The 144,179-nt window shown below is 42.9% G+C and overlaps 1 protein-coding gene across 1 annotated transcript; it reads right to left on the bottom strand.

The window, feature by feature from the left end:
• Window positions 1-58,581: 58,581 nt before the first annotated feature.
• Window positions 58,582-131,058, bottom strand: LOC140732688 (adhesion G protein-coupled receptor F5-like). Its single transcript, XM_073055372.1, has 6 exons — window positions 130,978-131,058; window positions 92,139-93,515; window positions 87,105-87,146; window positions 86,961-87,017; window positions 79,159-79,262; window positions 58,582-58,693 (listed from the first exon to the last, which is right to left on the bottom strand). The coding sequence occupies exons 1-6, from the start codon at window positions 131,056-131,058 to the stop codon at window positions 58,582-58,584; spliced, it is 1,773 nt and encodes a 590-aa protein (XP_072911473.1).
• Window positions 131,059-144,179: the final 13,121 nt, after the last annotated feature.

Genomic DNA, 144,179 nt, shown 5'->3' with positions numbered 1-144,179 from the left:
ATGATCTTGTTGAATGGCGGAGCAGGCTTGAGGGGCCAATTGGCCTACTCCTGCTCCTATCTCTTATGTTATGTTGATAGAGGTGTACAAAATTATGAGGGTATAGGTGGGTAAATACAAGTAGGCTTTTGCACGGAGTCTATGTTGAACTACAAACAGAGGTCGTGAGTTAAGGGCAAAAGGTGAAAAGTTCAAGAGGAACATGAGGGGAAACTTCTTTATTCAGAGGGTCACGAGAGTGTGGAATGAGCTGCTAGCACAACTGGTGTACACTACCTCGATGTCAACATTTAAGCGAAGTTTGGATAGGTATATGGATAGTAGGGGCATGGAGGTTTATGGTCCCGGTGCAGGACAAAGAGTGTAGGCAGGTTGAATGGTTTCAGTATGGACCAGCAAAGGGCCTGTTTCTTAGCTGTAGTTTTCTATGACTCTTTGAAAGGTACAGCTTAATCAAAGGTGAGTTGATGGCACTTAGCAGCAACTTCTTCAAGCTCATCTGCAGAAACAGTTTAATTTCTACCTTTAATGTCTTTCTTTTTCCTTTTCAAGGTGGATGAGGTTCTGTCAGAGACCCTGACCTAGATTTACACTCAGTCTTTAGTTTGGTACTTTGCCACGGTGAGACCTACGACCAGCCACTTTTCGATATCTCAAGGATGCAACCAATCATGGCCCTATGGATGATTTGACTCTATGCCGGTACCACTGAAGCGCCATGGGTGAAAACAGAACATCGGTGAAAGCGGATCAGTTGTCAATGGCTCTGTACTCAGCGAATCATTCTCACTCTCTCCCCCGTCCTCTCGCTCTCTCCCCTCTCCCCCTCTCTATCCCTCTCTCTCCCTGACTCTCTCTCTCTCCCCTCTCCCCCTCTCTATCCCTCTCTCTCCCTGACTCTCTCTCTCTCTTCCTCCCTAACTCTCTCTCTCTCTCTCTCTCTCTCTCTCTCTCTCTCTCTCTCTCTCTCTCTCTCTCTCTCTCTCTCTCTCTCTCTCTCCCCCCTCCTCTCTCTCTCTCTCTCTCTCTCTCTATCTATCTATCTATCTATCTATCTCTATCTGTATCTCTATCTCTATCTCTCTTATATTGGCGGGGGAGAGTTTTTACTGATTCTCAAGTCGGACAACTCAGTACAAAAAAGACACAGCAGACTTTAGCATCACAAATCAGCAAATTATTTTGTTTATATCTCCCTCACTGTGAAAGGGTGACACCTCTCTCTCCCTTTATGTCAAATTGTCGGGGTGAATGATTAGTTTTTGTTGTACAGCAGATCAGGGTCTCTATTGGGGGCTTTGCTATTGTTTGCTTGGTGGGTGGAGGGTGCTGATGCTTTTTTTGGTTGAAGTAAGTGCTTTGCTGCTTCTTGTGCTTGTGGGGGGGGGGGAGAGTGGGGAGCTTTGGGATTCAAATGTTTTACTGTCTCTCATTCTTTGGGGCACTATTCTGTTTTGTGGATGTCCACAAAGAGCAAGAATTTCAGGTTGTATATTGTATACATTACTCTGATAATAAATGGAACTATTGAATTGAACTTTTGAACTATTGATTTGTGAAGGACCAACAATTATAACTTTTGAGAAGGAGGCAAGGAAGGTTGATGGTATACGTGTAGGTCTTAGGCCAAGTAACAATGAAGGAATGGTGATATACAATATTTCCAAATCAAGATGATGAGTGACTTGAGGAACCATCCAAGTATTAGTGGTCCCATCCTCTTGTTGCTCTTATGCTCAGTGGTAGACGTCACAGATTTGGGAGTTCTTGTCAGAGTAGCTAAGCAGTACAGTATGTCTTGTAGATGACTTGCACTTGTAGTCACAGTATTTAGTAACTGGTCCTATTTAGGATCAATCCTTCTATTGCAAATATGTATATCATACTGTAAGTAGAGAAAGCGTACCTGTACACAATATTTAATGTCCATACAGAACCAGGGCTCCGTATGGTTAAAGCAAGGTATCTCTAACACTCAAATCATTTTGTAATAGAGGCACAAAGACAACAGAGAGTGTCCAGATACAGTTTCAGAAATTTCATTTGAATCAGTTACTTAAATATTTTGGGTATAGACAAATGCTTCTTTAGAAGTATATATTAAGAAGGATTATCATTTGCTTTCTTTACCTGCACCTTAACTTTCAATAAATCATGTACAAAGTCACCCAGGGCTTTCTGAACAGCATTGTCTTTCAACTTCTCAGAATTTAAAAAAACACTCAGATCTTCCTGTTTTTACCCAAGTTCAAAGTAAATTTATTATCAAAGTACATATATGTCACCACATACAAGCCTGAGATTCATTTTCTTGCAGGCATGCACAGTAAATTCAAGAAACGCAAAGGCCACACCTATAAGGATAAGCAAACAATCTGTGGAAATAACAAAAAAGAAAAATACAAACAAAATAATTTAAAAAACAGGTGATAAATATCAACAACATGAGATGAAGAGTCCTTGAAAATGAGTCCATAGGTTATGGGAACAGTTCAGTGATGGAATGAGTGAAGTTGAGTGAAGTTATACGCTCGGCTCAAGAGGTTGATTGCTGAGGGGTAATAACTATCCATGAATCTGGGGGTCTCGCTCCTGAGATTCCTGTACCTTCTTCCTGATGGAGGCAGCGAATAAAGAGCATGGACTGAATGTGGGGGTCCTTGATGATGCTGCTGTCCTACGACAGAACTCCATGTTGATGTGCTCAATACTGGGGAGGGGTTTACTCATGATGGACTTGGCCCTATCCACTACATTTTGTAAGATTTTCCATTCAAGGGCATCTGTGTTTCCAGATGAAGCCATGATGCAACTAATCAATGCACACTCTACCACACATCTATAACAGTTTGTCACAGTTTTAGATGTCATGGCAAATCTTTGCAAACTCTTAAGGAAGTCGAGGTGCTGCTGTGCTTTCTTCGTAAATGGCACTCACATGCTGGGACCAGTCAGATCCTTTCAAATGATAACACAGAGGAATTGAAAGTTGTTAATCATCTCCACCTCTGATCCCCCAGCTCATGGACATCTGGTTTCCTTCTCCTGAAGTCAATAATCATTTGCTTGGTCTTGCTGACATTGAGCGAGAGGTTGTTGTGGCAGCACTCGGCCAGATTTTCAATCTGCCTCTTATGTAGTCACAATGTGTGCTAGCAATATTGGAACCCAAGTGCAGGGGACAGACAGACTCTGGTGTAGAGACCACGATGAGTGTTTAGTCATAATAATTCCAAAAGGACATCTGTGACTCAGCTGAGCAAGACCATGAGAAGTAATATTCTCGTAACTTGGACCCTGTGATTAGTGCTAATTAGACGTCCGTTTAAATAATAAAAGTAACACGGAAACCCTGAGCCTTAACAAGCTTAAACAGAAGGCAAACACAAAGTACACTGCAGATGCTGTGGACAAATCAAGACGTTCAAAAAAGCTGGATGAACTCAGCAGGTCACTCAACTCAGCTGCTCTTTTGTACGTCTTAAACAGAAGGCACCAGAAGATCTCATTACAAAGAGTGAGTCACCGAAGAAAAGCACAAGGAAGTCTTAAACGATTAATGACTGTCGTTAAATAACTATGAACCAATTCAGACACTCTAAAAACCTCAGAGCCCAATGATATCCAATGACCTGCACAGGCCCAAAGAACTCATTACAAAAATGCTGCTTCATCACCACCTTTGAAATAGTCAATGACAGTGATGGTGTCAGCAAATTTAACTGTGGCATTGAAGCTATGCTTAGCCTCACAGTTATAACTACAAAACAAGTAGAGCAGGGGGCTAAGCACACAGACCTGTGGTGCACCTGTGCTGATGGAGATTGTGGAAGAGACATTGTTGCCAATCCTGACTGACTGGAGTCTGCAGGTGAAGAAATCCAAGATCCAACTGCACAAGAAGGTATTGAGGCAAAGACCTTGAAGCTTGTTGAACAGTTTTGAGCGGATGATAGTATTGAATGTTGAACTATAGTTGATAAACACACCCTGATGTATGCATCTTTACTGTTCAGATGTTCTAGGTTTGAGAGAAGAGCCAATGAAATGGCATCTGTTGTGGACATTTTGAGTGGATGAACTACAATTTTCCACACTATATTACATCTTTCTTGTCCTCGCCAATTCAATTTACTATTGATAATCACAAAACCTCTGCATTTTCCTCGCAATTAATACTGCCAGTTGTTTAGTATCTTTTGCGAACTTGGATACATTGTATTTGATTCCCTCATGAAAAGCTGGATTCCAACATAGAGGCCTTACTAGTCACAACCAAGCTGGAAAATTATTACAATTCTCAGTTCTCATGGGAGCAAGCAAAGAAAGAACGGGAGAGAACTTTTTAAAAACAATATGAAGTCCAGTCATTTTAATTACAGTTCACATCAATTTCGTAACTTCACCTGACAGCATCGAGGAGAGCAACCATTTTGAACACAGCAGCATTCCGAGAAGAGTGACTGTTCAAACACAGCAGAGTGATCTTCCACGGACAGCAACCACTCGGCCACTTCGCTTGGATGTTTCAATCTTCCCTAGTGCCTTAATCAGTGGCAAATTGAGCCAATCCTGACCCCAACCCCCCATCTCTGAGATTCCCGAGGCAGCTCATGCTTGCATTCCCTTCCTGGAAAATTTTCCTGGAAACAGCAAAACACTATATCCTTTTCCCCTCCTGAAATTTTTCCTGAGACAATGCAGCACTATATCACTCAATCAAACTCCAAACTGTAAGTCACAGCCTCCAACAATTTCAGAAACATATTCAAAGGTTCAAAGGCTCATTTAATGTCACAGAAATGTATACAATACACATCCTGAAATGCTTTTTCTTTGCAACCATCTACGGAAACAGAGGATTGCCAGAAGAATGAATGACAGTTAAATGTTAGAACCTCAAAATCCTTGCCAGCTCCCTCCTCCCATGCATAAGCGGCAGTGAGCAATAAACCCCCTCCCCCCAGCGGCAAAAATAAAGCACACCCACTACCAGCACTCAAGCATGAGCAAAGCAATATCAAAGACACAGACTTGCAGTTACCCCAAAGACTATATTTTTCACCCGATAATTCATGTTCTCTCTCTCCTGATAAGGGAGAAGGAGGTGACTCCATTCTATTTTCCAACGAGCAGGAGAGATAACAAACAACTCGCTGGATTATGATGTTAAAAGTCCGTTACATAGCTTTTTCCGAGCTCTGTGTCTGGAGATCACAAGGATCCCGGGTCCCCGGGCACAAAGTAGATGTTCCAACTCTCCTGACGGCACACAGATGTGCCGACACTGACCCTTGATTTGCACGTCTCCAGTTACTCGAGATCCTAGGCTTCTGAATCCGTGCCAAAATCTTAGGCCGAGACTTTGGCGTGCCGAATAGCGGCCAAATGTGAAACCCCGAGAGCGGGTCCCATTCCCGCAAAGAACCACAGTCAGTGTGTAACTCTTAGTCAGGGTCTTCAAAAGAACCCTGAAATGGAAAAATAGAGATATTAAAGATGGAAATAGGAGTGTTCTTGAAGATGCAAGCAAAGGAGTCGCCATTGGGCGCCATAACTACTTAACTTATTAGAATAAGTAGAAGATATAGAAAAGCTGAAATAATCAGTTCCATAGACTATTTGGAAGATGTTGTCTGAGGAATTGTTGCTCAGTGGCACCATTTTGACTCAATGGTTCAGTGTGTTGGATCTAAGAAGGGGGTATTATCAAATACCAATGAGTAAATCTGATAAAGAAAAGACAGCACTTATATATCCTCATGGATTTTTTTTCGGCTTGGAAAGATGCCACAAGGTATATCCAGAGCACCAGTTACCTTCCAATGTGTTATGAAGCAGACCGTAGGGGACATGAACCTGCTTAAAATATTGGTGTCCTCGGAAGATCTCATAGTGTTTGGGTCAGCACTACAGGAGCATGAGAGAAAACTACTGAAGGTGTTAGACAACCAAAAAGATGAATGTTTAAAACTGTCACTGGACAATGCCAGTTATGTAAAACATCAGTCAACTAAGTAGAACACATGGTCCCTCAGAATGGAGTGGCTTCAGACCTTTTTTAAGATTGAGGCAGTAACCACATGGCCAAGACCCAGAACTGTGAGTGTTCTGTGCTCATTCATTGCCTTCTGTAGTCACTACTGGAGATTTGTGAAGAACTACTCCAGAGTAAGTTACCCTTTAAATCAACTCCTGCGTGTTTTTCTCCCCTAAGTGAAGAAATGGAAAAAGCCAAAGGGAGAAGGCAAGGCTTATCTTTTCCACGTTGGAGCCTCTCAGGGAAAGATAGAATGCAAAATGTGAAAAAGCATTTCAGATGCTTAAAAAGTTACTAATTAAAGCACCTGTGCTTGTCTTTGCAAACCCCCAGTTGCACACAGATACTAGCCATCAAGGGTTTGACGGCTTTTTATATCAAGAGCAAGATGAAGGCCTGACACCTATTGCTTTCATTAGCTGGAGTTTGTCACCATCTGAGCGAAATTACCCTGCTCTCAAATTGGAGTTTCTGGCATTGAAATGGACAGTGTTAGACAAATTTACTGACTACCTATATGATGCCAAGTTTGGGGTAAGAACCGACAACAACCCACTAGCTTATATTTTGACTTCAGCAAAATTGGATGCTGCAGGTCATCATTGGCTGATGGTATTGTCTGCCAATGATTTCAGCCTTAAATATAGGCCAAGAAATCAGAACATTAATGTGGACGTGTTGGCATGTTTCCTGCCTTGAGCCTTGCTGAGTTGCCAATAGCCCAGCAAGGCAGGTGAAAATTGTATTGGTGAAATTTGGTAAGCTGCTTTCAAGTGAGATATTTCAAAGACAAAACATCCTAATATACCCTTATTAATGAGAGAATGGGAAAAACTGGAGCTCCGAAATAAAGTTGTTTACAGGGTTACTTCTCCTCCAAACAGAACTCAGCATTCTCAATTGATTTTTCCTGAGAAGTACAGAAAGATTGTACTGAGGACACTTCATGATGCCTCAGGTCATTTGGGATATCATTGGTCAAAGTTAATTTCTGTTGGCCATGAATGCAGCCTGAAGCTGTAGATTACTGTATCTCATGCATTTGATGTATTCAGAGAAAGACACGACCTAATAGAGTTGCACTCTGTCTCACATGCAAAGTGCTGGATCTAGTGTGTATGGATTTTCTTTTCACACAGCCGATTCAAGTAACACTACAAAAGTCTTGGTCATCACTGATCACTACACCAGATACACTCAGGCATCCATAGTTGCAAATGTGTGGTGGGAGAAATACTCTATTCATTACGGCCTCCCAAGAAGGATGCACAGTGATCAGGGAAGGGATTTTGAGAGCCATCTCATACATGAGTTACTGAGCATGCTCAGAGTCGAGAAGTCAAGCACCATGCAATATCATTCTCAAGGCATTCCTCAGTCTGAGAGATACAACAGGACATTGCTAGACATGCTAGGAACTCTTGATACCAAGAAAAATAGCAAGTGGAGTCAACATTTGGACATTTGGTACATTGTTATAACTACTCAACATACTATTTACATACTATTTAATGACAAAAACATCTCCACAATCCTCATCAGCACAGGAGCACCACAGGGATGTGTGCTTAGCCATCTGTTCTACTCACTTTACACCTATGACTGTGTGGCTAAGTACAGCTCCAACACCAGATACAAATTTGTTGATGACACTACTGTTGTGGGCTCTATCAAAGGTGGTGACAAATCAGCATACAGGAGGGAGATAGAAAATTTGGCTGAGTGGTGTAATAGCAACAATCTCTCACTCAACGTCAGTGGGACCAAGATTATCGTCTATAGGAGAGGGAAACTAGAGGTCCATGAGCCAGCACTCATTAGAGAAACCAAGGTGGAGAGGGGCAACAACTTTAAATTTCTGGGTGTCACTATCTCAGAGGACTTATCCTGAACCCATAACATACTTGCAAAGAAAGCATGACAGCACCTCTACTTCCTTAGGAGTCTGTGGAAATTCAGCATGACATCAAAACCTTGACAAACTTCTATAGTTGTGTAGTGGAAAATGTGCTGACTCTCTGCATTATGGCCTGGTATCAGAATATCAATGCCCTTTGAATGGGTAATCCTACAAAAGGTAGTGGTTCAGCCCAGTGCATCACGGCTCAAATCCTCCCTTAATCCATTGAGCGCTTCTGCCACAGAAAAGCAGCATTCATCATCAAAGATCCTCACCACCTAGGTCATGCTCTTTTCTCCTGCTGCCATCCTGCAGGAGGTTCAAGTGCCTCAGGACTCCACCATCAGGTTTAAGAACAGTTACTACCCCTCAACTATCAGGCTCTTGAACAAAAGGAGATAACTGCACTCATTCTATTTATGGTGTTCCCTCAAAAGATGGTCTCACTTTAAGGACTCTATCTTGTTATTTCATGTTCTCATTATTTAATGCTAATTATTTATATTTGCATTTGCACAGTTTGTTGTTCATTGATCCTGTTTACAGTTACCATTCTATGTATTTGCTAAGTATGCCCGCAAGAAAAAGAAAATTATCTCAGGGTGGTATGTGGTGATTTGTATGCACTCTGATAATAAATTTGGCTTTGACTTTGAATTTAATGTTCGGGCGCGAAGCGAGATTACCTGTGAATCTTTGTTTTGGAATCTCTAGTAAGAACTTGCCACAGAAAATTTACCTCGGGTATGTGTTCGATATGAAGAAAGAACTGTAAAAGCTTATAAATTAGCAGCCGTTTCAACTGGAAAATAAATCCAAGAAAATACGAAAAGATACGATCGGAAGATTACATTTCCTCCAAGCGAAGCGAGCGCATACTCGGACGGCTTCGAGGCGGGTTGTGAGACGATGCTCGGCGCCATTAATCGCCGATTAAAGCGTCCAGGAAGATTGAGACATCGAGGTGAATGCGGAAGGCGAGCCGAACATCGTCTCGAAGTTTAAAAAGATTAAAAATTTTAATATTTTGATAGTATCTCTTGTTTTCATTTTCTGGCTGAAACAGCTGCTAATTCATAAGCGGAACTGATGAAGAGATGTCAGAACCTTTCACTAGTATACTGGACAATCAGAAGCAATATTAGATAGTGGAGGGGGGAACTGGACTGCTATATAATTGAAGATGAAGCCGAGTCTAGTCAGAGGACGGGAGAAACTGAGCTGCAGGATGAGACATCTCAAGGTAAACATGAAAAATTCCGAGAAAATAGTAAAACTGATGAATATTGACTGAGAATCAACTACCAAAGGCAGATGAAACTGAAGCAGAGTTAAGATCTCAGAAAGTCAGGAAACCAGATACATCTGGAAATCAGTGTGCTGTGCCAATCGCTATGTTGAGATATATTACAGCCGTTTACAAATAAATCCGAGGTCCAGTAATCGCTTAATTCATTTAGATGCCGTAAGCCATATGCCCGGATACTGTCAGAACCTAACTGTTCTTGTTACTGAGTAGGTGTTGTGTTATTAATAATGAGTTTGATAAGTTCCAAAGGTTTGCAAAGTTTTGAGGAAATGCCAATTGTAGTCGAGAAAGATTGTGATATGCTGGTTTAAGACCATGCTTTATTATATTAATACAGTCACGCTGTTGGGTATTTTATTTAATGCAGATTTTTTTTTCAATATGCAGTAAGTGTTCCTTTAATTACTTTGGACAAACGGGGGTTTCATTCTTTTTGCTGTTTGTGGTGAACTACATATACCTGTCTGGACACGCCCCCCTGCTGACTGCTCCTGTGGCTCCTCCCACAGACCCCCTGCTGACTGCTCCTGTGGCTCCTCCCACAGACCCCCTGCTGACTGCTCCTGTGGCTCCTCCCACAGACCCCTGCTGACTGCTCCTGTGGCTCCTCCCACAGACCCCCTGCTGACTGCTCCTGTGGCTCCTCCCACAGACCCCTGCTGACTGCTCCTGTGGCTCCTCCCACAGACCCCTGCTGACTGCTCCTGTGGCTCCTCCCACAGACCCCTGCTGACTGCTCCTGTGGCTCCTCCCACAGACCCTGCTGACTGCTCCTGTGGCCCCTCCCACAGACCCCCTGCTGACTGCTCCTGTGGCTCCTCCCACAGACCCCTGCTGACTGCTCCTGTGGCTCCTCCCACAGACCCCTGCTGACTGCTCCTGTGGCTCCTCCCACAGACCCCTGCTGACTGCTCCTGTGGCTCCTCCCACTGACCCCTGCTGACTGCTCCTGTGGCTCCTCCCACAGACCCCTGCTGACTGCTCCTGTGGCTCCTCCCACAGACCCCTGCTGACTGCTCCTGTGGCTCCTCCCACTGACCCCTGCTGACTGCTCCTGTGGCTCCTCCCACAGACCCCTGCTGACTGCTCCTGTGGCTCCTCCCACAGACCCCTGCTGACTGCTCCTGTGGCTCCTCCCACAGACCCCCTGCTGACTGCTCCTGTGGCTCCTCCCACAGACCCCTGCTGACTGCTCCTGTGGCTCCTCCCACAGACCCCTGCTGACTGCTCCTGTGGCTCCTCCCACAGACCCCTGCTGACTGCTCCTGTGGCTCCTCCCACAGACCCCTGCTGACTGCTCCTGTGGCTCCTCCCACAGACCCTGCTGACTGCTCCTGTGGCTCCTCCCACTGACCCCTGCTGACTGCTCCTGTGGCTCCTCCCACAGACCCCTGCTGACTGCTCCTGTGACTCCTCCCACAGACCCCCTGCTGACTGCTCCTGTGGCTCCTCCCACAGACCCCTGCTGACTGCTCCTGTGGCTCCTCCCACAGACCCCTGCTGACTGCTCCTGTGGCTCCTCCCACTGACCCCCGCTGACTGCTCCTGTGGCTCCTCCCACAGACCCCTGCTGACTGCTCCTGTGGCTCCTCCCACAGACCCTGCTGACTGCTCCTGTGGCTCCTCCCACTGACCCCCGCTGACTCCTCCTGTGGCTCCTCCCACAGACCCCTGCTGACTGCTCCTGTGGCTCCTCCCACTGACCCCTGTCTAGACTGCTCCTGTGGCTCCTCCCACTGACCCCCGCTGACTCCTCCTGTGGCTCCTCCCACTGACCCCTGCTGACTGCTCCTGTGGCTCCTCCCACTGACCCCTGCTGACAGCTCCTGTGGCTCCTCCCACAGACCCCCTGCTGACTGCTCCTGTGGCTCCTCCCACAGACCCCTGCTGACTGCTCCTGTGGCTCCTCCCACAGACCCCCGCTGACTCCTCCCACAGACCCCTGCTGACTGCTCCTGTGGCTCCTCCCACAGACCCCTGCTGACTGCTCCTGTGGCTCCTCCCACAGACCCCCCGCTGACTGCTCCTGTGGCTCCTCCCACAGACCCCCTGCTGACTGCTCCTGTGGCTCCTCCCACAGACCCCCGCTGACTGCTCCTGTGGCTCCTCCCACTGACCCCTGCTGACTGCTCCTGTGGCTCCTCCCACAGACCCTGCTGACTGCTCCTGTGGCTCCTCCCACAGACCCCTGCTGACTGCTCCTGTGGCTCCTCCCACAGACCCCCACTGACTGCTCCTGTGGCTCCTCCCACAGACCCCTGCTGACTGCTCCTGTGGCTCCTCCCACAGACCCCCTGCTGACTGCTCCTGTGGCTCCTCCCACAGACCCTGCTGACTGCTCCTGTGGCTCCTCCCACAGACCCCCTGCTGACTGCTCCTGTGGCTCCTCCCACAGACCCCCTGCTGACTGCTCCTGTGGCTCCTCCCACAGACCCCTGCTGACTGCTCCTGTGGCTCCTCCCACAGACCCCCTGCTGACTGCTCCTGTGGCTCCTCCCACAGACCCCTGTATAAAGGTGATGGAGGTCTGAGCCCGGCCTCTCAGTCTCCAGGATGTAGTATGGTGGTCAACTACTGCTTGTTCTTTCTTCCAGTCAATAAAAGCCGATATCTCGACTTCACGTCGCAGAGAGTTATTGATGGTGCATCAATTTTATTGACTGGAAGTTTTAAAACATGGAAAGCGTTTTACATCCGGAAAGATTGGATTTGGACCCCCAAGCCCCTGGAGCAGCTCTTGCCTTTGAACTCTGGCTTGCATGCTTCCAATCATACTTGGAGGAGGTTAGTGCAACTGACCCCGCTGTTAGGCACAGAATTCTCCTCTCGAGGGTCACCCCGAAAGTTTACTCACTTATCAGAGGCCTGCCGACCTATGAAGGGGCACTGGACGCCCTCAAAAGACAGTACCTGCGGCTGGTGAACACTGTCTATGCAAGACATCACTTAGCTATGCGATGACAGCAGCCTGCAGAGTCAACTGCCCAGTTTCTCCGAGCCCTACAGACACTCGTGCGGACTTGTGACTGCAAAACACTCACGGCAGAACAGCATGCAGAGCTGCTAGTACGAGACGCCTTTGTTACAGGAATTAGGTCAGTGTATGTGCGCCAGCGGCTGCTGGAAAATGCCGATCTTACCTTACGCTCGGCGATCGAGACGGCCGACACGCTGGAGGCTGCTCTGCACAACGCTGACGCTGTCCAGCCGCGCGATCCCCTGCCGGTTCCGTGGACAGCTCAGACCCTGCCGCCACCGGTTCCCACGAGCAAATTCGTCAACACCGCTGCCAGTCGTGATTCCACGAACTCCCCAAACCCGACCACAGCTGCTGCCAGTCGCAAGTCCGCGCAGTGTTACTTCTGCGGACTCGAGAAACACCCCCAAAAACGCTGCCCGGCCCGAGAAGCTACCTGTTCCAGCTGCGGGAAGAAGGGCCATTTCGCCAAGGTCTGTAAGTCTGAACCACGAGCGGGGTCGGGCAGCGCTGCGTGTAAGGCATGGGGGCCGCCATCTTGCCTGCCCGCTGCGTGTGAGGCACGGGGGCTGCCATCTTTGTCGGCGCCAACATGCCCCGCCCCCGACCCGCCGGTGCTTACCGGGCACCAAGACGGCGGTTCAACTCTGGCCTCCGTGACCCTCGACCAAAGTGCCCCACACCAGCTTGCAAGGTCAATGATGGACATCCTGGTGGAGGGGCACAGGACTAGCTGCCTGTTTGACACGGGCAGCACTGAGAGTTTTATTTACCCGGACACAGTGCAATGCTGCGGACTCATGACACGGCCGGTAAGCCAGAGGGTCACCTTGGCTTCTGGGTCGCATTCCACAGACATCTGGGTGGGTTGTGTAGCGACATTGGTGGTACAGGGCACAGAATATCGGAACTTTGCGCTACTGGTCATGCCTCAACTGCGCGCGCCTGTGCTATTGGGGCTGGACTTCCAGAGCTACCTCGAAAGTGTGACTATGACATATGACGGGCCCCTCCCACCACTCACTGTCAGGAATCCTCAGTTTTGTGGGACCTCGCCATATACCCCGCTACTGACCACACACACACACCAAACCACACATCCCACCCAGCACCATGCCGACAGCTGCGCCACTGACACCACTTGCAGCCTCTCCACCCTCAAGATCCCTCCCCCACCGCTGTTCACCAACCTGATCCCCGACTGTAAACCTGTGGCAACTAGAAGCAGGAGGTACAGCGCAGGGGACAGGGCCTTCATTCAGTCAGAGGTGCAGCGGCTGCTCAGGGAGGGGATCATTGAGTCAAGCACAAGCCCTTGGAGGGCCCAGGTGGTTGTTGTTTGGACCGGGCAGAAAAATAGGATGGTTGTGGACTATAGTCAGACCATCAATAGGTTCACGCAGCTTGACGCGTACCCCCTACCCTGCATCGCGGATATGGTCAACCAGATAGCTCAGTACAAGGTGTACTCGACAATAGATCTGAAATCCGCTTATCATCAGCTCCCCATCTGCCCAGAGGACCGCCCCTACACCGCCTTCGAGGCGGGCGGCAGGCTCTATCACTTCCTGCGCGTCCCATTTGGTGTCACAAATGGTGTCTTGGTCTTGCAGAGGGAAATGGACCGGATGGTGGACCAGTGCCAACTGAAGGCCACATTTCCCTATCTGGATAACATCACCATCTGTGGTCACGACTGACCGGATCACAACGCCAACCTCCAACGATTTTTCCAAGTGGCCAAAGCCCTGAACCTTACTTATAATAGGGACAAGTGTGTGTTCGGAACCACCCGACTCGCTATCCTTGGGTATGTCGTGGAAAACAGGGTCATTGGCCCTGATCCCGACCGTATGCGCCCCCTGTTAGAACTCCCTCTTCCCACCACTCTCAAAGCCCTCAGACAGTGCCTGGGCTTCTTTTCCTATTACGCCCAATGGGTCCCCCATTACGCAGACAAGGCCCGCCCCCTGGTCAAGTCTACCACTTTTCCCCTCTCTGCTGAGGCCTGCGCGGCCTTCAGCTGTATTAAAGGGGACATTGCCAAAGCAACGATGCATGCGGTGGACGAGACCATTCCCTTCCAAGTAGAGAGTGACACCTCTGACTTCGTGCTGGCTGCTACCCTCAATCAGGCAGGCAGGCCAGTAACATTCTTTTCTCATACCCTTCAAGGCTCTGAAATTCGGCACTCCGCGGTGGAGAAAGAAGCCCAGGCCATAGTGGAAGCTATTAGGCACTGGAGGCACTATCTCGCCGGCAAAAGGTTCACCTTGCTGACCGACCAGCGCTCAGTTGTGTTCATGTTCAGCAACCAACAGCGGGGCAAAATCAAAAATGATAAAATTTTGCAGTGGAGAATAGAACTGTCCACCTACAACTATGATATCCTGTACCGGCCTGGAAGGCTCAATGAGCCCCCTGATGCACTATCCCGGGGAGCGTGTGCCAGCGCACAGCTCGACCAGCTATACGCCCTCCATGCACATCTTTGCCATCCGGGATTCACCCGATTTTACCATTTCGTGAAAGCCCGGAATCTGCCGTACTCCCTTGAGGACATCAGGACGATGACCAGGGACTGCCAAGTCTGCGCTGAGTGCAAACCGCACTTCTACCGTCCTGAAAAGGCGCAACTTATCAAGGCCACCCGCCCCTTTGAGCAACTGAGTGTTGACTTTAAGGGCCCCCTTCCCTCCACCGATTGCAATGTCTACTTTCTCAATATTATCAACGAGTACTCGCGGTTCCCCTTTGCCATCCCCTGTCCCGACACCACTACCACGTCCGTCATAAAAGCCCTGCGCCAGCTCTTCACTCTGTTCGGATATCCCTGCTATATCCACAGTGATAGAGGGTCCTCCTTTATGAGTGTTGAGCTGCGCCAGTACCTGCTGGGTAGGGGCATTGCTACTAGTCGGACCACGAGTTATAATCCCCGGGGAAATGGACAGGTGGAGAGGGAGAATGCCACAGTGTGGAAGGCCACACTTTTAGCCCTTAAGTCAAAAGGGTTGCCGGTCTCTCGAAGGCAGGAGGTCCTCCCTGAGACACTCCACTCTATCCGCTCCCTGTTATGCACGTCCACCAATGCCACCCCTCACGAGCGCCTATTCTCTTTTCCCAGGAAGTCTGTCACTGGGACCACCCTACCGGCTTGGCTGACGTTCCCAGGGCCAGTGCTGCTCCGGAAACATGCGAGGAGCAATAAATACTCCCTGCTGGTTGAGAGGGTTCACCTACTACATGCAAACCCCCAGTATGGCTACGTGGTCTTACCTGATGGGCGGGAGGACACGGTCTCTGTCCGCGACCTGGCGCCCGCAGGAGCAGCAGACCACTACCCTGAACACTCCGTGGTAACTATGAACCCTGTACCCGAGGTGACACCGCGCACACCGAGACCTACACAGACTCCTCACGACACTCCTATACCGGGCGTCTCGTACGCGCATATACCAGGCGCCTCGCACACGCATGAGGGATCACTGACGCCTAGTGGGCTGACACCTCCAGTTAGGCCGGAACCAGCACAACCACCGTCTCCGGTGCAATCACCACCGGCACCTGTGCAATCACAGCCGGTGCTACGTAGATCGCAGCGACAGATTCGACCACCTGATAGACTTAACCTGTAAATATACTTGTAAGAAACTTCGCCCCATGGGGACTCTCTTTTAAAACAAAGGGGGGTGAATGTGGTGAACTACATATACCTGTCTGGACACACCCCCTGCTGACTGCTCCTGTGGCTCCTCCCACAGACCCCGGTATAAAGGCGATTGAGGCCTGAGCCCATCCTCATTCTCCAGGATGTAGTATGGTGGTCAACTACTTCTTGTTCTTTCTTCCAGTCAATAAAAGCTGATATCTTGACTTCATGTCTCAGAGAGAGTTATTGATGGTGCATCACTGTTTAAAATAAAAATTCAGTTAGGCTTGGGAACGTTCTGGAGAGGGCGCGAGAAAGGGCGGGGCAGCCATTTTCTACAGGTCGTGAAGACGTTTGGTGGAAGACGGAGAATGGAAATGGACAACAAAATGCAGCCGGAAAACAAGGTGAAATGCTCTCAGAAGCCTCCTGGAAGAACAGATACTGATGAGAGAAAATACTAATGTAGGCTATGGTTTCACGGAGAATGTGCAGATAATTTTCAGTTAGCTAATGCACATTGGAGAAAGTTGACGGCTTTTTCCTTGGACGTTGCGTGGATATTCATGTTTTGCTTGGGCTGGTTCTTCAGTGCAGAACCACTTCAGGACCGTGAGTAAACGAAGTGAAGCAAAGTGAAGATTATGCAACCATGAGCTCCAACCATTAAGTGTATGCAATGGACAGATACACTGTACTTATGATGGGCCCTTTATTTTGTTTGTCATAGTTCAAAATATTTTGTCAGTATAATTTTAATCTTAAGTTTACACTGGTGTGAGCTAAATTATTGCTTCTTCACGAATGGTGAATTTTCATAAGTCTGTTAGTATTCATACAAGTGATAAGTCTTATTTCCCATTAAAGGAACATGCAGACTTTTCTGTTTTGTGTTTACCCATATCATATCTACCCCAGACCTGATTATTTACTGGAAATGATCCTTTCATCGTTATTCGCCATGCATTGTGGAATTGTGTTATGACTTCCAGTAAGATATCGACATGTTCAGACACAGCGGAATCTCAGAGGCCGACCTAAGGTGTTTTATTTTCTCCAAGAACCTCGGGTACTGCAAGTCTGAGCTGCTCATTGGCGGAGGTGCTGGAATGGGTGCAGACCGTGTTGTTGCCTGCTACAGAAAGGCATCGAAGGCATCAGGGCTGGTGCGCGAAGGTGAGGTGCAGTGTAACTGTTGGTGATGGTCTTCGACGTTACTCTTGCGATCGCAAGACCCTGTTGGACATTAAGGAATGACAGATACCACAGGCCAGCTTCTCTTGTTTGGTGGTGTGACAGACGACCAGGGAGCAGCGTGGCTTTGGTTGTAGCGAGAACTAGATGTTAAGCTGCGGGCTTGTCAGCTGCTGCAGTCCAGGAAAGGAGGCTCCAGAGACGGTGTAGCACATATCCACGCTTGGATGGGGGCGGCCCTCTCCCATTGGTACTGCCCTGGACTGCCCCATCGGTGGAATATATATATATTCCTTGGTGAGTATTTTGTTGGCAGTCTCAGTGCTAATACTGTAGCTAAATGATAATGCAAGTAGCTTTTCTATTTCTTTTGCAAACTTTCCTTGTACTGTGATGTGGCTTGCCTGGCAGATTTGAGCATTTTCCTGGAAGTCTCAACTTCTAGTAGTAAACATAAAGTACACTGCAGATGCTATGGTCAAAGCAACACGCACAACACGCTGGAGGAGGTTGGGCAGCATTCCTGGAAACGAGCAGTCAATGTTTCCACGGATGCTGCCCAACATCTAGCAGGCTCTGTCAATGAGTTTGTTAATTTTGCAAGACATCACATTCACAAGATTCACAATTATATATTATGGAGTTATTTTTATTCTATTACAACTTTAAGCAAGTCTACAGGGAATTTGGCCTCATCACATAGGGCATCAATAGAGTAGCTCCTTAGCATTTAACCAGCTAGCTTAACTAACATTAGCTATGCTAATGAATGAATGACACCGGTTAAACTCACCTCAACATGTCTTTTACAGGCATTTGACCCACCACGGGCAATAGAGAAGTCACTGTTGCAAATAGTGCAGCAAGCAACACTGTCATTATTTTTGACCCCTATTAGGCAGGGTACTCTGTAGTGTAGTCTGGGGCGAAGTATGTTTTATATTTTTTTGTAACACTCTGCCATGGTGCTGCAGGACACTAAACTAAACTGATGGACAATGAAAGAGAGAGGTCGACTGTAAAGCCCACCCACAGAGAAAACTGATAGGTCTACTTAGCACAATGAGAGACCAATCAGGATGCTCCCCCTCCCCCTCCCCTCCCCCTCTCCCCCCCCCCCTCTGATTTCCACGATACTTAATATAATTTGTGTGGGCCTCGGGGAGCCTGTATCAATATGTGGGAGACTCCGGAACTTCCGGGAGAGGTGGAATATCTGGGGGTGTTACTGAGTACTGACCATGTAGGGTGCCCAAACTTTTCCTTTGGGCCCTTTTCCTTTTTTGTTATTTTGAAACTGTAAAAGATGGAAATAAAAAAGTAATCTTGCTTAAAATATTAAAGAAATGTGTCATCTTTATGCCCTTTGGAAATCAGGTCATCTTTTACTCACTTAGCAACTCACTGCAACAGAAATTTTGACCAGGGGTGTCCAAACTTTTGCAATCCACTGTACCCCAGGTAACTACAATAAGTGAGGAAAGAGACTGAGGGTTAATAATGATCTTTGCATCCTTGCTGGTGACAGGAGCAATACTAGAGGAATGAAAGATGACAAATGTTGTTCAATTTTTCAAGAAAGGAAATAGGAATAATCGTGTGTAAACTAATGAAGAGTATTCTGACAGACAGGAAAACAAGGTGCAAAGCATAATCTTATAGGGGATAGTCAGCATGGCTTTGTGAGGGGCAGGTCATGCCTCATGAGCCTGATTTTCAGTTTTTTGAGGAGGTGAAAAAACAAATTTGTGAGGGTAGAGTGGTGGTATGGTGTATATGGATTTTAGCAAGCTGTTTGACATGGTTCCCTATATAGTCTCATTCAGAAAGTCACAAGATATGGGATCCATGGGAACTCGACTACGTGGATTTAGAAATGGCTTGCCCAAAAAAGGCAGAGGGTGTTCATACATAGAGAATATTCTGCCTGGTTGTCGGTGACTGTCGAATTCCACGATAATCTGTACTGGGATCTCTTTGTGATGTTTATAACTGGCTTGGAAGAGGAGATAGAAGGGTTGGTTTGTTAAGGCATTTTCTAGAGTTAGGGTACGTAGCAAATATTAACTTCAGCAACCAACCTTCAGTTCTGAATATGGATTTTAGATTGAATTTAAAATGAAGGCCCAACCAGTAAATAGCATGAATAGGACTCAGCTGACAACACTGTAGTAAATTGCAGACTACTTTCTCACTAAAGAAATTCCTTCTCATCTCCATTCTCAAAGGATGCCTCTCTATTCTGAAGTTGTGCCCGCTGGTCCTAGACAACCCCATCACAGGGACCATCCTCTCCACATGCACTCTATCAAGGCCTTTCACCATTCCATAGGTTTCAATTAGGTCACCTCCATTCTTCTGAATTCTATTGAATACAGTCCCAGAGCCATCAAAAGCTCTGCATGTGACTAGCTGTTCAATCCTGAAATCCAGTGTCAGCACATCCTTCCTAAGGGGCCCAAAAACCACTCACAATACTCCAGCAACATTCAAATTCAAAATTCAAATTAAAATTTAACTATCATTAAACCATACATGAATATAACCAAACAAAACAGCGATCCCCTGGGGTCAAGATGCAAAAAATACACAGCACTTTCAAAACAGTGAGCAAAAAAATAGTCACTCAAAAAAAAATTAAAGTAAATATAGTCCAAGTCCCTGAGTGATATGTCCCACAAGTTGATGGTATGGTTCCCGGCAGTGTGCAGTTGCGTGCAATCCACCTCATAAGGTGCCCGGACATAATGGTTAATTTTTGCTCGCTGGTACTCCACCAGGCTGCACTTCAATCATGCACATCCTTTCCATACCCATTGTCAGCTGCCATGCCAGCATAGTCAACCGTAATGTATATGGCCTCACTGGCTGGCCGTGAGAGGCAATCAGACACTGCGTTATTTTTCCCCTTGACATATTGTGCATCATTTGTGATCTCTGATGTCGGTCAGGTTGCTGCTATGCAGACCAAGCGTCTGATATTTTGACCACTGTGTCCATGAGGGGTTTGTGATCAACAAACGCTGTGAAATATCGACAAAAATGTCGAAGAAAACTAAAAGGGAAGATTGCTAGATAGAGACTGAGGAGTTTATGGTCAAACATGTTGTACTTCCTTTCGGGGGAACAGAGCTGCCAGCTGAAGAAGGCAAGCAGCTGCCACACACCTCTGATCAATTGTTCACACATAGCACCCATAGCATAGTCTGAAGTGTCTGTAGTAATGTGCCTTGGGAGCGGATGCACCAGTAGGGTTGTGTTGGAATGAGCTTGTTTGCTATCATTAAGTCCAAACATCAAGTCATATTTACTGATCAGTCAAGCATGTGATTAGGGGTATTGTGCACTATACTGGGAAAGCATATATATTCAATAGCTCACTGAATGAAGCAGTGATAGAAATTCACCATGCCTAAAATCTCTTGTAGTTTTTTGGTAGTGCAGGATGGTGGGAAATCCATAATAGTGGCTACTTCTGAAGGGAGGAGTTTCGCACCTTCTGTGGAGATACGATGGCCGACAAAATCAATGATTCACAACCCAAACTGGCATTTGGCAGGGTTAGTAATCAACCTGTGTTAGCATAAGTGCTCGAAAAGTGTGCGGAGATGAGATACGTGTTTGGAAATGAGATATGGATGCACTGGTGCCAAGTATGTCAACGAAGAAAACAAAAAGAAAATCTTAAAAGTCTTTTAAGTCAGAGTCCATCAGCCATTAGGAAGTCAGTGCTGTTTTTCAGCCCAAGCAGCATGTAAAAAGAGCAATTGGGGTTATCACAGCCAAATGAGATTGACTTTCCAGCTAAATGTGCCAAAATGTCCTGGAAGAGTGGAACTGGATAACTATCGGGGGTGGAACCCTCATTAAGGAATCAGTAGCTGCCTGTCACCATGGTTCGGATATGGCCCAAGTACAGAATGAGAGACAGTGAAGCAGGTAGATAGTTCACAGACTTCAATATAAACAGTGGTAAGGGAAAATAAAACTAGGCCAAACAGGGCCGTTAACTAAAACTCTCAAAGAAAATGAAGCCTACACTGCAACTGAAAAGAACATATAAACAATAAACGAATACCTCTAGTCTTCAGAGCCAGTTGATTTGAAAATCCAGTTTCTCAGGGAAGGCCGAATACAAAACAGCAGCAAAGCATTGCTACGCTCTGTCCCAAGTCTCGACAAGCACTATGACAACAAGAATGGAGTTAAATACTATCACGATTAGATAATAATTACCTGATGTGCGAATTCAGAAGCGCAATTGCCGTATCTACTGTGCTGCTAAATCCGTGGTTGTGACAGGGCCCCCCTCTCTAGGTGCAGCCCCTGAGGCGCCACAGACCTGTGTCTGCTGGGAGTTCCAGATCAGTGACTTGTCCAAGATGTCCTTTGCTGGGATCCACGTATGTTCTTCTGGGCCATACCCTTCCCAGTCCACAATGTACTGGACCTTACCACGTACCCAGCAAGATGCCAGGAGGTGTCAGTATAGACAAGGGAACTATCTACCAGGTGGGGAGGAGGAGGAGGGGGAGGTGGGGTGACTGGAGCCAAGGGAGAGGTAGTAACCGGCTTGAGCTGAGAAACATGGAATACTGGGTGGATCTTCAGTGATGCTGGCAGACACAATCTATAGGACACCTTGTTGACAGCTTTTTCCACTACAAAAGTTCCCACAGAGGCAGTGCCAATTTCTGGTTCTCGACTTTCAGTAGAAGATCCCTTGATGCCAACCAGACCTCCTGTCCTGGCTTGAATGGCTTTACCTGTGGACGAAGTCGATCAGCTTGCCGGGAATGCTGTTTCTGGGTGCGCAGCAGAGAAGCCCTGGCTCGTCTCCAGGTCCGCTTGTAACGCTGGATCAGCTGTTCAGCAGCAGGAACTAAGACATCGATCTCCTGGTCAGGGAAGAGCAGGAGCTGGAATCCCTTCTGGCATTCAAAGGGAGACGTAATGATGGAGGATGGCTGGAGGTTATTGTGGGTGATCTCGGCCCAAACCAGTTGGGAGCTTCAGGATGTGGGGTTGGAAGAGTCAAGACAGCACAGGGTTGTCTCCAACTCCTGGTTCACTCTCTCAGTCTGGCCATTAGATTGGGGGTGGAAGCCAGATGAGCGGCTGGCTGTGGCTCCTACAAGACAGCAGAAAGCCTTCCAAAAGTGGGAAGTGAACTGTGGTCCACGATCAGACACTTATGTCTTGAGGAAAGCCATGGAGCCTGAACACATGTTGAACCATGAGTGTGGCAGTCTCACGAGTCGATGGGAGCTTGGGGAGGGCAATGAAGTGGGCAGCCTTGGAAAATCGATCCACAATGACTAAAATGGTGGTGTTTCCATTTGTCGAGAGCAGACCAGTGATGAAATCTACTGAGAGGTGGGACCAGGGCTGGTGGGGTGCAGGCGGTGGACATAACAGACCCGCAGACAACAAGGCATGATGTCTTGTTCGAGCGCAGGTGGGACAGGCAGATACAAAGTCGTGGACATCCTGGGACATAGATGGCCACCAAAATTGTCTCTTTATAAACTCCTGAGTCCGTTGAATCCTTGGATGTCCAACCAGACAGGAGGAGTGACCCCATTCCAACACTTTGGAACGCACCACAGCAGAGACAAAGAGCCGGTTGGGAGGTCTCCCACCCGGGCCTGGATCTGATTGTTGGGTGGCCCTCACCTCTGCCTCTATTCCCCAGGTCACTGGAGCAGCGATACATGAGCGAAGAAGAATGGGCTGCGGATCAGCATTGTCCTCAGATCTGTCGAACTGCTGGGAGAGAACGTCAGCCTTTGTATTCTTGCTGCCGGGACGATAAGTGAGAATGAAATTGTAATGTGTGAAGAAGAGAGCCCACCGGGCTTGACGAGAGTTGAGACTCTTAGCATCCTGAACATAGGAGAGGTTCTTGTGATCTGTCCAGACCAAGAATGGATGTTCTGCCCCCTCCAACCAGTGTCGCCATTCCTCCAGGGTCTCCTTGACAGCCAGAAGCTCCCGGTTCCCAATGTCATAATTCCTCTCGGCCGGAGTCAAGTGATGGGAAAGAAAGGCACAAGGGTGCAGTGGGCGATCCGCAGACGAGCGCTGAGAGAGGACATCTCCAACGCCGACATCAGATGCATCCACCTCGATAATGAATGGCTGAGACGGGTCTGGGTGTTGCAGCAGCAGGGCGGTGGTGAAACGTCGCTTTAGCTCAGAAAATGCTTGGTCAGCATCGTCCGTCCAGTGAAATCCTGCCGAGGTCTTCTTGGTGAGTGCATTAATTGGAGCCGAAATTCCGGATAAAGCGGCAATAAAAGTTTGCAAGCCCTATGAAGCACCATACCTGTTTGACTGTAGATGGTTTGGGTTACTCTGAAAACTGCCTGAACTTTAGTAGGGTCCATTTGAACACTGGATGGAGTAAGTATATAGCCCAAAAACAACACCTGGTCTTTATGGAAATCACATTTTTCAGGCTTGGCATGCAGGTTATTTTCGAGAAAGTGTCTGAGTATTCTCCGGACATGTTGAATGTGCTCCTGATGAGCATGGGAATAGGTAAGGATGTCATCTAAATACACAAACACAAACTGGTTCAAAGTTACCCTTAGCATATCGTTAACCAGGGCCTGGAATACAGTGGGGCCATTGGCCAGACCAAAAGGCATCACCGGGTATTCATAGTGGTCATTAGAGGTGCTGAAAGCCATTTTCCACTCATCCCCTTCCCGTATGGGAATCAGATTGTAAGTATTGCGCAGATCAATTTTGGAAAATATTGTTGCTCCCTGGAGATGTTCAAATGCAGACACTAGCAAGGGAAGAGGGTAGTGGTTCTTCACAGTGATGTTATTCAGGGGTCGATAATCGATGCAGGGATGGAGTTTGCCATCTTTCTTGCTCTCAAAAAAGAAACCTGCTCCTGCCAGTGAGGTTGATGGATGGATACACCCCATGCTCAATGCCTCCTTAATGTATTCCTCCATGGCCACCGTTTCAGGACGAGGGAGGGGAAAGAGCCGGCCCCGGGGAGGACTAGTGCCGGGTGGAAGGTCTACAGCACAGTCGTATAGCTGGTGTGGGGGCAGTGTGGTGGCCTTTCTTTTACTGAAATCATCAACGAGATCGGCATATTCAGCTGGAATCCCAGACAGGTCCGCATCCTTAGCTGAAACCGGAGGGGATTCAGGGGATGGAGCTTGAGCTGGACCCAGAAAGGTAGACAAGCATGCCGGTCCCCACTTTTGGAGTACCATCAGAGACCACTCGATCCGTGTGTTATGTTGGGATAACCAGGGGATACCAAGTACCAGTAGCAGTTCAGGTGAATTAACCAGACAGAAAGGAATTTCTTCGTGATGGTTGCCATCGAGCACCCGTTGGAGGGGTTGGGAGGAAAGGTGGATCGGGCCGGTTCCCAGAGGTCGATTGTCCTGCTCCTTGACATTGATCTTTTCTCTAAATTCCTGAGTTGGAACTCCCCATCTCTGAGTGAGAAAGATGTCCATAAGATTCCTGGTTGCTCCGGAGTTAATGAAGGCCTGAAGTTCGTGGTTCTGAGACCTCCACGACAAGGAAGCAGCGAGCATTACACAATTAGGGGAAGCTGACTGAAGAGAACCGACCCATCAGGGTTCCCCTCCCTGCTTTCGGATATTTTCTTTTACTGGACACTTGGAACATGCCGCCCAGAAGCATCCCGGATTGCTGCTCTAGAGGCAGGAACCTGTTCTCTGGCACTGCTCTCGTTCCTCCCACTTGCACAGGCTCCTCCAAGAGCTGGGTGCTGGATGGTGAGGGAGGGGGAGAGGGCGAGGAAAGACCGTGATCTGGCAGCGTGTACGATGTTTGAAACATTCTTTCCCTGCGCCACTCAATTACCCAGTCATCAACTCGAAGAGCCAGATTAATTAGGTCATCCAGACTGTCCTGCTCGTTCCGGACAGCGATCTCATGCCAGACCCCTGCATTCAGTCCACGCTGGAGGGCAGTGATGAACGATCTCTTATTTCATCCCATCTCTACTGCAAGGGTACAGAACTTGACTGCAGAGGCTCTCACTGTTCCTCTGCCTTGGCGCAGGTCCAAGAGTTGGTGGGCAGCCTCCTGACTCCGTACTGGAAGATCAAAAACCCTCCTTAACTCCACCATGAAATGTCGGAATAACTGGGCTGCTTGGGTATCCTTGCTCCCATAAAATGTTGAACAGGCTGAGTGGAGGTCTGTCAAGAAGATTGACCATGTACGCCAATTTTCACACATCATCAAAATGACCAGGCTGAGCTTGGAATGTCAGCTCGCATTGAGTAATAAAATTCCTGAAACCATTGGGATCACCAGAATACCTGCCTGTTGGAGGAATACTCAGTTCCTGAACGGTCGTGGGAGTCGGCTCTGGTCCAAGCGCGGGAATGGGAGCATTAGTAGCAGTGATTATTGGGACAGCAGAAAGGGAGGACATGCGAGATACAGGGAGTGGGACTGAGGCGTCCTGAAGCTGCTGAATTGAGTTGACGAGAACGTTAATGGCTGTCAGCTGATGCTGGCTGTTCACAGTTAGTTTGTGAACTGCGGCCGTGAGTGTGGAAATCGCAGACACCTGAGTCCGATTGTCTGTGGTGAGCTGTTGAACAGCTGCAGCTAGGGATGATACCTGTTCCTCCAAGTGAGACTGGGTTTGTCGGCACGAGGTTATCTGCCTCACTGCCTCTGTAACTTCACTGAGAACAGATTCCGTTGCCTGTAGCTTATCTCTGACCGGACCAATGGATCTCACGGCCAAGGTCAACTGCTTTCTTTCTGCTGGGTCCATCTTTCTGTGGTCGAGACTTGCTGTCACCACAGTTTAGATTTGGCCCAAGTGCAGAGTGAGAGACACTGAAGCAGGTCAATAGTTCGCAGACTGTAATACAAACACTGTTAAGGGAAAATAAAACTAGGCTAAACAGGGCCGTTAACTAAAACTCTCAAAGGAAACAAAGCCTACACTGTGACTGAAAAGAACATATAAACATTAAACGAATACCACTAGTCTTCAGAGCCAGTTGATTTGAAAATCCAGTATCTCCCAGGAGAGACAGCTTGTGGTCCATTGTTGAAGCCAGGCAAGGACAGCAACTGTTTGGTGTGCTCAGACTCTGATAGTCCAGAAGTTTGTAGAAGGTGAGGTTTCAGTGATTGGTATTTATCATGTTTGGGCTGGTGTTCTTGTAGAATTTTTTACTTTATTCATTTACAGTATGTAGGCATCGCCAGCTAAGCCAGCATTTATTGCCCAACCCTAGTTGCCCTTGAGAAGGTGGGGATGAGCTGCCTTCTTGAACCACTGCAGTTCCTGAGGTGCAGGTATATCCACTGTGCTGTTAGGGAGGGAATTCCATGATTTTGACCCAGCGACAATGAAGGAATGGTGATATGTTTCCAAGTCAGGATGTTGAGTGACTTGGAGGGGGATTTGCAAGTGGTGGTGTTCCCAGGTATCTGCTGTCCACATCCTTCTAGATGATGGTAGTCGTGGGGTCTGGAAGGTGCTGCTTTAGGAATTTTGATGTGTTGTTGCAGTGCATCTTGTAGATAGTACACAAGGGGTACCTGTCAAGTGGGCTGCCTTGTACTGGATGATGTCAGGCTCCTGAGTGTTGATGGAGCTGCTGTCATCCGGGTGAGTGGTGAGTATTCCATTACACTCCTGACCTGAGCCTTGTAGATGGTGGACAGGCTCTGGGGAGTCAGGAGGTGAGTTACACACTGCAGGATTCCTAGCCTTTGACCTGCTCTGGTAGTCACAGTGTTTATATGGCTAGACCAGTTCAGTTTCCTGCCAATAGAAACCCCCAAGTTGTTGTTAGGGTATTCACTGATGGTGATGCCACTGAATGTCAAGGTACAATGATTAGAGCCTCTCTTGTTGGAGATGGTCATTGCTTAGCACTTGCGTGGCTCAAATGTTACTTGCCACATGTCAGCCCAGGACTGGATATTGTCCAGGTCCTGCTGCATTTGGGTTTGAACTGCTTCACTATCTAAGCAGTCTGATCTGATGCAGAATATTGTGCCGTCATCTGTGAGCATCCCCACTTCTGACCTTATGACAGAAGGAAGGTCATTGATGAAGCAGCTGAAAATGGTTGGCTGGAGAACACTTCACTGAGGATCTCTTGGACTGATGTCCTGAGGATGAGATGATTGACCTCCAACCACCACAACCATCTTCCTTTGTGTCAGGTATGATTCCAACTAGCAGAAATTTATCCTCCTAATTCCCATTGACTCCATTTTAGCTGGGGCACCTTGATGCCATACTCGGTCAAATGCTGTCTTGATGTCGAGGGCTATCACTCTCACCTTGGCCTTGACAGAACCGAAACTGGGCATCCATAAGCAGGTTATTGCTGAGTAGGAGCTGCATGATAGCACTATTGATGACCCCTTCCATTACTTTGCTGATGATTTAATCTAAATAAAACAAATAATTCTGTTCCAGGAGTAGCATTCATGGCATACAGTATCTGCTGATAAGAAATTAGTCTAAGTGAAAGTGTAAAAATACTGCCTTTGGTGTCTTATTTTTCTCATGACTTGACATGATCTCTGACAATTAATTCAAGCAGGTGATTTGGAATGGTTACTTTTAACTTTGATGGACGATTTTGACTCCTGCACCATCTTTAGCCACACCTTCCCATTCAGCTTTATCTCAGTTTCTACAGGAAAGATATAAACAAGGTTGAAAGAGGGCATAGAAAATTTACCAGGATGTTGCTGGGTCTAAAGCACCTGAGTTACAAGGAAAGATTGGTCAGGTTAGGAGTGTGTTCCTTTAGAACATCGAAGATTGAGGGGAGATATGATGGAGGTATACAAAATTCTGTTAAGTATAGATAGGATAAACGCAAGCAGGCTTTTTCATCTGAGATTGGGTGGGATTACAACCAGAGGTCATGGGTTAAGGATGAAAGGTGAAAAGTTTAAGGGGAACATGAGGGGAAACTTCTTCACTGAGAGAGTTGTGAGAATGTGGAATGAGCTGCCAGCACAAGTGGTGTATGCGAGCTGGATTTCAACATTTAGGAGAATAGGTACATGGATGGTAGTGATATGGGGGGGCAATGGTCCAGGAGCAGGTCAATAGAAGTAGGCAGTTGAAATGACTTTGGCATGGACCAGATGGGCTGAAGGGCCTGTTTCTGTGCTGTACTTCTCTATGGCTCTATTATTGCAAGTTTATAGATTACTTTGTTCAACACCAGATTGAAGTTGATACTCTTATATTCTTTAATCTGAAATGAGTGGATGATCCTGTGGGGGAAGATTGGATAATCTAGACTTGTTGGCTGAAATTTAGCATGAATGGACTTGGTTGAAACTCAAACTCTTGAGGTTGGATCCTGTTACTTTTAGGATCCAAATGTTCTTTGGAAGTTAAGGATGAGGCGTAAAACTTGTTGCTTAGGATTGTTTTATTCAGTGTTACAAGAACAAAGAAGACACAAAGAGAAATGTGGCAAGAGATGAAGAAGAGGAGCGGGGAAAGAGCAGAGGAATGGAGCCTAAGGAAATGAGAAGAACAATGGTGGTCTGGTCATCTTATACCAGACCGCTGATTCCAATAAAATTCCAACAGATAACAGTTAACAAATTGAATTTGCACGCTGACATAGTTATAAAGTTTCTGAAAATAACAGTAAATTGTGGAAAAAAAACAGTAATTCAGTGAGGTTAAGTTTCCAGGTGACATTCACCCACTTGCTTGAAACTTAGCTGAATAAATGATGCCGATCTGTTGAGCAGTGGAATTATTTGATCTCTCAAACAATTGTGCATGTAGGAAAGACAAAAGCAGCATTAATTCTATTTTGAATAAGAGTTTAAAGTAACATTGCGCAGCTGATTTTCTTGAGACATAACTTTATTTTGTTACTAGACAACCGGGTAACCCATTGGGGCACCCTTTGAGAGAAAGGTAGTGCAGCCTGATGTGATGTGCTTTGAAAATTAAAGAAGAAAAACTCAGTTTATTAAAGAAGAAAGACACATAGCAAGATAAATATAGCTCATCTGCTTCTTTTCTTTGCCACAGAACTAATAAGAATGTTTTAAAAAGCTTTTTAATAATCTTTTCTTTAGAAGATAATGACCATTTACTTACCCAAATATAACCACCAAGACTTTTTCTGTATATTTTTAAAAGTATTTTTCAGTAATTTACACCATAATTAAAATATTCCTATAATTAAAAATTAATAATTTATATTGTCTGTAGAATGCTTTCCATAATAATCCTTTGTATTAGTATGTATTAAAATACATATAGTTTTCATCATTAAATATACTGAGTAACTTCTTTGAAGCATAATTATAATATGCTGTTTGACAGTGGAGTACAGAAACTGTTATGTACTATCAGCATACTGCTGTGTCTTCATTTCTGAGCCCTGTTCCCCCCCCCCCCCAGATAAATGGGAAAGATTGCTTGGAAGTGTTCTTAAAATAGTGGCATTTTCCACCCAATGTATAGTCAATATTTTTGCCTTCACCAGCACTGCTAATCCCCAACCTCCAAACCCCAACCTGAGATATACTTTTGGCAATATGGTTATTTCTATATCTCAGCTTTGGCCACACTCAGCTGCCATATTTCTAATGTGACGGTATGTCAGAAGTATTAAATTAGCTGTGAAGCAATTGAGAATGTTAAAAAATGCTACATAAGAGTAATTTGTTGTTCCTTTATATAGTATTAGTTATATATAATATATTTTGCCTTGCTCTTTCTCTGTCGAGGTATTGTCATCGAAAGCGACCATTGTCACCTTCAGCAACTCTTGCAATAAATACTCTTTTCTGCATATTCTCGAGTTGATCTTTCCTTTTCTCCTCTGTCTCTTCCTTTCTTTTGCTTCTCTGCCTGTTTTTGTCATTCTGGAGACGTGCAGCCCTTTGTTCTTTCTCTCTGATCCTGGGGTCACACGGCCCTGGCCGATCCGATTCTTGTTCTCTCCTTCTACTGTGCCTATTGGTGTCATTTTGGAGACGTGCATGCCTCTCCTCCTCTGTCTCTTCTTCTCTCATCTTTTTTGTCCTAACTCTTTGATCCTGGAGTAGTGTGGCCCTGGCCTCATCCGATTCTTGTTCTCTCCCCCTCCTTGCTGCTTCCCAAGGACGCTTGGTATCATCTCTTGACCATAATGTCTCCCTTCTCTTTCCACACGCCATAATTAGGCTGTCCATGTTTTTTTACCCTAATGCTTAATGGAAGATACGAAGCAGCAACGCCAAAGCCTCAAGGATGCTGATTTTTCTTGATGATGTGGTTGGCGCTCTCCTGAATGGATGTGATAGCCCTGCCCATTTGCTGCAGTTGGTGTTGCTGCTGTGAGCATCGTGAGGTGCTGCTGAGGCTGGCCATGTGCATGCCCCATGGTGTCACGTCGCGGTTTCCATTAAAGCTGGAATCGGCTCAGGTTGTGGAAAGCAGGGCCTGTTGATTGACGAGTGAGCAATTTTATGCGAATATATAACCCTGAACTTGGCATGCGTTCTGTAAGTTAGCGCATTTTAAATTGACTTATTCAAAAAGGTGCCACTGTAATGCACCGTTTGGGCTACTTGGAGGCCACAAACAGACAAACAGAGCATGAGAGTTTTAGTAGTATGTAGATTCAACACAGTTGTAATAAACGTATTCTGTTGTCACTCTGCACAGAAGCCACTTAAGATGATTTGCAATGAGCAACCAGTAGTAATTATTGAACTTTATGACAGTTAAGAGGTATTTAATATGTTACACTTCCAAAGTACTTCAAATGTACCATTACAGAAGAGGTTGAGTGGCTGAAATGCAACTTGGCCTGATATCATTTGGAGCCCTGCTAAATATTTTCTGTTGAAATTCTTATTGCCTCCTCCCTCACTCTTCTCTTCTCCCCCTGATTTGATTATGCAAAGTAATTCAAAATAATTCAAGGGCTATCCAGCCTACTCCAGGAAAATGAAATCCATTAAGTATGGTGGAGAAATGTTATATAAAATTTATTGAGATTTCCAAGAGCCTCTTGTATCTACTATAAAAACCGTTAATCCTTGAGCAGAACTGATTTTAAATTTAGTTTGCAGGGTTAGAAGTTCCCAGAGTCTAAGGGTATAATAGTACCTGGAGCCAGGACTATTAATTTAGAGTTACAGGTTTGAATGGTGGGAAATCTAAATCCATCTATTAATTCCAACACCAAAGTGCAAGTTTCCCTCCTTTGGTTGCAGGTCTGACTTTCAAATAGAGACAATATTTTCACAACAATGGTCTTGTCTCGCTGACTTGGCTCCAGTCAATACAGGATCATACCTAAGTGTCATGGTTGTTGGTAAAATAAGTCTTGTCCCTTAAACAAGGAGGTGCAAAAAGTGTTTGACGTTTTGATTTTACTTCAGCTTTCTACAGAACATGATACTTCTGTATGTGTAACCCAATTTTAAAATGATTGTGGGCTGTCATTTACAAGGTTGTTTTCATAGAATGATTTAATTTCCCTTTGTAAAATCAGTTCAAATTTCAAAGTAAATTTATTATCAAAGTGTATATATACATACACACACACACACACACACACACACACACACACACACACACACACACACACACACACACACACACACACACACACACACACACACACACACACGTCACCATATACAACCCTTTTTCTTATGGACATACTTAATAAATATAATAACCATGGTAGAATCAATGAAAGACAGCACCAACGGGCAGAAAACTAACTGCAAATACAAAAAGAAGGAAAAATAATAATATTAATAAATAAATAAGCAATAAATATTGAGAACATGAGATGAAGAGTCCTTGAAAGTGAGTCCATAGGTTGTGGGACCAGCTCAGTGATGGGACAAGTGAAGATGAGTGAAGTTATTCTGCTAGTTCAAGAGCCTGATGGTTGAGGGGTTTAACTGTTCCTGAACCTGGTGATGTGAGTCTTAAGGCTCCTGTATTAATAACATTGCACTTATGTTTATTACTTTTTTTAAAAAGCAATGGGAACCAGATTAGCAGTTTCCAATGGGTATTTTTGGTATTTATTGGCCTTTCTATAATGGCCTTTGATTCATCACTGTATTTTCTACCTAGTCTGAAGCAGTCATTCAGGATAGAGAATAACACAGTTCTGATTGGAAGATCCCTTGAATCTCTGGGATCCTTTGTATGAAATTGGCATATTCAAGATGGGAGAAGAGATTAGGATATAAATATTAGTGTGTTTTAGAACATAGAAATCTACAACACATTATAGGCACTTCAACCCACAATATTGTGCCGACCTTGTAACCTATGCTAGAAACTGCCTAGAATTTCCCTAGCGCATAGCCCTCTATTTTTCTAAGCTCCATGTAACTATCTACGAGGCTCTTAAAAGACCCTGTTGTATCTGCTTCCATTGCCGCTGCCAGCATGGCACTCCAAGCTCCACCACTCTTTGTGTGAAAAGCATACCTCTGACATCCCCTCAGTACCTATTTCCAAGCACCTCAAAACAATGCCCCCTCATGTTAGCCATTTCAGCCCTGGGAAAAAGCCTCAGGCTATCCAATTGATCACTGCCCCTCATCATCTTATGCACTTCTATCAGGTCACCTCATCCTTCATCACTCCTAGGAGGAAAAAGCCAAGTTCACTTAACCTATTCTCATAAGGTATGCCCTCCAATCCAGGCAACATCCTAGTAAATTTCCTCTGCCCTCTCTCTATAGTATCCATATCCTTCCTACAATGAGGTGACCAGAAATGAACACAGTACTCCAAGTGGGGTCTGACCAAGGTCTTGTATAGCTATAACATTACCTCATGGCTCCTGAACTCAAACCCACAGTTGATGAATGCCAACACACTATACGCCTTCTTAACAACACTGTCAACCTGCACAGCAGCTTTGAGTGCCCTATGGACACAGACCCTAAGATCTCTCAGATCCTCCACACTGCCAAGAGTTTTAAATGTGCTCCAGCTTCCTGTAAGTGATTTCCAAACAGCAATGTTTATCTTAATCTTTATAATTACAACAGTAATGGTTATTTATTTGTTGCAAAGTGTAGTAGAGCTGTATTAGAAATAAATGTGTCACTAATTCTGGTGCAATTCATTGTATGTTGAAAATAGGCCTTATTAACTGCGGGCAAAATATATTAGTCAGTAGTCAGTTTATAAGCTGAAGCTTCACACTTTTGTTATTGATTTAAATATTTTAAAAAAGCTTGTAATTTTTTTGTTTATCAGGAGAAAACACTGAACAGCATCTCCAGTCCTTTTCCTATTTAACATTGTTTGGTCTAATTGGTCTGTTTTCAAATATGATCATTTGGAATTCTAATGAAAGGTTTTATCATCTACAGTGTCTTTCATGCACTAAATAAATGGTCCCTTTTTTTTGTTTTGAAAAAAAATGCATTCAGTAAAATGCATCCTTCTTCTGACATAAAGATGTATTTGCACCAAGGGTGGTGCAGAAGGAATTTATTAGGGTACTGTTGGGGAAATTTCAGTATTGAAGAGACGTGGTTTGTATTCTGTGGAACAGAGGAGACTTGGGAGTGGAACTGATAGAGCTAGACAAGATTACATTTGAAATTTTATAAAATATATATTCAGGGTAAATTGTAGGACACTTTCTCCCATAGATTCTCTAATTCCATAGGGAAGAGATCTGAGGAAGATTTTTTTTCAGCCAAAGGGTGGTTGGAATCTGGAACACAATATCTAAATTGAAGGCTTATGAATCTAGATAAGGATTTGCATAACTTTAGCTTTGAAGGCTATGATCAAGTGCTGGTAAATAGGCTTGGTATAGTTGGTTTCTTGACTGGCAGGTAGAATAAATGACTAATTTTTTTATATATCAGATGTTATTAAAGAATTATGGCTCTCTGAGGGATTGCTGTTTGTTTCAGTTTACCCCTGATTTTTTCAAATTGAATTGTCCCTATCATGAAAATATCTATAGACCCACCCCAAATGTTCTCATTCTAGAAATCAAATGGTTAACTAATTACTCAATGAAAGCTGATCTCTGGTTTCTGGAGTGTGCCACTCCCTAAGAGAGTGAAAAACACTGATTTAAGGTTTTAATTGTTTTCACAAATAGATTCAGTTGTTCTCTGAATTGCTTTTAGACCAGAGGCTGCCAACATTTTTATGCCATAGACCCTTGCCATCCATATTTGGGGAAATGGGTGTTGTATCATCTGGGTATCTGACAGTTTATTGTCAAACTGAGGGACATTCTCAAGCAATCAACCTAATTTTTGAATTTTTGAGCTTTAGTAGACAATGTCTTTTAAAACTAGTTTCCTGTTTGGAAACACAAATCTCAGTTTCCTATTGAATACTGTGACATTTAAGTGAAAGGATGATATGCAAATGTGTGCTTTTTAAAAATGAATTTAAATTGTTATATTTGAGCCATGAATGAAAGGAATGAGAATTGGAAGTTGTCTCTGTATAGGTATAGCTCTGTGTCGATCTTGCTTTTAAATCGAAGCAAGAGGCGAAGAGGGAAGAAATAAAGGCATCTCGGAGAGAAGCCTTTTTTTAACTGATCGGGGAAAAGAGGCTAGACTGTGCAGCCACGTGACATAGTGTGCCATGGTTTACAGAAACGACCACCATATACAGCGGCCATCATTGGAGTGGACTGAGTGAGAGTGGGACGGCTTTGGCTCAATCAGGCTTTGGCGAGAACAGGCAGAGGCAAGGTTTGAACTGGGCACGACTGCACACACGCGTGAAAGTCGGCCTCTGAGATCAGTGGGACAATTTAAAAAGCGAGTAGAGGCTGAGGACTAGCTTCACTCCAAGTGAGATAAGGCCAGGTAAGCTCCTTTAATTCATCTAATTAGCTTAGGAGCAGGTAATGAAGGCAGCAGTTAGGGCAGTTGAGTGCTCCGGTTGCAGCTTGTGGGAAGTCAGGGCGAGCACAGCTGTCCCTGATGACTACACCTGTAAAAGGTGCATCCAGCTGCAGCTCCTGACAAACTGTGTTCGGGAACTGCAGCTGGAGCTGGATGAACTTTGGATCATTCAGGAGGCAGAGGCAGAAATAGACAGGAGTTTCAGGGAGATAGTCAACCCTAAGGGTCAGAGGACAGGTAGCTGGGTGACTGTCAGGAGAGGGAAGGGGAATAGACAGAATGAGCAGAGTACCCCTGTGGCCGTTCCCACCAATAATAAGTATACCGTTTTGGATACTGTTGATGGGGACGACCTACCTGGGACAAGTTGCAGTGGTTGCATCTCTGGCATCGAGACTGGACCCTCAGCTCAGAAGGGAAGGAGGGAAAAGAGAAGAGCAGTAGTGATAGGGGATTCGATAGTTAGGGGAACAGATAGGAGGTTCTGTGGAAGAGATCGAGAATCCCGGATGGTCTGTTGCCTCCCTGGTGCCAGGGTCCGCGATATCTCGGATCGAGTTCCCAGTATTGTCAAGAGGGAGGGTGAGCAGCCCGATGTCGTGGTCCATGTAGGGACCAATGACGTGGGTAGGAAGAGTGAGGAGGTCCTGAAAGGTGAGTTTAGGGAGTTAGGCACCAAGTTAAAGGACAGGACCTCTAGGATAGCAATCTCAGGATTGCTACCAGTGCCACATGCAGGTGGGTTTAGAAATAGTAAGTTAGTGCAGATCAACATGTGGCTGAAGACATGGTGCAGGAGGGAGGGCTTCAGATTTATAGATAATTGGGCAGTTTTCCAGGGAAGGTGGGACCTGTTCCAGCGGGACAGTTTACATCTGAGCTGGAGGGGGACAAATATTCTTGCAGGTAGGTTTGCTAGAGAAGCTCCAGTGGATTTAAACTAGATATTGGGGGAGGGGAGAGGAACCAGAGTGTAGGAACAGATGTATGGGAGAAGAAGAAAAGGAAGATAGTAAAGTTGCACCATTAGAGATAAACAGAGAGGAAGAGGTGGAGAATTTCTTAAATGCATTTATTTTAATGCTAGGAGCATTGTAAGAAAGGTGGATGAACTTAGAGCAGGGATTGATACCTGAAAATATGATGTTGTAGCTATTAGTGACACATGGTTGCAGGAGGGGTGTGATTGGCAACTAAATATTCCTGGATTTCATTGCTTCAGGTGTGATAGAATCGGAGAGACAAGAGGGGGAGGTGTTGCACTGCTTGTCAGAGAAAATACTACGGTGGTGCTTTGGCAGGATAGATTAGAGGGCTCATCTAGGGAAACTATTTGGGTAGAGTTGAGGAATGGGAAAGGTGTAGTAACACTTATAGGGGTGTATTATAGACCACTTAATGGGGAGCGAGAACTGGAGGAGCAAATTTGTAAGGAGATAGCAGACATTTGTAGTAAGCACAGGGTTGTGATTGTGGGATATTTTAATTTTCCACACATAGACTGGGAAGCCCACACTGTAAAAAGGCTGGATGGTTTGGAGTTTGTAAATTGTGTGCAGGATAGTTTTTTGCAACAATACATAGAGGTACCAACTAGAAAAGGGGAAGTGTTGGATCTCCTGTTAGGGAATGAAATAGGTCAGGTGACAGAGGTGTGTTTTGGTGAGCACTTTGGGTCCAGTGATCACAATGCCATTAGTTTCAATACAATTATGAAGAAGGGTAGGACTGGACCCAGGGTTGAAATTTTGATTGGAGAAAGGCTAACTTTGAAGAGATGCGAAAGGGTTTAGAAGGAGTGGATTGGGACAATTTGTTTTATGGGAAGGATGTAAAAGAGAAATGGAGGTCATTTAAAGGTGAAATTTTGAGGGTACAGAATCTTTATGTTCCTGTTAGGTTGAAAAGAAAGGTTAAGGGTTTGAGAGAGCCATGGTTTGCAAAGGATATTGGAAACTTGGTTCAGAAAAAGAGAGATCTACAATAAATATAGGCAGCATGGAGTAAATGAGGTGCTCCAGTATAAAGAATGTGAAAAGAATCTTAAGAAAGAAATTAGAAAAGGTAAAAGAAGATATGAGGTAGATTTGGCAAGTAAGGTGAAAATAAATGATACAAAGATTGGAGGTGTAGTGGACAGTGAGGAAGGTTTTCAAAGCTTGCAGAGGGATTTGGACCAGTTGGAGGAATGGGCAGAAAAATGGTAGATGGAATTTAATGCGGACAAGTGTGAGGTATTGCACTTCGGAAGGTCAAACCAAGGTAGAACATACAAGGTAAATGGTAGGACACTGAGGAGTGCAGTAGAACAGAGGGATCTGGGAGTACATATACATAATTCCCTAAAAGTGGCATCACAAGTAGATAGGGTTGTAAAGAGAGCTTTTGGTACACTGGCCTTTATAAATCAAAGTATTGAGTATAAGAGTTGGAATGTAATGGTGAGGTTGTATAAGATATTGGTGAGACCAAATTTGGAGTATTGTGTGCAGTTTTGGTCACCTAATAACAGAAAGGATATTAATAGGGTTGAAAGACTGCAGAGAAGGTTTACAAGGATGTTGCCGGGACTTGAGAATCTGAGTTACAGAGAAAGGTTGAATAGGTTTGGACTTTATTCCCTGGAGCATAGAAGAATGTGGGTGATTTGATAGAGGTGTATAAATTATGATGGGTATAGATAGAGTGAATGCAAGCAGGCTTTTTCCACTGAGGCCAGGGAGAAAAAAAAGAGGTCATGGGTTAAGGGTGAAGGGGGAAAACTTTAAAGGGAACACTAGGGGGGCTTCTTCACACAGAGAGTGGTGGGAGTGTGGAACGAGCTGCCAGATGAAGTGGTGAATGCGGGCTCTCTTTTGATATTTAATAAAAACTTGGACAGGTATATGGATGAGAGGGGTTTGGAGGGATATGGCCCAGATGCAGGTCAGTGGAACTAGGCAGAAAAATGGTTCGGCACAGCCAAGAAGGGCCAAAAGGCCTGTTTCTGTGCTGTAATTTTCTATGGTTCTATGGTAAATGCAAAGGGTTTCTACAGTTATATTAATAGCAAAGGGTTAGTGAGGGATAAAATTGGTCCCCTAGAGAATCAGAGTGGGCAGCTATGTGTGGAGCCAAGAGAGGTGGGGGAGATTTTGAACAATTTCTTTTCTTTGGTATTCACTAAGAAGAAGGATATTGAATTGTGTAAGGTAAAGGAAACAAGTAGGGAAGTTATGGAAACTATGACAATTAAAGAGGAAGAAGTGCTGGCGATTTTATGGAATATAAAAGTGGATAAATCTCCAGATCCTGACAGGATATTCCCTAGGACCTTGAGGGAAGTTAGTGTAGAAATAGCAGGGGCTCTGACAGAAATATTTCAAATGTCATTAAAAACGGGAATGGTACCGGAGGATTGGCATATTGATTATGTTGTTCCATTGTTTAAAAAGGGTTCTAAGAGTAAACCTAGCATTTATAGGCCTGTAAGTTTGACGTCAGTGGTGGGTATATTAATGGAAAGTATTCTTAGAGATGGTATATATAATTACCTGGATAGACAGGGTCTGGTTAGGAACAGTCAACATGGACTTGTGTGTGGAAGGTCATGTTTGACAAATCTTATTGAATTTTTGAAGAGGTTACTAGGAAAGCTGACGAGGGTAAAGCAGTGGATGTTGTCTATATGGACTTCAGTAAGGCCTTTGACAAGGTTCCGCATGGAAGGTTAGTTAGGAAGGTTCAATCTTTAGGTGTTAGTATTGAAGCAATAAAATGGATTCAACAGTGGCTGGATGGGAGATGCCAGAGAGCATTCGTGGATAACTGTTTGTCAGGTTGGAGGCCGGTGACTAGTGGTGTGCCTCAGGGATCTGTACTGGGTCCAATGTTGTTTGTCATATACATTAATGATCCGGATGATGGGGTGGTAAATTGGATTAGTAAGTATGCAGGTGATACTAAGATAGGTGGCGTTGTGAATAATGAAGCAGGTTTTCAAAGCTTGCAGAGAGATTTAGGCTAGTTAGAAGAATGGGCTGAAAGATGGCAGATGGAGTTCAATGCTGATAAGAGTGAGGTGCCACATTTTGGTAGGAATAATCAAAATAGGACATACATGGTAAATGGTAGGGCATTGAAGAATGCAGTAGAACTGAGTGATCTAGGAATATTGGTGCATAGTTCCCTGAAGGTGGAATCTCATGTGGATGGGGTGGTGAAGAAAGCTTTTGGTATGCTGGCCTTTATAAATCAGAGCATTGAGTATCGGAGTCGGGATGTAATGTTAAAATTGTACAAGGCATTGGTGAGGCCAAATTTGGAGTATTGTGTACAGTTCTGGTCACTGAATTATAGGAAAGATGTCAACAAAATAGAGAGAGTACAGAGGAGATTTACTAGAATGTTACCTGGGTTTCAGCACCTAAGTTACAGAGAAAGGTTGAACAAGTTAGGTCTTTATTCTTTGGAGTGTAGAAGGTTGAGGGAGGTCTTGATAGAGGGATTTAAAATTATGAGGGGGTAGATAGTGTTGATGTTGATAGGCTTTTTCCACTGAGCGTAGGGGAGATTCAAAGAAGAGGACATGAGTTGAGAGTTAGGGGGCAAAAGTTTAGGGGTAAAACGAGGGGGAATTTCTTTACTCAGAGAGTGGTAGCTGTGTGGAATGAGCTTCCAATAGAAGTGATAGAGGCAGGTTTGATATTGTCATTTAAAGTAAAATTGGATAGGTATATGGACAGGAAAGGAATGAAGGGGTTATGGGCTGAGTGCAAGTGGGTGGGACTAGGTGAGAGTAAACATTCAGCACAGACTAGAAGAGCCGAGATGGCCTGTTTCCGTGCTGTCATCGGTATATTATTATATGGTAATATAATTTAAATTGTTATAACTGGTTCACTACCAGTGTATGAATTGTAAAATACACACAATTGCCAATACAGATTTTTATCATTGTATTTTAATATTCTGAAGTAGCTTATTGTTATAAATTTGCAAGTCAAAACTTCAACGTTACATTTGTCACAATCAGTGATGTTGAGGTTTTGTAGAATATCTGAAAGTCATTATGGTTGTATTACTCCAGCAATAGAATAAAGCAACGTTTCCATCTCTTGGTATTGTCAACTGCTTTTGGTCCTGTGATTGAAGGCAGGTTTTCTACTGGTTCATGAGGAGGTTGGAGATGTACCTCTACATTCCAGAACAGAATTGGCAGAACATAGTGTCATGTCATAAAGAGAAGGAAATCCCTTCAAAATACAAGTTTTGAAAAGCAAGTTTTAAAAAATTTAATTGCTTTTCTGAACTTGCAGCTTCTGTCTGTGGAGCAGTTGTTCAGCATATTGTGTAGCTACTAAGAATGTGCAGTACTTATTATCTGTACATTTGTGGTCTACATCTGATCAGCTGTTCTTGTTTTGACCAATTTAATTCAGTAAACAATTTTGTTATTGTCTTCTCCCCAACTGGATGTTGAGAAGCTTGTTTTGACACCCAGCTGTAAAAATGGTCTGACTCCAAATCCAGCTGTTCCCAACACAACTGTTGAACCATCTCCAGCTGATAAGAGAAAAGTCATTTTTGTTGATGAATCAGAACCTCTTCTTTGCTGTGACTCAACTTCAAGTGCTTCATCTTCAGTTCTTAGTAGAACTGGTTTCTTCATTGCCAATGGTAAATGATAAATTTCATTTTTAATAGTTTTAAAATTTTTTAGTTATTTGAGTTGTGTGTTTCACATTTTGCTTTTAAGATATTGTAATTTCTTAAAAACGAGGAATGGCGCACTTACATTTTTTTACTTCTACCCCTTAGTAGTACTGTCAAAGAACAATGCAGTACAGAAAAAAGGACCTTCAGCCCATCTATAAAATGCTGAACTATTATTCTGCCAAGTCCTATTGACCAGCACGAGGACCATAGCCTTCCATACCTCTCTCAATTCTGCACCTATCCAAATTTCTCTTAAATGTTGAAATAGAACCTACATTCACCACTTCTGCTTGCTCTCCACACTCTCACCACCCTCACAGTGAAGATGTTCCCTCCATGTGTTGCCTTTAAACATTGCACTTTTCACATTTAACCCATGACCTCTATCTAGTTCTAGTCTTGCCCAATCTCAGTGGAAAAAAGCCTGCTTGCATTTACCCTATCTATACTGCTTGACCTATGCTCTACGGAATAAAATCATTTTGTATTGTAATCTTGTCTTCAAGTATCACTTGAAATACTAATTTGTTTTTTTTATTGAATTCCCAGTTCAAGTTGCATAATAATTACAGATTCCTTAAAAATAAACTGTCACCAACATTCAAAGTAGATTTTTTTAATCATATATAACAACTCAACTCTTCTCAGGCTTCCAGCTGGGTACATGTATTGATTATAACCAACGTTTTGATGACAGACTCTACCATCTTCAACTCAGCATGTCTAGTCCACCACCATCGTCCATCCATCCTGATTGGCTAGTCTTCATCCAGTTGGGTTTCCACTGTCCCACCTTGTTTACAATTGAATTCCAATTCTTACTTGGAGCGAGACCTTTGTCTTTGTTAAAATTCTTTTCCTCTAGATTTATTCCAATGTCTTCCTTCACCAGCCAGTAGATTTTTGCTGTTGAAGTCAATCCTATGGCCATTGTGAATACGATGTTCTGCTGCTGCCAGTTTTCTCCAAGTAACCCACACAAATACACCTCCTGTGCTCCTTGATGCGGGTTTCCGCCATGCGTCGCATCTGGCCAATACAATGCATATCTGTTACCATATACAAACCTGAGATTCATTTTCTTGTGGGATTACTGTACTTAATAAATCCAATAACTTGTATTGCATCAATGAAAGACTGCATCATTAAGGTGGACAGCCAATATGCAAAAGACAAACTTGTACAAATGCAAGAAGAAAGAAATAATAATAATAAATAAGTGATAAATATCAAGGGCATGAAATGACATCTGTAATATCTATCCCATTTCTCCATTTTCTTCCAACATTTACCTAACTTTTCAAAATTACAGAATTATAAGAACACTTCTGCTGCAGTTTGGTATACAGTATTTGTGGGGATACGCACTGAGTCTGGCTAGGTATGAAGGTGACTACTTTGTACCTCTGTGCTTTGGGAATTTGTGATGATTTTGTTTTTGAGCAGCACAACTTATGTGTCGGGTAGTCTAATTGGTGGAAATATACAGCATTCACAACCACCGACAATGGGTTGGGTTTCACTTTAAGAGGCTGGACTGATGTGATAGGGTAATTATATAAATGACCTTCACCCCACTTTATGATGAGTTTTTGGGGATATTCAAGAAATAAGTTGCTACGTAAAAACAAGTATAATGTTTAGTGTGTTATTTATTTAATTGGGTTCTGTTTATCTAGTTTTAGGACTTACACGAAGACCTGATCACATTTTAGGTTATATTTAATCAGAAATAGAGAAAATTCTACAGGGTTCATCAACTTTGTAGCACCACTGTAAGGACACCCTTAGCTGCAAAACAGAAGATGCTGGGAATGTGTTTTTACCATGTTCGCTTCGGATATGTCGACGCCTTACAGCTTCGACAGTGCCAGCACATCGAGACATTAGAGATCTATGAACACCATGGGTTCCAGTGGCCATGGTCGACTACTGTTCATTATGGACACCCTCGCAGAGCGATGTCTCTTGTGTGACACGGGTGCTGCCTCTTGTGGGGCATGGGTGCTTGAGTGATTGTGCTGCCAGCATCGCCTGTTGATGTGAAGGCAAAAAGCAACAAAATATTGCAGGAGGTTGCCAACGGCAGCAAGATTCTGACCTATGGGACACAACAGGTGACGCTGTACTTCAGTGGGTGACATTACACATGGGACTTCACCCCGGCAAAAGTGGCCCTGTGCAGATTTCCTGTATGTCTATGGACTATGAGTTGATCTTAAGAACAGCCGGCTTTGGGTCATTACCCTTCTCCCCCAGAAAGTTCCACACAACTCTGTCAATCACATGCACCACCGCATGTGAATTTACTCAACTGCTGGATGAATTCCCAAACCTCAGCAAGCCCGCATTCTCCACTAAAGTCAGAAAACGTGGGGTCAAGCACCAGATTTCTACAACTGGCCTACCAGTCTGGACACAGAAAAGCTGGCAACCATGAAGGCTGAGTTTGCCAACATGGAAAGATTTTGCATTGCAGGCTGCTTGAATAGCCCCTGGGTTTTGCCTCTCCATATGATCCCTAAGTCTGATAGTGATTGCCATTCATGTGGCCATTACTGACCCCTTAACGAGGCAGCTACCCCTGATTATTACTTGGTCCCATGCGTCCTGGACTTTTCGGCACGTTAAACCCGTAAGTTAATTTTTTCCAAAGTCAGTCTAGTTTGGAGCTACCATCAGGTGTCTGTGTGCTCAGAGGACATTCCTAATATGGCTATGATAACCCCTCTTTGAATTTCTGTGCAGGTATTCCATGGCTGATGGACTTTTATTTTAGATTTTCCTTTTGTTTACCTGGATGACCTACTTATCACCAGTGCATCCAAGTCTGCACACTTTTTGAAAGCTTTTTAAGCATGGTAAATTTCTATCACCACTTCATTCCGTGAGCTGCTGAACATACAGTATGCGTTCCCATTAGAGTGCGCTTAAAGGCAGTATGTACCTCTAATCATGTGTTTGACTGGTCAACAGACATGACCAGAGCATTTGATGATACCAAGCAAGTTGCTTCCAATATGACCCTACTGGCGCACCCACTCTCCAGTGCACCTGTAGCCATTACTACTGATGCCTCAGACTATGCTGTGGGTGATGTGCGCGAACATTTGATTGGAAGCATGTGGCAACCACTCATCATCTTCAGCTGCAGCTCCATCCCTCCCCCCGAAAGGAAGTACTGCGCGTTTGACCATGAGCTTCTCAGTCTCTGGCTATCTGCCATTTTTGTTTTCTTCTTGAGGGTCACCACTTCACAGCATTCATTGACCACAAACCCCTCATGTATGTGATGGCCAAAATATCAAACCCTTGGCAGCAAGACCACCTGACCTACATATCAGAGTTCACAACCAATGTGCAACATATCAAAGGGAAAATTAATGCTGTGGCTGATTGCTTGTCATGGCCAGCCACTGAGGCCATATGCATAGGGGTTAATTATGCCAGCAATGCAGTCAGCCAAGCTACTGACCCAGAGGTCCAGGCTTACCGAACAGCAGTCACAGGGTTGTGGTTGGCTGACATTAAGTTCAAGGAAGCTGGGGTTTCTCTCGTGTAATGTACCAACTGGTCGACCTTGTCCAATCATACCCAGAAACTGGAGGAAGGCTGTTTTTAACTCCATACATGGCCTCTCACATCCGAGCTGAAAGGCCTCACAGAAACTGTTTGCACTAAAGTTTGTGTGGCATGGCCTTGGGTGACAGGGGTACATCCTGTGTGGAGTGCCAGCGGGCAAAAATCATGTCCTGGCACATTACCATGGTGGAGATAACCACCAGGTGGCCAGAGGTCATCCCTCTGGCATTGATGATGCTGCTGACATGGATCGGGTACTCATCAGCACCTAGGTTGTTCGGTTTGGCACCCTACCTGCTGTTTCCTCTGACCATGGTCCCTGCTTCATACCAGATCTCTGGGCTGTAATGGCTGTGAACCTCAGCGTTAGGCTATGTTACACTACAGTGTATCACCCACAGTTCAATGTCATATGAGCTGTTTCACGGCTCCTCAAAAGCTGTCCTGAGAATTTCCCTGACGGAGGAGCAATGTTCCCTATAATTTGTAATGACCAGGGTGTGCAAAAAGCTTGTGCTGTGCAATTTTTTTTGCCAAGTGAAAACATGTGCACTGAATAATTTCTTTGTTAAAACCACTATAAATAAGCTAGTTCTAAAACCTGCAGACAAGCTATTGTAAACTCCAAGTTGTTAACACCGTCTGCATCAGAAACTGGTGAAGGAAATGTGATTGTGTATGATCATGAAATATAATTAACATGTCAATAAGTTAGAGGGTGACAACCTTTTTTTTGCAGTTTAAGTTCCTTTGTGCACGCAGTTCAGCAATCAACACCATAGTTCCATCCAGGCTCGACAAGAAGCTCAGGGGGGACTGTGCCTGTCTGTGAATAGAGTAGCAGCTGTTTTTGTGCTGCTCCCAGTTTTGTTCCTTTCCCCCTAGTTTAAACTTCGAATTTAAAATTTTTATTTGCTGATTCTTGAAGGGGAACAACATGTCTTTGAGGAGTGGGAAGAACTTGTCTGAACCTAGTGGTGAAGGCAATGGGAAAGGAAAGATCTGATGAAATGCCACCATGGGCTGAAGATATGGCTTGGGCACTGAATTCAATTAAAGATCAGAATGATTCAATTAAAGACCAACTGGAAAAGAATAAAAATGAAATAATGTCATTTCTGAGAAAACCTAAAGACCTGTAAACTCAAACACGAGGAAATCTGCAGATGCTGGAAGTTCAAACAACAACACACACAAAATGCTGGTGGAACACAGCAGGCCAGGCAGCATCTATAAGGAGAAGCACTGTCGATGTTTCAGGCTGAGACCCTTTGTCAGGACTAACTGAAAGGAAAGATAGTAAGAGATTTGAAAGTAGGAGGGGGAGGGGGAAATACGAGATGATAGGAGAAGACCGGAGGGGGTGGGATGAAGCTAAGAGCTGGAAAGGTGATTGGCGAAAGTGATACAGAGCTGGAGAGGGGAAAGGATCATGGGACGGGAGGCCTCAGGAGAAAGAAAGGAGTGGGGGGGGGGGGGAGTACCAGAGGGAGATGGAGATCAGGCAAACAACTAAATATGTCAGGGATGGGGTAAGAAGGGTAAGAGGTGCATTAACGGAAGTTAGAGAAGTCAATGTTCATGCCATCAGGTTGGAGGCTACCTAGCCGGTATATAAGGTGTTGTTACTCCAACCTGAGTTTGGATTCATTTTGACAGTAGAGGAGGCCATGGATAGACATATCAGAATGGGAATGGGACATGGAATTAAAATGTGTGGCCACTGGGAGTCTGCATCGGGTCTCACCAATATATAAAAAGCCACACCAGGAGCACTGGATGCAGTATACCACACCAGCTGCCTCACAGGTGAAGTGTCGCCTCACCTGGAAGGACTGTCTAGGGCCCTGAATGGTGGTGAGGGAGCTGTAAACTCAAGTTATTACACACAAAGAGGAATTGAAGATAACTAAGCAAAAATTGCTTGAAACTACAACTCGTTTGGAAAGGTATCAAAATAAGATTATAGACCAGGAAACTAGGTCTCGCTGAAGGAATATATGAATTGTTGAGCTGCAAGAAGGAGCCAAAAATGGAAATTTAACTGCTTAATTTGGTAAGCTTTTTCATACCTTATTTCCTACTATGTTATCACTGCTGCCTACTATAGAAAGAGCACACAGAACTTTTACTTCGAGATCTCAGGATCCAAATAAACCAATGTCTGTTGTGGTTTGTTTTCATCACTTTAAAATTAAAGATCAAATAATGCGACAGGCAAGAAAACAGAGAGTTTTTAGATTTGAGGAATCTGAGCTCCGTTTTTATGAAAATTTGCTCTGGTAATGAAACAGGCATATGATAAGAAACTGTTTCCTTCCTTGCATTACCCAACAAGAATTGAAGTTTTTCCTCCTAATTCTCCTCTTTGTACGTATTTTGATCCTAAAGTTGCACTGGCGCTCGTTCAAACTATACCTGCTGCAAATGCCAAATGAACTGTCTGGAAGTTATCTGCATGTTAGCATTTCGGAAAGAAGATTTATGAAGGTTAGATAGATAGATAGATACTTTATTCATCCCCATGGGGAAATTCAACTTTTTTCCAATGTCCCATACACTTGTTGTAGCAAAACTAATTACATACAATACTTAACTCAGTAAAAAAAAATATGATATGCATCTAAATCACCATCTCAAAAAGCATTAATAATAGCTTTAAAAAGTTCTTAAGTCCTGGCGGTAGAATTGTAAAGCCTAATGGCATTGGGGAGTATTGACCTCTTCATCCTGTCTGAGGAGCATTGCATCGATAGTAACCTGTCGCTGAAACTGCTTCTCTGTCTCTGGATGGTGCTATGTAGAGGATGTTCAGAGTTATCCATAATTGACCGTAGCCTACTCAGCGCCCTTCGCTCAGCTACCGATGTTAAACTCTCCAGTACTTTGCCCACGACAGAGCCCGCCTTCCTTACCAGCTTATTAAGACGTGAGGCGTCCCTCTTCTTAATGCTTCCTCCCCAACACGCCACCACAAAGAAGAGGGCGCTCTCCACAACACATTTCACTGAGAGGCTATTAAAAGAAGATAAGGGGACTTGTTCATTATTGCATATCATTGGGTTTTTTTGGAAAGAAGATTTATGGTTCAAGTATGACTGCTTAAATGGTTATTTGGACATTCAACTGAGAAAAGTAAGATAAAGGAACTTGTTCCTTTAATCTAATATCTGGTTTGTTTTTTTTTGTTTCTTTCTTAATTAATTGATTGGTAGTTTTTCCTACTAATAGGGCTATTTTTATATATTCTTAGGGGAGGGTTAAATTACTTATATAATATTACTAATTGGTTTTTTTGAAAATTTAGTTGGGTTAAACATGCTATTAACTTTTTTTTTGCTTTTTTGCTCTTTTTTTGAAAAACTGATCTGTTATTACATGCTATGCTTAGCTTTTTTTAGGTAATATATTTTAGATCTTAATTGCTGTTTTAAAAATTTCTTTTCAATATATTAGTATGTTTTTTAATATAATAGTATATTATAGCATAACCGAATTTAAAGCTTTTTCTAGGGATTTAAGGTTAAATTTAAGATGGCGCTGGTTTTTCGTTTTAAGAGATAACATTTTTTTGGTTCTCTCTTTGTTTAAAAAAGATTAAATATAAACATGGGATAGTTTGTAGATGCTGGAATGTAAACACTTTCCTTTGTTATTCCTCTTACAAAGTCAGTGGGTCTCGATTTTTTTAACTAGGGAGAGGGATAGAGAATCTTTTTAAACTTTTTTTTGTACAGACAGAGCAGTCCTTGGCTTCATTGGCTCCATGTCTGCTTCCTTTCGGGCTGTGGGGAATGGGGTGGGGTTAGAGCTAGGGGGTTTTTCCCATTGGGTGGTTCCAGAGCATGTGTGTTATCTATGTAGTTGTATTCTTCATCGCCGCCATATGTGATCATCCCGTATTGATATGTGCTCTGCGCATGTGTAAAGTAGAATAAAATTATAGTATGGTATTTAAACGTATTAATGTAATAAGTTGGAATGTACGTAATTGGAATCATCCTATCAAAGGAAAAAAGACTTTTAAAATCATTAACCGATTCCAACCTGATATAATTTTTGCCCAAGCGACACATATCAGGAAGGGAGATCAAAATAGATTTTTTGGATGGTGGAAGGGTTTGCAATTTCTTTCCACTTCTCAGAATAAAACTCAGGGAGTGTCTATCTTTATTAAATCCAATATTTCATTTACTCAAGTGGATATTAAGTCAGCTTTTAATGGTAGATTTTTAATTGTTAAAGGAGTTATCTGTAACAGAAAAGTTGTTTTGGTCAATTTGTACGGTCCTAACTTAGATGATCCTTCTTTTTTAAAAAACGTATTTGCTTTGCTGCCTGACTTAAATGAATATATGTTGATAATTGGTGGGGATTTTAACTGTTGTTTAAATCCTTTGATTGACAAGAGCTCAACCAGTCAGCGACTTCCAAATCATTCTGCGTCACTCATTAACTCCTTTTTGATCGATTTTGGATTGATTGAACTATGGAGATATTTTCACCCTGATGACAGAGAATATTTTTTTTTCACATGTTTATAAAAAATATTGGAGAATCGATTATATTATAGATGACCCTCGCTTCTTGTCTAGTATTAAGAATTGTGAGTATGACGCTATTGCTGTATCTGATCATGCGCCTCTGAGTTTGTCTTTCGAATTCAATGATGTCATTCTTGCCCACCCCCCATTGCACCTGTCTCAAACCTTATTGCAGAACTCTGACTTTGTCAGCTTCATTGAAACCTGGATAAAAGATTTTTTTCTTTTCAATGATATGGGGGTATGTCTAAATTAATCATATGGGATACATCTAAAGCATTTTTACGAAGTCAGATCATTTCTTATCCAGTGAAGCTTAAAAAACAGACTAAAGTAGAATTAAATAAGATTTCAAAACAAATTAAAGACTTAGATAATATTGATGCGATCTCCCCTAATATTGATTTATTCAAACAAAGAGTGGAACTCCAATCACAATATAATTTATTATTAACTCATCCTATTGAAGGTTACTTGCTTAAGCTAAAGTGTCAATTTTATATGTTTGGAGATAAAAATAACAAACTACTTGCATCTCAATTAAAAATGGCCAGAGCCAAAAGGCAAATTTTGAAAATCTGTAAGAAAGATAGTACCCTGGCTTGGGAATATGAAGAAATTAATGCGATTTTTCAAGTTTTTGATACTGAATTTCATAAATCTCAATTTCCAGTAGATTCTTTTAAAATGAATGTTTTTTTTATGAAAGATTGCTTTTCCTCAAATTTCTTTTGAGGATCAAAAAACTCTTGATGCCCAAATTACTGAAGTCGAAATTCATAAAGCTATTTTTTCAATGCATTCTGGTAAGGCCCCTGGACCTGATGGCTACCCTGTAGAATTTTACAAAAAATTTGGAAAATTGCTCTCTCCCTATATGTTGAAAATGTTTAAGGATTCTTTTGTGAAAGGTGATTTACCCTCTACCTTTTATGAGGCTTCTATTTCTTTAATTCTTAAAAAGGATAAAGATCCTCATGATTGTGCCTCATATAGACCTATTTCATTATTGAATGTCGAGCTAAGTTTCTGTCAAAGATAATGGCCAATTGGTTGGAAAATATTTGGGTAAAATGTTTTTTAAAGATCAAACAGGCTTTATAAAGGGTTGTCATTCCTTTTCAAATGTTCAGAGATTATTTAACATTATATACTCATCTTCTTTTAAAACTCCACAATGTGTCGTCTCTTTGGATGCTGAAAAAGCGTTCGATCGAGTTGAATGGAAATATTTATTTAATGTTTTGGAGAAACATGACACATGACTCCAGGGTTGAACACCAAATGGTTTTTTATCTCACTTTTCTTTGCTTTAGTAGAGTTTTTTCCTCTTTTTTTTGTCACCAAAATTTTTGAATCTTTAAAACAATGTTTTTTTTCCCCTTGAGACATTGTAAGTGTTACCTACTTTGATGTACTCTTATTATTTTTGGATGGTAATAATAAAAAGATTTGAAAAGAAAAGAAGCTCAGAGACCTCTGCCTTGACCCTGCTTTGTTCAGCTGGACCCTGGACTATCTGTCAGATCGCCAGCAGGTTGTAAGAGTGGGCTCCCTTAACTCCAACCTCTGACACTCAAGACAGGAGCCCCTCAAGGCTGCATACTGAGTCCCTTCTCTACTCCCTGTATACCCATGACTGTATTGACACCCACAGCTCCAATCTGCTAATTAAATTTGCTGATGACACTGCATTGATTGGCCTTATCTCAAACAATAACGAGATAGCCTATATGGAAGAAGCCTATATGGACTCTGACACAATGGTGTCAAGAAAACAACCTCTTCCTCAATGAAGCAAAAACAAAGGAGCTGATTGTGGATTACAGGAGGAATGGAGATGGGCTAACGCGTATTGAAATCAATGGATCTGGGGTTGAGAGGGTAAACAGCTTCAAATTCCTCGGCATCTACATCACCGAGGACCTCATGCGGTCAATACACACTAGCTGTGTGGTGAAAAAGGCACAATAGCACCTCTTTTACCTCAGGCGGTTGAGGAAGTTTGGTATGAGCCCCCGGATCCTAAGAACTTTCTACAGGGGTGCAATTGAGAGCATCCTGACTGGCTGCATCACTGCCTGGTATGGGAACTGTACCTCCCTTAATCGCGGGACTCTGCAGAGAGTGGTGTGGACAGCCCAATGCATCGGTAGTTGTGAACTTCCCATGATTCAGGACATTTACAAGGGCAGGTGTGTGAAATGAGCCCATAGGATCATTGGGGACCCAAGCCATCCCAACCACAATCTATTCCAGCTGCTACCATCTGGCAAGCGATACCGTTGGTAAAGCCAGGACCAACAGGCTCCAGGACAGCTTCTTTCTCCAGGCCATTAGACTGATGAACTCACACTGACCTGAGTGTACTCTATATTACATTGACTGTTCTATTTATTATAAATTACTATGATTGTACATTTCACATTTAGATGGAGACATAGCATAAAGATTTTTACTCCTCATGTATGTGAATGCTCTGCCTCAGAAGGCAGTGGAGGCCAATTCTCTGAATAGTTTCAAGAAAGAATTAGATAGAGCTCTTAAAGATAGTAGAGTCAAAGGATATTAGGTGAAGGCAGGAACAAGGTACTGATTGTGGATGATCAGCCATGATCACAGTGAATGGTGGTTCTGGTTCAAAGGGCCGAATGGCCTACTTCTGCACCTATTGTCTATTGTTGTCTATTTTGTGAAGGATGTAAGAAATAAAACCAACTCAATTCAATACAATTGAGATGAGTGATGGCATGATTCTCTCCTGTGGGTACTGCTGGGACTCAGAACAGCTGCAATAGAGGACCTGAACCCTCCTCAATAAATTCAGTTCCTTTCCACCTATTTCTACCTCCCATCATGCCATATTGTTCTCTTGGGTCCCTGTTGACCTACATTCTGCCTCATTTGTTTTTGCCCACCATGTCACACACCAACCTTCCTTATGCCCCTTCACATTGGCCTGTTTCACATTTTGCAATAGAGAGAAAAGACTTTTTTCATAGATAAGAGGGGTCAATCTGAATGTGTTTTGGTAGATCACCTTAAACCAGCCTACCAAGGTTTGGAGCATTCTGCTACCATGACCCTGCCATCACAACATTACCTTGAGTGTGTCAACAAACCTCTGGACGGGCCGGAGGCACCTGCTGTTTCTTCCCATAGGACCTGAGCTGGACAGGCTCATGATACCAATTTCAGTGAATTCTGGGGGGGTGGGGGGGAGCATGCCTGTGTATGATGTAATTGTTGAAAGTGAACATAATTCACAACCACCAATATTGAGTTGAGGTTCACTTTAAGAGGTTGGTCTGATGTGATGACATAAAGGACTTTTACCATGCTTTGTTATCAGTATTCTGGAGTTCAATAAATGAGAATGAGTTGTTAAGGCTTATTTTAAACATAAAACATCTCATGCCATTTTATTTGCGAAAACCTACCAGAAGTGCAAAGTTCATGTTAAATTTGTTCTCAAAATACCTATGTCACTATATACGACCCTGAGATTTATTTTCATGCAGGCATAATCAGTAAAACCAATAAACGTAATAGAGTCAATGCAAGACCACACCGAACAGGACAAACAACCAGTGTGCAAAAGACAACAAACTACATAGACAAGTTATGCCCTGGTTTAGATTTTACTGCTAATGCTAGGTATTTCATTTAATGGTTTTCTGTAGAAGCAGTGTGTTCTGCTGGTAGTGTTAAAGATAAGGGATTGTGATGTTTAGATTATGAATGTTGGGTTGGCCAATCAGAATAGTGGAGTCGAGTGAAGGTTCTAGAGAAAACTGGGCAGAGAGGTTTTGTGATGGACACTGGGGTGGGTCAAAGTCTTTTTGTTTGGTGGGAGATGGAGTGAGAAGATGAAAAGAACCGGCTGTAGGATTCGATCCAACTGGAATGCATGATTCGATGGTTTCTAAGATGGGAAGTTTGACCGGTGATCATTGAATAGTACTTGGTGCTGTGAGGAAAAGGACATATCCTGCTTTTGGAAGATCTGAGCTCCAACGTGCACATTTGACTTTTTAAATTAGAATGGGCTCTTTTATTTTTTCCTTTTTTTCTCTCTTCTTTAATAACTATTTGATTAAGTTGACATTCATAAATACACCTTCCTTATAATTGTATGCAGTGTATGATCTGTTGTTTGTTGCCGATGGGTAATTGCCAGTAATTACCACAGTATTTGCTCAGATCGGGGAGCGGGTATTCGAAACACCCCAACTTTCCGGTTTGATGGGACCCTAGTCATAATGACTCTAGATGTATGGAATTTGAGAAAGGTGGTTTTCTCACCACTGAGTCCAGTGGCTTGTCAGCGAGAGGTTAACCAGCCATGTTTCTAGAGAGGCCCGGTAAAACGTGGTTTCATTGTCCAGGATCTGATTCACTAACACTCTGTATTTGCTGTAAAAGTTGATTAAGTGCTTTGTGTGTCTAAACTAGTGTCTGGAAAATGATTAAGATACTTGATTATGGATGCCGCAGAGATTAAGTTTTGGTGAGATTCAAAGAGATTACCCACAACAAATGCTTATGTTCTGAGTGGGGTGGATTTCCGCAGCCCAGCCTAATAGTTGATTAACTTTTTAAGTACCGTTGAAGTATCAAGGAAATTACCCTCGTTGAATGGTGTTTTGATCAATTGGCTGATAAAGATGTTATGTTAGTCCAAGGAGAGTGTAGCTGAGGGTGAGGAATTTGATGACAAGTTTCTTGCAGCTGAGGGCAGAGACTTGTTAGAAGTTGCTATCATTTCTGAGGAATGAGGGAAAGGAGCTGTCTGATGTGAAAGTTCTAATGGGTTCCTCAGAGGGTGGTTGAAAACTCCAAGTTGGTTTTGGCAATTCCTTCTCTGGTAGATAAATGCCAAAGTGCACTGGTGGAGAGCCAAAGTTCTCGTAGACTGAGAATGCTCTCGGGAGCGAAGCTCACCCACAAGGCGGAGGAGGAATATGAGACTTTGGCGGAGCAGACATCTCAGTTGCTCGATGAGTGGCAGTGCTCAGATAATATGAAAATACAGCAACTGGTAGCGAGTTTAAAAGGACCCTCTGCTGCATTGGTGGGTTCCTTAAAGGCAGAGAACCCATTTGCCACTTCTGCGGGCAACATGCAAGCATTAGAAAGAGGTATTGGCATGATGGGCACCCCAGCGGAGCTTATGATGAGGTTCAGGTTCATGTACCAGGTGTTACATACCCAGAGATTGAACATGGGACAATGGGATGATGTAATGGTCTTGTGAGTGGGATGATGTAATTGTCTCTTGACCATGGGGTAATGTTATGTCTTGTGATGGCATGTTCCAAATGGTACAGGTAGTCCCCGGGTTACATATGAGTTCCGTTCCTGAGTCCGTCTTTAAGTTGGATTTGTACGTAAGTCGGAACAAGTACATCCGGTATTATTTAGCGTCAGTCAAACGTTTGTCTTAGTATGTAGTATATATTTTACCTTTCTATGCTTATAAAACACAAACATATGTATTCCAATAATTAAACCACGCATTGCTTAGTAATAATTGTAGCTTTCATCGGGGCAGGGCGTTTCACATGCTTTATTGTTCTCACTTTATCCGTTATCCTTTAAAACTGTTCCGATCGTTGACCGACTGTAGCCTAACGCTTTTCCAATGACCGATGGTGTTTCAGCTCTTTCCAAACGCTTTATTATTTCCACTTTATTTTCAATCACGATCGCTTCCCATCAATGGAACAGAAACATGGCGGGCGGCGGGTCCTGAGCTCCGCTGGCTCCTGAGGTCCGCTGGGTCCTAAGGACCACTGCACTGAGACAGGCTAAATGGGACAAGTGAGTGCTGTGCTGGGTTTGGGTATTTGATCCTCCAAAATATTCCGCGTGGGAATTTAAACTGGAGGTGGCAGTGTGTGTTTTTTTTTACGAGGTTGAGTTGCGAGCTCGACATCAACCCGGCATGGATGGTACGGGAGTCACTGGATCAACATCAACCCGGCACGGGGGCAGGCTGTCACTGGATCGAACCTCCGTTCTCGAACCCGGCGCAGATCTCACTGCGCCACCAGCTGACCGGAATGGGGGCGGGGTCAGGGTGAATCTTACTAAGAAAAATTTAAGCCAAATACAAAGTTAAACACTCAACACAGTGTCAACAGCAACGATTTAAAATGGTGGACGGCGTTGCAATCCAAATTAAAATGGCAGACGGCGTCGCGATCTGACTTAAAATGGCGGATGGCATTCTCATTCCTCGGTTTGTAAGTACGAGCTGTCTATAAGTCGGATGTTCATAACTCGGGGACTACCCGTATAAAAAAAAGCCCATCATGGTGCGGGACAGTTATATTTTTATTCCGCTGTGTAGAGTTTGCTACCAGGTGGTTAGAGTTGCTGCCAGTATTTGATTACGCAGTTTTACTGTCGAGAGAGAGAAGGAGTGAAGACATCAACAATGTGACAGAAACAAAAGGATTTGGGTGAAGTTAATGACATATGGTTCATCTTCGCGATAACTGACACTTTGGATTCATTCTTGAATAGTGGCACGCACGTTTGAATTAACCCCTGAAAGGTTGGGAGGTTTGTGCGATGATCCCTCCATCGAAAGGTCAGTTATTTTAAGAAGCTTTAAGAAGCATGATTGCCTCAGAGAAGGTATTTCCCGTCTGTACTCTGCATCGGCAGATACCTCACTTCTTCAAAGAAATCACTTAAATGCTCATTTCAGGGAGTCTACCTCTCTTCTCGCTTACATCATAAATCACTTGGACTTTTGAATTGATCACTTTAAGACTGTCTTCGAATTTACCACTTTAAGAACTGTTCCTAAGTTCAGCGGTTTGTTAAATTGCCATATAGCAGTTAACTTCCAGTTAAGTTTGTTTACTTTTCCAAGTAATGAGTAGAGGTTAATAAATATTGTTGTTTGTTTATAAACCCTGACTCATTTAAGATTCATTTTTGCTGCATTAGTAACACAGGAGAAAGGAGAGAAACTTATTGGCTACATTAAAAGCCGGTGGTTACTTAGAATCTGTTGTTACAGACCACAAACCAAGCCAGAAACCTTGGTGTTGTGATGGACTCCAACGTCGATTTTAACTGCCACATTAAGACAATTATGAAGTCTGCCTACTACCATGTTAAAAATCTAGTGAAAGTTAACGGGCATGATTTAGAAAAACTCATCCATGCATTTGTAGGCTTGACTACTGTAATGGTGTTTTCAGAGGTCTCTGTAAAAAATCCCTCAGACAGCTGCAGCTTGTTCAGAAAGTCCTCACTATGACCAAGAAAGTAGAACACATCACTCCATTTCTCAGAACACTGCACTGCATTCCTGTCCATCAGAGGATTGACTTTAAAATAATTTTATATATCTCTGATTTCTTGTTTCATCCTAAACCTTCCTGAGCTCTCAAGCTGTATGGGCGGGTCTGTTTACTGTCCCCAGGATCAAAACTAAACATGGTGAAACAGCTTTTAGTTACTATGCTCCAGATATCTGGAAAAACCTTCCAGAGGATCTGGTCTGCCCCAGCTCTTTTAAATCGAGGCTTGAAACGTTTCACTGTAGCTTTTAATTAGAATCTCCTGCACTGCAACTTTTATTCCTTTTTTAATGTTTTGATCTTTTCTATATTTTGTGAGATTTTATTCTTCCTTATATTGTCTGAAATTTGATGTTTAACTTTTATATCTTGCTCTATGTAAAGCACTTTGAACTACCTTGTGCTTGAATAGTGCTATACAAATAAAATTGCCTTGCCTTACATTTTTTGGCTAGAGAGACAGCTGCTTTGCTTGTGCCATAAGGGAGCCATTCCACTGGCTGATATAAATCAATTAAGGATGGACCAAGAGGCAAAGGATGCAGTCACATGACTTGATTGCTTTAAGCTTCCAAATGTCTCACAGGACACGTCTCCCTCCCTCGTTTGTTGAGCTGATCAGAGAAGCAAGAGAGGAGGAAAATGAGATGGAGGAGTGGAAGACACAGTCCTTGGTCGTAGCCTTTGTTGCTGAAGTGACTCTTGATGCTACACAAGTGGGGATTTTGCAGGATTTTGTGAAAGATTTCAGAGCTGAGGTATCTCAGTTGATATCGGCTTATGCTGCCACCAAGCCTGACAAGGTCAATAGAGAGCCAGACTGACTGGTGGGACGTACTAAGCAGAGGGCTGCTACTGAGTAGGGTCCCTTGACCAGGGAAGCAACTGATATTTTCTGTCCCAACTGCGTTGAGGATGGACATTTCAATCGAGAGTTTGAAGGACAGGAAAACCTTCAGAAAGTGAACCAACAGTTAATTAAACAGAAGAGGAAGTCAGGAACTTCAGAGAGACCCAGTAAGGGAATGGCCTGGTGTTTTGGGGAGGGGGGGGGGGAGTGGAAGCACATTCCAATCAATATATCAAGTAACACAACAAAGTGTGAAGGCTATTCCTGAAGGCTAGTGGGTCCAAGCTCCAAGGTATCTATACAGATTGATGGTATTTATGCTAGAGCCGTACTTGACACAGGTTCTCAGGGTACTCTGCTGTACAGATCCTACTACAACTGGTATTTGACACATTTACCATTGACACCACTCAATACACTGAGCCTTGGGGCCTTAGTACTGATGACTACGCATATGATAGTTACTTGTCATTGAAGCTGGAGTTTTTGGATGCAGATGTTGAGGCCCTTGATACGTTAGTGTTGGTCTGTCCAGATCTGGTTGAGAAGGGTGAAGCTTCCATTCTAGTGGGAACAAATACTCTGACTGTGAGAAAGCTAGTGGGAGCCTGTAAAGAGACAATTGGAGAGAGTTTTCTGAAAACGTTGTCCATTCACACAGTGTTCAGAGCTGTTTTGAGAAAGTGCAAGCCCATACTAGGCCGAATGATGAGCAGAAACAAGGAAGTGTGTGGTACACCCAGTCCAAGCCCATCGTGTTACAGCCTGGAGAAGTAGCTAGAGTGAAGGGAAACCCCAAATTTCCCAGAATGCCTGATGCTGAGGCCTTCCAGTCAGATGCTCCAGAAGACCACAAAGAGGAGTCATGCTTACCTGCTGGGGTATTGGTGAGGCCTGAACTGCAGAAACTATTGGCTGTACATTTAAACAAGATGACAGTGATTGTCAAGAACACCTCAGGGAGAAAGGTCACACTCAGGCAGGGGATGCCAATGGCACATCTTTTCCCAGAGATTGTAATGTCTAGTTGTCCTGTGAGAAAACCAGGAGAGAGACAATCTTCTGGATCAGGAAAGTGGACAGCCAAGTCATTCAACTTCAGTGACTTCCCACACTTGAAGAGTCGGAGAAGGAGACTGACGGAGAAGATGTTCAAGTTTGAAGATGTCTGTTCTACAGACTAATTTGATGTGGGAGGTTCTAAGAGTACTCCCCACACCATCCGAGTGACAGAGGACACCCCTTTCAGGGAAGGGTCTCGATGATTAGTACCAGCAAAATGATGTTTGGCAGCATCTGCGAAAACTGAAGGAAATTGGGATTATCACTGAGTCACGAAGTCCCTGTGAATCACCAATAGTGGTGGTGAGGAAGAAAAGTAAGAAGTATGAATGTGTGTTGAGTATCGGACACTGCACTGACATACAGTCCCTCACCAGTTTACTGTTCCATGGATGGAGGATGCACTGACCTGCATGAGTGGAGTGAAATAGTTCAGTGTGCTGGATGTAAGGGGTGGGCATTGTCAAATACCCATGAGTGAAGCTGACAAGGAGAAGACAACATTCATATGTCCACTTGGATTCTTTCAGTTTGAGAGAATGCCCCAGGGCATATCAGGAGCACCGGCTACTTTCCAATGTGTCATGGAGAAGACTGTTGGGAACATGAACTTGCTTGAGGTACTGGTGTACTTCGATGATCTCTTCCAGGGTGTTCGGGTCCACCCTGGAAGAGCACAGGAAGAGGTTCCTGTAGGTGTTAGACTGTTTGAAAGCTGAAGAGTTAAAACTACCATCAGACAAGTACCAGTTCTGCAAGACATCTTTTAACTACATCAGGCACATAGTTGCACAGGATGGAGAAGCTATGGATCTGTTCAAGATAGAGGTGGTGACCACATGGCTAAGATCCAAGAATGTGAGTGCTCTAAGCTTGTTCCTTGAATTCTGTGGGTACTACTGAAGATTCGTGAAGGGCTACTCCAAAGTAAGGCACCCTTTGAATCAGCTTCTGTGGAATTACCTTCTGTTGGGGAAGAAAGGGAGGTGGAGGAAAGGAGAAGACGGTAATGTTTATCTTTGTCCTTCAGAGACTTTTGGAGCAAGATGGGATGCAAAATGTGAAGAGGCCTTCTGGTTGCTCAAGGAGCTACTGATTAAAGCACTTGTGTTGGGCTTTGCAAACTCCCAATTGTCATATATACTGCATACAGATGCCATCCAAGACGGTTTAGGAGGCATTCTGTATGAGGATCAGAGCACAGCTGGTGTCTGTCACCTTCTGAATGAACTACCCCATGCACAAATTGGAATTTCTGGCATTGAAGTGGTCTGTGGATGTTAAGTGACGATCTATATGGTACCAAGTTCGAGGTGAGGACTGACAACAATCCATTCTCGATGAAATTGGATGGCACAGGCCATTGTTGGTTAGTGGCATTGTCTGTGTATGATTTCAGCCTGAAATACTGGCTGGGAAGCTGGAAAATTGATGTAGATGCATTGTCCAGATGTTTACATGAAGGGCTGGAAATGGACAGAGTATGAAGAACATTCCTGCCTTTGGAATTAAAGCAATGTGCCAATTTTCTGCCATGGGGATATAGAGCTGTGGATTATTTGGGAGCTTCTGGTTGTGCCATTCCACAAGCTTACTGCAACTTGACCGCACCGAATACCGAAACCTTTAGTCTTGGGGAAGTGGCGGCAGCCTTTTGGTTAGCTGTTGTAGATTGGGTATAGCCCAAGTTGAAAAGGCAAAACATCCTACTATTCCATATTGCTAGACATGTTAGGATCCCTAGAAATCAGCAAGAAGACCAAATAGAGTCAACATATTGGACATTTGTTCCACTGCTACATCTGTACACAGAATGAAGCTACTGGATACTCGCCATATTATTTTATGTTTGGGCATGAAGTGAGCTTGCCTATAGATGTGTTTTGGGACTGGTGGTGAACACTTACCTCAGAAGACCTACAGTATCTCAAGTATGTGTCTGACATGGAGAAGGAACTGCAAAAGGCTTATCAATTAGCAGAGGTCTCTGCTACTAAGCAGAATCAAGGAGACAAGAGGAGATATTATCAAAAGATTAGCTTCTCCCAAGTGATGCTTGGAGACAGAGTTTTAATAAGGAATTTGAGGCTAGCAGGGAAGCACAAGTTGGCTGACTGCTGGGTGACTATCCCTTACATTGTCAGCTGCCAAATATGCCAGTTTTCTGGGTGGAATCAGAAGACGGGAATGGGTATTTGACATATCATGGGGAAGCTAGACTGAAGAAATTGTGCTATTTCTGGGCCCTGCACATTATTTCCATTCACTACAGAAGTTCACTGTTTGCTGGTACAATTCCAATACTCTAGTCACACAGTGACACAATTTCTGTGAATTACAGTATGTCATTCAATGGAGTAAAGTTCAACATCTGCCTTTTTGAATGGTCACTGCAACATTCTACCCTCATTTTACACCCCTCTGTCTCTCTGCACTTGTTCCCATCCCCCTGCCACATTAGGAGGATTTAAACTAATTTGGCAAGGGGATGGGAACAAGTGCAGAGAGACAGAGGGGTGTAAAATGAGAGTAGAAGCAAAAAGTAGTAAGGTGCAAAGTAAAAGTGGCAGGCAGGCAAATCCAGGGCAAAAATCAAAAAGGGCCGCTTTTCAACATAATTGTATAAGGGCTAAGAGTGTTGTAAAAACAAGCCTGAAGGCTTTGTGTGTCAGTGCAAGGAGCATTCGTAACAAGGTGGATGAGTTGAATGTGCAGATAGTTATTAATGAATATGATATAGTTGGGATCACAGAGACATGGCTCCAGGGTGACCAAGGATGGGAGCTCAACATCCAGGGATATTCAATATTCAGGAGGGATAGACAGGAAAGAAAAGGAGGTGGGGTAGCATTGCTGGTTAGAGAGGAGATTAACGCAATAGAAAGGAAGGACATTAGCCTGGAGGATGTGGAATCGATATGGGTAGAGCTGCATAACACTAAGGGGCAGAAAACGCTGGTGGGAGTTGTGTACAGGCCACCTAACAGTAGTAGTGAGGTTGGGGATGGCATTAAACAGGAAATTAGAGATGTGTGCAATAAAGGAACAGCAGTTATAATGGGTGACTTCAATCTACATATAGATTGGGTCAACCAAATTGGTAAGGGTGCTAAGGAAGAGGATTTCTTGGAATGTATACGGGATGGTTTTCTGAACCAACATATCAAGGAACCAACTAGAGAGCAGGCCATTCTAGACTGGGTATTGAGCAATGAGGAAGGGTTAGTTAGCAATCTCGTTGTGCGAGGCCCCTTGGGTAAGAGTGACCATAATATAGTGGAATTCTTCATTAAGATGGAGAGTGACATAGTTAATTCAGAAACAAAGGTTCTGAACTTAAAGAAGGGTAACTTTGAAGGTATGAGACGTGAATTAGCTAAGATAGACTGGCAAATGATACTTAAAGGGTTGACGGTGGATATGCAATGGCAAGCATTTAAAGATTGCATGGATGAACTACAACAATTGTTCATCCCAGTTTGGCAAAAGAATAAACCAGCTAAGGTAGTGCACCCATGGCTGACAAGGGAAATTAGGGATAGTATCAAGTCCAAAGAAGAAACATACAAATTAGCCAGAAAAAGCGGCACACCTGAGGACTGGGAGAAATTCAGAGTCCAGCAGAGGAGGACAAAGGGCTTAATTAGGAAAAGGAAAAAAGTTTATGAGAGAAAGCTGGCAGGGAACGTAAAAACTGACTGTAAAAGCTTTTATAGATATGTGAAAAGAAAAAGATTGGTTAAGACAAATGTAGGTCCCTTATAGTCAGAAACAGGTGAATTGATCATGGGGAACAAGGACATGGCAGACCAATTGAATAACTGCTTTGGTTCTGTCTTCACTAAGGAGGACATAAATAATCTTCTGGAAATAGTAAGGGACCAAGGGTCTAGTGAGATGGAGGAACTGAGGGAAATACATGTTAGTAGGGAAGTGGTGTTAGGTAAATTGAAGGGATTAAAGACAGATAAATCCCCAGGGCCAGATGGTCTGCATCCCAGAGTGCTTAAGGAAGTAGCCCAAGAAATAGTGGGTGCATTAATGATAATTTTTCAAAACTCTTTAGATTCTGGATTAGTTCCTGAGGATTGGAGGGTGGCTAATGTAACCCTACTTTTTAAAAAAGGTGGGAGAGAGAAACCAGGGAATTATAGACCGGTTAGCCTGACATTGGTGGTGGGGAAAATGCTAGAGTCAGTTATCACAGATGTGATAACAGCACTTTTGGAAAGTGGTGAAATCATCGGACAAAGTCAGCATGGATTTGTGAAAGGAAAATCATGTCTGACGAATCTTATAGAATTTTTTGAGGATGTAACTAGTAGAGTGGATGGGGAGAACCAGTGGATGTGGTATATTTAGATTTTCAAAAGGCTTTTGACAAGGTCCCACACAGGAGATTAGTGTGCAAACTTAAAGCACACAGTATTGGGGTATGGTATTGATGTGGATAGAGAATTGGTTGGCAGATGGGAAGCAAAGAGTGGGAATAAACGGGACGTTTTCAGAATGGCAGGCAGTGACTAGTGGGGTACCGCAAGGCTCAGTGCTGGGACCCCAGTTGTTTACAATATATATTAATGATTTAGATGAGGGAATTAAATGCAGCATCTCCAAATTTGTGGATGACACGAAGCTGGGCGGCAGTGCTAGCTGTGAGGAGGATGCTAAGAGGATGCAGGGTGACTTGGATAGGTTAAGTGAGTGGGCAAATTCATGGCAGATGCAATTTAATGTGGATAAATGTGAGGTTATCCACTTTGGTGACAAGAACAGGAAAACAGATTATTATCTGAATGGTGGCCGATTAGGAAAAGGGGAGATGCAACGAGACCTGGGTGTCATTGTACACCAGTCATTGAAAGTGGGCATGCGGGTACAGCAGGGAGTGACAAAGGTGAATGGTATGTTGGCATTCATAGCACGAGGATTTGAGTACAGGAGCAGGGAGGTTCTACTGCAGTTGTACAAGGCCTTGGTGAGACCACACCAGGAGTACTGTGTGCAGTTTTGATCCCCTAATCTGAGGAAAGACATTCTTGCCATAGAGGGAGTACAAAGAAGGTTCACCAGATTGATTCCTGGGATGGCAGGACTTTCATATGAAGGAAGACTGGATCAACTAGGCTTATACTCACTGGAATTTGGAAGATTGAGGAGGATATTATTGAAACGTATAAAATTCTAAGGGGATTGGACAAGCTAGATGCAGGAAGATTGTTCTCGATATTGGAGAAGTCCAGAACGAGGGGTCACAGTTTAAGGATAAAGGGGAAGCCTTTTAGGATGAGGAAAAACTTCTTCACACAGAGAGTGGTGAATCTGTGGAATTCTCTGCCACAGGAAACAGTTGAGGCCAGTTCATTGGCTATATTTAAGAGGAAGTTAGATATGGCCCTTGTGGCTAAAGGGATCGGGGGTATGGAGAGAAAGCAGGTACAGGGTTCTGAGTTGGATGATCAGCCATGATCATACTGAATGGCGGTGCAGGCTCGAAGGGCTGGATGGCCTACTCCTGCATCTATTTTCTATGTTTATATTCCTCTAGCCCACAGTCCAAGTGCAATATTACTGCCCCATTTTATGTGACTTTTGGCAAAGTCAGGTTTTGCCTGAGTTATGACGGCATCATAACTTTCCCCTTTATTGATCTCAGCTCTTGAAGTTGGACTTGAACAATAGATGATTGACTGTGGTAATTAATTCATAACGATAAAGAAATGCAGACAGTATATTCATTTATACCAGCATCAAGCAATCAACAGCAGCCAATGTGTCTGTTTTGTGGAACAGTTTTTTCAAATGAGGCATTAAAGCCATCCAGGCTCCTTGAACATTGGAAGAGAATACACCCTGATAAAGCAAACAAGAACTTGGCTTATTTTCATTCATTTTGTGAAAATTTTCAGAAATGGAAATCACTTCAAAATATGTTTGTCAATACTTCACAACAAAATGGTAATGCTTTGTGTGTTCATTGCTAAATTTGGAAAGCTCCATACAATTGGAGAACTGATTCTGTCAGCAGTAATGCCGTTTCTGATGACAGTTTTGCATAAGTCACCAAACCAAATAATTAAAGTGATTTTGTTCAAAGATGAATAGATGAAATATTTGGGAATGTGGAAAACTCATTGTGCAACACATGTAGGCTAACAGTATTTGCTCTGCATTTGGATGAGTCAACTTTGCCAAGCAAAGAATCTTTGCTTCTTGGTTATGTTTGCTTCATAAGAGATGAAAGCCTAGTTCAAGAGTTGTTATTTGCAAGGGGTCTAGAGAGATATATAAAGGAGGAGTCAATATTTTAAGTCGTTGAGCAAATTTTCAAAGAGAACTGATGTGTATTTAATATTTCAGTAATATTTGAGTTGTATTGTAAATGTATTGTTTGGTTAAATTTTCATTGTTTACATTATGCACTATGGGTTATCTGTAAAACTATTAAATGGCATATGTCATTTTGCCGCCACATCACATACATTATTTGCTTAAAGTAAAAACAAAAATAAACGGACTGCATTGCATGGGGATGAGAAAAAAATAAAAAGTCAAGTTACAGTTTCAATAAGAGCACTGATCTGCATGCTGTTGATGAAAAATCTGATAATGATGAGAGTGACACAGGACTGGGTACCTTGAGATTTATAATGTGAAAACTAACAATAGACAAGTATTATGGCTTACACCAAAAGTCAACGTCAAATTAATTAAAATGGAATTGGACACTGGCTTGGCTATTTCAGTCATTCCACGAAATGAAGTTGAATAGCATTTCAAAGAAACTAAACTGAAGTCTGCAGATATCCCAACTAAATATTTATACCACAGAAAAGATAACTCCTGTGGGAATGACATTTCCAACAGTGAAATATAACAACTGACAACCACATTGAGCTTGTATTGGTAAAAACAGGAGAGCCAGCATTGTGGGGGTGTAAGTGGCTGAGAGTCATCCACCATTTACATGGCACATCCCCTGTAATAGAGCCAACTGAAAACAAATTAAGAAAGGTACTGAGTGATGACACAACTGTCTCCATGAGGTTCAAAAAATCATATCAATACTTTTGGTTGCAGAAAGAAATCTCTGTACGCCATCCTACACTGTGGAAAAGAAGTCAAGATCTTCTTTATTGCCTTTCCAGCTTAATAATTAGTGGAGCGTGGTTTCAGTGTAGTCATCCAACTTCTTTCAAAGTAAGGAAACAGACTGAAAATTACTGAACGGGGAATCTGAGACTGCTTCTAAGTGACATTCTGATATTGAGAAGCTGATATCACTGCACCAAGCCCATCCATCTTACTGAAAGGTGAAAAAGCAATTAAGTAGGAAATATTTGGACTACTAATCTACGTTCTAAAATTGTTGTTGAAGATTGTTTTCACTGTAATTAAGTAAAGAAATAATTTCATTTGTAGCTTTAAATAGATTGGAATAATTTTTGCAATTATTTGCCATTGCTTTAAATTTGCAGTTCCTATTTTCTTCCACTGTGCATCATAAATCAAAATTCTTTATAGTTTTTTATGTAATGGCTGGAAGTGGAGAGGGGGCACAGAGGATATGGTCTGGGAGCCAAGGGGGCAGTAACCAAAAATTGTTTGGTTTAAATTTACCTTAGAGTTGGAAAAATATGAGCACAAGATTGTTGGCTGAAGGTCCTGTATTATACTATACTTTTCTATGTTAGATGTTGTAATTAGGAATGAGCAATAAATAATGGCCTTATCAGTGATGCCCACATCCTAAAAAAATGAATAAGCAAAAAATCATTATTATTTTTACTTCTTTATAAGAAGCAAGAACATGAATTACACTTTAGTAGAGCAAACTGATCAACCTTAAGCCTTATGACTTCTATTGCCTGCCTTAACTTATGGTTATAATTAATTTGCTGTGCATTGAAATTCTATATTATTGTGTCTAGCTTTCATAACTGTAACAACTAAACAGATTGGAAAGCAGATTTGATTATTGTAAATAATCAATTCAATTTATGATTGTATTGAAGAACCACATATTACACTTTAATTTATACAACATCTTATCAAAATACTTCACATTATTAGTTACTTTTACGTTGAGTACCTGTTGTTTTGCTGGCACATAGAACAAAGTTTAATATTTGGAATGGTTATGATTGACAGACCCTATAGTCAAGGAAGTGTGTTAGAAGTCCAACGTACTTATGGAATACAGTGCATTATTGGTTCTAGTTAATCATTGCTATAAATATCTTACAAGAAACACTGTTACAAATATTCATCATTAAAGAGTATTGAATTTATTTCTCTTTATAGCAATGGAAAGAAAAGAATTGACAGAAGAAAAAGGTCCAGTACTAATCATATAAATATTCAACAAATTTTCATTTATGTCATTCTGCATAAAAGTAAAGTGATGGAAATTATCCAAGACATAACCACGATTACCAATGGGCATGGAGAAGTTGTGATGTTTTAAGTATTTTCTACTAATGTACAATGTTCAACCATCCTCAATGCTGTCTTACTCCTCCATAAATCAGATTTTTCAAGCTCAATTAAATAGACTGGAAAGCAGATTTCAACTTTGACAGGTTTTTAGGGTCAATTCTTGTTCAGGTTCTTCATAGTGAGGTCCAGAATTAGTCCAGAATGCACAGATTTTGGCAGTTTCAGCGACAGGTTACTATCGATGCAATGCTCCTCAGTCAGGATGAAGAGGTCAATACTCCCCAATGCCATTAGGCTTTACAATTCAACCGCCAGGACTTAAGAATTTTTAAAAGCTATTATTAATGCTTTTTGAGATAGTGATTTAGATGCATATCATATTTTTTACTGAGTTAAGTATTGTATGTAATTAGTTTTGCTACAACAAGTGTATGGGACATTGGAAAAAAATGTTGAATTTCCCCATGGGGATGAATAAAGTATCTATCTATCTATCAATCTGGTGCATACACCACAGCATGGATTGTTGTCAGATTTATTTTACTTTATTGTCACCAAACAGTTGATACTAGAGCATACAATCATCACAGCGATATTTGATTCTGTGCTTCGTGCTTCCTGGAGTACAAATCGAAGTAAATATAATAAAAATTTAAATTATAAATCATAATTAGAAAATAGAAAAGGGAAAGTAAGGTAGTGCAAGTCAGGTCTGGATATTTGGAAGGTACATCCCGGATCTGGGTCAGGATCTGTTCAGCAGTCTTATCACAGTTGGAAAGAAGCTGTTCCCAAATCTGGCTGTATGAATCTTCAAGCTCCTGAACCTTCTCCCGGAGGGAAAGGGACAAAAAGTGTGTTGGCTGCGTGGGTTGTGTCCTTGATTATGCTGGCAGCACTGCTCAGACAGCGTGCGGTGTAAAGTGAGTCCAAGGATGGAAGATTGCTTTGTGTGATGTGCTGGGTTATGTTCACGATCTTCTGCAGCTTCTTTCGGTCTTGGACAGGACAACTTCCATACCAGGTTGTGATGCACCCTAGAAGAATGCTTTCTACGGTGCACTTATAAAAATTAGTTAGGGCTTTAGGGGACAGGCCAAATTTCTTCAGCTTTCTCAGGAAGTAAAGGTGCTGCTGGGCCTTCTTGGCAGTGGACTCTGCTTGGTTAGACCAAGTCAGGTCATTTGTGATATTCACCCCGAGGAACTTAAAGCTTTAGACCTGTTCCACCTGCGCACCACCGATGTAGATGGGGTTGTGCGGTCGGCTACTCCTTCTGAAGTCAACAACCAATTCCTTCGTCTTGCTGACATTGAGGGATAGGTTATTGTCTTCGCACCATGCCACCAGGTTCTTAATTTCCTCTCTGTACTCTGACTCATCATTACCCAAGATACGACCTACAATTGTGGTGTCATCAGCAAACTTATACATTGAGTTCGATGGAAACTTGGCTACACAATCATGGGTGTACAGTGAGTACAGCAGGGGGCTGAGTACACAGCCTTGTGGGGCACCGGTGCTCAGAGTGATTGTAGAGGAGAGCTTGTCCCCTATCTTTACAGCCTGGGTCCTGTCTGTGAGGAAGTTGAAGATCCAGCTGCAGATCTGAGTGCTAAGACCCAGGTTCCAAAGCTTAGGAATCAGTTTATTTGGAATGATGGTATTAAAAGCAGAGCTGTAGTCAGTGAAAAGGAGCCTTACATATGCGTCTTTATTCTCCAGGTGTTCTAAGGAGGAATGTAGTACCAGAGAGATGGCATCTGCCATTGACCTGTTGCTCCGGTAGGCGAATTGCAAATGACCGGTAGGCTATGGTTGATTTGTGCCATGACCAATCGCTCGAAGCACTTCATAGCAATTGAGGTCAGAGCCACAGATTTGAAACACACTTAATGTTGTCTCATTAAATAACAATTATTGTATGAGGAATTACACAGGTCAAGTTTCCACAGCAGTTTAGCAAATTTACTCAGTGTGTGGCCAAGCTATTAGTGAGACTTGGCTGCTAATATTACTCTAAAGTGTGTTTTTTAAAAGCAGATTAAAAATCTAAGGCATTTGTTTCATGAAAGCAAATATTTAGTCAATGGCCTGCATTGAATTTACTGCTCTCAACGTGGACAACTTTGATCACTAAACTGGTTCCCTTGTTAGAGTGGAATAATTCAGCCAAAGCTCTACTTTTGGTAACAAGGGTTTGGGTTGGGAGTTCGAAGAGTGATAGAGTGATAGAATTATCCAGCACAGAATCAGACCCTTTGGCCGAGCTTGACCATCGAATACCCAATGACACTTAGCCCATTTACAGTAGTCGGTCTGTGGCCTTCTAAGTCTTAGCAAGTCAAGTATGATTCTAGATACTTCTTAAATGTTGTAAGAGTCTCTGTCTCTCATCAGTTCTAATGCTGATAACCTGAAATGTATTTCTTTCCTGTTATCTATTAAATCTTTGTATCAAGATACAATATTTACAGAACTAACTTACATTCTTACTGCCTGTTATGCTGCTGGCACTTAGGGCAGCAATGACGGTCCTCCATCTCTGTCTTTAGACACTCAGATGTGGAAGGATTCTTCATTGCTGTTTCCATAACAATTTTGTTTTACTAGTCAGCAGCTGTTAGCCCTGAGCTGAACCCTGAACTTGGAGGACTGATGAACCACTCTTAGTCTGGCCTCTACCCTTTGACCTGTTTGGCATCGGTGATCCAACCAGGAGCCAAAGCATATATCACTAATTCCAGCCAACGAAGCTCTCTGAATCATTGAGGCATGCAAGCCTTTAAACGACAACAAGGTTGTGGTCCTCTTGGAGGTTACAGAAATAAGTAAACACTATATTAAGAACAAATATAAATCTGTGTATAGTACAGTAGAATGAATCATGAGCATTGACTCTGTACTGACTGTCAATATGTTTATTACATTCACTTTACATTGATTTTATTTATAGACAGCCTATCACTTACTTAACAAGTTACATCAGATCTATTACAATTGTTTTCTGTATTCACAAGTACCATGAAGTAGAATAGTAAGGCATGAAGAGGAACAGAGTACATTGACAGGTGTCCGCTACAATGACTTTTTACAAAAGTTTTCTCCATTCATAACTCTGTTGTTTAACAGGTCCCCTAACGTGAAAAATTATTTTAAACAAACGTATGTTTCAATACTTAAGATATTATTAAAGGGAATTTGAAGTATGAAAGCAACAACATGCTTCCATCTGCCACAAAAATGCTTTTCACAGGAGTATTTTGAACCTTGTTAATTATCTCTAACAGTTTAAAATTCAAACATAGAATAACGTTGTGCAGATCTTGATGCCAATTTGTACTAAATGTCCTCCTCCTGTACCTACTTCATATTCCTACATTCCGTTCATATTCATTTCATTTTTAAAATCTTTTTTATTGTTAAATAATCTTCTACAGCTATAAAATGATACAAAACTTCAACAAGTTGATATATATACAATTAATAAAGTTGAAGAAAAAAAATTATCAGAAAAGGATAATATATGATAATGAAAAAAATTTATATAAAGAAAAGGAAAAAAAGAGAACCCCAACTTACTAAAAAATGGAAACCCCACTAACTACAAGAGAAAGAAAAAGAAAAAAGAAAAAAAAAACATTACGAATCAACTCCCGGAGCAACACGACTTACCATCATCTATATACATTAAAAAAATCTGAATCATTAACCGCCAATTCATGTTTATATAAAATAAAATTGGAAGGAAACCATATAAGTGCATCATATTCATGCATCTATTTAACTCCAGCAAACTGCTGGCTTCCACTACTACTCTAGTAACCAATTCTATGCATAAAAAAACTTGCCTTTCATGTCAACTTTAAATTCACCTCCCCCCCCCCACAAACATCTAACCTTAAAATTATATCCTCTGGTGTTTGGCATTTCTACACTACTTCTGACTATCTACCCTATCTGTATCTACTTCTATCAGATCTCCCCTCAGTACTCAGAATATTTAAACAATCATATTATTAAATTTATATTAATCAGCTATTAATAAAATTTAATTTTATTTCTTCTGTGGCTTCAGTTATCAGAATTCAATGGGCTAACACAGTCATACCATAATTATTAATTCATCATCTTCCATTATTGCAGTTCATCCATACCAAATATCTAAGCTCTACTTTTGGATGGCTTATCGGAACAGAGTCAATGGGCTGAATTACTGATCCTGCTCCTATATCTTATAGTCTTCAGCAGGTGAATGAGATTGTTCAGAAAATTTAAATTAATAAATAATTGTATGGCAGTAGAGTGCAAGATAAAAGCAGAATTGAAATCTATTCATACATACATGACCACTAATTTGGATCGATAATTACCTATTACTAGCACCCACAACTGATCAAGCTGCGAATAAGACATAGGACCATCTGACATAGGAGCAGTATTGGGCCATTTGGCCTGTCGAGTCTGCTCTGCCATTTAGTCTTGCCGGGTTTATTTTCCCACTTAACTCCATTGCCCTTCTTCTTCCTGTAACCTGTGATGCTCTTACTAATCAAGAACCTATCAACATTTGCTGTAAATGTACCCAATCATTTGCCCTCCACAGCCATTTGTAACAATGAATTCCACAGATTCATCGCTGTCCGGATAAAGAAATTTCTCCTTATCTTTGATTCCCAGAATGTTCTCCTTCATATCATGCACTGAAACAAAAGCACTAAACTAAAATTTATCTGGGAATTTTTCCAAAGGGAAAGAAAAATGCATCTTGAAATGTCATGTAATAGAAAGACTCAACAGAATACAACTCAATGTTATTGTTGCACTACCCATTACTTCAAACAGCATTTAAGAGCATAAGACATGGGAGCAGAATTAGGCCATTCAGCCTATCCAGTCTTCTCTGCCATTCTATCATGGTTGATTTATTATCCCCCTCAACCCCATTCTCCTGCCTTCTCCCCATAACCTTTGATGCCGGTTTAAATATACACAGTGGCTTGGCCTTCAGCGCCATCTGTGGCAATGAATTTCACAGATTCACCACCCTCTGACTACAGGAATTCTTCCTCATCTCTGTTCTAATGTGACATCCTTGTATTCTGAGGCTGTGCCCTCTGGTCCGAAAATCCCCCACGAAAGGAAACATTCTCTCCATATCCACTCTATCTAGATCTATCAATATTCAATAATATGAGCAATATTCTATAATTTCAAATTAACAGCCAGGAAGTTATGAAATTCATAATGAATGAGCATCCTGCTCCCTCTCAACAGTGAGTGATCTGCCACTCAATTGAATCTTGCTGTGGAACAAACACACAGATTTGTAGAAGGTACCACAGTGCGAGACATGTGGAAGCCCAGAAACAGGAGAGCACAGTGAGCAGTAATGATGTAGAACAAACAGAACAAGGCAACAATTGCACTGTGGTAGGAGTAATTCGTACTATAACCTATCATACTATTGCATTTGTTAGTTAGAGGGCACTTGAAATGTTTTGATTCCATCTAATCAGTTGATTTAATGAATTATTTTCTCGATATGACATATGCTAAGCCAACAGAAATACTCTAGAGAAGGCTGTGTGGTTTATTTACCCTCCTTTCAGAACCATTGCTTTGCTCCTGGCTTCACAAGAAGCATTAAATTGTGTGTATGAATCGAAAAAATAGTGAAGTGAGAGGAATCATCATAGCGGCCATTGTCGGAGTGGCATAGTGGGTCGGCATAGTGAGGCAGAGTGGGTCGGCTTTGGTGAGAACAGGCAGAGACAAGGTTTGAATGGGGCACAACTGTGCAAGCGCGTGAAAGTCGGACCGTGAGGCAGCGGGAGAATTTAAATAGCTGAGTACGAGCTTCATTCCAGGTGTGGTAAGGCCGGGTAAACTCCTTTAATTAGTCTAATTAGATTAGGAGTAGATAATGGAGGCAGCAGTTAGGGCAGTTGAGTGCTCCGTTTGCAGTATGTGGGAAGTCAGGGCGAGCACAGCTGTCCCTGATGACCACACCTGTAAAAGGTGCATCCAGCTGCAGCTCCTGACAAACCGTGTTAGGGAACTGGAGCTGGATGAACTTCAGATCATTCAGGAGGCAGAGGAAGAAATAGACAGGAGTTTCAGGGAGATAGTCACCCCTAGGAGTCGGGAGACAGGTAGTTGGGTGACTGTCAGGAGAGGGAAGGGGAATAGACAGAATGAGCAGAGCACCCCTGTGGCTGTTCCCACCAATAATAAGTATACCATTTTGGATACTGTTGGTAGGGACGACCTACCAGGGACAAGTTGCAGTAGTTGCGTCTCTGGCACCAAGACTGGACCCTCAGCTTAGAAGGGAAGGAAGGAAAAGAGGAGAGCAGTAGTGATAGGGGATTCGATAGTTAGGGGGACAGGTAGGAGGTTCTGGGGAAGAGATTGAGAATCCCAGATGGTCTGTTGCCTCCCTGGTGCCAGGGTCCACGATATCTTGGATCGAGTTCTTAGTATTCTCAAGAGGGAGGGTGAGCAGCTGGATGTCGTGGTCCATGTAGGGACCAATAACATGGGTAGGAAGAGTGAGGAGGTCCTGAAAGGTGAGTTTAGGGAGCTAGGTGCCAAGTTAAAGGACAGGACATCCAGGATAACAATCTCAGGATTGCTACTACTGCCACATGCAGGTGGGTTTAGAAATAGTAAGATAGTGCAGATCAACACATGGCTGAAGACATGGTGCAGGATGGAGGGCTTCAGATGTATAGATAATTGTACAGTTTTCCAGGGAAGGTGGGACCTGTTCTGGTGGGACAGTTTACATCTGAGCTGGAGGGGGACAAATATTCTTGCAGGTAGGTTTGCTAGAGAGGCTCCAGTGGATTTAAACTAGATACAAGGGGGGAGGGGAACCAAAGCGTAGGAACAGGTGTATGGGAGAAGGAAGAAAAAGAAGACAGTAAAGTTCTTTGTACTATTAGAGATAAAAAGAGAGGAGGAGGTGGAGATTTTCTTAAATGCATTTATTTTAATGCTAGGAGCATTGTAAGAAAGGTGGATGAGCTTAGAGCATGGATTGATACCTGGAAATATGATGTTGTAGCTATTATTGAAACATGGTTGCAGGAGGGGTATGATTGGCAACTAAATACTCCTGGATTTCATTGCTTCAGGTGTGATAGAATCAGAGGGACAAGAGGGGGAGGTGTTGCGTTGCTTGTCAGAGAAAATATTACAGCGGTGCTTTGGCAGGATAGATTAGAGGGCTCATCTAGGGAAACTATTTGGGTGGAATTGAGGAATGGGAAAGGTGTAGTAACACTTATAGGGGTGTATTATAGACCACCTAATGGGGAGCGAGAATTGGAGGAGCAAATTTGCAAGGAGAAAGCAGATATTTGTAGTAAGCACAGGGTTGTGATTGTGGGAGATTTTAATTTTCCACACATAGACTGGGAAGCCCATACTGTAAAAGGGATGGATGGTTTGGAGTTTGTAAAATGTGTGCAGGATAGTTTTTTGCAGCAATACATAGAGGAACCAACTAGAGAAGGGGCAGTGTTGGATCTTCTCTTAGGGAATGAATTAGGTCAGGTGACGGAGGTATGTGTTGGGAAGCACTTTGGGTCCAGTGATCACAATGCCATTAGTTTCAATATAATTATGGAGAAGGATAGGAATGGACCCAGGGTTGAGATTTTTGATTGGAGAAAGGCTAACTTTGAGGCGATGCGAAAGGATTTAGAAGGAGTGGATTGGGACAATTTGTTTTATGGGAAGGATGTTACAGAGAAATGGAGGTCATTTCAAGGTGAAATTTTGAGGGTACAGAATCTTTATGTTCCTAATAGGTTGAAAGGAAAGGTTAAAAGTTTGAGAGAGCCATGGTTTTCAAGGGATATTGGAAACTTGGTTCGGAAAAAGAGAGAGATTAGAAAAAAGAAATTAGAAAAGCTAAAAGAAGATACGAGGTTGCTTTGGCAAGTAAAGTGAAAATAAATCCAAAGGGTTTCTACAGTTATATCAATAGCAAAAGGATAGTGAGGGATAAAGTTGGTCCCTTAGAGAATCAGAGTGGACAGCTATGTGTGGAGCCGAAAGAGATGGGGGAGATTTTGAACAATTTCTTTTCTTCAGTATTCACTAAGGAGAAGGATATTGAATTGTGTAAGGTAAGGGAAACAAGTAGGGAAGTTATGGAAACTATGACGATTAAAGAGGAGGAAGCACTGGCGCTTTTAAGGAATAAAAAGGTGGATAAATCTCCTGGTCCTGACAGGATATTCTCTAGGACCTTGAGGGAGGTTAGTGTAGAAATAGCAGGGGCTCTGACAGAAATATTTCAAATTTCATTAGAAACGGGGATAGTGCTAGAGGATTGGCATTATTGAATTTTTTGAAGAAGTTACGAGGAAAGTTGATGAGGGTAAAGCAGTGGATGTTGTCTAAATGGACTTCAGTAAGGCCTTTGACAAGATTCCGCACGGAAGGTTAGTTAGGAAGGTTGAATCGTTAGGTATAAATATTGAAGTAGTAAAATGGATTCAACAGTGGCTGGATGGGAGATGCCACAGAGTAGTGGTGGATAACTGTTTGTCAGGTTGGAGGCCGGTGACTAGTGGTGTGCCTCAGGGATCTGTACTGGGTCCAATGTTGTTTGTCATATACATTAATGATCTGGATGAAGGGGTGGTAAATTGGATTAGTAAGTATACAGATGATACTAAGGTAGGTGGTGTTGTGGATAATGAAGTAGGTTTTCAAAGCTTGCAGAGATATTTAGGCCAGTTAGAAGAGTGGGCTGAGCGATGGCAGGTGGAGTTTAATGCTGATTAGTGTGAGGTGCTACATTTTGGTAGGAATAATCCAAATAGGATATACATGGTAAATGGTAGGGCATTGAAGAATGCAGTAGAACAGAGTGCTCTAGGAATAATGGTGCATAGTTCCCTGAAGGTGGAATCTCATGTGGATCGGGTGGTGAAGAAAGTTTTTGGTCTGCTGGCCTTTATAAATCAGAGCATTGAGTATCGGAGTTGGGATGTAATGTTAAAATTGTACAAGGCATTTGTGAGGCCAAATTTGGAGTATTGTGTACAGTTCTGGTCACTGAATTATAGGAAAGATGTCAACAAAATAGAGAGAGTACAGAGGAGATTTACTAGAATGTTACCTGGGTTTCAGCACCTAAGTTACAGAGAAAGGTTGAACAAGTTAGGTCTTTATTCCTTGGAGTATAGAAGGTTGAGGGGGATCTTGATAGAGGCATTTAAAATTATGAGGGGGTAGATAGTGCTTTTTCCACTGAGAGTAGGGGAGATTCAAACAAGAGGACTTGAGTTGAGATGGGGCAAAAGTTGAAGGGTAACATGAGGGGGAATTTTTTTTACTCAGAGAGTGGTAGCTGTGTGGAACGAGCTTCCAGTAGAAGTGGTAGAGGCAGGTTCGGTATTGTCATTTAAAGTAAAATTGGATAGGTATATGGTCAGGAAAGAAATGGAGGGTTATGGGCTGAGTGCGGGTCAGTGGGATTAGGTGAGAGTAAGCATTCGGCATGGACTAGAAGGGCCGAGATGGCCTGTTGCCGTGCTGTAATTGTTATATGGTTATATGGTTGATACGCAGCTGACTTATATTGATGTATTTTAATGGTAATGTTGATAGGATTTGGGAAGTAATCAATCCTGTTTGAAAAAACATGGAAAAGACCCTTTAATTTTTTACTCTAAACCCAGACAAACCAAATAGAATCATATTACTGAGGATGAATGGATGTGTGAACTTGGTCGGTAAGTGACAACAGGCAACTCAATCACGCCAAAGCCTGCTCCTGTCATTACGCAGCTTCCAAACAAGTATATGTTACAGCAGGGTTCAGGGAACAGCAATCAAAAGTTGATACTATGGCAAATTTATATCCCCTTTCCTACCCATATTTTTATTTCATTGCCCTCGCCCATGGAATACTATTATCTTCTGTCACCCAAATGATATCTTCATGCTGATCTGTGGTGTATTCAATAAGAAGGTTAGTAAAGGAAGGTAACGATGTCCAATGGGCCTGAGAAATGTTTCTGGAAAGTTCTATGCACTTCCAATGAGAAACAAAGCAAATTATAGAGGCTCAGAGTAATCCTATGCTTTTGGAAAACTACAAAACCCAAGAAGCCATGGGATATTCAGCAGATCCATTATCGGAGATAAAGAATATACCTGAGATTGCACTGGCTGTTGGGGAGAGGTAGGAGGAGTGACCTGTAATCAGACAAAATAAGCTGAACACAAATATAGCTATCTAAAATGAAAAAAATAAACAAAAGAAACTCTGCAGATGCTTGAAATTCAAGCAGAAGTTCTAAAGAACAGTCATGGCCTGAAATATCAACTGTTTCTTTCATTTCCATGGATGTTGCCTAACCTGCTGAGTTCCTCCAGCATGTTGTGTGTTTTATCTAAAATGAAATCTGAATATTGTCTACATGACTAAATTACCCAGTTTGAAAAATCTATGTGAGTGAATTATTTAATTAATGGAAAAATGTTATGCCAATCTATATAATACAATAGTTAATTGTTTTTAATATCCACAATGTTCTTATTCTTCATTGATATTAATTATTGCCCTAGAATACAAAGAAAAAATTGCTAATCCTTTGGAATAATGCATATTAATTACATACCAAATATTCCCTACAGTTTTGAAATTTCTGTTATAAATGATCATTTCTTCTTAATTCACTGCTGAAATAGATTTGTTGAGGTGGTAATCAACTTTCCTCTGCATCTGAATAGTCAGTTCTATCTTCTGAGCTTCAGCAGTTAATTCAGAGTAGAATAGCCCAGGAGTTTGTCCTTGCTATATGAAAGTAAACAACCTGAAATATTGGGCTTCTCTGAAAGAGCAAGAGGAAATTATATGGTTAAAGTTAAGCAGTAATGCCATATTAATGCACATCTTTTTACTGGTTCATCTGCTGTTTTACTTCAGTACTGAACGAGACATCAGTTTTAACAACAGATTGTACTTCCAGTGCAATTTCTCTGCCAATGAAACACTGTGATTAGAACCTGATGAGCTACGATGGGAGAAAAGCGAGGTAAGATGAGCAAAGTTATGATCATATGAGGAATTTTCAAAAGGATGAGAGACAGAAATGCAGAGGGATTGGTAGACAGTGCTCAGAGTGTGAAACTGTGATACCCAAACGTTATCATCTAATGGGTTGAGTGAGGAGGAAGAGCAGAGAACACAGACTATAACGTAATTCTGGAGGTCGTCTCAAACACCGGAAGAATAAGGCAGTATGGGCAGAATTTTAAAATTTTATTCACTTAGGGTGTTTACCTCCCTGTAGCTCCTATCTATCACCTCCTCACTTTCTCATGAGAGCTGATGGTCATCCAGCTGCAGATGCATGTACTTAACACTATCTCTAAGGCTCAGTGCAGTTCATGCAGATACAGCTATCTGGGAAATTGGAGGCTTCCCACAGTTGCCACATCTCAAACAAAGAACATACCACTACTTCTGAACCCATTCTCAGTGCACTAGCTATGTGTTAACAGAAATAAACTTACTAGAAACTTACTCATTTACTTACTTAGAACCTCCACCTATGCTTGCCCAAGTCTGCACTCATCCAAACTTATTGAACCAATCCCAAACCACTCTGACACTGACCCTGTGGAGCCAAAGATTGACCACTTGAATACTGACCAACTCTCACAATAGTCTAACTGCTTGCACCTTCCTTCTTTCACTATGCTCACTGATTGCAACCGGCCAAAGTATACTCTCCTTACTGGATATAAAGAGTGCTTGACCTGGCTCACAATAAATACCATCCAAAATAGGTTAAACAATCCAATCAATAAGAAGGCTCTTTAGGAAAGGCAACTCACTTTGCTTTATCTACTTAGTCCACATCCTGTAAAGAAACACTTAAGGGAAAAAAGATGGAAAGGGAGAAAGTTGCTTGCTGCTGTATACCACAGGCAGGGTAGAAGCTACAATGAGTTTTAGTCTAAGTTGGGTGATTGGCAAGAGAGGATTCATCAGGCTTAGAAACAGGCAGTAGTGGGAGAGAGGCAAGAGTGGAGATAGCGAATATTACTGAGGGGGTGAACATGCAATTTTACTGGCAGACAGGGATTGTGCTATAGCAGAGGTTGGACAAACTTGGGTTGTTTTGTCTGGAGTGGTGGAAGCTGAGGGGAGATCGGATGGAGGTTTATAAGATTAGTGAAGCATGAATAACGTAGGCAGACAGTATCTTTTTTCCAAGAGTTGAAATGCCTCATACCAGAGAACATGATTTAAAGTGTTTTGGGGGGTGTAATTTTAAAGGAGACAAACAAAGAACCAGATTTTTTACTCACGGAGTGGTGGGTGACTGGTTGGTGCTGCCTGGGGTGGTGGTAGAGGCAGATATATTAGGGACGTTTAAGAGACGTTTGGATGGGCACAAGAATGTGAGGAAAATGGAGGGATATGGTCATTGTGTCGGCGTAAGGGAATAGTTTGCTTGGCTGTTTGATTATTAATTTTTTGGCACAATATTCTGTGCCAAAAGGCCTGTCCCTGTGATATACTGTTTGTTCTGTGCTATGCTCAATCAGGTTCATGGAGCCAATTTAATCAAATAATTAAAATACTACAAGCTACTAATTTGCTCATTGCTAAATGATAGCTACTTCTAAGAAAGTAAAGTTACAGTAATTACTTCAGACCAGCTGTGCTCAGTTTTATGTTGCACTTACTTCTACTCCGAGAAAGTGCAATTTCATGGTTCGAGGTAAATCCTCCTGTGGAAGCAGTCTGTGCAGTCTGAAAAAGTAAAGGGATGGTGTCAATGCATGAAGCAACAGCTTCCTTCCAATTCCTCCTTCATCCATTTCTCAGTTCAGAATGTCTCTTAACACTTATCTCAGTGCAATTCTGTCACCGGGGCTCATACACCAACTTGGCTCGTTAGCTAACTCTGCGAACAGCCATATTACTCAGCGGTGAGAAGGCCACATTTCCGAAGCAATAAACATATAGGGTCAGTCTGATATGGGGTTGTGTTGGCACGTGGCCTAGTGGATAAGGCATCGGACTAGTTACCTGAAGGTCACTGGTTTGAGCCTCAGCCTGAGGCAGCGTGTTTGTGTCCTTGAGCAAGGCACTTAACAACACATTGCTCTGCGACGACACCAGTTCCAGGCTGCTTGGGTCCTAGTGCCCTTCCTCTGGACAATGTCGGTGGCATGGAGAGGGGAAGGCTTGCAGCTTGGGCAACTGCTGGTCTCCCACACAACCCTGAAAACCATGGTCTCACGAGACTAACGGATGCCTATATATATATGATATGGGGTTCAACCAAACAGGAACGTCGTGCTGTTCCAATTAAAGAAATGTCAATTTGAGCAAATGCTTTATAAATACTGCCCATGCACAGTTATCGGTAACCCAGAAAAGACAGATCGTACACAAGCATAAAATTTTTAAGAACATATATTACCAATTTTCTACTTTATCAAACAGCTTACAGAGAAAGAAAAAAAGATAAAAGGGCCCACTACAGTTAAACCAGTCTAAATGTGCTCATAATCATTAGCAACACAAATAAAATGCTGAAGAAGCTCAGCAGGCCAGACAGCGTCCATGGAAACGAGTGAACAGTCAACATTACTGGCAGAGACCCTTTATCAGGACTCATTCCTGTATTAGCTGGGTGTAGCACTCTACTCACAGCGCGACAGCTCATCAGCAACTGCAAGCAGAGTTTCCCTTCTTGGAATCATCCACCTATGAAGCACTTCTTGCAATCAGGTCCCCCCCTCGGATGGGATCCTACCGGCATCTCCCCTGGTGCTCTTCTCTCTGCACCTCCCACCAAAAAGCTGTCCTTCAGAAAACTCTTCCCCCATACCCCAGCTCTCCAGAATCTTCTCACACATCCAGCAATCCTGATTGGCTAACACAACATTCCTAAGTTGGACAACATGGCTCCTTGTCTTTAGATGAAGCAGAAACATTCTTTCTAGCAGGATACACTGCTTCAACAGAAAACTGCTAAAATAAAATATCTCAGAGCATAGCAGTAGAAACCTTAACCAGGGACTTACATCAGCAATTATGAGAATGCAATTGAGAACTACATAAAACTTTCCTACTCGAAATGATGTTCCCACTTGGAGGCATTGAACTATGAGCATCACAGTATTTAGCACAATGCTTTACAGTACTGGGAACCTGTGCTGTGTTCAATTCTCACTGCTGTCTGTAAAGTGTTTGTACGTTCTCCCCTTGACCATATGGGTTTCCTCTCACAGTCCAAAGACATACCAGTTGGTAGGTTAGCTGGTCATTGTAAATTGTCCCATGATTAGGCTCATACTAAATTGGGGATTGCTGGGAAGCATGGCTCAAAGGGCTGGAAGGGGCTACTCTCCACCGTATCTGAAATAAATAAATAACTGTATAAACCATATCTCAGATATCACACTGTTCCAAAGAAGAACTATTGAAGTTTACCACAATGACTATTTGCCTCCAGCCCCCTGGAGTTTGAGTGTGGTAAAGGTTGAGGCATGGAGGAAGTCTGGTGGGGGGAAAGAGTACAGGGAATAACATCCTTTTGGGCTATGAAATCTCCTCTAACTTTTCTGGACTAAACCCAGTTCTTTCTTTACTTGTATTCAGGATGAAATCAAATAAGAAAATATGTGCTACTTCTGAAGCAAGTATAACTTGCTATAAATAAGTTGACTGCACACAGTTACAACAAGAATTCCTCATCTGGTGCTCACCACACCTCTGGCACATCTTGCAATAAAGGGCAAAAACCAACAACTATGGTAATTGGAACCTAACAATATCTCCATGTTTCTATGGAATTAGACCATAAAACCATTAATACATAGAAGCAGAATTCAGCCATTTGGTCCATCGAGTCTGCTCCACCATTCCACAAAGGCCATATTATAATACCTCTCAATCTCATTCTCCTGCCTTCTCCATGTAACCTTTGACACCCTGACCAATCAAGAACCTATCAAACTCTTCTTTAAATACATCCAATGATTTGATCTCCACAGCCATCTGTGGCAATGAATTCTACAGATTCACCATCATCTAGCTAAAGAAGTTCCTCCTCATCTCTGATCGAGCTCCCTCTGTACTCATGCTGTGGTCCTAGGCTCACCCACTATTGAAAAATCCTCTCCACATTCATTCTATCTTCATCTTTCAATATTCCATAGGTTTCAGTGAGATCCCCCCCCCCCCCATTCTTCTAAACTCCAGTGAGTACATGTCCAAAGCCATCAAACACCCCTCATATGACAAGCCTTTCATACCCGGAATCATTCTCGTGAACCTCCACTAGACCAACATATCTGTTCTTAGATATAGAGGCCCAAAGCTGCTCACAATACTTCAAGTGTATTTTGACCAATGCCTTAAAAAGCCTCAGCATTACATCCTTGCTTTCAGGAAAGGAAAAGAAAATACTGCATTTACTACCTTTCCCACTGATTCAATCTGCAAGTTAACCTTCAGTCTGTCTTACACAAGGACTCCCAAGTCAGTCCCTTTGCACTTATGCTTTTTGAATTTTCTGCCCGTTTAGAAAATAGTCTACACCCTTATTCCTTCTAACAAAGTGCATGACCATACACTTCTCTACAGTATATTCCATCTGCCATTTCTTTGCCCATTCTCCTAATTGTTCTAAGTCTTTCTTGGTACTTTCTCAACATTGTCTGTCCCTCCATCTGTCTTTTTATCTGCCATATACTTAGCCACAAAATCATCAATTCCATCATCTAATTCATGGAAATATAACTTGAAAAGAAGCAGTCCCAACACCAACCCCTGTAGAACACCACTAGTTACTGGCAGCCAACTAAAAGAGGCCCCCTTTAATCCCACTGTTTGCCACCTTCCAATCAGCCAGTGCTTTATCCATGCTTTTTTTTCTTGCAAAACCGTAGACTCTTGTTACACAGCCTCATGTGTGACACCTTGTCAATAGACTTTTTGAGAATCCAAGTAAACAACATCTGCTGACTGTCCTTTGTATAGCTGCCTGTTACTTCCTCAAAGAGTTCCAATATTTCAGGCAAGATTTTCCCTTAAGTAAACTATGCTGACTTCAGCCTATTTCATCACTTGTCTGCATGTACCCTGAAACCTTGTCATTAATAATTGCCTCCAACATCCATCTCTTTCATAATTTTATATGTTTCTATAAGATCGCCTCTCATCCTTCTGAATTCCAGTGAGTACAGTCCCAAGCAACTCAATCTCTCCTCATAGTTTAACCCTCTCATCTCTGGAATCAACTTGGTGAACCTCCTCTGCACTACCTCCAAAGCCAGAATATCCTTTCTCGTCAGGAGATGAGAACTGCATAGAGTACTCCAGATGTGGCCTCATCAGTAGCCTATACAGTTGCAGCACAACCTCCCTGCTCTTAAATTCAATCCCTCCAGCAATGAAGGCCAACATTCCATTTGCTTTCTTGATAGCTTGCTGCACCTGCAAACCAACCTTTCACAATTCATGAACAAGCACACCCAAGGCCTTCTGCACAGCAGCATGCTGCAGTGTTTTACCATTTAAATAATAATCTGATCATCCATTTTTCATTCTGAAGTGGATGACCATGCATTTACCAACATTGTACTCCATTTGCCACATCTTGCCCGCTCGCTTGACTTATTTATATCCCTCTGCAGACTCACAGTATCCCCTGCACAATTTGCTTTTCCACTCAATTTAGTGTCATCAGCGAACTTGGTCTCTTTTTCCAGATCGTTAATGTATACCGTGAACAGTCGTGGGCCTTTCCAAGTGCGTAACTATTTCTTCCTTAATAATAACTTCAAGCATCTTCTCAACAACAGATGTTAAACTAATTGGCCTATAGTTACCTGGTTTTGCCTACATTCTTTTTTGAACAGTAGCGTGATATTCGCCGTCTTCCAATCCATTGAGACCTGCCCAGAGTCCGGAGAATTTTGACAAATTATCCTCAACTATAACCTCTGCAATTTCTTTCAGTACTCTGAGGTGCATTCCATCAGGACCAGAGGACTTGTCTATCTTTAGGCCCACAAGTTTGCTCAGCACTACCTACCTCCATAACTCTGGGGTGTGATCCATCTAGTCCCACCGTCCAGTGGCATATGTACCTTCAGGTCTTACAGCTACACAAGCACCTTCTCCTTAGCAATCACACTCTCTTCTCCCTCCTGACACTCAGGAATTTCTGGCATACTGCTCATGTCTTCCACAGTGAAGACCAATGCTTGATACTTATTTTCACCTGCTACTTCTTTGGCTCCAATTACTACCTCCCCAGTGTCATTTTCCAGTGGGCTGATCTCCACACTCTCTTTTACTTTCTAAATATCTGAATTGTTTAAAACCAGCACAATAAAAAGAAATGATCTTCAAGACTAAATACATATCATGGATATGTGAACCTAAACACCAATTAATTTTACATAATTTTTTTTGGTGGTTGTAATGACTGCTTGTCCAGTGACCTATTTCATTCCATCTTCATATTGTTATATATGCACTGAAAAGCCCATGTTGATTCCACCTTTTCCTCACAATTTCTCCACAACTCAGATGAAGAATCCGAATCAGAATCGGGTTTAATATCACCGTCATATGTCGTGAAATTTGCTAACTTAACAGCAGCAGTAAAAAGCAATACATTATAAATATAGTAATTAATAAATAAATTACAGTAAGTATATCTATATTTATTAAATAGTTAAATAAAGAATAGCAGTGCAAAAATAGAAATATTAGTTTAATGTCCATGTAGGAATCAAATGGCAGAGGGGAAGAAGCTGTTCCTGAATTGCCTTCAGATTTTTGTACGTCCTTCCTGACGGTAACAATAGAAGGAATACTGTGGGTGATGGGGGTCCTTAATAATGGACACGGACTTTCTTAAGCACTGCTCCTTGAAGATGTCCTGGATACTATGGAGGCTAGTACCCATAATGGAGCTGACTAGTTTTACGACTTTCTGTAGCTTCTTTTGATCCTGTGCAGCAGTAACCAACCACCCGCCCCCCCCCCCATACCAGACAGTGATGCAGCATATTAGAATGCGCTCCATGGTACATCTGTAGAAGCTTTTGAGTGTTTTAGGCGAAAAACCAAAATCTCCTTAAATTCCTGATGAAATATAGTCTTTGCCTTGCCTTCTTTATAGCTGCATCAATATGTTGGAACCAGTTTAGATCCTCAGAGATCTTGACACACTGGAACTTGAAATTGCTCCACTTCTGATTCCTCTATGATCTTTGTGTTCCCTCATCAAGTCAAGTAAAGTCAAGTCACTTTTATTGTCATTTCGACCATAACTGCTGGTACAGTACATAGTAAAAATGAGACAACACTTTTCAGGACCATGGTGTTACATGACACAGTACAAGAACTACACTGAAATACGTAAAATACAACACAGAGAAAAAGAAAAAAAAACACAACTACACTAGACTACAGACCTACCCAGCACTGCATAAAGAGCACAAAACAGTGCAGGCATTACAATAAATAATAAACAGGACAATACGGCAAGGTGTCAGGCCCAGCACAACCATCTCTTTTGTTTTGTTCACATTCAGAGACAGGTTGTTGGCTCTGCACCAGTCCGTTAGCCGCTGCACCTCCTCTCTGTAAGCTGACGCGTCGTTCTTGCTGATGAGACCCACCACGGTCTTGTCAATGGCGAACTTGATGATGTGGTTCGAGCTGTGCGTTGCAGCACAGTCGTGGGTCAGCAGAGTGAACAGCAGTGGACTGAGCACACAGCCCTGGGGGGCCCCATTGCTCAGTGTGATGGTGTTGGAGATGCTGCTCTCGATCCGGACTGACTGAGGTCTCCCAGTCAGGAAGTCTAGGATCCAGTTGCAGAGGGAGGTGTTCAGGCCCAGTAGGCTCAGCTTTCCAATCAGTTTCTGAGGGATGATTGTGTTGAATGCTGAACTGAAGTCTATGAACAGCATCCGAATGTATGTGTCTTTTTGTCCAGGTGGGTTAGGGCCAGGTGGAGAGTGATGGCAATGGCGTTATCTGTTGAGCAGTTGGGACGGTACGCAAACTGCAGGGTCTTGATATACCTCATGACGAGCCTCTCAAAACACTTCATGATGATGGATGTTTCTTACTCTTTCTTAGGGTTTCTTCTGGTAAGGTACACATGGAGCAGCCTCTTGGGGGCCAACCAAAGCAGATCTTTTCTTTGTTAAAAGTGTTTTAATACATATTAAGGCTATTCTTGACTGCAATCACTCCGTGTACAGCGGATCTACCACATCAGTGAGCTGCTCATTTTTCGGAATAGCCAGCTGACGGTTCAGAGAAGGCAAGTTGGGTCATCGGATCAGGGAGACGAATCGGGCTGTTGAACCAACTGAGTTGCGTCAGGCCGTCGTGTCAAGGGAGTCAAGTCAACCTTTGAGCTGAGGAAGTTCAGTCGGGATGTTGGGCTGCAAGAGGAGCCGGACTTTGTTCAGAAAGCTGACCTGGGTGCAGACAATGCTGCTGCCTACTACTTCAAGGCACCAGAGTTGACGTTTTCAAATTGGCATGAGTGGCATCTAGTGAAACCATGAGTGACTATCTGTTTATTTCTTTTGCGATTGAAAGAACTTGTTGGACATTGATTGCCACAGGCATGTTTCCCATGTTTGGTGGTCAGACAGGCAGCGAGGCAGTATGTCGCCTTGGTTGTAGAGAGGACTAGGGTCAGTCTACGAGCTTGCTTTGTAGCGGCCTTGGTTGGGGGTGTTCTCTCCAGTCAGTGCTGCCCTCCAGTGTTGGATTGGTTGAATTACAGGCTGTACTGTGGGGAACCATCAATTTGCTTAACTTGTCACTCATTGACTTGGACAAAGAATGTGTTTTCTTATGTGACTTTGTACTTTTTTCCTTTTCTCGTGTTTTGAATGCATGTGTCTGTTTCTTCACCTTAGCACAGAGCAACGCTGTCTCATTCGGCTGTATCCATGTATGGTTTGAATGACAATTAAACTTGACATGATTTTATTTTGATTTTTGAGAAGTGTGCACATGAACTGAAATTGGACCATTCAGGGAATACTTTGTCACACATCGTTAACATGCTCAGTGATTGTTGATGGTGAAGGTGGAGCTGGTGTGGTGGGTGGGTAACCCTTCCTCCATAACTCTCTACCTTAGACACACTTATCATCTTGTCCAATTCTTTCATCCTTTTCTATCTTCATCACTCAGACTCCTGACACTGTCCTTTTCTCTTGCTATCTACATTCTCATTTGCACAGAAAGTTTGTGCTGCCAGAGCCCTGTCCCGAGGAACATCAGGTGTCTTGATGTCTCTAATTCTCCAGTTTCCATGAGAAACCAATGCCAAGCTCATCTTTCTGACCTTACAATTACTCACTTTTCTCCCAATTCCTAAACATATTGTAAAAAGTTCATTTCTTTTTCAGAATCTGCTCTGTTTGTGTGCTATTTTAACTCCCTTACCTTTGATCGTGAAGAAAATCTGGTCAATGAGAAATTCTTCAATAGAGCCTCTTGCACCTGTTTTAGCAAAAGAATAAAACATTTTTTAGGTTCGCTGCAAAACGAATTTCAGGAAAACTGGTGAAAATAACAGGTGAAGCTCACCTTTATATCCATGCATGTTCCAAAAACCAAAATAAAGAAACCCTAGAAATGAAAAATAAATTTCAGAAGTTAACAAATGGATCCTTAAAACCTTTCAAACATTTTGTAACATTCCATTCTAGGTTCGGTGGTCCAGCTCAGAACTATCAACCCTGACTGGTCAAAAAACAAGTTACAGAAACAGCAATGAAGAATGCTATTATATAGACAGAGATTGAGGACCTTCATGGCTGCCCAAAAAGTCAATGGTATAACAGGCAGTAGGTAAGTAAGAAAGTACTGCTCTTTCACTGTCATTATGATACCTTATTTTCTACATTCTTATTTCTTTCCTTTGTACTCCCTCAATGTATTGTGTACGGAATGATCCACATCGATGGTGAGCAGACAAGACTTTTTACTGTATCTCAGGACATGTGACAATAATTAACCAATTACCAATATAAACAACAAGATTTCCATCCCAGAGGATAGAAGTGAATTAGTAAAACATTTTTTTACCATAACCCAAGCAGAGCGGCCAGTGATTGAGTGGGTCAGTGAAGGAGTGGAGCTTTGAGGCTTTGGCAAGAAGAGGCAGAGGACGAGCTTGCTCCCAGTGAGGTAAAGCCAGGTAAGTTTCTTTAATTAATTTAATTAACTTAGGAGTTGGTAATGGAGGCAGTAGATAGGGCAGTCCAGTGTTCCAATTGTAGGATGTGGGAAGTCAGGGACAGCACAATTGTCTCTGATGACTACACCTGCAAAAGGTGCATCCAGCTGCAGCTCCTATCAAACTGAGTTAGGGAACTGGAGCTGGATGAACTTTGGATCATTCAGGAGGCAGAGGCAGTAACAGATCGGAGTTTCAGGGAGACAGTCACCCCTAAAAGTCAGGAGACAGGAAACTAGGTGACTGTAAAGAGAGGGAAGGGGAATAGACAGAAAGAGCAGAGCACCCCTGTGTCCATTCCATTAACAATAAGTATACTGTTTTGGATACTGTTGGTGGGGACGACCTACCGGGGACAAGTTGTAGTGGTCGTGTCTCTGGCACTGAGACTGGACCCTCAGCTCAGAAAGGAAGGAGGGAAAAGAGGAGAGCAGTAGTGATGGGGATTCGATAGTTAGGAGGACAGATAAGAGGTTCTGTGAGAGAGATCGAGAATCCCGGATGGTCTGTTGCCTCCCTGGTGCCAGGCTCTGCGATATCTCGGATCAAGTTCCCAGTATTCTCAAGAGGGAGGGTGAGAAGACAGATGTCGTGGTCCACTTGGGGACCAATGACATAGATAGGAGTAAGGATGAGGTCCTGAAGAAGGAATATAGGGAGTTAAGGAAGAAGTTAAAAAGCAGGATCACAAAGGTGGTAATCTCGGGATTGCTGCTTGTGCCACGAGACAGAGAGGGTAGGAACAGGAAGTTATGGCAGATGAATGCGTGGCTGAAGAGTTGGTGCAGGGGGCAGGGGTTCAAATTTCTGGATCATTGGGATCTCTTCTGGGGAAAGTCTGACTTGTAGAAAAAGAACGGGCTGTACCTGAACTGGAAAAGGACCAATATCCTGGTGGGCAGGTTTGCTAGAGCTGTTGGGGAGGGTTTAAAATAGTTTGGCAGGGGAGTGGGAATCAGAATGTGAGTGCAGAGATTAGGGTAGAAGGACAAAGGCATGATGCCATGTGTTCTGAGTTGGTGAGGAAGGACAGGCAGGGAACAAAACATAAATGTAGCCAGTCAGAGGGGTTGAAATGTGTCTATTTCAACACTAGGAGTATTAGGAATAAAGGGGATGAACTTAGACCATGGATCAGTACGTGGAACTACGATGTTGTGGCCGTTACTGAAACTTGGCTGGAGGAAGGGCAGGATTGGCTGATGTAGGTACCAGGGTTAAGGTGTTTTGAAAGGAATAGGATGGGAGGTAGAAAAGTGGGTGGGGGGGGTAGTAGCATTACTGGTCAGGGATAGTATCACGGCTATAGAAAGGGAGGACGCTGCAGAGGGAATATCCACTGAGTTGGTGTGAGTGGAAGTCAGAAATAGGAAGGGATCAATCACTGTGCTGGGAGTAGTCTATAGGCCCCCAAATAGCCCTCAGGACACCAAGGAGCAGATAAGCAGGCAGATTTTAGAATGGTGCAGGAAATACAGGGTTGTAGTTATGGGTGATTTCAACTTCCCTCATATTGACTGCCATCTCCTGACTGCAAAGGGGATAGATGGGGCTGAATTTGTCAGGTGTGTTCAAGAAGGATTCCTTACACAGTATGTGGACCAGCCGACCAGAGGAGAGGCCATATTTGATCCAGTTCTGGGTAATGAACCTGGTCAGGTGGCAGACCTCTTGGTGGGGGAACATTTTGGTGAGAGTGACCACAACTCCCTTAGCTTCAGCATAGCTATGGAAAAGGATAAAAACAGAAAAAATGGGGAAGTGCTTAACTGGGGAAGGGCTAACTATGAAGGGATGAGGCAGGAACTAGCGAGAGTAAATTGGAAACAGATGTTCAAGGGTGAAAGCACAGAAATAATGTGGATGAAGTTTAGGGACTACTTGTGCTGGATTCAAAATAGGTTTGTCCCACTATGACAAGGAAAAGATAGTAGGAAAAGAGAATCATGGCTGCCGAAACACATGAGGCAACTTGTCAAGAGGAAGAAGGAAGCATATGTAGATATAAGAAGCAGGAAGCAGGAGGGGCTCCTGAGAAATTTAGGGTAGCCAGGAAGGAGCTTAAGGAAGGAGTTAGGAGAGCTCGAAAGGGGCATGAGAAGGCCTTGGCATGTAGGATTTTGGAGAACCCCAAGGCATTCTATGTGTATGTGAAGAACAGAAGGATGACAAGAATGAAGGTGGGGGCGCTAAAGGATAAAGAAGGCAATATGTGGAGGAGGAGGTTGGGGAGGTCAGTATTCACAAGTGAAAAGGACCTTGATTGGAAATGACAGAAGAGATCGCTGGAGCGGTAGCTATGATCTTTGAATCCTCTTTCGCCAAAGAGGAATCCTCTTTGAATTTTCTTTGGGGGGTGCCGGAGGATTGGAGAATGGCAAATGTAGTTCCCTTGTTTAAAAAAGATAATAGGGAGAATCCTGGGAACTATAGACCGGTGAGTCTTACATCGGTGGTCTGCCAACTATTGGAAAGGATTCTTAAGGATAGGATCTACGAGCATTTGGAGAAGTACAGTCTACTCAAGGATAGTCAACATGGCTTTGTGAAGGGAAGGTCGTGCCTCACGAGCCTAATTGAGTTTTTTGAAGAACTAACAAAAGAAATTGATGAGGGTAGGGTGGTAGATGTGGTCTACATGGATTTTAGCAAGGCATTTGAGAAGGTTCCCCATGAGAGACTCATCCAGAAAGTCATGAGGCACGGGTCAGTGGAACCTTGGCTGTTCGGATTAAAAAATTTGGCTTATGGGAAGAAAGCAGAGAGTAGTAGTGGAAGGAAAGTATTCTGCCTTGAGGTCGGTGACTAGTGGAGTGCTGCAAGGATCTGTCCTGGGACCTCTGCTCTTTGTGATTTTTATAAATGACCCAGATGAAGAGGCGGAGGGATAGATGAGTAAGTTTGCAAATGACACGGAGATTGGAGAACTTGTGGATGGAGCTGTAAGTTGTTGAAGGCTACAAGAGGATATAGACAGGATGCAGAGTTGGGCAGAGAAATGGCAGATGGAGTTCAATCCAGATAAGTGTAAGGGATGCATTTTGGAAGGACAAACCAGAAGGCTGAGTATAGGGTTAATGGTTGGTTACTTAAGAGTGTGGATGAACAGAGGGACCTTGGGGTTCAAATCCATACATCTCTCAAAGTCGCTGCACAGGTTGATAGGGTAGTTAAGAAGGCCTATGGGATGCTAGGCTTCATTAATAGGGGGATTGAGTTAAGAGTGGAGAGGTCATGTTGCACTCTACAAATCCCTGGGGAGACCACACTCAGAGTATTGTGTTCAGTTTTGGTCACCTCATTATAGGAAGGATGTGGAAGCTATGGAGAGGGTGTAAAGGAGATTTACCAGGATGTTGCCTGAATTGGAAAACAAGTCTTATGACGCAAGGTTAGCAGAGCTGTGACTTTTCTCTTTGGAGTGTAGAAGGATGAGAGGGGACTTGATGGAAGTCTACAAGATTATGAGAGGCATGGATAGCCAATACCTGTTTCCCAGGGCATGAATAGCAAACACCAGAGGGTATATGTACAAAGTTAAGGGAGGGAAGTTTAGGGGAGACAGCAGGGGGTTGTGGGTGCCTGGAATGACTTGCCATGGATGGTGGTGGAGGCTAAAGCATTAGAGGTATTTAAGAGCCTCTTGGACAGGCACATGGATGAAAGAAAGTAGAAGGTTATGGGGTAATGTGGGTTTAGTACTTTTTTAAGCAATATATGGGTCGGCACAACATCGAGGGCTGAAGGGCCTGTACTGTGCTGTTGTATTCTGGTGTTCTAGTGTTCATGGTACTAGCTTATTCCTCAGATTCACTATTAACTTACTGAATTTAAATTTTCCTGCTGCCAGTTTTGGATTGAGAGTTGTGTCATTTATTTAACCCTGAAGTGCTTCAGAGATTTGATTAAATATTATCTATGGTTCTTTGTCTTCACTACAATTGTGGTTATCCTTTAAAAGTATGGCAGTGCTCCCCATGATGCATGTTGGGATGTGCTGGCAGTGTTGAAATTGCAATTCAGAGAAGCGCCCCATGGAGTAGTGACACGGAAATCAAGAAAACTGCAGATGCTGGAAATCTGAAATAAAAAACAAAGTGCTGCAAGCACTCAGATCAAGCAACTTCAGTGATATTCTATTTCACTGTCATGGTGAATGGGCTCTCAAAAAACAAAATTTTCCATGATCCCTACTCTGCAGGACTCATCCATGTGTTGGACTTTAGTTACTGTCACATAGAAAATGTTGTGCAGACTTTAATCAAATCATCTATTGAACTAGAAGATATTTAGAAGATTTTGATTGCTTTACATAAAATCTAGTACATAATTATAACTATGCCATTATACAACAAAGGTCATAATTCTTTTTTAATACATACCTGAAAAACATTGAGAATTGTAAATATGCATTGGAAAGCAATATGGGGGTTCTGTTGAAAGGTTGGTATTCCAAATGCCCACGTGAGTCCAAGGATTGGGGTTAGCACTGCAATACTCCTCACAATTGGTTTTATTGTATCCTTCTTCTTATGGCCCTCGGGCCTGTCTCCAATTGTTGGTCGTAGGAGCTTGAATATGACCACAACTAGAACAATAAAGTTGCTTGCGACGATAGATAAAGCCGGTATAATGAAAGCAAGTATTGGGTATTTTTCCCTCCAACTGAGCCAACAGGCATCTTTTCTTATGTAACTGTCCTGTGGATAGGTAACTCCGATTGTAATGGCTGAAATTATTATTGGACACAGATAGCCGATGCCAAATGAGATTCCCATCAAAACAGATTTGCTGATATTGTGGAGTAAGAAAACCAGGTGGTAGACAAGTAGAAGGCCAAGGGTGAACATCCAAAAGAATAAGGCGAGGTAGAAAACATGAATGAAAAAGGTTGCAGCCACACAAGCTCCTGAACCTTCTTTTACAGAGTCTGCCACGATAAACCATACATCTGCTATCAGCAAGTTGATAGCAATGTTCAGAATTGCCACGTGGCGAATATGTGATGCTTTACTCTTGGTCACGTGCCTCCATACCACTGCTTCTATAATGATGGTTATTATTAAGCTTGCTAGAGAAACGGCAACTCCAATTCGGGTTATAAAATTCAAAATACTGTTCTCCTCTGTCTTAGGGGACATTAAAATGCAAAAGGATGTTAAATGCTCACAATTACAAATGACGTTTTCTTCATCAAGATCCGGCGTACAGCCATCATTATTCCATGTACCATTAAGAGTAAAATCCCAAAATGCACATTGGGCAGAGTTAAAATCAAGTGTAGAGTTTCTTGCTGAGAAGTTCATCTTAGTTTTAATTGGTTTCTTATCACTTAATGTTATTGTCACAATGAGACTATTAATTGAGAAATTTCCTTTGAAGTTTGCATTGCTAGGTAAAATATCAATCAATGATGGATATGCAATTGTGACAACTACATTGTTTACCAACTTTTCAAGTTCATCAGTGGGAATGAATATATTAGTAGATAAATTGGTGTAGCCTTCAGTGCCAAAATTATCAAAGGTTACTTTCATGGGTCTTTTTGTTTCACGGCTGTCAATTTTAGTAGCTCTGAGCTGTAGATTCTCCTTTTTAATATCTAAAGTGTGATTCATCAGGTTGAGACGACTACTAAATGTCTCCACTGACAGTAATAATTTAGAACTGATATTTGTTTTAGCTGTTAGGCTGGAGAGAATCCTCCAGGCTTCTATTGATTCATGAGAAATCACGGTGTTTACAGTTTGCAAGAAATTCTGAAAAAAAAAGGAATACTTTATTAATCAATCAAATGTAATTCTCAGCAACTCACATACTTTTGAAATAGAAATGGACAAAGATAAAGACTTGAACATACAAAACATTCAGGAAATGACTGAAGCAAGTTGACTCGAAAGCCCCCCAGCACCCCTCCTCCCCAAAGCCACAAAATATCTTCAGAGATACTGAATCAGAGAAGCCAGGGCTAGTAAAGTCAAAACAAAAAGTTTGAAAAAAATTTCCCCCACCTCCTTGGATAATTATAAACATGAGTACAGGGGATGGGATGTTACACTGAAGTTGTACAAGACATTGGTGAGGCCTAATCTGGATTATTGAATGCAGGTTTTACTCACCTGCCTACAGTAAAGATGTAAATAAGGTTGAAAGAGTACAGAGAAAATTTACAAGAGGTTGCTCAGTCTGGAGGAACTGAGTTGTAAGGAAAGATTGAATAGATTAGGACTTTATTCCTTGGAATGTAGAAGATTAAGAGGAGATTTGATAGAACTATACAAAATTATGAGGGGTATAGATAGGGTAAATGAAAGCAGGCTTCAACCAGTTAAAGGGATAAAAGCTATGCAATGTATCCCAAAAATCTATTCAAAACTTGTAATCCTTAACAAGCACTTAGTGGTTCTATAAACATCATTCAATATCCTGCTTATTCTGCTAATATGTCTCTAGATTAGTCACAGCACTAATGTGACCTGTGCACATAATTAATCTAATTTGAAATCTAATTCTCTGCTGGGACCATCAAGATGTACTGTTTTTAAGCAAAAATACCATTTAACCTATTCTCCCATCACAAGGATCACTTCAAGTGTAGACATTTTGAAATTGTTAACAAACCTACTCACTGTGATGATAAACTACTTTCAAGGCCATTCACAAACACAAATGTAACTGTAGTGTCTGACACCAGTGCTAAAGGAACAGAGCTGGTAGTTCATACCGCGTTGATTATTGAACAAAGAACTGGATCTAATTCTTAATCCAAGGCATCAAATTCCCACTGTTGTAAGATAGCCACTGCAGGCAGCACCCCATTACTGAAGGAAACAACTGCATCATTGGAATGATTGGTCTTGCAGAATTGATTGAGAAGCTCAAGGCAGGAAGCCATTTGCAAACAGCCTGTTTCCACCATCTTCAAAGCTTCAACAAGGGTCAAATATTCAAAGGTTCATTTATTATCCAAGTATGTATGCAGTATACAACTCTGAGATTCTTCTTTTCCGGATTATCACAAAACAAAAAAAAACAAGGAAGTCAGTTCAAAGAGAAACACCCTCCCCAAAAAAGAATGGCAAAAACACATATCCCATTTGCATAAGGGTGTATGAATGTATCAACAGGAAATGGCCATTCGGTTTCTCAAATTTGCCCTGCCATTCAATATGAAAAAGGCCTCATCTCCTTTCCTATGCCAGTTCCCAGGGCTTTCTGTTCCCTGATTCTTCCATCTTAAATTCCCACAGAGTCTCCACAACACTCTGGGATAGAGAATTCCAGAGATTCATCACACTGGAATATTTCAACAAACAACTGTCATCACTGAAATGTGTGAAATGCTGAATAAGGATCATTAACCACACTCAGCTTCACAAAGCTCAGGGTCATGTGGATTCCCAACCTCCACACCGTGGGATCTTTCCAAATACCTCCTCTAAATCTCTGCTTTGTCTTGCAATCTGCTGCTCATGACTGCATCAGGCACTGTGCTTGTACAGAGATGATTTCACCCACTTAATCTCAGTGAAGAGTAGGTGGGACCTTGTGCAGTAAGATACAGAACAACAAACACAATATGCTAGAAAAAGTCAGCAAGTCAGGCAACATCTATAGAAGGGAATAAATAGTCAACGGTTCCATCCTGATGAAGGGTCTCAGTCCGAAACACCGACTGTCTATTCCCCTCCATAGTCAACCTGACTTGCTGAGTTCCTCTGTTATTCTGCATGTGTTGATCAAGATTTCCAGCATCTGTGGAATCACCTGTGCAGTGAGATATTGTAGGTTTCTTGCAAGTTTAGTAGGAGCTACGGGGATCTGGTACAGAAAGGAGATGAAGCCTGCATAGATCACTGAATACACACATGTCCCTATCAGGGCATAAAAATCTCAATCATTTACTCACTTACAAAGCTTTCCACTTCCAAATGTGCAGGTGGTTGTGTATTATTGTCTCATTCGGAATCAGAATCAGGTTTATTATCACCAGCATGTGTCATGAAATTTGTTAGCTTACCAGCAGCAGTTCAATGCAGTACATCATATAGAAGAAGAAAAGTAATAATCATAAATAAATAAATTACACTATATGTGTTGTAAATAGATTAAAAATTGTGCAAAGACAGAAATAATATATGTTAAAAATTGAGATAATGTTCACGGGATCAGTATCCATTTAGGAATTAGATGGCAGCGGGGAAGAAGCTGTTCCTGAATCGCTGAGTGTGTGCCTTCAGATTTCTGTACCTCCTACCTGATGGTAACAGTGAGAAAAGGGCATGCCCTGGGTGCTGGAGGTCCTAATAATAATGGACGCTGCCTTTCTGAGACACTGCTTCTTGAAGATGTCCTGGGTACTTTGTAGGCTAGTACCCAAGATAGAGCTGACTAAATTTACAACCCTCTGCAGCTTCTTTTGGTCCTGTGCAGTAGCCCCTACCCCCACACCATACCAGACAGTGATGCAGCATGTCAGAATGCTCTCCACAATACATCCACAGAAGTTTTTGAGTGTATTTGTTGACACACCAAATCTCTTCAAAATGCTAATGAAGTATAGGCACTCTCTTGCCTTCTGTATAGCTGCATCGATACGTTTGGACCAGATGGAGCAAAGGTGGCATACAGTGAAACTGTGAGCAACTGTCTTGGTCATTACTTTTGCGATCGCAGGACCCTGTTAGACAACGATTGCCGCAGGCCTGCTTCCCATGATTGGTGAAGAAATAGACAGTGAGGCAGCAGTGTCACCTGAGTTGTAGTGAGGACTCGGCCACTAGTTGCCGGCTTATGTTGTAGCATGGTGTCCGGGCTCGGTTGGGGGTGGCCTCTCTCGTCAGTGCTGTCCTCAAGTGTTGTATTGGAGGAATTACCAGCTGGACTGCTGGGAACCATCAGTTTGCAGGGCTTGTTGCTCAGAGTCTTGGACTAAAAATGTGTTTTCTATGCTCTTTTTTCTTTCTCGATATTTTGAATGGTCGTGTATGTCTTTTCCACCTTGGCCCCAAAGGAATGCTGTCTCATTTCGCTGTATCCATGTATGGTTTGAATGACAATTAAACATGACGTGATTTGAAGAGCCATGAGGTAATGTTGCAGCTCTGTAAAATCCTGGTTAGATCACACAAGAAGTATTGCATTCAGTTCTGGTCACCTCTTTACAGAAAAGATGTGGAAGCTTTACAGAGCGTGGAGAGGAGATTTACCAGGATGCTACCTGGATTGGAGAGCATGTCATATGAAGGTACTGTAGGTTGAGTGAACGTGATCTTTATTCTTTGTAGAGAAGGAGGATGTGAGGTGAATACAATGATGAAAGGCATTGATAGAGTGGACAACCGGGGACATTTTCCCAGGGTGGATACAGGGGGACATAACTTTAAGATGTTTGGAGGAAAGCATAGGAGGAATGTCATAGTTAAGTTTTTCACACAGAGTGCATGGCACAGAGAGGAGCAGGAGGATATGCAGGACTACAGGAGAGATTTTCCAGAAGAACACCAGTAATAAAGAGTGCATTGACAAGAAACATCTTATCAAAGGAGAATACATAATCATAGTCCACAAAACCACACACTGTCTCTAACACCTGCAATGTTCATCAATTATTATTCCAAGTGAGCCCTGATGACATGTCCCTCATACCATCATTTGCAGGACTACCTGCAACAATCAGAACATAGTAATGAAAGAATCTCTGATCCCATTGAAGTCTGTCAATATAACTGAACAGCTCACCCTGACATTTTTTGAGGATGTGAGTGGGGATTGACACAATGGAGGAAACAGCTATGTATCAACACCAGGTTCTTCATGTGGTGTCTTTGGTTGAGCTCTGGGCTCACTCTACACAGGAGCTCCCTCTTTATATCTATCTAACTAATGAGAAAGTCCAGATCTTGTTCAGTAAATCTACAGGTTGCCTGTCTCATTGCTGAAGCCTCTATTTCCTCCAAGGTCAGTGAAGTTGTGTTGCCTCTTTATGTGGCATTAAATGCTGATACCCTCTGTGACTACTGTAGGGAATGGGGTGAACTACTAGGAAATACACTTGACCTTATATATGCATGATATTTGGCTGTAAAATACCATAGATCATTTCAAACACAGCTTTCTTCCATTTCACAATGATTTGTAGGTGATCCCAAGGGCTTCAGGGCTTAATATTGTGCTGCCCCTTTAATGTGCCAGGGAAAGGTGGTCTATTTTCTGGGCTGCACATCAAAGGTGCCCTAAACTAGATTAATACAAGCCCAAACTCAGATCCTCACATCAAATGGACTCTGAGTTGAGCAGGATCACTGAGGTGAAAGATCAATTTCATCACGCATTACCCTGAGTTACTGGTGAGGGTGGAGTATGATTCCACAAACTGCTTACATACTGTTCACCTTGCTGAACCACTTTAATGGTAAAAGACACATTGCAGAAAATGCCCCGGACTTTTCCTGCTAGATGCTTGTTCTTACCTCCAAATCTGTTTCATTGCAAGTATTGTTTACTTCTGAAAATGCCTTCAGGATGGTTACGACAGCTTCTACATTTCCAGGTTTGGTGATGTTTTGCTCTTGTGAGGCCATAGATAATTGATGAAGAAGACTGGAAAAATTCTTTGTCATTTCAACAGAAGATTTTGTCACCTGCAAAATGAAAGTAGAAATGCTTATAAGGACATCTACTTACAATGAGAGCACATCCCAATTAGCAGAATCCCTGTGAATATTCAATCCGAGTAACTGGTCCAAGAGCTTCTGAGCACAAACTCCGGACACCCAAAATATACTCCTTTGGTTACAGTGCTGAGGGATGACTATTTGAGTTTATAACTGGTCACGGTGTAATCTCTTTATTATTGTAATCATCTCTTCAAACCTTTCCAAAGGCAAGCGATTAATAGCACAACAACTTTAAACCAGCTCTCAGATGTGTTAAAATACTGCAAAGAGTTTGGTTAAATCCTTACATTGTATCACATTGGGAATCCCACCACACAAGTCAAGCACTTTTCTCTCTGCTGCCATCAGGAAGATCATGCAAGAGCCTCAGAACTCACTCACACCACCAGGTTCAGGAATAGTTATTACCCCTAAACCATCAGGCTCTTGAACCAGAGGGGATAACTTCATTGAGCTTCTCTTGCCCCATCACTAAACTGTTCCCACAACGTATGGACCCACTTTCAAGGATACTTCCATTCACGTTCTCAATATTTGTTGCTTATTTATTATTATTATTGGAGTATTTTTATTTTTACTCAGCTCAACTGGTAAAACCTGAGGTATAGGCATAGCCAAGCACATTCATTTCTCAGTTGCTTTTATCATAGTCATTGCAATTTCAGGTGTTTGCATTTCTTCATTTGTATGAGTGCACTCCTTTTCCACCCTGATCTCACTTTCTTCATCATTGGGTGTCACCCTGTTTGACTAGATATTAGACCAAAAGTTCATTATCTCTGTGTTTATTGGTAATTATGTGCTATGGTTGGTGACATTTTCGCACCTCAGATTTAGTTTCAATGTCCTGTAAAATCCCTTTTCATTGTTTCTAAACTGATCATTCTGCTTTCTTCAACTGGCACATTTCATGTATCTATTTATCTTGCTTTGTACACACCAAGCATTTGTTTTAGCATATCTCTAAATTCTACAATGCTTTTGTTAAGTTGATCATATCTTGTATGGACCTTTTATTTCTTTAGTATGTCCTTTGCTGTTCTCTTAACTTTCTTGCTCATGTTATCCATTTTATATTCCATTAGTTGGGCTATTTCTGCTCTGAAGACTTCAATTTTGTTTCTTAATCTTTTCTCCCATTTTGGTGCTTCTATTAATGAGTGCCTCTACTTTGAAGTCATTATACTACACTGCTGTTAATGTTGCACAGTATATTATTATGTGTAGTTCTTCAAATGTTTCAACTTTTCCTAAATATTGTGGTATTATACTATTGTTGAGATGTTTGCAAATATTTTTTTTGCAAATTTTGATGTTATAGTTTGTTTTGAAATGTAAGGTCTTTTTGTTGGGTCAATGCCCGTATATTCTGTTAGTGTGGTGTTAAATATTAGGATAATTTTGTCTGTAAGCTCAGCATTCTGTGGAGGTTCAACATCTATGTTTGTTGTTGCTGCTATCATCAAGTTGTGGAGCAGTTAAAGTAATTGTATTTTATCAGTGCTTCAGTGGGTTGCATCTCCATTATTTTCTTGCATAGCATTGGTGTGGTATTTTGTTGGTTTCTTTCTAGCTCTTTCTAGCTAATAGTAATAATTATTGTTATTATTATTATTATTATTTCTTCTTTCTTTTTGTATTTGCACAGTTTGTTGTCTTTTGCACACCGGCAGTGCACCCAGCTGGTGCAATTTTTCATTGATTCTGTTATGGTTATTGGATTTATTGAGTATGTCCACAAGAAAATGATTCTCAGTGTTCAATATGATAGCATGTATTGATTTTGATTAAAAAAATTACCTTGAACTTTGGTTAAACCTTATATTTGAGTACATTATTTGCAGTACCTACCTTAAGAAGATAACTAACTGCAGGTATTAGACAGAAATCATGTTCATCATCATATTTCCCATTCTTTCCACATCTTCTTTTCCTGACACCTTCTGTTCCCTGACAGGGGATTTCCGCAGTGGAATTAAATTTTGTTGTTCCAAATTCGCTGTCGGTGCAGGGAATTTCATCTTCTGTTGAAGGAAATATTATATAGTTTTCCAAAAGGTAAACAGTCTAGTTTCCCCAAGCTTATGTCATGCTCCATGAGTGTATTTGATAAGTTCTGGCTTGGCAGAGAGGGCTTTGACAGAGTTGACCTAGTCTTGCTCCTATTTCTTTTACTTTATTATTCACCTGCCCAGTACTTTCCGCATTGGCTTGTTTGTGTTAAACTAGAATTGATGCTCCACAGACGACAATGCCAGGGGCTAACACCGCAGCCTTATGCCACTCGGACATGAAACTAAAATCCTCTTTAATCTTACAGACAGGTACTTGGAGGAATATTTGTACTAAGTTGTCTGCTTTAGCTCATGCTGGCAGAAGTTTCTATCAGCCGGTGTGGCAAAGGACAGATACCTGCACTGGACATTCCACCAACAGAGATCCCTAGCGGGCAATTGGGCCTGACAGAATATGTTCAGAAATGGTGCAAATTCCTTCAAAGCAAGGAAACACAAGCAGCCAGACATATGTTGTTCACTAGATCGTTCAGATATCAAAGAGAAATGCAGGTAGAGCTATTATGACAAAGAAGATTATTTTCATGCAAGATCTGTTTAGAATGACCCAAACTGACCCATTCCCCAATCTATGTTTTCGCATTTACTCATTAATCAACTCTGTTTCATTGCCACCAACTGTGTGAAAATATTTTCTCTGCAGAGCACTCGTATATTTCTTCCCTGAAGCCCAGAATCTATGGCCCCTAGTTGCTGTCGGAACAACTTTTCTTTAACCTCCTTATTCAAACCTGCCATAATATTGTATACTTCAAACTAAATCTCCCCTCAGCCTTCTTTAATCCAAGGAAAAATGACCAGCCTCTCCAATCTGATCCATGTTTGATCATAAGAATTAGCCCACCTGATCCCTCCTCCATCCACTATTCATCCATACTCCACATTTAGTAAGATAATGGCTGATCTGATTACATCCTCAACTCTGCTATGCTAAGTTATCCAGTTATCACCAAAGCATCACTGATCTGTGGCTGAAAGAAGGCCACAGTTGGGAGCTTAACATCAAAGGATATACTTTTATCGAAAGGACAGTTAGAAAGGCATAGGCGGTGGTGTGGCTCTGTTGGCAGGAATGGAATTATGTATATCTTTAGAAGGAGGTGATATAGGGTCAGAAAATGTGGAATCTTTGTGGGTGGAATTAAGAAACTGCAAAGGTTAAAGAAAAGCATTATGGGAATCATATATAGGCTTCCAAATAGTAGCCGAGATGTAGAGCTGAGATTGGAAAGGAAGCAGGAAAAGGCATGTGATAAGGTTATTGACACAATTGTAATGGGGGACTTGTAATGGAGAAAATGTAATGACTACCAAGATGGCACCGCGTACAGTGGCTATGTTGTGAGTTCCATTCCAAATCTACAGTATACGACTAATTTCTATGATTTTCTCAGCATTTTCTGTTTGTAACTGATAGTCACATCAAATATGATAGACTGACCCTTCTGAACATCGGAAAAGCGGCATTTACTCATTATGTGCTGCCTTTCCTACACTGGGATCCCCTGCTTGAGTGATCCATGGAAGATTCATCTCTTACACCGCCACTACCTCAGAAGAAGTGCCAGAGAAGAGAGAGAAGGGCCGGCATCCTGGTGAGGCTGAGACGGCATGCGAATCGACCGCCACTCCCTCGTATACTCCTGGCTAATGTTCAGTCCCAGGATGACAAGCTTTGTGAACTGAGAGCTAGAATCCCTATCAGCGGGAAGCAAAGGAATGTAACATTTTGTGCTTTGTGGAGACCTGGCTGGCAGAGGAGATACTGGACCACGTTATCAAACCCTCTGGGTTCTCCCTGTTCTGGGCAGACAGGTTGAAAACCCTTACTGGGAAGAATAAAGGAGGGAAATGCCTCATGGTTAACAATGCTTGGTGTGACCCCCAGAATGTGTGTGCACTCAAATCCTTTTGTTCCCCGGACCTGGAATCCCTGGTGTTGCTGTGCAGACCTTACTGGCTGCCTAGGGAGTTCACAGCTGTCATCATCACAGCGGTGTACATTCCGCCACAGGCTGATACTGACCTCGCTCTCAAGGAACTGTACAAGACCATCAACATGCTGGAGAATGCACACCCAGAGGCTGCCTTCATCATCGCCGGTGACTTTAATCGAGCATCAATGCTCAGTTCAATGTCGCTAACTCAAAGCTTCCAAGGAAAGCCACCACTACAACCTGCAACCTGGTCATCTCCAACGCTGAGGTACGCAGATGTTTCCAATGAGTGGACAGTCGCAAGGCTGCGGGACCAGACGGCAACCCAGAGCGAGTGCTTAGGATGTGTGCAGCACAACTGGCAGATGTGATTACAGACATTTTTAATCTCTCCCTCTCCCAGTGTAGAATGCCTTCCTGCTTCAAATTATCCACCATTGTCTCTGTACCAAAAAAGACCAAGGTAACATGCCTGAACGACTGGTGTCCTGTCGCAGTCACCTCAATAATAAGCAAATGCTTTGAGAGGCTGGTCAAGGACTACATCTGCAGCTTGCTACCACCCAAACAGGACCCCCTACAAATCGCCTAACGACACAACCAATTGACAGATGACACAATAGCCACTGCTCTACATACATCTGGAGAAGAAGGATGCTTATGTGAGAATGCTGTTCCTGGACTACAGTTTAGCATTGAACACCACAGTTCCATCTAGGCTTGACAAGAAGCTCAAGTACCTTGGTCTTGACCCTGGTTTGTTCATCTGGATCCTAGACTTCCTGTCAGATCGCCAGCAGGTTGTAAGAGTGGGCTCCCTCACCTCCAACCCTCTGCTCTCAAGACAGGAGGCCCTCAGGCCCATGACTGTATCGCCACCCACAGCTCTAATCTGCTAATTAAATTTGCCGATGATACTACATTGATTGGCCTTATCTTAAACAATAATGAGGTGGCCTACAGGGAAAAAAATCATCTCTCTGACACAGTGGTGTCAAGAAAACAACTCTCCCTCAATGTCGCAAAAACAAAGGAGCTGGTTGTGGATTACAGGAGGAATGGAGATGGGCTAACCCCTATTGACATCAATGGATCTGGGGTTGAGAGGGTAAACAGCTTCAAGTTCCTCGGCATCCACATCACCGAGGACCTCACATGGTCTGTACACACCAGCTGTGTGGTGAAAAAGGCACAACAGCGCCTCCTTTACCTCAGACGGTTGAGGAAGTTTGGTATGGGCCCCCAAATCCTAAGAACTTTCTATGGGGGCACAATTGAGAGCATCCTGTCTAGCTGCATTACTGCCTGGTATGGGAACTGTACTTCCCTCAATCGCAGGACTCTGCAGAGAGTGGTGCGGACAACCCAGCACATCTATAGTTATGAACTTCCCATGATTCAGGACAATTATGAGGACAGGAGTGTAAAAATGGCCTGTAGGATCATTGGGGACCCAAACCATCCCAATCATAGAAACACAGAAAATAGGTGCAGGAGTAGGCCATTCGGCCCTTCGAACCTGTACCGCCATTCAGTATGATCATGGCTGATCGTCCAACTCAAAACCCTGTACCTGCTTTCTCTCCATACCCCCGATCACTTTGGCCACAAGGGCCATATCTAACTTCCTCTTAAATATAGCCAATGAACCGGCCTCAACTGTTTCCTGTGGCAGAGAATTCCACAGATACACCACTCTCTGTGTGAAGAAGTTTCTCCTCATCTCAGTTCTAAAAGGCTTCCCCTTTATCCTTAAACTGTGACCCCTAGTTCTGGACTTCCCCAACATCGGAAACAATCTTTCTGCATCTAGCCTTATCTAAGCTCCATGTACCCATCTAAAAGTCTCTTAAAAGAGCCTATTGTATCTGCCTCTACTACCATTGCCAGCAGTGCATTCCATGCACCCACCACTCTCTGTGTGAAAAACTTACCTCTGACATCCCCCTTGCACCTACTTCCAAGCACCTTAAAACTATGCCCCCTCATGTTAGCCATTTCAGCCCTGGGACAAAGCCTCTGGCTATCCACACGATTAATGCCTCTCATAATCTTATACACCTCTATCGGGACACCTGTCATCCTCCATCACATCAAGGAGAAAAGGCCAAGTTCACTCAACCTATTTTTATAAGGCATGCTGTCCAATCCAGGCAACATCCTTGTAAATTTCCTCTGCACTCTCTCTATAGTATCAGCATCTTTCCTGTAGTGAGGTGACCAGAACTGAACGCACAACTCCAAGTGGAGTCTGACCAAGGCCTTATATAACTAACATTACCTCACGGCTCTTGAACTCAATCCCACGGTTGACAAAGGTCAACACACCATACACCTTCTTAACAACACTGTCAACCTCACATCAGCTTTGAGTCTCCTATGGTCTCGGACACCAAGATCTCTCTGACCTTCCACACTGCCAAGACTCTTACCATTAATCAGAGCATCAGAAATCTCCTCCGTCGCTTCCCACAGTAGCCTGGGGTATATCTCATCCGCACCCAGTGACTTATCTAACTGACTGCTTTTCAAAAGCTTCAGCACATCCTCTTTCTTAATGTCTATATGCTCAAGTGTGTCAATCCATTGAAAGTCATCCCACAATCGCCAAAGTCCTTCATTAAGTACCTCCACTACCTTCTCTGACTCCATGCACATGTTTCCACTATTGCACCTGATTGATCATATTCTCACACGGTTCATCCTTTTGCTCTTCACATACTTGTGAATGCCTTCAGGTTTTCTTTAATCCTGCTCACCAAGGCCATCTCATGGCCCCTTCTAGCTCTCCTAATTTCATTCTTAAGCTCCTTCCTAACAACCATGTAATTTTCTTGAGCTCTGACAGTTTTTTGAACCTTTTCTAAGATTTTCTTTTCTTCTTAACTAGATTTTATACATCCTTTGTAAACCATGGCTCTTTTACCCTACCATCCTTTCCCTGCCTCAATGGAACACACCTATGCAAATGCCATGCAAATACTCCCTGAACATTTGCCACATTTCTGTTGTGCATTCTCCTGAGAATATCTGTTCCCAATTTATGCTCCCAAGTTCCTGCCTGATAGCTTCATATTTCCCCTTACTCCAGTTAAGCACTTTCCTAACTTGTCTGTCCCAATACTATGGTAAAGGAGATAGAATTGTGATCACTATCTCCAAAATGCTCTTCCACTGAGAGACCTGACACCTGACCAGGTTCATTTCCCAATACCAGATCAAGTACAGCCTCTCCCCTAGTTGGCTTATCTACAGATTGTGTCATATTCTACTTATTATTATTATTATTATTATTATTATTATTATTATTATTATTATTATTATTATTATTATTATTATTATTATCTACAGATTCCTGAATACACCTAACAAACTCCACCCCATCTGAACCCCTTGATCTAAGGAGTTGCCAGTCAATATTAGGAAAATTAAAATCATCCATCACAACAACCCTATTATTATTGCACCATTCCAGAATCTGCCTTCCTATCTGCTCCTCGATGTCTCTGTTACTATTGGGAGGGGGGGTATCTATAAAACACACCCAGTAGAGTTATTGCCCCCTTCCTGTTGCTGACTTCCACCCACATTGATTCAGGAGGCAATCCCTCTATAACTTCCTCCTATGCTTCAGCTGTGATACTATTCCTGATTAGATAGATAGATAGATAGATAGATACTTTATTCATCCCCATGGGGAAATTCAACTTTTTTCCAATGTCCCATACACTTGTTGTAGCAAAACTAATTACATACAATACTTAACTCAGTAAAAAAAAATATGATATACATCTAAATCACTATCTCAAAAAGCATTAATAATAGCTTTTAAAAAGTTCTTAAGTCCTGGCGGTAGAATTGTAAAGCCTAATGGCATTGGGGAGTATTGACCTCTTCATCCTGTCTGAGGAGCATTGCATCAATAGTAACCTGTCGCTGAAACTGCTTCTCTGTCTCTGGATGGTGCTATGTAGAGGATGTTCAGAGTTATCCATAATTGACCGTAGCCTACTCAGCGCCCTTCGCTCAGCTACCGATGTTAAACTCTCCAGTACTTTGCCCACGACAGAGCCCGCCTTCCTTACCAGCTTATTAAGACGTGAGGCGTCCCTCTTCTTAATGCTTCCTCCCCAACACGCCACCACAAAGAAGAGGGCGCTCTCCACAACTGACCTATAGAACATCTTCAGCATCTCACTACAGACATTGAATGACGCCAACCTTCTTAGGAAGTACAGTCGACTCTGTGCCTTCCTGCACAAGGCATCTGTGTTGGCAGTCCAGTCTAGCTTCTCGTCTAACTGTACTCCCAGATACTTGTAGGTCTTAACCTGCTCCACACATTCTCCATTAATGATCACTGGCTCCATATGAGGCCTAGATCTCCTAAAGTCCACCACCATCTCCTTGGTCTTGGTGATATTGAGACGCAGGTAGATTGAGTTGCACCATATCACAAAGTCCTGTATCAGTTTCCTATACTCCTCCTCCTGTCCATTCCTGACACACCCCACTATGGCCGTGTCATCAGCGAACTTCTGCACATGGCAGGACTCCGAGTTATATTGGAAGTCTGATGTGTACAGGGTGAACAGGACCGGAGAGAGTACGGTTCCCTGCGGCGCCCCTGTGCTGCTGACCACCGTGTCAGACCTACAGTCTCCCAACCACACATACTGAGGTCTATCTGTCAAGTAGTCCACTATCCAATCCACCATGTGAGAGTCTACTCCCATCTCCGTTAGTTTGTGCCTTAAGATCTTGGACTGGATGGTGTTAAAGGCACTAGAGAAGTCAAGGAATGTAATCCTCACTGCACAACTGACCCCCTCTAGGTGAGAGAGTGATTTGTGCAGCAAATACGTGATTAGCAATGCCCCACCTTGTTTGCCTACCTCCCTGTCTGTTTTGAAACATCTGAAGCCCGGCACACTCAGCAGCTATTCCTGCCCCTGAGATATCCGAGTCTGACCGGGTGCATGACATCCTGGTACGAGAGGGAAAGCAACCAGAAGTTGTGATACATGTTGGGACCAATGACATAGGCGGAAAGAGGGATGAGGTCCTGAAGTGTGAGTTTCGGGAACTAGGAGAAGGCTGAAGAACAGGACCTCAAGGGTGGCGTTCTCAGGATTGCTGCCAGTACTACGTGATAGTGATGGTAAGAATTGGAGGAGATGGCAGTTGAATGCGTGGCTGAGGAGTTGGTGCAGGGGGCAGGGTTTTAGATTTTTGGACCATTGGGATCTCTTCTGGGGAAGGTGGGACCTGTACAGATTGGATGGGTTCCACCTGAACTCGAGGGGGAGCAATATCCTTGCTGGTAGGTTTGCTAGCATGGTTCAGGAGGGTTTAAACTAATTTGCAAGGGGGATGGGACCCGGAGCGATAGAGCAGTGAAAGAAGTGCATGGAGTAAAGCCAAATCTAACATATAGAGAGGCTTTGAGGAAAGAGAAGCAGAATAAAGGTAGTAAGGTAGAAGGGCTAAAGTGTGTGTGTACTTCAATGCAAGAAGCATCAGGAACAAAGGTGATGAACTGAGAGCTTGGATACATAAATGGAATTATGATGTAGTGGTCATTATGGAAACTTGGCTGGCACCACGGCAGGAATGGATTCTCAATATTCCTGGATTTCAGTGCTTTGAAAGGGATGGGGGGGGGGGGGTAAAAAGGGAAGGAGGGTGGCATTACTGGTCAGGGATACTATTACAGCTGCAGAAAGGATGGGTAATGTAGCAGGATCCTCTTTTGAGTCAGTATGGGTGGAAGTCAGGAACAGGAAGGGAGCAGTTACTCTACTGGGGGTATTCTATAGGCTCCCTGGCAGCAGCAGAGATACCGAGGAGCAGATTGGGAGACAGATTTTGGAAAGGTGCAAAAATAACAGGGTTGTTATCATGGATGACTTTAACTTCCCTAATATTGATTGGCACTTGATTAGTTCCAAGGGTTTAGATGGGGCAGAGTTTGTTAAGCGTGTCCAGGATGGATTCCTGTCACAGTATGTTGACAGGTCGACTAGGGGGAATGCCATACTAGATCTAGTATTAGGTAACAAACTGGGTCAGGTCACAGATCTGTCAGAGGGTGAACATCTGGGGGATAGTGATCACCACTCCCGGACCTTTAGCATTATCTTGGAAAAGGATAGAATCAGAGAGGACAGAAATTTTTTTAATTGAGGAAGGGCGGATTGTCGAAGATTGCAGAGAGACATTGATAGGATGCAGAAGTGGGCTGAGAAGTGGCAGATGGAGTACAACCCGGAGAAGTGTGAGATGGTACACTTTGGAAGGACAAACTCCAAGGCAGAGTACAAAGTAAATGGCAGGATACTTGGTAGTGTGGAGAAGCAGAGGGATCTGGGGGTACATGTTCACAGATCCCTGAAAGTTGCCTCACAGGTAGATAGGGTAGTTAAGAAAGCTTATGGGGTGTTAGCTTTCATAAGTCGAGGGATAGAGTTTAAGAGACGCGATGTAATGATGCAGCTCTGTAAAACTCTAGTTAAGCCACACTTGGAGTACTGTGTCCAGTTCTGGTTGCCTCACTATAGGAAGGATGTGGAAGCATTGGAAAGGGTACAGAGGAGATTTACCAGGATGCTGCCTGGTTTAGAGAGTATGGATTATGATCAGAGATTAAGGGAGCTAGGGCTTTACTCTTTGGAGAGAAGGAGGATGAGAGGAGATGTGATAGAGGTGTACAAGATATTAAGAGGAATAGACAGAGTGGACAGCTAGCTCTCTTCCCCAGGGCACCACTGCTCAGTACAAGAGGACATGGTTTTAAGGTAAGGGGAGGGAAGTTCAAGGGGGATATTAGAGGAAGGTTTTTCAGTCAGAGAGTGGTTGGTGTGTGGAATGCACTGCCTGAGTCAGTGGTGGAGGCAGATACACTAGTAAAGTTTAAGAGACTACTGGACAGGTATATGGAGGAATTTAAGGTGGGGGGTTATTTGGGAGGCAGGGTTTGAGGGTCGGCACAACATTGTGGGCCGAAGGGCCTGTAATGTGCTGTACTATTCTATGGTCTATGTAATGGCCACAACATCATAGTTCCACATATTGATCCACACTCTGTTCATCTGCCTTGTTTATAATATTCCTTGCATTAAAATAGACCTCAATCTATCTGCTGAGTGCATCTTTGCTCTATCATTTGCCTATCCCTCCTCATAAACTCCCTACAAGATACCTCTTCTTGTGCACCAACCACCCCAACCTCTGCTCTTCACTTTGGTTCCCACCCCCTGCATATGTAGTTTAAGATAAGATAAAATAGGATAAGATAAGGTAAGATAAAACTTTATGTGTCCCAAAGGAAATTATTATTGCAAGGTTGCTCAGTTAGAAATATATACTTTAAAATACAAAATGTAAACATTAAGGTATGAAAAAATGCAAAGTACAGATGTGCAACGAAACCCGATACACTTAAGGAGGAGGAGTTGCAAAATATTACAGCCGCCGGGAGAAAGGATCTCCTGTGGCGATCAGTGGTGCACCTCAGTGGAATCAGTCTGTTACTAAAGCTGCTGCTGTGTTTGTCCATCATGTCATGGAGGAGTGAGAGGTATAGTCTATAATGCTCCGTAGCTTCTGCAGCATCCTCCTTTCAGACACAACCACCAGAGAATCTAGTTCCACCCCCAGAACAGAACCAGCCTTCCTGATGAAATTATCAAATCTTCTTGGTACCAGCTGCTCTCACCCTGCTGCAGATTACAGCATGGAATAGAATGCTGGCCACCACTGCATAGCACTGCAGATGTTGAATGACTGGAGCCTCCTCAGGAAGCCTATCGGGTCTGTCACTTCTTGTACAGAGTCCCTGAATTTTTAGTCCAGTCCAGTTTATTGTCCAGGTGAGTTCCCAGGTATTTGTAGTCCCAGATGACTTCCACATCCGTGCCCTTGATGGAGATTGGAATGCAGGGTGTTTTCACCTTCCTGAAGTCCACCATCAAATCCTTTGTCTTAGTGATAGAATACTGAACATAGACTTCTACAGCACATTACAGGCACTGCAGCGTAAAATGTTGTGCCGGCCATGTAACCTACTCTAGAAACTGCCTGGAATTTCCCTACTGCATAGACTTGTATTTTTCTAAGCTCCATGTACCTATCTAAGAGTCTCTTTAAAAACCCTATTTTATCCACCTCTACCACTATTGTTGACAGTGCACTCCATGCACCCACCACTCTCTGTGTGAAGATGTTGAGCTGCAGGTGATTCAGCCCACACCACTCAACAATGTTGTCCACCATTCTAGCCAGAGTTGGAATAGCAGGATAGCTCGAATGAATATGTGACTTGAGCGGTGGTGCAGGAGGGAGGCTTTCAGATTCGTGGGGCATTAGAACCGCTTCTGGGGGAGATGGGACCAGTACCATCCGGACGATCTACATCTGGGCAGAGCTGGGATCAATGTCCCAGGGAGATTGTTTGCTAGTGCTGTTGGGGAGGTTTTAAACTAATATGGCAGGGGGATGGGAACCCACACAGAAAAGAAGTGGGAAGTGATGCAGAAACCAAAGCTAGAGTTAATGAAGAAAAAAGTAAGAGTAGAGTGCATAAAAGTAAAAATTGAAAATCCCATAGGTCACTAGATTCTAAAAGGACAATGAGTATAAGGGCACTTTATCTAAATGCCCGTAGTATTAGAAACAAGGTTAGTGAACTTGTGGCACAGATCAGTACCAAGGCATATGATTTAGTGGCCATTACAGAAACCTGGTTGCAAGGTGGAGATGACTGGGAATTAAATATCCAAGGGTATCAGGCAAGATAGGCAAGAAGGCAGAGGAGGGGGGATGGCGCTCTTATTAAGGATGAGATCAGGGCAATTGTGAAAGATGATTTAAGATCTACAGAGGAGAATGTTCAGTCCATCTGGGTAGAGATTAAGAATAGTAGAGGGAAAAAAATCACTGGTGGCAGTTGTCCATAGACCACCTAATAAAAATATTGCAGTGGCAGAGGCAATTAACCAAGAAATAACTGAGGCTTGTAAGAACGGAACAACAGTTATCATGGGGGATTTTAACTTCCACATAGATTGGGTGAATCATGTTGAAGTCTTGAAGAGGACTTAATAGAATGTATCTGTGATAGCTTTCTTGAGCAGCATGTTAGTGAACCTACAAGAGAAAATGCTATCTTAGATCTAGCCCTGTGCAATGAGACAGGTAAGATTAACAATCTTGTAGTCAGGGATTCTGTTGGAAAGAGTGATCATAGTATGATTGAATTTCACATAGAGATGGAGGATGAAATAGATCTAAAACTAGTGTATTATGCTTGAACAAGGGAGACGACAACAGGATGATGGAGGAGTTGGCTAATGTGGATTGGGAGCACAGGTTATTTGGTAGGATAGTTGAGGAAAAGTGGAATAGAACCATAGAACATTACAGCACAGGAACAGGCCTTCTGGCCCTTCTTGGATGTGCCAAACCATTTTTCTGCCTAGTCCCACTGACCTGCATCTGGACCATATCCCTCTATACACCTCTCATCCATGTACCTGTCCAAGTTTTTCTTAAATATTAAAAGTGAGCCGCATTTACCACTTCATCTGGCAGTTTATTTCACACTCCCACCACTCTCTGTGTGAAGAAACACCCCCCCCCCCATGTTCCCTTTAAACTTTTCCCACTTCACCCTAAACCCATGTCCTCTGGTTTTTTTCTCCCCTAACCTCAGTGGAAAAAGCCTGCTTGCATTCAGTCTATCTATACCCATCATAATTTTATATACCTCTATCAAATCTCCCCTCATTCTCCTACGCTCCAGGGAATAAAATCCTAACCTATTCAACCTTTCTCTGTAACTCAGTTTCTCAAGTCCCGGCAACATCCTCGTAAACCTTCTCTGCACTCTTTCAACCTTATTAATATCCTTCCTGTAATTCGGTGACCAAAACTGCACACAATACTCCAAATTCGGTCTCACCAATGCCTTATACAACCGCACCATAACATTCCAGTCAAAAGTAAGGACAGTAAGTGAGGGGAGAGCCAGCCTTGGATAACTAAGGAAATAAAATATAGTATCAAATTAACAACTCATGTGGACAAAGTCGCAAAGAGTAGTGGGAGACTGGAAGATTGGGAAAACTTTAAAAAGCAACAAAGAACAACTAAACAAGAAATAAGGAAAGGGAAGATAGAGTATTAAAATAAATTAGCACAAAATATAAAAACAGATAGCAAAAGTTTTTATAAATATATACAGTGGAAGAGGGTGGCTAAAGTCAACGTAGGTCCTTTGGAAGACGAAAAGGGGAAATTCATATTGGGTGATAAAGAAATGGCTGAGGCATTGAAACGACTATTTTATGTCGGTCTTCATGGTGGAGGACACGTCTAATATGCCAAAGAATGATGTTATGGATGAAATGGAGGGTGAGGACCTCAATAAAATCACTGTCACTAAAGAGATGGTGATGAGCAAACTAGAGGGCCAGAAGGTAGATAAGTCCCCTGGTCCTGATGCGATGCATCCCAGCATGCTGAGGGAATTGACAGAGGTTGTAGTAGACGTGTTAGTAATCATTTATCAAAACTCTCTAGACTCTGGGCAGGTCCTGGCGGATTGGAAGACAGCAAATGTCACGCCACTTTTTTAAAAAGGATGTAGGCAGAAGATGGTCAACTATAGGCCAGTTAGCTTAACATCTGTAGTCGGGAAAATGCTTGAAGCTGTCATTAAGGAAGAAATAGCGAAACATTTAGAAAGGAGTGGTTCCATTAGACAGACACAACATGGATTCAGAAAGGACAGGTCCTGTTTGACAAACTTACTGGAGTTCTTTGAGGACATAATGAGTGCAATGGGTAGAGGAGAACAGGTGGATGTTGTATACTTGGAAATCCAGAAGGTGTTTGATAAGATGCTGCACAAGAGACTTTTAAATAAGATATGAATGCATGGGGTCAGAGGAAGTGTATTCACATGGATAGTGCATTGGGTAACCAATAGAAGGCAGAGAGTTGGTATAAATGGGTGTTTCTCCAGTTGGCAGTCAATGGTGAGTGGGGTGCTGCAGTGGTCGGTGATGGGTCCGCAAATGTTTACCATTTACATTGATGATTTGGAAGAGGGAACTGAGTGCAGTGTAGCAAAATTTGCTGATGGCACTAAACTGAGTGGAAAAGCAAATTGTACAGAGGATGTGGAGAGTCTGCAGAGGGATATAGATAGGTTAAGTGAGTGGGCCAAGGTCTGGCAGATGGAATACCACTTTGGTAAATGCGAGATCATCCACTTTGGAAGGAATAATAGAAAAGCAGATTATTATTTAAATGGTGAAAGATTGCAGCATGCTGTTGTGCAGAGGGACTTGGGAGTGCACGTGCATGAATTGCAAAAAGTTGGCTTGCAGGTACAACAGGTTATTAAGAAGGCAAATGGAATGTTGGCCTTTATTGCTAGAGGGATTGAATTCAAGAGCAGGGAGGTCATGCTGCAACTGTACAGGGTACTGGTGAGGCCGCACCTGGAGTTCTGTGTGCAGTTCTGGTCTCCATACTTGAGGAAGGATATACTGGCTTTGGAGGCAGTACAGAAGAGGTTCACCAAGTTGATTGCAGAGGTGAAGGGGTTAACCTATGAGGGGAGATTGAGTCGCCTGGGACTATACTCTCTGGAATTCAGAAGAATGAGAGGGGATCTTATTGAAACATACAAAACTTTGAAAGGAGTAGATAAGATAGAAGTAGGAAAGTTGTTTCCATTGGTAGGAGAGACTAGAACTAGGGGACATTGCCTCAAGAAGATTTAGGACGGAAAGGAGAAGAAACTGTTTTTCCCAGGGAGTGATGAATCTGTGGAATTCTCTGCCCAGGGAAGCAGTTGAGGCTTCTTCACTAAATATATTTAAGATACAGATACAGTATATGGATTTTTACATAGTCGGGGAATTAAGGGGAAAATGCAGGTTGATGGAGCTGAGCTTACGGACAGAACAGCCGTGATCTTATTGAATGGCGGGGCAGGCTCGATGGGCTGGATGGCCTACTCCTGCTTCTATTTCTTATGTTCTTCTGTATTCAACCCTGCAATCAGTTGATACAGGCCACAACTGCCGAATCATCCAAAAACTTCTGCAGGTGGCAAGACTCTGAGTTGTATCTGAAGCCCGAGGTGTAGATGGTGAACAGGAGGGGAACAGGACATACAGCACCATAACAGGCTCTTCTAGAACACCGAGCCAGTGCTGCCCACTACACCTATGTGACCAGTTAACCCACTAAACTGTATGTCCTTGGAATGTGGGGAAAACCGGAGCACATAGAGGAAACCCACACAATCAAAGAGAAAACAGACAGACTCTTCAGAACAGCAGCGGGAATTGAACCGGGGTTGCAAGCACTGTAATGCCTTACACTAACCACTATGCTAAGTTGCATCAAACATACATAAACTGAAAGCTTTGACTGGTTAGGAATATTCTCTTCTTCACGCTAAAGTTTATCTTTTCCAACAGTTCATGCATCCAGAGTTCCAAGTGTGTAGTGCAAAAAATTGCATTTAACTATATGTTTTGATGTAGATGTGATAAATCAATAAATCAGATCAGAATCTCTACATATGTTCAATTTTGAAAAGTGTATGTTTCTAATTATGGATGCTCAGACATGCACCATTCTAGTAAATCAGTAAACATACCGACAATGAAATAGCGAATGAACTGATTAAGTATTTTGCATCAGTCTTCATTGTGGAAGACACCAGCAGTATAGTGGAAGTTCCAGGTGTCAGGGGTCATAAAGGGTGTGAATTCTGAATGAGGTGGCTGAAGAGATCGTGGAGGCATTAGTAATGATCTTTCAAGACTCACGAGATTCAGGAATGATTCCGGAAGCCTTGAAAATTGCAAATGTCACTCAACTCAATGGGAGAGAAGCAGAAGAAAGGAAACTATAAGCCAGTTAATCTGTTCTCAGTGGTTGGGAAGATGTTGGAGTCAATTATTACGGATGAGGTCTCAGGGTACTTGGAAGCACATAATAAAAGAGGCCATAGTCAGCATGGTTTCCTCAAGGGAAAAGCTTGCCTGACAAATCTGTTAGAATTCTTTGAAGAAGTAACAAGCAGGACAGACAAAGAAGAAACAACTGACATTATGTATTTGGATTTTCAGAAGGCCATTGACAAGGTGCCACACATGAGCTGATTAACAAACTGAGCCCATTGTATTACAGGAAAGATTGGAGCATGAATAAAGCAGTGGCTAATTGACAGGAGGCAAAGAGTGGAAATAAAGGGAGCCTTTTCTGACTGGCACCCAGTAATTAGTGGTGTTCCATAGGGGTCTGTATTGGGACCAATTCTTTTTACATTATATATCAATGATTTGAATGATGGAATTGATGGCTTTGTTGCAAAATTTGCAGATGATATGAAGATAGGTGGAGGGGCAGGTGTTTTTGAGGAAGTAGAGAGGCTACAGAAGGACTTAACTTTCTATTAATTTTTGCTCTATTATATCCCCTTTCATTGGCTTTTATGTTGGTTTTGACTTCTTTTGTTAGCCACGGTTGTGTCTTCTTCCTTTAGAAATTCCAGCTATTGCTGCTCTGCTATCATTCCTGTCAGCCAATTCTGGCCATCTCTTCTCTTATGCCTCTATAATTCCCTTTACTTCATTGTAATACTGATACATCTGACTTTAGTTTCTGCTTCTCAGATTTCAGGGTGAATTCCATCATATTATGATCACTTGCCCTGAAGTGTTCTTTTACATAAGCTCTCTAATCAATTCTGGTTCATTGCACAACACCCAGACAAACTATTTGATCCCGCAATGGGCTCAACCATGAGCTAATCTAAAGAGCCATCTCATAGGCAATTTAGAAATTCTCCCTCCTGGAATCCAGCACCAACCTGATTTTTCCAATCTACCTACATATTGAAGTCCCCCATGACAATTGTAACATTGCCCCTTTGGGGCATGCATTATCTATCTCCTGTTGTAATTTTTAGGTCACTTCCTCACTACTGTTTGGTGGGGGGGGGGGGGGTGTCTGTGTACATCTCCCAACAGGGTCTTCAGGGTCTTTTTGCCCTTGCAATACCTTAACTCTATCCACTATGTCATCCAATCCTGTGTCATCTATTTCTAAAGTTTGATTTAATTTTTTACCAACGGAGCAATTCCACCCCCTCTGCCTTCAGGCCTGTCCTTTTGATACAAGTTGTATACTTGGACATTAATCTCCCAGCTATAATCTTCATTCAGCCACGATTCAGTGATGCCCACAACATCATACCTGCCAGTTTGCAACTGTGCTGCAAGTTCTTCTGCCTTATTCCGTGTACTGTGCTCATTGAAATATACCATCAATCCTGTATTCACCCTTTTCGATTTTGTTTGCCTTTTACATTACAATTCATCCTGTTGACTGAAATTTTGCCCTATCAACATTGCCTCTGTTTGTAAACAGCTACCTCATATTCAGCACTATTATCTGCCTTTCCTACAATACTTCTTGCATTGAAATACAGACAGCTCAGGAAATTAGTCACACCATGCTGAACCTTTTGATTCCTAACTTTATCTGAGGTCTTAACCAATATCTACCTCCTTAACCTCTCCACTAACTGTTCTGGCACTCAGGTTCCCATGCCCCCACAACTCCAGGTTACACCCCACCATGCAGCATTAACAAACCTAACCACAAGGATATTAGTTGCTCTCCAGAGCAGGTGCAAGCTATCTCTTCTGCACAGGTCCCACCTTCCCTGGAAGAGAGCCACTGAAAGGCCTAGACAGAGTAGATGTGCAAAGCATGTTTCCCATGGTCTAGGACAACAGGCCACAGCCTCAGGATAGAGAGGACCCCTTTCAGAACAGAGATGCGAAGAAATTTCTTTAGCCAAAAGGTGGTGAATTTGTGCAATTTGTTGCCACAGGCAGCTGTGGAGGCCAGGTCATTAGGTGTATTTAAGGCAGAGGTTGATAGGTTCTTGATTGGACATGGCATCAAAAGTTATGGGGAGAAGCCTGAGAACTGGGGTTGAGGAGGAGATAGAAAAAAAGGATCAGACATGATTGAATGGCGGAGCAGACTCGATGGGCTAAGTGGCCTCATTCTGTTCCTATGTCTTATGGTCTTATTAAAATGTGTAATCATCCTAGTTCTGGCCTCACTAGCATGTGGCATGGGTAGTAATCCTGAGAGCACAACCCTGGAAATCCTGCCCTTTAACTTAACATCTAACTCCCTGAACTCCCTATGCAGAACCTCATCACTCATCCTGCCCATGTCATTGGTACATACATAGACCATGCCTTCTGGCTGTTCACCCTCCCAATTAAGAATGCTGAGGACTCAATCTGAGCTATTCCGTGCCCTAGCACCTGGGAGGCAATATACCATCCAGGAATCTTGTTCTCACTCACAGAACCTCCTTTCTGTTCCCCGATGTAATGAATCCCCTATCACTACAGTATGCCTCTTCTCCCCTCTTTCCCTCAGAGTCACAGAGGCAGACTCAGTGCCAGAGACCCAGCCTCTGTGACTTTCCTCTGCTATGAATTCCCCCCACTCCCAGCAGGATTCAAAGTGATATATCTGTTGTTGAGGAGGATTGCCGCAGGGGCACTGTGCACTAGATTCTTACCACCTTTCCCTTTCCTCACTGTCAACCATTTTCCTGTCTCCTGCAACTTGGGTGCAGCTACCTCTCTATATTTCCAAGCTATCACCCCCTCAGCCTTCTGAATGACCCAGAGTTCATCCAGTTCCAGCTTCAACTCCTTAGCGCGAATTGTTAGAAGCCGCAGCTAGATGCTCTTCTCGCAGTTGTAGTTGTCAGGGACACTGGAGGTCTCCCTGCCTTCACACATTCTGCAAGAGGAGCATTCAACTGTCCTGTCTGGCATCTCTACTCTCCTAGCTGAGCAGATATATAAAAAAGAAAAAAACTTAAGCTCAAGCTTTTCTTTCCTTTTTTTTCTTTACTGAAGCCTCTCTTTGTTGAAGCGTTGAAGAGCTAAAGCCTCACGGTCACCACTCTGACTCTGTCCACTCAGATGACTGACACAGTGACAATAGCCTCTGCGCTACCCCTGCCTTCCTGCACAATGCAGATTAATGGTTTGCTTTTAAATTCAAATGAAAATTCTCTGCACCAGTTTCCTTGTATACTCTCAACTTTATTTTTGGAAGTTAACAGGTGTAAGAGGAACTCGCATGTCTGCATCATTTCTGAGTCAGGTGTGTCAAATTTGTTTTTTGATATTTTCTAGGATAGAATACCATAAAACCATAAGACAAAGAACAGAATTAGGCCATTTGGCCTATTAAGTCTGCTCTGCCATTTGATCATGGTTGATCCATTTCCTTCTCAACCCCATTCTCCTGCCTTCCTCCATAAACATTCACACCCTGACTTATCAAGAATCTATCAACCTCCGCCTTAAATACACCCAATGCTCTGGCCTCCACAGCTGCCAATGGCAATAAATTCCATGGATTCACCCCTCTCTGGTTTTAGAAATTCCTCCTCATCTCCTTTTCAAATGGACATCCCTTTTTCTGAGGTTATGTCCTCTTGTCCTGGACTCCCCCACCATAGGAAACATGCTTTCCACATCTATTTAATCCAGGCCTTTCCACATTTGATAGGTTTCAATGAGATTCCCCCCTCATTCTTCTAAATTCCAGCAAGTACAGGCCCAGAGACATCAAACAGTTCTCATATGATAAGCTTTTCATTCCCGAAATCATTTTTGAATTTTCTGCCTGTTTAGAAAATAGTCTATGCTTTTATTCCTTCTACTAAAGTGCTTGACAGTGTACTTCCTGGCACAATATTCCACCTGCCACTCCTTTGCTTATTCTCCCAATCTAACTAAATCCTTCTGCAGCTTCACTGCTTCCTCATCACTACTTTTCCCCGCACCTATCTTTGTATAATCCGCAAACTTGGCAAAAAAGCCATCAATTCCATCATCCAAATCATTGATATATAATGTAAAAAGAAACGGTCCCAAAACCAAACCATGTGGAACACCACTATACCTGCTCTTTGCCTTCTGCCAATCAGCCAGTCCTCTATCCATGCTAGTATCTTTCCTTTTTATACCACCTTGCATGTGATTGAACCACAAAAGGTTGATTTGCAAGTGCAGCAGGCCACCTAGAAGGCAAATGGAATGTTGGCCTTCATTGCTAGAGGGATTGAATTTAAAAACAGGGAGGTTATGCTGCAAATGTACAGGTGAGGCTGCTCCTGGAGTACTGTGTGCAGTTATGGCCCTCCTTATTTGAGGAAGGATATTCTGGCTTTAGAGGTGGTGCAGAGGAGGTTAGCCAGGTTGATTCCAGAAATGAAGTGGTTAGACTATGAGGAGAGATTGAGTTGCCTGGGACTGTACTTGCTGGAATTCAGAAGGATGAGAGGAGATCTTATAGATCTTATCCTATTTTTTCTATGGCAGTTTGATAGAGGAATGACTGTGCAGGCATGTGGATGTCAGCGAGTCAGACTGGTGGGAAGAGTATAAAACATGATCATTTGTCTTCAGTTGTTTGATAAAGGAACAACTGCACAGGCATGTGGACATCAGCGAGTTAGACTGGCAGGAAAAGTATGAAAAGAAGACAGCTTTATGGAGTGGGAACCTGAGAAGAGGGGAGGCAGGGTAGGACGGCTTTGGCTCAACAGGGCTTCGGCGATAACGGGTTGAGGCGAGGTAAGTTACTTGTGAAGGATTAGAATAGGAGGTATGTCTGTGAGGCCAATTTTCTGTACTGGGTGTCAGATGTTGGATGTCCGGGAGACTCCCAGCCTCCTGGAAGGCCACATCTGCACCAGGTGCGTGGAGCTGCAGCTCCTTAGGGACCGTTTTAGGGAACTAGAGATGCAGCTCCATGACCTTCATCTGGTCAGGGAAAGTGAGGAGTTGATAGAGAGGAGCTTTAGGTAAATACTCACACCGGGGCCTCAGGAGACAGTTAAGTAGGTAACAGTCAGGAGAGGGAAGGGCACGAGTCAACTACTAGAGAGTACCCCAGTGGCTGTCCCCCTTAACAATAAGTACTCCTGTTTGAGTACTGTTGAGGGAGAATGGCCTACCTGAGGAAAGCAACAGTGGCCGCGTCTCTGGCATAGAGTCTGGCCCTGTGGCTCAGAAGGGTAGGGAAAGGAAGAGGATAGTGGCAGTGATAGGGGACTCTATAGTCAGGGGGTCAGACAGGAGATTCTGTGGATGCAGGAAAAAAACATGCATGGTAGTTTGCCTCTAGGTGCCAGGGTCTGGGATGTTTCTGATTATATCCATGACATCCTGAAGTGGGAAGGTGAACAGACAGAGGTCATGATACATATTGGTACCAACGACATAGGTAGGAAAAGGGAGGAAGTCCTGAAAACAGACTACAGGGAATTAGGAAGAAAGTTGAGAAGCAGGACCTCAAAGGTAGCCATCTCGAGATTACTGCCTGTGTCACGCGACAGTGAGTATAGGAATAGAATGAGGTAGAGGATAAATGCGAAGCTGAGGGATTGGTACAGGGAGCAGGGATTCAGCTCTCTGGATCATTGGGATCTCTTTTGGGGTAGGAGCGACCTGTATGAAAAGGACAGGTTGCACTTGAAAGGGACCAATATTCTTGGGGGGAGGTTTTCTAAGGCTATAGGGGAGAGTTTAAACTAGGATTGCTGGGGGGGTGGGAACTGAACTGAAGAGATGGAAGAAGGGATAGTTGGCTCACAAGTCAAGAAACCTTGTGGACAGTGTGAGAGGGAGGATAGGCAGGTGATTGAGAAGGGATACGCTCAGACTGATGGTTTGAAATGTGTCTATTTTAATGTAGGGAGGATCATGAACAAAGCAGATGAGATTAGTGTGTGGATCAGTACTTGGTGCTATGATGTGTGGGATTACAGAAACTTGGATGGCTCAGGGACGGGAATAGTTGCTTCAAGTGCCGGGTTTTAGATGTTTCAGAAAGGAAAGGGAGGGAGGCAAAAGAGGTGGGGATGTGGCACTGTTGATCAGAGATAGTGTCATGGCTGAATAAAAGGAGGAAGTCATGGAGGGATTGTCTACTGAATCTCTGTGGTTGGATGTTAGAAACAGGAAGAGATCAATAACTCTACTGGGTTTTTTTTTATAGACCACCCAATAGTAACAGGGACATAGAGGAGATGTGTAATTATAACAGGGTCGTCGTGGTGGGAGGTTTTAATTTCCCCAATATTGATTGGCCTAGAAGAGGAGAGGCTGTACTTGATCTGGTATTGGAAGATGAATCTGGTCAGGTGTCAGATCGCTCAGTGGGAGAGCATTTTAGAGACAGTGATCACAATTCTATCTCCTTTACCATAGCATTGGAGAGAGAAAGGAACAGACAAGTTAGGAAAGCATTTAATTGGAGTGAGGGGAAATATGATGCTGTCAATCAAGAACTTGGAAACATAAATTGGGAACAGATATTCTCAGGGAAGTGTATGGCAGAAATGTGGCACTTGTTCCGGGGATATTTGTGTGGTGTTCTGCATAGGTACGTTCCAATGAGACAGGGAAAGGATGGTAGGGTACAGGAACCATGGTGTACAAATGCAGTTGAAAATCTAGTCAAGAAGAAAAGAAAAGCTTACGAAAGGTTCAAAAACTAGGTAATAATAGAGATCTAGAAGATTATACGGCTAGCAGGAAGGAGCTTAAGAATGAAATTAGGAGAGCCAGAAGGGGCTATGAGAAGACCTTGGTAGAAAGGATTAAGGAAAAACTCCAAGGCATTCTACAGGTATGTGAAGAGCAAAAGGATAAGATGTGAGAGAATAAGATCAATCAAGTGTGACAGTGGAAAAGTGTGTATGGAACCAGATGAGGCAGCAGAAGTACTTAATGAAGACTTTGCTTTGGTATTCACTACGGAAAAGGACCTAGGCAATTGTAGGGATGACTTACAGCAAACTGAAAAGCTTGAGTGTATACAGTAAAAAAGAGGTAGTGCTGGAGTTTTTGGAAAGCATCAAGTTGGATGAGTCACCGAGACTGGACAAGATGTAACCTAGGTTACTGTGGGAGGCGAGGTAGGAGATTGCTGAGCCTCTGGCAATGATCTTTGCATCATCAATGAGGATGGGAGAGGTTCCAGAGGATTGGAGGGTTGCAGAAGTTCTTCCCTTATTCAAGAAAGGGAGTAAAGATAGCCCAAGAAATTATAGACCAGTGAGTCTTACTTCAGTGGTTGGTAAGTTGATGGAGAAGATCTGGGAGGCTGGATTTATTAACATTTGAAGAGGCAATATGATTAGCAATAGTCAGCATGGCTTTGTCAAAGGTAGGTCATGCCTTACTAGCCTGACTGAATTTTCTGAGGATGTGACTAAACACATTGATGAAGGTAGAGTTGTAGATGTAGTGTATATGGATTTCAGCAAGGCATTTGATAAGGTACCCCATGCAAGGCTTATTGAGAAAGTAAGGAGGCATAGGATCCAAGGGGACCTTGATTGTGGATCCAGAACTGGCTTGCCCACACAGAGCAAAGAGTGGTCGTAGATAGGTCATATTCCGCATGGAGGTTGGTGACCAGTGGTGTGCCTCAGGGATCTGTTCTGGGACACCTTCTCTATGTGATTTTTATAAGTAACCTGGATGAGGAAGTGGAAGGATGGGTTAGTAAACTTGCTGATGACACAAAGGTTGGGTGTGTTGTGGATACTGTGGAGGGCTGTTTGAGGTTATAAGACATTGATAGGATGCAAAACTGGGCTGAGAAGTGGCAGATGGAGTTCAACCCAGATAAGTGTGAGGTGGTTCATTTTGATAGGCCAAATATGATGGCAGAATATTGCATTAATGGTAAGACTCTTGGTAGTGTGGACAATCAGAGGAATCTTGGTGTCCAAGTCCACAGGATACTCAAAGCTGCTGTGCAGGTTGTCTGTGTGGTTAAGAAGACATACAGTACATTGGCCTTCATCAATCATGGGATTGAGTTTAGGAACTGAGAGACAATGTTACAGCTATATAGAACCCTGGTCAGACCCCACTTGGAGTATTGTGCCCAGTTCTGGTCACCGCACTACAGGAAGGATGTGGAAACTACAGAAACGGTGCAGAGGAAGTTTTCAAGGATGTTGCCTGGATTGGAAGATGCTGCCTTAAGAGAATAGGTTGAGTGAACTTGGCCTTTTTTCCTTGGAGCGATGGAGGATGAGAGATGACCTGATAGAGATGTATAAGATGAAGAGAGGTATTGATTGTGTGGATAGTCAGAGGCTTTTTCCCAGGGCTGAAATGGCTAACACGAGAGGGTACAGTTTTAAGGTGCTTGGAATTAGGTACAGAGGGGCCGTCAAGGGTAAGTATTTTATGCAGAGAGTGCTGAGTGCGTGGAATGGGCTGCTGGCGACTGTGGTGGGGACGGATACAAAAGGTTTTTTAAGAGGCTCCTGGATAGGTACATGGAGCTTGGAAATGCAGAGGGCTATGGGGAAGTCTAGTCATTTCTAAGGTAGGGACATGTTTGGCACAGTTTTGTGGGCTGAAGGCCCTGTGTTGTGCTGTAGGTTTTCTATATTTCCATATAAAATTATAAAAGGGATAGATAAGATTAAGGCAGGAAACAAAGCCTATATTGCGGCTGAAAAGAAAATCTAAACATTAAACAAATACTGCTAGTCTTCAAGAGCAAACACGAGGAAATCTGCAGATGCTGGAAATTCAAACAACAACACACACAAAATGCTGGTAGAACACAGCAGGCTAGGCAGCATCTATAGGGAGAAGCGCTGTCGACGTTTTTGGGAGGTCAGGACGAAGGGTCTCGGCCCGAAACGTTGACAGCGCTTCTCCCTATAGATGCTGCCTAGCCTGCTTTGTTCCACCAGCATTTTGTGTGTGTTGCTGCTAGTCTTCAAAGTCAGTTGACTCAAAAGTCCAATTTCTCAGGGAAGGCTGAAAGCAAACAGGCAGCAAAGCTTTGCTGTGCTCTGTCCAACTCTCGACAAGCACTATGACAACAAGTATGGAGTTAAATACTATCACAATTAAATAATTAGCTGACACGTGCAAATTCACAAGCGCAATTGCCGTATCTACCTCACTGCCAAATCCATGGTTGTGACACGACCATGTTACCTACTCTAGAAGCTGCCTAGAATCTCCCTACCACATAGCCCTCTATTTTTCTAAATTCCATGTACTTTTCTAAGAGAGTCTCTTAAAAGACTCTATTGTATCCACCTCTACTACCTTTACTAGCAATACATTCCATGAACCCACCACGCTCTGTGTAAAAAACTTACCCCTGACATCCCCTTTGTACCTAATTCCAAGTACCTTAAAACTATGCCCCCCTTGTGTTAGCTATTTCAGCCCTGGGAAAAAGCCTCTGGCTATCCACACAATCAATACATCATCTTAGTTCATCTGTCACTTTCTTGTCCTCCAATACTACCTCTTCAGTATCATTTGCCAAAGGTCTGGTATATACTCTCACCTCTCTTTTATTCCTTATATATCTGAAAAATCTTCTGGTAACCGCTTTGATATTATTGGCTAACTTAACCTTTATATATCTTCATTTCACTCCTTATGGCTTTTTTAGTTGCCTTCTGTTGGTTGTTAAAAGTTTTCCAATCCTCTAACCTCCCACTAATTTTCGTTCTATTGTATGTCTTCTCGATTGCTTTTATGTTGGCTTTGACTTTCCTTGACAGCCACAGTTGTGTCACTTAGATTACTAATTCTTATTGAGGATTTTCCATCCTGCATCTTCCAAGTTGTTCCCAGAAACTCCAGCCATTGCTGCTCTGCCATTCTCCCTGCTAGTGTCCCCTTCAAGTCAACTTTGGCCAGCTCCTCTCTCATGCCTCTGTAATTCACTTCACTTCACTGTAATAATGATACATTTGACTTTAGTTTCGCCCTCTCAAATTGTGGGTTGAATTCCATCACATTAAGATCACCATCCTGATGAAGGGTCTCAGCCTGAAATGTCAACTGTACCTCTTCGTATAGATGCTGCCTGGCCTGCTGCGTTCACCAGCATTTCTTGTGTGTGTTCCGTCTCCTAAGGGTTCCTTTACCTTAAGCTCCCTAATCAAATCCACTTCATTACACAACACCCAATTCAGGATACCTGAAACACAAGCTGGGCTCAACCACAAGCTGCTCTAAAAGCTATTTTATATGCATTCTACAAATTCACTCTCTTGGGATCCAAAATCAGTACCAACTACCTATATATTGAACTCTCCCATGATTGCCATAACATTGCTGTTTTGACATTTATTTTCAATCTCCCACTGTAATTTGTAATCTGACCATCTTTGTAGACCTTTATATAACTCCCATCACAATCTTTTTACTTTTGCAGTTTCTTAACTTCACCCATAACAAATTCTACATCTTCCAATCATATGTCACCTCTTTCTGATGATTTGATTTCACTTTTTACCAACAGAGCTACACCACCCCTTCTGCCTACCCGCCTGTCCTTTTGCTGGAATGTGCATCCTGGGTGTTAATCTCCTTGATGGAGTCACAGAGCAAGCTGCCACATTCTTCCCACCCACCAAGTCAAATAATTTTCTCAGTCCTTCTGTCAGTCACAGGGTAGGCATTGTAAAGGATTCTTAGGAACAGGGATATGAAAAAGCAAGGATGTAACAGGAATGGGCATTTAGCATGGTACATGGTAGATTGATTTAAAAGAATATGTCACAATGGTTCAAAATTGACTTGTTAGATTAGATTCAAAATTGCCTTGGCTACAGAAGACAGAATAATGATGGAGACGTGTTATCCTGATTAAAGGTCTTTGTTACAGGGATCATTGCTGAGATCTTCTTTTGCTTGTGACTTACAGAATAATTTTGATGAAAATGTAGGTTGCCTAATTAGTAAGTTCACAGATGACACAAAAATTGGTGGAGTTTTTATCGTGAAGAAAGTTGTCAAGTTTACAGCAGGAATATGGGCAGGGAAATGGTAGATGGAGTCTAATCTGAACCAGTGTGAGATGTTGCACTTTGGGTGGTCAAATGTAAGAAAAAGAAAACAGTAAATAGCAGGGCCCTTGGGGGCAATAATGTACAGAAAGATCCAAAATTGCACTTCAAATCCCTATGTACATCAATACTTCCTGAAAACTAAACTTAAGAGGATAAAGTGGTAAAGAAAGTGTACATCATGCTTGCCTTCATCAATCAGTGCAATGGATATCAAAGCTGATAAATCATGTTACAGCTGTATAAAGCTTTGGGTCAGGACACATCTGGAATATTGAGTGCAGTTCTGGTCATCGCAGTACAGGAAGGATGTGGAGTCCATGGAGAGGGTGCAGAAGTTCTCCAGGGTGATGGCTGGATTAGAAAATATTTGCTAGGAGAGGATTGGATTGTTTTCTCTGGAGTGTCAGAGACTGAGGGGTGACCTGATAGAAATATATAAACCTATGAGAAGCAACATAAGGTAGATAGTCAGAGTCCTTATCCCAGAGTGGAAATGGCAGATATATAGCAGAGGTCATAGCCTTAAGGTGAGAGGAGAAATATTTAGACAGGCACATCAATATGTAGGGAAAGGAGGGATATAGACTATAATTTAATTTGGCATCATGATCAGCATAAATGTTGTTGATCAAGGGGTCTGTTCCTGTGTTGTACTCTTCCTCATGCTATGATGGGTGTTGGGATGTGAATGGGTACAAACTAACCCCTGCTGTCTTTATAAGTTGGTGCTTCAAATAGCTTAAGACACCAGTTTTAAATATTTCATTTCTTCAGGCAAAGGCATAACTGAGATCAAATATTGTTCTACTTTTCTCTGAAAAGAAAAGAATCTACTCAAAGCCTCTAAAGCAGCCTTACTCCTGTGAACCTCAATTTTCTGGAGGTTTTTAATAAAGGTGTATAGCTGAATCCTAAAGCCAATTATTCAGTGTGAGGGATTATGATCACATGGATATTAGTGTCATTAAGGTATATTACGATCATAAACTCAGTACTAATTCAGTAATATTATCATTACATTTGCCATTGTTACATAGTGCAACATTACTTCTGCTGGTTCATTGAAATAACATTATCTGGGTGTTAGACATTCAACCAGAAAGAGGTCAGAACAAAGTGTGGCAGTTATTTTGCATGAAATAATGTAATAAAAGTGCAAACTATGATAAGAAAATTACTCTAATATCAAATGGTGGTTATGTTATTCAACTATTATCTAGAATCACGTGTGGGCCATTATGGGGCAGGATGGAAGATTCCCTGAAGAACATTAAGTAACCAGATAAGTTTTAATTTTAGTTAAATAACTCAGTAATCTTCAGAAGTATTTATCATTGGCGACACTGTTTTATATTCCATACCTTTTAAAATATTGTATTTAAGTGCCATGATCACATATCAGAATCAAGCTTATTACCACCGGCATGTGTTATGAAATTTGAACCCATGTCTCTGCTCTCTGTACATGTAAAGTGAAGAATGGTTTAAATGCACGCTGGTTGAATGCCTAAGTTGGACAGTTTTTCATTGATTCTGTTATGGTTGTTATTCTATAGATTTATTGAGGATGCCCACAATAAATGAATCTCAGGATTGTATATGGTGACATATATGTCCTTTGATAATAAATTTACTTTGAACTTTGAAATGAATCCAGTTAGAGGTGGATTCATTTACATTATTCACTCTCTGCAGTACATACTTTATATGCACACTATTAATTTAAAAATTATTTTTTAAAAAAGCTTCTTTTTAAAATTATTTTATATAAGTGTAATCCCCAGGTTTGGTGGGCTGCATTGATCTAGGGGAAGATAGTCACTGCCCCCACCAAAATGATGAAATCTCGTTTATGTGGATGCTGTGTGATGTGTTGCTCTGTTAAAACTCAGCACCGTGAAAGATCAGATGGTGCACCATCTGCAACGATTGAACTTTATAATTCTTGTGGTTATAGGGTTAGTACAGAAAACAGAAGGAAAAAGGGCCTATTTTAATGGAACAGTCTATTGTGCACGTTGGAGCTCACGGTTTTCCGTCCTTGAATTCCTCATCGATTTTGTCTGAGCGCTCTCGACTTGTGGACCCTCACTCCAAGTCCACTCCACCTTGCAGTCTACCATCTCACCCCTCTCACGTCTTCTTTCTTCATCTCTTGCCAACAATATTTCACTAATACCTCCTCTCAGACACACAAGAAAGAAACGACATGCCTCTCATTGGATGGTGCACATTCTAAAGCCCCTGTTATCTGCAGTCATAACCCAAACACTGCTGTTACAGAGAAAGCAGTGAAACCTTACAGAGGATTACACTCTCCCCCACCAAATTTAGTCATATCCTCATGACGTTGAGATTTTTCACCAAACCTTCCTGTAAAGCACAAAGTTCAACTCAGGTGTAAAAAGGCAGTGACGTAGCTCCCCACAGTGGTAGGGGCCACACTCTGTTCCATAGGCCAGCCTATCCGGTGGTCTCCTATTTCTCTGAGACCTCCATTCCTCCTCATCTACCTCTTCATGTTCCAACACTACTGGGGATACTTCAGGTCTACTTGGTGAGACCTCCCCCGGCCTATCACTCATGCCCACCTGCACATCTGACCCCTCTTTCCCTTGGCTGAGCCCCACTTCATCCCTTGCAGGGTCCCACTGCAACCTAGGCTGTCCACCAATAGCCCCCCTCACCCCCCGATTTCATCTCACTCAGCGTGAGGAGGGTTGAGAGTCTCTTCCTCAATCAGTGGGGAGTTAGCAAAAGGCAGCATGTGCCACACCTCCATGTCCTCATCCCCCGGATCAGTGGCAGGGGCCAGCCTAACCTCTCCTGTTGTTGGTCCTACAGTCGTCCCGCGTCACTGCAGAGTCCTCTTACTAAGTATAGGCTCCAGGTTGGGCTTTGGGTCAACCTGCACCTCTTGTCCCAAAGGCAGAAGGTGGTTCTAGTGGAGAATCTTGGCAGGCCCATTCCCCTCCATTGGTTTCACCAGGAACACTGGTAGGTTTGACATCTGACTCTCCACTACGCAGGGCATAGCCGCCCAGCGATTGGCCAACTTATGCTTCCCAGGTAGCCCCAAATTCCTTATGAGGACTCGGTCTCCTGGCAGGTGTCAGGAGAACCTAACCTTTTGATCAGACCACCTCGATTCTGCTTGGCAGCTGCAACCTCAGCTAATTCATAAGCTCTTTTCAGCTCCCTTCTCATATCAGACACTTACTTCAGATGAGTCTTCGGTGGTAGGTTGTCCTCGCCAGTCCCAAAACAAAGGTCAATAGGCAACCTTGCCTCGTGCCCAAACAGCAGATGATATGGCGAGTACCCAGTAGCTTCATTTTGAGTACAGTTGTAACAGTGGACCAAATATCCAATATGTTGACTCCAACTGCTCTTCTTGCTGATCTCCTGAGCATGTCTAGCAAGGTCCGACTAAACCTCTCGGGCTGGGGATCACCCTGCAGGAGATAAGGAGTAATCCACGACTTCTCGACTCCAAGCCTGCTCAGTAATTCATGGATGAGCCTACTGTCAAAATCCCGTCCCTGATCACTATATATCCACCTGGGGAGGGCATTATAAATGAAATACTTCTCCCATAACACTTTGGCCACCATGAACGTCCTCTGGTCCTTGGTAGGGAAAACCTGCGCATATCTGGTGTAGCGATCCGTAATGACTCAGACATTTGCCATGTTACTGGCATCTGACTCTATTGACAGGAAATCCATACACACCAGATCAAGAGACCCCGCTGCCTGCAAATGGGACAACAGAATGGCCCTCGTAGGCAGCATCTTCCTCCGTATGTATCGAATGCATGACTTGCAGTATTTTTCGACCTCTGGCTTCATTCGGGCCAGTAAAACCGGTCTCTGGGCAATCCATAGGTCTTTTCAACCCTCAGATGTCCAGAATCATCATGAAGTGACTTCAATGCAATCCTCCGATACTTCTCGGGCAGAACCAGCTGGGAATGCTGAGGTCGATCCGGAGTTGACGTGACCCGGTATAGGATCTGGTTCCTCAACTCCAACCTGGGCGACTCTGTCAGTAATGGAGACAGCCTAGCGTGTTTTGTCTTCTCCGCCTGAGCCATGTCTCCCTTTTCAACTGCTGACCAAACAGTACCGATGCCCGGGTCATCTCACTGAGCAGCTGCCACTTCCCCAGAACTCAATTATAGTAACTGGTTTGTTTTCAGAACAGTCAGGTTACAGTAAACTGATGGAATGGCGTCATCAGAAACTCCCAATTGATCTACCACTCAATTCTGCCCTTGCTTTTCGTCCACCTTCACCGTGAAAGCAAACTGACACATGCTTTTTACCCTGGGGTGGGAACACCCTCCCACTCTTTGTCCCTGTCCAGCATTCATATGCACATTGGGATAAAGCATCAGCATCAATGTTCCTACTTCCCAGCCAGTACTTCAGGCTGAAATCATAGGCAGACAACGCTGCCAACCACGGATGGCCTGTGACATCCAATTTCACCAATGTCAGGATATAAGTTAGGGGATTGATACCTGTTCGCACCTCAAACTTGGCCCCATAAAGGTAGTCATTCAGCTTATCCATCACAGCCCATTTCAATGCCAGAAACTCCAACTTGGGCATGGACTAGTGTTTCTCAGAGGACGACAGACTCTGGCTGACAAACTCAACAGGTCTCGACCCTCACTGCTGGCATCCGTATGCAGTATATATGGCAATTGGAGGTCCGCAAAAGCCAGCACCGGTGCCTGTGTCAGCAGCTCCTTTAACATCTGAAAGGCCTCTTCACACTTCACATCCCACCTTGTCCAAAAGGCTCTGAAGAGCTGAGATACTTTTTACCCTCCTCTCCTTTTGTCCTCCTCCTTTTCTTCCCCAAGGGAGGGTAACCACACAGAAGCTGATTCAATGGGTGACTCACTTTCACGTAGCCCCTCATGAACCTCCGATAATAACCACAGAACCCAAGGAATGAGTGCAAACCGTTCACAGTCTGGGGCCTTGCTACGTGGTCACCGCCTCTATCGTAGATAGACCAGTTTGCTACTCCATACTGTGAGACTATGTGCCCTACATAGTGATCCAACATCTTGCAGAACTGGCACTTGTCCAGGGAAAGTTTTAACCCTTCAACCAGCCCAGCACCTCCAGTAGCCCAGTAGCATTGTTCCAAGGTGGACCCAAACACTATGAGGTCATCCAGATACACCAATACCTCAAGCAAGTTCATGTTCCCCACCGTTTTCTCCATGACCCGCTGGAACATTGCAGGGGCTCCCAATATGCCCTGGGGCATCCTTTTGAACTGGAATAACCCCAGTGGACATAAATGCCATCTTCTCTTTGTTAGCCTCACTCATGGAGATCTGGTAATATCCACTCCTCGAGTCCAGCACACTGAACCACTTAGCACCACTCAGGTAGGCCAGTGTATCTTCAGTCTGTGGGACCGTATACTGGTCAGGGACTGTAAGCATGTTCAGCGACCTATAATCCACACATATCCGTACCTTCCCATTCTTCTTTCGGGCCACTACTATTGAAGACACATAGGTCTCAGGTCTCAGTGAGGACCCCAGCTTCCTTCAACTTACACAATTGCTGCCAAATGTCTTTCACCTCTGCAGGGACCAGTCATCACCCGGATAGTGTGACAAGTACTTCTGGAACAACCCACATCAAACTCGTCAGTGGAAAAGACACCTTCCAGCGTCAACATCTTCTCTATCCGCCTTCTCTTCCAACCCGCAGGTACCGCATTGTCCCTGAAGTTGAAGGACTCAGTGGTCAACTTGATCCCCTTTACAGAGGGTTTCTCCCCAGCTTGTCTTACCAGGATGCCAGACACTACCGTCGCCAGGAACAGATGTGCTAGTGGCCTCCCCTGCTTGGAAGTGACCTCCCTCTTCATAGTGTTCCTGACAATCACTGCCATCCTGCTGGCCTGTACAACCGAGGGCCCCTGCAGTTCAGACCTCACTACTTTCCCAGCAGGAAATCCCAACTCCTCTTCATGGTCTTCTGGAGTGTCCACTAAGAGGGCCTCGCCTTCAAGCATTCTTGGAAATTTGGTGGTCCTCATCACTCTAGCTACTTCCCCAGGCTGTAACACGATCAGCTTTAACTGAGTAAACCAGGCCATCCCTCATCTAAATTTGCTATCTGGCCTATTGCAGCCACATACTTCCTCAAAAGCAGCCCGAAACACCGGATGCACAGACAATGTTACCAGAAAGATCTCCCCAGCTTTCTCCTTGTAGGTACCCATGAGCCTCCTCACAAGAGGAGTGTTGGTCCCCACCAGAATTGAAATGCTGCCCTTCTCAATGGGGTCCGGACAAACCAGCACTAATGTATCATGGACCTCAGCCACTCCCACACTGGGCCCCGAAAACTCCAGTTTCACTGACAAATAACCATCGTATTGATAATCCAGTTAAGACCCCAGATCTCCAGTGTGCTGAATGATGTCAATGCTAAATGCTTCAGATACTGATTGTAAAACGAACGGTACAGTAACGTGACCTGTGACCCAGTGTCGAGTATGGCTTTAGCATAAATACCCTCTCTCCATACCGACACACTGGAGCATGGTCCCACTAAGCCTTCAGGAATAGGGTCATTTGCTTTCAGGAGTTCCTTGGTACATTGCTGGGAATGTGTTCCCCCAGAGACACCAGGCCGTTCCCTCACTGGGTCTTGTCAAAGTTTCCCGACGTCCCTCTCTGCTTAGGTACCCGGGGGCTCACTCTCTGAGGGGCTTTCCACCACTCACACTCCCGCCTGACAAGTTCTCCTCCTCCTGTACCTCTCTGATCAGCTAACAAAAGAGGAAGGGGTGTGTCTGATGAGACAGGTGGAGATCCCAAGTGATCAGGTCCTGGGATCCACTGATTAATTGATCCACCTAAGCTGCCTGAATGACCCCTCTGCACTGCAAGAAACTTAACTGCTTCTCTAGCCAAGAAATGTAGGCAGAAAGCTTCTCCCCCTGCTCTTGCCACAGATCTGAAACCCCGCCAGGAGTTGCATTGGGCTCCCTGTTGTGCCAAAAACATTTTTCAATGCCCCCATATAATTGGCAGTATTACCTAGGGGATACCGGGTTTTCATAGCTCTCATCACGTCAGCGGCCTGCCCCCTCAATCTCTCAACCAACCTCTGTCGCTTTACATCATCAGAGCACTGCCACTCATCTAACAACTGAGATGTCTGCTCCGCCCACGTCTCATACTCCTCTTCCCCCCCAGGGGTGGGCGTTATTCCAGAGAACATTCTTAACTTTTGGTGGGAACCCTTTGCCTGTGCGCTGAGCCACTTATTCACCAGGGAGGTAAGTGCTGATGCCAACTCAGAACTCCCATTCTTCCCTGGGCGACGGTGACTGATTAGACATTCCAAATCTGACCTCTCTTTCCCCTCACTCTTCAGAGATGACAGAAACCTTCCTTTGAAGTCTCGGCACCTCCCCCCCCACCCCCCAGCTATGGGAACCTCGACCTGTGACTTGATCCACTCCACTACACTCTCTTCCTCTCTGGCAGTAAGGACATTCCACGGCAGCACCTCCCCGGGGCACCGATAGAAGCGGGCAGCTCCACTGCCGTTACATCAGCGCTAGTCTGTGCCCGCCATTTTATCAAACCTCCATCCCTCAATTTTAACTTTGCCAACAACTTTAACAGTCAAATTAACAACTCATCCGGACTACAAATATCTACCCCACTCAACACGCACACATTAGTTACCAGTAACCCCATGGAGGCACACCACTGCTCCACCCCGGCAGCATCCATACCAGCACAGACTTAAACACACAACCCACTGGTTCAATGCTCAGGGCAGTCACACAGCATCCAACAAAATCAATCCTGGACGAGCCCCCACAGTTGTAACCCCCTGGTTCGGTGGGCTGCGTTAATCTAGGGGAAGACAGTTGCCGCCCCTGCCAAACTGATGAAACTCATTTGTGTGGATGCTGTGTGATGTGTTCCCCTGTTAGAACTCAGCACCACAAAAGATCAGGTGATACACCATATGCATTTAAACAACTGAGCTTTATAATTCTTAAGTTGGCTATAGGGTTAGTATAGAAAACAGAAAGAAAAAGGGCCCATTTTAATGAAACAGTCTATTGTGCACATTGGAGCTAATGGTCTCCCATCCTTGAATTCCCCATTGATTTCCTCCGAGCACCGTTGATTCGCGGACCCTCACTTCAAGTCTACTCCACCCTGCGGTCTACCAGCTCGCTCCTTTCACGTCTTCTCTCTTCATCTCTTGCTGACAAGGTTTCATTAGCAGTGAAATCTTACAGAGAAAGCATTACATTAACAGTGAAACCTTACAGAGCCTTACATCAACTTCATTGTGCTATAAAAGGAGATGAATGGAAGTTTGTTTCCCGTTGTGTAAGCCCAGTGCAATCAGACGTCAAGACATATTCATTGCTCAGCAACTTCTGGCCACTAGATGGAGAAATATGCTTGACTTTGAAATCAATGAAAATTGAACTGAAAATGCGTATAACTCTTAATTGAACACTTGGCTGCTAAAATTGGTGCAAATGCAGAATATTTGCACAATGTGCACTCCTCAACATAAGCCTATCACTATAATTATTATTTTGTCAAATGATAAGTATGGTCATTGTGTTAGTGATTTGAAAACTTAACAACTTTTTTGAGTTTTGATCCTTAGTTTCCCTCTTCCCTGAAGGTCCTGGACTGCAATTAAGACACAAGAAATCTAACATTTTATTGATAAACCTAATCTCCATCGTGAGATCTGATAGTAATTCCTGGCTGGCAATCTGATGTGTGGCACCCTAGCGAGCCTGATTCATTCATCACAGAATGTCAGTGTCATTTTTCATCAGCTGCACTGGTAAGCAATTGGGAGCTAGTTTCACCCCACATTTGCCTGTAATATAGCAGTGTTACACTCTCAGTTTCTAACAAACTCTGCACACAGACTGGGGTCAATCAGGCAACCCTCAGAGATTGTCAGATGGGAATGTGCATCTCCAAGGTTGTCAGAGAGATCAGTGTTGAGGCTATAGTTACTCACAACCTAAAATAATGTTTCTTCCAGGAGGACCACAACCTTGTCATAGGGCTTGGTGTCTTGTGTGTCTCAATGATCCAGAGAGCTAGTTTGGCTGGAGTCAGGGCTTTGTGCTTTTATACTTGGTAGGGTCACCTGTCGCAAACAGGTCAAAGGGTAGAGGCTGGACTAAGAGTGCTCAACTGATACTCCAAGTTCAAGGGTTCAGTTCAATGCTAACAACCCTGACTGGTCAAAAAACAATTGTTACAGACACAGCAATGAACAAATCCTTCTCTGCAGATAGAGATGGTGGACGGTCAGTGCTCCCCTAAACGCCACACACATAACAGGCAGTAAGTAAGTATAATAATGGTTAAGATGAAAGAAACAAGTGTATTGAACTAACATTTACTGATGATACATAAAAATAGATGGGAAAAGGAGTAGTGAGTAACAAAATGGTCATAAATTGGATTTCACCTATTCTTGATACATTGCGGGGTGCTGTCAGATGTAAAGACAGGCCATAAAGGATTTTCAAAGTAAAGTTTACCTAAAAGAAACATTTAAATGGTTGCACCTATGTTCTATTGTAAAAAGAATTTAGGTGCAAGCATTCCCCAAATGCAGATGAATATGGGTATTCCAGTATACATATATGGGAAGTTACCTCATCAATCCCACTCTGATTACTGGGAGGCTTGTCAGAGCTCAGACCTAATGAGCATCTTCTTGGCTGACATGGGTGACAGCTGTAAAGTAGGACAATCTCAGAGGGTGGGAGCAGAGAGTAGAAGAACTCGCTAGAGTGATTGGAGGCATTCCTTGTGACAGTCTGACCCAATGGCCTGCCTTTCAGTAAATGGCCCAATGCTAGACATAGAGTAATGGCAGTGGGAATGGTCACTGCATTTTCACTGAGATCCATAACATGGAGATAATACAATCTTCAATCTATTCAGAGAAAATCTCAATGGAAGAAAATGATTGGGAGATTTGAAAGAGGTTTTCAAAATTATGAGGGAAATAGATGGGGTTAATGCAAGGAGGCTTTTTCCACTGAGATTGAGTGAGACTACAATTAGAGGTCATGGGTTAAGGGTGAAAGGTGAAATGTTTAAGGGGAACATGAGGGGAAAGTTCTTCACTCAGAGAGTGGTGAGAGTGTGCAATTATCTGCCTACACAAGTGGTGGATGTGGGTTTGATTTCAACATTTAAGGGAAATTTGAATAGGTACATGGATGGGAGAAATATGGAGGTCTATGGTCCAGGTGCAGGTCAATGGGATTAAGCAGTTTAAATGGGTTGGCATGAATTAGATTGGCTATACTTCTACGCTGTAGTTTTCTCTGACTCTATTGCAGCAAAGTATGCAGCAAACCATCTATTCCACAGATGGATCATCTGACTTTGATTCTGATTCTGACTCGCAGAAAGATACTGACTGGCTACAGGAAGGACTTCTTGTTGAATGTGAGTGCAGTGGAAAAGCCATAGGTAGTGACTTTTAAAGGCAATTTTAAAATAACAGTATAACTGCAAATGTTATACAAAAAAAAACAGTGCACCAAATCATTTTGCAGTCAGAAATTGCTACTCTATTTTTCCAAAGGGCAAGATTTGCAGGCTGTAGATGATTGGGAATTAAATATTCAAGGATATCAGGTAATACAAAGGATAGACAGGAAGGTACAGGAGGTGGGATAGTGCTCTTAATTAAGGATGAGATCAGGGCAATAGTGATAAGCAATATAAGATCTAAGGAACTGGATGTTGAATACATCTGGGTAACGATTAGGAATTGTAAAGGGAAAAAAATCACTGCTGGGAATTGTCTGCTGGCCACTGAATAATAACATTACGGTGGCCCAGGTAATAAACAGAAATATATGAGACATGTAAGAATGGAACAGCAGTTATCACGGGGGACATTAACTTGAACATAGATTGGGTGAATCAAATTGGTCGGGGCAGTCTTGAGGAGGATTTCATAGAATGCATCCATGATGGCTTTCTTGAACAGCATGTTGCTGAACCTACAAGGGATCGTGCTAACTTGGATCTGGTCCTGTGAAATGAGACATGTAAAATTACTGATCTTGTAGTTAGGGATCCTCTTGGAAAGAGTGATCACAGTGTGATTGAGTTTCTCATACAAATGGGAGGGTGCAATTGTTCAATCTAAGACCAATGCATTATGTCTAAACAAAGGAGACTACAACGGGATGAGCGAGGAGTTGGATCGGGTAGACTGGGAACACAGGCTATATGGTAGGACAGTTGAGGAACAGTGGAAGACCATCAAAGAGATTTTTCATGGTGATCAACAAAAGTACATTCCAGTTAAAAGCAAGGACAGTAAGGGTGGGGAGAGCCAGCCTTGGATAACTAAGGAAATAAAAGAATGAATCAAACTGAAAACTTGTGTGTACAAAGTCACCAAGAATAGTGGGAAAATGAAAGACTGGGAAAAGCTTTAAAAAGCAACAAAGTACCACTAAACAAGCAATAAAAAAGGGAAAATAGATTATGAAAATCATCTAGCACAAAATATAAAAATAGTTATTTTTTAAATTATATAAAGCAAAAAGGATGGCTAAAGTGAACGTTGGTCCCTTGGAGGATGAGAAGGGGGAATTGATATTGGGTAATGAGGAAATAGCCGAGGCTTTCAATGACTATTTTGTGATGGAAGACACATCTAACATATCAAAGAGAGATCTCATGGATATGATGGGAGGTGAGGACCTCGATACAATGGCTATCACTAAATTGGTAGTGCTAAGCAAACTTGTGGGCCTGAAGACAGATATGTCCCCAGGACCTGATGGAACGCATCCCTGGGTACTGAAAGATATGGCAGAAGTTACATTAGAGGCTTTGGTGATGATTTACTAAAATTCTTTGGTCTCTGAACAGGTCCCAGCAGATTGGAAGAGGTGAATGTCACGCCACTGTTCAAAAAAAGATGTAGACAAAAGGAAGGCAACTGTAGGCCAGGTAGTTTAACATCTGTAGTTGGGAAAATGCTTGAATATATCATTAAAGAAGAAATAGCAAGGCATCTGGAAAGAAACAGATCTATCAGGCAGACGCAGCATGGATTCAGCAAAGGCAGGTCCTCTTTGACAAACTTACTGGAGTTCTTTGATGATGTAATAAAAGCAGTGGATAGAGGGGAACAGATGGACATTATTTACTTGGATTTCCAGAAGACATTTGATAACATGTCAGATAAAAGAAATATCCATAAGATAAGGATGCATAGAGTTGGGGGATGATGTTTTAGCTTAGATAGAGGAGTGGTTAACTAATAGAAAGCAGAGAGTTGAGATACATGGGTGTTACCCTGGTTGGCAATCAGTGGTGAGCAGTGTGCCACAGGGGTCAGTGCTGGGCCTGCAAATCTTCATGATATACATTAGCGATCTGGAAGAGAGGACTGGGTGTAGAGTATCTAAGTTTGCTGATGATAAAAAAATCGAGTGGAAAAGCAAATCGTGCAGAAGATACAGAGAGTCTGCAGGGAGATATAGATAGGTTAAGTGAGTGGGCAAGGATCTGGCAGATGCAGTACAATGTTGGTAAATGTGAGGTCATCCACTTTGGAAGGAAAAATGAAAGGTTATATTATTATTTAAATGGTAAAAAATTGCAGCATGCTGCTGTGCAGAGGGACTTGGGAGTGTGTGTGTATGAATCACAAAAAGTTGATTTGCAAGTGCAGCAGGCCATCAAGAAGGCAAATGGAATGTTGGCCTTCATTACTAGAGGGATTGAATTTAAGAGCAGGGAGGTTATGCTGCAACTGTACAGGGTACTGGTGAGGCTGCACCTGGAGTAGTGCATGCAGTTCTGGTCTCCTTACTTGAGGAAGGATATACTGGTTTTGGAGGTGTTGCAGAGGAGGCTCACCAGGTTGACTGCAGAGATGAGGGGGTTAAAGTATGAGGAGAGATCAAGTCACCTGGGACTGTACTCACTGGACTTCAGAAGAATGAGAGGAGATCTTATAGAAACATATAAAATTATGAAAGGAATAAATCAGATAAGCAGGAAAGTTGTGTCCACTGTTAGGTGAGATTAGAACTAGGGGACATAGCCTCAAGATTTGGGAAAGCAGATTTCGGATGGAGATGAGGAAGAACTGCTTTTCCCAGAGAGTGGTGAAGCTGTGGAATTCTCTGCCCAATGAAGCAATGAAGTCTGCCTCAGTAAATAAATTTAAGGTAAGGTTGGATAGATTTTTGCACAAGGATTATGGTGAAAAGGCAGGGAGGTGGAGATGAGTCCATGGCCATGAGTCCTACTCCTATTCCTTATCTCCTTATGTTCTACTGTTTGGGGGTCTGTGTGCATCTCCAATCAGAATCTTTTTACCTTTGTAGTTCCTTAGTTCAATCCACAATGATTCAACAACTTCCAACCCCATGTCATCTCTTTCAAATGATTTGATTTCATTTTTTACCATCACAGCAACGCTGACCTCTCTGATCTCCTGCCTGTCCTTTTGATACATTATGTATCCATTGACATTAAGCTACCAGCTATAATCTTCTTTCAGCCATGATTCAGTGATGCCTACAACATTGTACAACTGTGCTGCAAGTTCATCTACTTTATTCTGTATAAAGTGCTCATTCAAATATAACATGTTCAGTACTGTATTCACCCTTCTCAATCTTCTCCGCCTTTTATGTTACAACTCATCCTGTTGACTGTAATTTTGCTCTATCAACTGCCACTCCTCACTACATGTTGCCTCTATTTGTAAACCAGCTACCTTGTCTTCAGCACCTTTCCTGCCTTTACTACGATACTCTTACATTGAAATAAGTGCAGCTCAGGAGACTTGGCACACCATGCTCAATCTTTTGATTCCTAACTTTGTCTGAGGTCTTACCAACATCTGCCTCCACAACCTCTCCACTGATAGTTCTGGCACTCTGGTTCCCATCAGCCTGCGACTCTAGTTTAACCCCCCCCCCCCCCCCCCCACATGCAGCATGAAAACAAACCTTCCCACTAGGATATTAATACCCCTCCAGTTCAGGTGTAAACTGTCCATAGAACCATAGAACATTACAGCACAGAAACAGGCCTTTTGGCCCTTCTTGGCTGTGCCAAACCATTTTTCTGCCTAGTCCCACTGACCTGCACCTGGACCATATCCTTCCGCACACCTCTCATCCATGTACCTGTCCAAGTTTTTCTTAAAGGTTAGAAGTTTACCACTTTTACCACTTCATCTGGCAGCTCATTTCACACTCCCACCACTCTCTGCATGAAGAAGCCCCCCTTAATGTTCCCTTTAAACATTTCCCCCTTCATTCTTAACCCATGTCCTCTGGTTTTTTTTTTTTCTCCCCTAGCCTCAGGAGAAAAAGCATGCTTGCTTTAACTCTATCTATACCCAACATAATTTTATATACCTCTATCAAATCTCCCCTCATTCTTCTACACTTCAGGGAATAAAGTCCTAACCTATTGAATCTTTCTCTGTAACTCAGTTTGTCAAGTCCTGGCAACATCCTTGTAAACCTTCTCTGCACTCTTTCAACTTTAAAAATATCCTTCCTGTAATTCGGTAATGAAAACTGCTCACAATACTCGAAATTCGGTCTCTCCAATGTCTTATACAACCTCACCATAACATTCCAACTCTTATACTCAATACTTTGATTTATAAAGGCCAATGTATCAAAAGCTCCCTTTACTACCCTATCTACCTGTGACACCACGTTTAGGGAATTTTGTATCTGTATTCCCAGATCCCTCTGTTCCACTGCACTCCTCAGTGCCCTACTAATTGCCTTGTATTTTCTACCTTGGTTTTTCCTTCCAAAGTGCAATACCTCACACCTGTCTGTATTAAACACCATCTGCCATTTTTCAGCCCATTGTTCTAGCTGGTCCAGATCCCTCTGCAAGCTTTGAAAACCTTCTTCACTGTCCACTACACCTCCAATCTTTGTATCATCAGCAAATGATTACCACTCTCTGGCTTCTTCCATTGAGCCAATATCTAATCCAATTTACTACCTCTCCATGTATACCTAGCAACTGAATCTTCCTAACTAACCTCCCATGCGGGACCTTGTCAAAGGCCTTACTGAAGTCCATGTAGACAACATCCACTGCATTCCCTTCATCCACTTTCCTTGTAACCTCCTTGAAAAACTCTAATACATTTGTTAAACATGACCTACCATGGACAAAGCCATGTTGACTCTCCCTAATAAGTCCCTGTCTATCTAAATACTTGTAGATCCTATCTCTTAGTACTCCTTCCAATAATTTACCTACTACTGACATCAAACTTACCAGCCTATAATTTCCTGGATTATTTTTAGAGCCTTCTTTAAACAATGGAATAACATGAGCTATCCTCCAATCCTCTGGCACATCACCAGTAGATACCGACATTTTACGTTTGTAAATATATCTGCCAGGGCCCCTGCAATTTCAACACTAGTCTCCTTCAAGGTCCGAGGGAATACCCTGTCAGGTCCTGGGGAGTTATCTACTCTGATTTGCCTAAAGGTAGCAAGCACTTCCTCCTCTTCAATCTGTATAGGTTCCATGACCTCACTACTTGTTTGCCTTATTTCCATTGATTCCATGCCAGTTTCCTTAGTAAATACAGATGCAAAAAAAACATTTAAGTTCACCCCCATTTCTTTTGGTTCCATGCATAGCCAACCACTCTGATCTTCAAGAGGACCAACTTTATCCCTTACTATCCTTTTGCTCTTAATATAACCTGTAGAAGCTCTTTGGATTATCCTTCACCTTGACTGCCAAAGCTACCTCATCTCTTCTTTTAGCCCTCCTGATCTCTTTCTTAAGTATTTTTTGCACTTTTTATACTCCTCAAGTACCTTATTTGCTTTGTTTCCTATACATGCCATACATCTCTCTCTTCTTCTTTATCAGAGTTCCAATATCCCTCAAGATCCAAGGTTCCTTATTCTTATTTGCTTTGCCTTTAATCCTGAAAGGAACATACAAACTCTGCACTTGCAAAATTTCTCCTTTGAAGGCCACCCACTTACCAACGACATCCTTGCCAGAGAACAACCTGCCCCAATCCACGCTTTTTAGATCCTTTCTCATTTCTTCAATTTGGCCTTTTTCCAGTTTAGAACCTCAACCCGAGATCAAGTTGAAACTAATGGTGTTATGATAACTGGAACCAAAGTGTTTCCCTACACACACTTCCGTCACCTGTCCTAACGCGTTTCCTAATAGGAGATCTAATATTGCATCCTCTCTAGTCGGTACCTTTATATACTGATTTAGAAAACTTTCTTGGACACATTTTACAAACTCTAATCCATCTAGACCTTTAACAGTCCCAATCAGTATGTAGAAAATTAAAATCCCCTACTATCACAACTTTATGTTTCCTGCAGTTGTCTGCTATCTCTCTGCAGATTTGCTCCTCCAGTTCTCGCTGACTATTGGGTGGTCTATAATACAACCCCATTAACCATATAACCATATAACAATTACAGCACAGAAACAGGCCATCTCGGCCCTTCTAGTCCATGCCAAATGCTTACTCTTAGCTAGTTCCACTGACACGCACTCAGCCCATAACCCTCCATTCCTTTCCCATCCATATACCTATCCAATTTTACTTTTAATGACAATTAATGTGGTCATACCTTTCTTGTTTCTCAGCTCCACCCATATGGCCTCGGTAGACAAGCCCTCTAATCTGTCCTGCCTGAGCAACGCTGGAATATTTTCCCTGACTAGAAATGCCACACCCCCCCCCCCCCAACACCCTGCATCCTTCTGCATCTATCATGTCTGAAACTTCAGAACCCTGGAACATTAAGCTGCCAGTCCTGCCCCTCCTGCAGCCAAGTTTCACTAATGGCTACAATGTCATAATTCCACGTGTCAATCCACGCCCTCAGCTTGTCAGCCTTCCCCATAATACTCCTCACATTGAAATAGACACACCTCAGAAGATTATTACCACCACACACAACCCTTCTATTTGTGACTATGCATGAAACTTCAACATCATTTATTTTCACCCCCTCTCCCACTATCTACACTGGCACTCTGGTTCCCATCCCCCTGCAAATCTATTTTAAACCGCCCCCCCCCCCATAGCACTAACAAACCCATCTTTTTTTTAAAACTTTTTTTTATTGTGTTTTCAAATAGTTACAGAATAAAAGTGTATGAAAAAGAAAATATGTGTTACCCATCCCCCCTCCCCTTAACCCCTCCCCCCTAACATCCCTATTGAAAAAAAGAAGAAAGAAAGAAAGAAAAAGAAAGAAAGAAAGAAAAAAAAAAGGAATGCCTGGATATTGGAAGATCCCCACATGCTCCATGGAGTTCGTAATAACTTTAGTATATATATTTATTTCTTTCCCCAAGTAACCAATTATTTCATCTTCGGAGCACCTATATATTTAATCCTATCTTTTGTAAATAAGGGCGCCAAATTTTCAAAAATGTTTCATATTTATCTCTTAAATTATAAGTAATTTTTTCAAGTGGAATACAGCCATAAATTTCTTTCTTCCAACGATCTATACTTAAATATGTATCCGATTTCCAAGTAACTGCAATAGCTTTTTTGGCTACTGCCAATGCAATTTTTATAAATTCTTTCTGATATTTATTCAATTTGGATATCGGTTTTATCCCTTCAATATCACCTAGTAA

Source organism: Hemitrygon akajei, chromosome 9, assembly GCF_048418815.1.
Source record: "Hemitrygon akajei chromosome 9, sHemAka1.3, whole genome shotgun sequence".
Lineage (NCBI taxonomy): Eukaryota > Metazoa > Chordata > Chondrichthyes > Myliobatiformes > Dasyatidae > Hemitrygon > Hemitrygon akajei.
The sequence above is the reverse complement of the archived record's forward strand: the minus strand, read 5'-3'. Positions and strand labels throughout refer to the sequence as shown.

Excerpts from the sequence above, each read along its gene's own strand:
- LOC140732688 (XM_073055372.1), bottom strand. The coding sequence starts at position 131,058 with ATGCCCAAGTTGGAGTTTCTGGCATTGAAATGGGCTGTGATGGATAAG. Across the intron at positions 93,516-130,977 it reads TTTATGGGGCCAAGTTTGAG|AATTTCTTGCAAACTGTAAA; the intron begins GTGCGAACAGGT and ends TTTTTTTTTCAG. Across the intron at positions 87,018-87,104 it reads GAACATGCATGGATATAAAG|GTGCAAGAGGCTCTATTGAA; the intron begins GTGAGCTTCACC and ends TTGCTAAAACAG.